Source organism: Pholcus phalangioides, unplaced genomic scaffold (genome assembly GCF_987345545.1).
Source record: "Pholcus phalangioides strain wild (caught in Gottingen) unplaced genomic scaffold, Ppha-v1.0 ptg000042l_1, whole genome shotgun sequence".
Lineage (NCBI taxonomy): Eukaryota > Metazoa > Arthropoda > Arachnida > Araneae > Pholcidae > Pholcus > Pholcus phalangioides.
In genome coordinates this window covers 29,209,933-29,333,597 of record NW_028301628.1, presented here as the reverse complement: position 1 = coordinate 29,333,597, position 123,665 = coordinate 29,209,933, and the positions used below count along the sequence as shown (strand labels likewise).

Here is a 123,665-nt window from a genome sequence, read left to right as displayed (position 1 = left end):
TTGGTTTTTTGTGGTTCCCAACTTCGAGGCACGAATGCAAACCGATTTCCCCGTTGAAAAGTCTAGCCACCGAGAGCAACCAGCCTACAAACGGTGCAAATATTCAGTCATTACACATAGATGGCAGCACTCTGGAAAATCAGGCACAACGTACTCTCAGACTGTTAGGTACTTACACTTCGCACTTAGGTACTTGGAAACTTACACTTCCGGCACAACTCACTAGGTAGTAAATCGCCCATGGCGATAGACCTGAGTTGTGCTCGGGTTGAAAGAAAGCAAGAAATAAAGCCCGTGGGCAATACCCCTAGGCTGGGATCTGTCGATAGTCCCACCGGTCACACTTTTCACAGGCCCTTCATACTTAATTTATAGCGTAAAAAAGTAAAAAAAAGATTAAAATAGTCCCGGGCCACAGGGCTAGAGTCCTGTCAGTCCCGTTCTTGTGAGGGCCATGCCCGGGGGACTGAACTATTCTTATCATTTTTGGTTTTTCACACTATAAATTCACTATAGTAGGGCTAGCTATAAATCTGGCCTGGGAGCAGTGCCCGTTTTCCGCATGGGCGAATTAGGTATGTACCCAAAGCCCAAAAAAATTTTAAGATTTGGTGGTGGGATAACCCACCACCACCACAATAATTTTTTCCAATTAAAACAGAACCACTATATATGTTACGGAAATGTGATAAGTCCTTATGCTTAATCAGTTATTATGCTTAATCATCCGCTATTATGCATCGCTACCAACCATTTTTGCAAGTTTAATAAATTTTGTTTTTCCCATTTACCAGTGATTGTGTGTAATCCCCAGGCCCAGCTCGTATTGGTAAATATGATAAATAGTCAAGAAATTATTTAAACTTACCGGAAAAATTTCAGTATAGGACAGTGGTTTTTAACCGGGGGTGCGTGCACCCTTAGGGGGGTGGGAGAGTATTTTTGGGGGTGCGTTATCTGAAAAAAAATTACAACATGTTACTGATTATTCAGGAAAATTGAAATGATAAAATATCAATTCTTAAAAAAATATGAATCAAACCAATATTTCGACACCTCATCTCTTGGCTTTTACTTGGAAAAATATGTCACGCGAAATGCGTTGCAGAAGTTTATTTTTCGATTAGTGATCAGACTTGTTTTCCATTTCGGTTGAGAAAAAATACTAACAACCTAAACACACTATTTGCGTAAAATATTTTGGGGTTTGTTTTTATTGGTATCTTGTTTGATAAGCATGTTGCGCTTAGATTTGACAGTGAAAAACATCAAAAAATTTAGTCAAGTGACAAAGAAACATTAATTTATAGTTGTTGGAGCTGGAATCAATAATCAATCATAAGTGAATCATCAATCAATCATAAGTGAATCATCAATCAATCATAAGTGAATCAATCAATCAATCATAAGTGAATCAATCAATCATAAGTGAATCAATCAATCATAAGTGAATCAATCAATCATAAGTGAATCAATCAATCAATCATAAGTGAATCAATCAATCATAAGTGAATCAATCAATCATAAGTGAATCAATCAATCAATCATAAGTGAATCAATCAATCAATCATAAGTGAATCAATCAATCATAAGTGAATCAATCAATCATAAGTGAATCAATCAATCAATCATAAGTGAATCAATCAATCAATCATAAGTGAATCAATCAATCAATCATAAGTGAATCAATCAATCAATCATAAGTGAATCAATCAATCATAAGTGAATCAATCAATCATAAGTGAATCAATCAATCATAAGTGAATCAATCAATCATAAGGGGGGAGGGGGGGGTTTGGATAATGCTTACGTCATCAACCACTTTTTATGAAAATATGAAATATTTTTAATGGCATCTTACTCGGTGCGCCAAAAACGAGAAAAACCTTTCGATAGTTTGTGGGCAATTGAAGTAACATCCCCCCCTATTGATAAGTGCCCTACAGAGTCACTTTGGTGATCTGGAAATGTGTCCGGGCCGCTTAAGTGCTCTGGAACTGTGCCACGCATCACTTAAATAATCTGAGAATGTGCCGCGGGTAATTTGAGTAATGTAGAACCGCACTGGGGGCCACTTAAGTGCTCTAAAACTACGTCACATGTCACTCAATGGATCTCTAAATGTGTCACGGATCGCTTAAGTGTTCTGGAACTGTGTCTCGGGTCATTTAAGTGATCTGAAAATATGCCACGGGTCTCTTAAATGTTCTGGAATTGTACCACGGGACACTTAAGCGATTTGTAAATGTGCCACTTAGTTCATTTTTACAAAATTAGGTTTGAAGAAGGCAGGCCGCATCAAGTAACCCCCAGGGCCATATTTGGTCCGCGGGCCAAGGAACTTTATGGGATTTATCATTATATGGCTAAGAGGGTGGGTCTCAATGAATTTATTAAAGATAAATTTTGAGTTCATAGACTTCAAATAACATTGAAATTAACAGAAATTGATTATAAAAACATATAAAGGTATTTTCTTCCGAAATTTCAATTTAAAAAAAAAAAATATATTTTATGCATTAAAAAAATAAATTTTTGATCGTGGGAAGGAAGCAGGAGAGAGCTCCCCTATGCCCCCCCCCCCCCGTGTAAGTCTCTGATCCCACCAATATGCGTTAGGTTTCAGAGGGGCAGAGCTGATGACGAAATTTTGCTGACAGGGGGGGGGGGGAAGGGAATCAAAAATGGCTAAAAATTTGTTTACGTAATACTTGAACGGCCTCTAAGTATTTGATAAGTGAATCAATCAATCAATCATAAGTGAAGAACTATTAATTATTATAACTATTCACTTGATACGCTCTTGGTAGTGTTTGGAAAATACAGATTTCGTGTTGAAACTGAAACGGGTTTCAACTGATCCGCGTTTCAGCACGCTGAGTGGTGAATACGGCCCTAAATGAATCTTTTTTCCTTTTTTAAATCTCAAAAAACACTAAAAAATAAATGGTTTTTTTTTTAGTTTCGTTTTTGTGAATTAATTTTCAGAAAAAAAAATAAAACTAAAATTAAATATTAGCTATAGCCAAAAAGGGCATTAATAATAAGTGAAATAATTTATAGAAATTAACTAATGAATAACTGATGTAATTAATTACAGAAAAAATTGAATTTTCCAACAGATTAAAAACGCATTATCCAAGGGAGTGTGGGAAAGTAACTCTTATTACACTGGGGATGCGAGAAGGAAAAAAAGGTTAAGAACTAAGTCTAGGATGATGGATTCGATCAGTGATGTTGCTTATATTTGAAAATGTTAATAAATGTGAAGAAAGCTAACATTACAATGCTGATAATATATATAATTTATACGTTTTTCGTTCTCATAACACATTTTCATTTACCGTATTTTAACGTGTATACAGGGTTGGATTAACCTATATGGAGTCCCTAAGCACGCAAATGATTTTGGTGCCCCTCCCCGTCTCCCGCCCCCTTTACTTTAACCTTAACGCATGATGCGGGACCTCATGAAAATTAGATCTGATCAAACTTTTCAAGAATAAGTATGTAAATTGGTAAGCGGGTATTTTTAAGGGAACGGGGTGGTATTCAAAAAAATCATTTCACTTGATTCCTATAATCTCATGGCTCGGGAGCCTCGATTGCCGGGAAGGCCTCATGGAAATTTGATCTGGTTAAAGTTTTGGAGAGAATAAGTATGCAAATTGGCAGCAGCTAGGTTGACGGGGGGGGGGGGGGCTCTGAAAATTTTATTCTACCCGGGAGCCTAGATGCTGTTGAGACGGCTTTGGGCTTTATGGAAATAGGGAAAACTTTCGATCCAAAAACTGAGCATTGACACTAGTTCTTGTTTGCAATTGGAGTGCTTATTTCAGAAACTCCCATAACAGAGTGTAGAATTTTTAATCTTGAGATAATCAAGAAAATCACGTTAGATCATCTTCTAACTTAACTAAAAGCAGATATTTTTTACAAAAAAAATACTGAATGTGAAGGACAATTCTACACATAAAATGGAAATGTGATATATTCAATAAGGTTAAGGGGAGGGGTGTAAAAAAAATTTTCAGACTGCAGTTATGAAGTTTTTGCAATAAAACAAATTTACAAGACAGTATTAATAAGTTCAGTTAGGGGTAAAAGAGCAACAAAGCTGACTTTTTAATAACATTTGAATTTTAATTTGGTCAATTACAGATATTGTGTAGAAAGAAAATAATCATATGTAATATCTCATTCGCTAATGCGCTTGTCGGCCAACTCACAATCATGCTATAGAATTCAGCATAGCCTGCTGTATATTCAACAAGCTTTTGAAGATTATCAATTTTTTTCTTGGTGATTTGGATTTTTTCAACAGGGTAGGCATTCGTATTTGGCGGTTCAAGAGGGCGAGCAGTCATTCTCAAAGAAAATGTTGATGTAGACAAGCCATTAATGAACGTCTTAGATTTCACGTTTCTAGGTAAATTATGGCTGAAGACAAAGTGTTCGTACATAGATATTTTAAATGGGATTCTTTTCTTCTTTCGAATGCGCCTTCCTGACGTTTCGCCAGAGTTGACAGTTTCCTTGTATGAGCCCACAACGTTTCAAATATACTTCCTTGCACGCTTTTGCTTTCCACACATTGACTAGAAATTACTCCAAATTTCACTGAGAACTACTTTTGTGCCAAGTTTGAAATGGCGGAACATTGATTTTTGTCAGGAAGAGTTTTCTGAGTGATTGTATTACTTTTTGTAAATGGCATATTCTTTGCCCTGAACTCGTGATTTGAATATTATATTATGTTTGTATGTGTGCCTGGATTAACGGCTACTTTTCACCTTCTCTAGGGGTCATTCAAGTATCACGTTATCATCGATGGAGGGGGGGGGGTTCCGATTTGCTGACTTTTGATGACAGGGGGGAGAGGCGGGCTTGGATGATACTTATGTCATCAACCACATTTTATGAAAATATGAAATATTCCTGATGGAATCTTACTCGGTGCGCCAAAAACGAGAAAAATCTTTCGCTTGTTTGTGGGCACCTGAACTAACATTCTCCCTAATGAAAGCCACCCTTACAGAGCCACTTTAGCGATCGGATTGGAATTGGATTGGATTTTAGGTTTACTGGCGCAAGGACCAGTTTGGTCAAACTGCGCCAAAACACACTTTAGCGATCTCTAAATGTTTCACGTATCCTTCAAGTGTTCAGGAAATGTGTCCGGACCTCTGGAGTGTGTGGAATGTGTGGAGAGCTCTGGAACTGTGCAACACATCACTCAAGTGATCCGTAATTATGACACGGATCACTTAAGTAATTTGGAAATGTTCCGTGGGTAACTTAACTGATGTAGAACCTCACTGGGGAGCCGCTTAAGTGATCTAAAATTGTGCCACATGTCACTCAAGGGATCTCTAAATGTGCCACGGATCGTGTTCTGGAACTGTGTCGCCGGTTACTTAAGTGTGATCTCTGAATATGTCACGGGTCTACTTCAGCGATCTGAAAATGCGTCACGCTCCATTTAAATGCTTCGGAATTGTGCCACGGGTCATTTAAGCGATCTGTAAATGTGCCGCTTAGTTCATTTTTACAAAATTTGGTTTGAGGGGACAAGCCACATCACATAACCTTCAGGGCCACATTTGGTCCGTGGGTCAAGGGTTTACCATATATGGTTAGAAGGGTGGGTCGCAATGAATTTCTTAAAGAGAAATTTTGAGTTCTTACCTTTCAAATAATGAAAGAATTAACATTGAAATCAACAGAAATCGATTATAATAATATATAAAAAAAGGTGTTTTCTTTCGAAATTTTAATTTTTTTAAAAATGTTTTTTTACATTGAAATTTTTTTTCGTCTGGGGGGGGGGGGGGACCAGCCTCTATGCCCCCCTCTCGCGTACGTTTCTGATCCCACCAATATGGGCTAGGTAGGAGTTAGGGGGCAGTGCTGACGAAATTTTGCTGAAAAGGGGGGGATCAGAGTTTTGCTTACTTTTGCTGGCAGGGGGGGGGGGCAGAAATGGCTAAAAATTTGCTGACGTAATACTTTAACAGCCCTTTCATAGTTTTCACTTCTGATTGCAATTCACTAGACGCTTTTCTCAAGCTTTGTAAAAAGGGAACGGAAAATGATCACCAGAACCCTCAAAACAAACTTTCAAAACACCGAAAAATCAGAGACGACCTGTTCGATCTTTTTACCATCTGATAAAACCCACCAACGACGTCAGCGCTTCTACCTCTTACAAATTCTTAGGGCAGAAATCCCATTCTTTGCTTTTTGTGTGTCCCCCCCCAGGGCCCTTGCAACTAGAAACTAAAATTTACCCTGTTACTTGGATGATCTGTATTTATTTTGGTGTCCTCTCCTCACAATTTTTTAACAAAAAAAAGTATAAACTCAACACCCTTCCTGGCACAGAGCCCGGACACCAACACAAATCCCCCTGCCCTTCCTTAGTAGCAGCCCCGGTGAACCTTTAGATAAAGATCTTAAACTGTACAATCAAGTGCTCTTAAAATTTTAGGATTTTCAAACGGATGGCTGATGCTGGGGAAGAAATTTAAATTGGAAAAAAAAGTACTCTTTGATCACATTTTTTGTGATGCTCCTTTTCTCTTGATGCCCTTAGCACATGCTTATTTTGCTTAATTGTTAATCCGGCCCTGCGTGTATAAGGATCCCTTTTCACCAAAAATTTGGTCCCAAAAATAGGAGGGGTTCCTTATATATGATAGTATTTTAGATAAATCTTTTAAACTTTTTTCAAAATTTTAAGCCCAAAAAATTAGGGGTTCCTTATACACGTTAAAATACAATGATTTAGTTTTTATGGCAAAATATGTGTGGGTGCACCCTTTCTTTCTTTCTTTCTTGAATGATAATGATATTTTAACATGATTTCTTCCATATTTATCCTACTTACCAACTTTAATCGGGAATTATGCATAATTACCTGTAAAAGTGGCAAATGTAGAGAAATGTATCAAACTCACCGAAACGTTTGATGGTTATGCATAATTGAGCTTATTTAATTTTACTGTCCATTGGTTAATTTTTCCTTCAGACCAGGCGGAAAGGGGGAGTGGGATGGTGACAGCCAAAAAGTTACGCAATGGTCTTGGACTTGAAACGTCTCTACATTTTGACATATGTACAGACATCATGAGTTGGGGCAAAAAAGGGAAAAAAATAACGGCCCGTATCCCTACGCTTTTAATGAATTGCGCCCACTAGCTCTGATCAGTTTTATTACTTCGCCTGGAGCAAGGAGGTGTTTTTCTTTCCATACCCTCAGTTTTTCTTAATCTTTTGGGGTGTTGTTTTTTCCCCAGAGGAATCAGCATGTGTTTGCATTCTATTTTTTTTTATTTCCGAATTTAATAGGCAACCCGAAATAAAAAATAACCGAAAAAAAAAACGGTTTGCAGGGTTTAGCATCGCTAGGTCACGGGAAAAGTCAAAAGGGAAAGTCGCAGGGAAAAAAAAATGACTGAAAAACACTAGCCGATAGGTGGCACTGGTACGAGCGACTTTGGTGGAAATATGCAAATGAGACGGTTATAAGAACTTGCGCGCTCCTAATCCACAACCAGTTCACCGCTATAAACCGTGTATGTGGACCTGCTGCACTCTGCCGTTGCTGGATTTGTGACTCGCCTGCAATGTGTTATCCGCGATGGTGGTGGAACACATACTACTGTAATAAACGATTTGGAGGCCTTCTGTTCGTTATTTGCGTATCTTTACTTTGACTTGTGTACGTCAGCGCCACCTATCGGCTGTTTTTCGAGTTTTTGTTTTCCTGTCTTAAAAAAATTCCCGTGACCTAGCGATGCTAACCCCGCAAAACGTTTTTTATTTCGATTATTTTTCCCGGTTTTTATGAACTTTTAAATCATCTACGGATTTTTTGCCCACCCTGTACAGTACACAATACGTCAATTTTAATGCATTAATTTGTCTTTCTTTATATTGTGTTTTTTTTGTATTATATAATTCCCTTAATTATAATATAATTTTTTAAATCATCCGCCTCTAGATCATAAATGTATCTCACACATTTTTTCTTTTGAAATTTTTGTCTGTACATGAAAATGAATAAATTTGATAAACTTTGAAATAAAAGATAAAATCATTACTTGTAAATTAATATTATAATAACACTTTAGTAACCAGTAGTTTCGTGGTGGGTTGGTAAGTCTTGAGGTCAGAGAATTGATCACGGTGTATAGGCTCAAATCCACCCTCAGAAAAGCTACAAAACCTTTTTCTTTTCTTTTGAAAGGGCGCCATCTATCGTCCAAAAGTTGAAATATTTGCATATATCACATTCACGATAAAGATATATTTTTCTTTGCCCATGCCTTTTTTAGCCAGAACGATATCGTGGCCCGATATAGATCAATACTGGAAGCTGAAATTTTATCGATATAGATCTATATCTTTGTGCTACCTAGGATGATTCAGATGATATTTCACCATGGCCAGATGCACAGAGGGTTGTTTCAACTGGTGTTGGTTGTTCCCAAAAAGTGAACGTTACGAGACGGGTGTACGTGGGGAGGGGGCCCACCAATAAATTATCATTTATTGATTCACTAAAAAATGCTTTCTTTTTTTGATTCAAAGTCAGGGCTCGCGGAGCGAGTGCCCAGCGAATCCGGGCCCAGAATCAGATTTAGGAGTCTACCCATTCCTTTGTTAACAGTTCATAAGGGGTCGTTCAAGTATTACGTCAGCATCAAGGGGGGTTTCGGATTTGCTGACGTTTGATTACAGGGGGGGGGGTTGCTTACGTCATCAACCACCCCTTTTCGAATATATGAAATATTCTAAGCTGCTGACGAAATTTTGCTGACGGGGGGGGGGGGGGAGGTTTCAAAAATGGATGAAAATCTGCTTACGTAATTGCTTGAATGCTACTTGCTTATTAATCAGCTACTTGAATGGCGCCGCTAATGAAAATAGCCAAATGCCAAAAATGCCAATTTTTTTGTTAGAGGGTGTTCATTCATAAACGTTGTTTATTTAAGCAAAATCCCTGATCACCTCTCGCGTTTGGCGATAAGTTGCCAATCAAAACATATGTTCAACGTTAAACACTGCAGCGAGATTCTCGTTACATGAATGATTCAATCAATCACTTTAGAATGAAGATGGCGGAACACTTGGTGAGGACAAAGAGAAAAAAAAAGTAATGATAAAATGAATGAGATAATGAAAAATGTAATAACTAATAATGAAAAATTTTGTTTATTTAGTCTAGGAAAGTTTTAAAAGTTATTTATCGCAGAATTACTACAGAAAAAAAAAAAAAAAATTCAAACACTTTCTCCTCACCCTCACTGAGAAAGTCCTTCCTCGCCTTTGTTTTTCTTGAGCTGAAACCTTATTTGTAGAAGAAATATCAACAATGTCGAATAACAACGGTGGCGGCATGTCTACTGAGAACGTTTATCCCAACGAAGTGAGCAATGGTATACAGAATATTTTCCACATTTCTTTTCAATTTAAATCTATATTAAAAACTTTTTATTTTAACTACTAATTACGAGATTGGAATCCATTGAAAATAAAGCTTTACTCATGGGTCAATGTAAATGATGCAATGGGAATTTTTTGTGTAATTTGTTTCCTAAGTTTATTTCGGATTTGCTACTAGTTGAAAACATCATTTCAATGAAGGAATAAGAATCCAGCTTCTAGCTTTATATGCATTCATCTTTATCCCTAAGTTTGAAGTTAATCAAGCTATTTAGTAATTGATAAAGCTAAAATGTTAAGTGCTTTTTATTGTCCCTATGGATTAACTAAAGTTCACCATGAAAAATATATGTTATTCACAAGTTGTTTATTGTGAAAAAAGAAAATCCCATTAAATTGATGCTGTACAATGTTTCAACATTCCTAATAGCAAATATATGTTGATAAGTGTTTCCGAACTCTCTTACATTTGTGTTGGAAATTGGAATTGTACGGAGCTACCCACAGCAGCATTTCCCAATTGGCATTCATGTGAGTACTCGTTAGTTAAACACTGAAGGCACCAAGGACCCCCCCCCCCCCCCATGCACTATGTCTCTTAAGTCACTCACTATAGTTTCTTATTTTAATACACACTGAATGGCTTTAAATGAGCCATGACATTACACTGTTACACTGGTCTGTAAATTCGAGCATATGAACTGAAAACAACAGCTAAAGTGTATATTCCCTTTTGGTGATGTGTTGGCATGTCTTTTCTTTGGCGAGGAAAATTCCAGAAAGTATGATGAGAAGTCGCCAAGAGTGAAATGGAGTCATGCTTTCAGACATCTTTCTTGCCAAAGAAAAAGAATCGCCACAACACATCGTGAAAAAGGGATAACAGTGGCTATTACAAAATGATGATAAGAAACAAACAACAATAACAACACAACTGTCTCAAACTAAATAAGGGATCAAGATTAAAAATGTGACATCCTAGACCAGATATCGGAACTAAAATAATGAAAACTCTCTTTCAATAAGAATAACAATGGTCTCTTCTGATACATAAATATTCTCTGGAATAGAAATAAAAACCTGAACTGTCTTTTAAATAATACAACAGTTAGGGCAAAAAAGAAGCCCTTGGTTTTATCAAAAACAGTCTCTGCATTTAATAAAAACGTGATTGCAGGATTAAATCTATGATGGCTAGCAGGGCTCGACAAATCCCAGTTGCCACGATGACTAAAAGATCATGAGGTAATCCAAAAAAGAAAATTTAACATGCTGGGGAAACGGTATACATGCTGTTTGATACATTGTTAAATGTATATAACACATTTTATTATTATTATAAACACATTTATCATAATCAACGGACAAATAAAAAATAAGCTCGAAAATGCTAACCCCCCAATGCAGAATTGTGGAAATCTGCTATGTATGTCACAGTGAGTTGTGCCGGAAGTGTAAGTGTGTGTACCTAACAGTCTGAGTTCGTATCTAGTTTTGTGCTGATTTTTCAGTGTCCTGATATCTATATTTCAGAAGTGTTACGATTGAATATTTGTCCCATTTGTAGGCCTGTTGCTCTCTGAAACAAGCCAATCTCCTGTTAAAAAACAGGATATTGGCTCGCATTCGCGCCTCAAAATTACTATATACTGCAGAGTAATCTGGAAAAATATAAAAAAAGAGTAGAAAACACTAGCCTAATCTTTACTGCAGAACATTTCCAGTCAGCCGAGGACTCATTGCAGGACAATGCAAAACTTTCTGCTTTGGGGGGGGGGGGGGTATGCCAACGGACTCAATTCCAATGCGGTCATGAATAATTGGTCAAATAGCTATTATTCATCCTTTAAAGGCGGCATCAACTTTTAACGATAACCAACGGCAAAAAAAAAAGGAAATAGCAACCCAGAAGCCAAAGGAATAATTATGATAATAGCCAGCAGAAAAAAATTGCTAACGGAAGAAAATGGCATACCATCATTGACCAGGAAGAAAAGCGCCAACAGTTAGAACGGAAATCGCCAAAGAAAATAGGGATAACTGTTCCTAAAAAACAGTAGATGCTCATTATAATGATCAACATTGTTCTGTTGAAAACAGGTTTTATTTTACAATTATACAATTTTATTTTACTTATGTATTGGGTGGTTGTTATATTGAAAAGAAAACATGTACACGATAGTCATTATTATGATACTTAAATTTTATGCTGTGGATATGTATACGCTGCCAGACGTTATTCAGTGTAATTCAGAATAATAAGTGACATTTTCTGTGTGTCCACTTCGAGAACGCATGTGCATTAGTGACTCCCAAATCAGAATGTTTTGCATTGTTCATGAGCCTTTGGCTGACTGGAATTGTTTTGCAGTAAAAATTCCCATAATGGTGTTTTCTACATTTTTCTGAAAAATTCTTCCAGGTTGTTCTGCAGAAGCACTGATTGTTCTATGATGTATGTCACAGATTTTGGCATATTCTGCTTTGGGGAAAATGACCTTAGCTTATGTGCAAAGGTGACTCTGGATTTTGATTTTCAAACTAGCTGCAGTTTTGAACATTTAAGAGAACCCTTTGCATATATGCAAAGCTATGCATTTAAGAGTTGATGCAGTGATAGATGAAAGAAATGTTACTACAGTGAAATTTGATATCTAAAATTTTCCATGGGTAGTTATTAAAAGAGTACATAAATTTTTTTGGAATTTATGTCAGTGGGACAGTCCACTTACATGAAAGAAGGTATTTTTTTAAAGAAGGTAAATTTATTTTTCATTCGAGGAAATCTAGGAAAAAAGATTATCTCAGATCATTTTGCCAAACCTTTCCTCCCCTTTCCCCATCCATGCCAATAAAATTTTTTTCACTGATTGGGACAATTGTCCCCTTGTATCCGCATATGCAATTTTAGATGCCATTATAAATTTTTTTGCTATGGCGACCTGGTGCTTGTCATTCCCTGGTGTGAAAGCATTGCTTTTATCTGACCCTGATTTGTGTCACCAAAATTCCTTGCATTTTATTATTTCATTTTGGTCCAATTTTTTTTTTCACTTGTTTGTACGGATTCAATGCTTGTATTTTCGGGGAATGAGGAAAATGAATGTAATATAATTAATATAAATCAGATTTTTTAAAATTTAAATTAACTGACTGCTTATTAAACAATCATTATTAGAATTCTTGTTAATTATTAAGAAAAAGTATATCTTTTCACCTAATCTCTCAAATTTATTTCAGCATAAAAGAATAAACTAACAAACAGACTAAAAGCAAGAAATATTAACATTAAAAATCTATTTATGTAACATGAATTTACTTCATGGATTAACTCTTTTCTAGTAAAGAATGGTGCTTTTATTCATGAGGCATCCCCCCAAAGTAAATTCCTGGTGGTGACTCAGTATGGTGTAGGTTTCTTGATGTATATGACCAAAAGGGTCATTCAACATCAACTAAACAAAAACATATTTTATATACTGACAAGATTGTTTCTTGCCCAATTGATGGATGCATTTATTATGATGCGTTTCCAACTCTTGCATGATTTTGCTTAGTAATTTGCAAATTTTCATTCTTTCACAGATTTGGTAAAAAATGAGCAAACTTGAAATTAGGGCGTAGAATTCAAGGCTTGAATACAAAAACTAAATTTTTCTGTTTTTTTTTATTACAGGGACTCTAGTGCCCCATTGTAATGCATTGAAATACTTAGTGCATCTAAGGTTAGCTCCCTATATTCTTCTATAATTTATTCCATGCCAAAAATCTAATAATAGAGCAGAGCTATATTTTTTGCACTGTATCTAGGGATTAAGTTCAAGTCTATATTTACCAGATCTATATTTCTTTTAATCAACAACTTTACCACATTTCAATAACATGCATGTTTCACAAGGTTACGTTTACTTCAATATCATTGAAGTTAAATAAAGGAAAAATGAAATTTAAACTTTGTGTGATTTAAATCAATGATTTTATTTTAAAAAATCAAGCGACTTGAATGTTATAATCATGATTCAAATCAAGCTGATTTAAATCCTGCATATTTTATTTGAAAAATTAATTCAATTTATTTTTCCTGCATTGCAGATGGAAATCAAGATGAAGCCATCATGGCCCAGGAGAGAGAAATTGAACGTGAGGTAAAAAAAAAAGTTCTCAAATAATACCATATAGCATTTTGTATGAAGCAAATTAATTTTTTATGTGTGAAATCTGTGTATGCTTGGCTATTTAGTATTCAAAAAACCCAACGTTCGTACAGGATAGCATGATAAATTTGAAGTTCACAGGTGCGAAAATAGAAATGGAATGATACAAATAGTTCTAATTTATTATAAAATATTGTTATAAGTTTCTGTTCACTTCTCGTGCTGTAATAATTGAGATGACTATTTATTTAAAAATAAATTCATTTCAGATTGCACAGTCTATTCCTCTGATAGGATCAAAATGTGATTTGTCAGTGCTTCAGAATGAGTATGCGTCAGATGATCTGATCTACCAGCAAAAGTTATCCGTGAGTAACTTTGTTTTGCATTTAAAAAAAAAAAACCAATTCAAGTATTTACTGTCTTTGGTTGTATCATTTGAATTTTTTCTCCCCCCCCCCCCACATTTAAAATTAGGATCTGAAGACTAAATATCAATACCTGAGGCGCATGAGGCCAGATGGTAACTGTTTCTTTCGAGCTTTCACATTTGCATACTTAGAAAGTTTGCTAAACGATAAGGAAGAATATTTTAGGTGAGCTTCTTGAGATCTCTTATTTTCTCTGAACTTTTTTCTCTTATTTTTATGAATGTATTTATTAGAATTTAAGTTTACATTTTTTGTTGTTAATAAAGTATTTGTTACATTTTTTCATACCTTGGAAAGTATATACAGCAGGACCTCCATTATCCAAGCTAATGTGAACCAGACCTAACTTGGATAACCTCTGATAACACTGACCTTACAGGTTTTTTAAAAATTAAATGCAATAATGAAACCATAAATGTTTTGAAAATTAGGTGTACACAAAAGTTATTTCTAATTTACTGTATGATGCTGGAGGAAAAAGTGCTCGCTTAAAAACATCAAATGAATGTACATTAGTATGAAGTTACATGAAGTAATGTTATGTATTCATAGCTTACAACATTCAGAAAATGACTACTTACTCTAGAAAATAGTATTCTTCATACTTTATATCATTGGGCAATCTTAAATGCTTCACAGAACACCATTGTACTCATGAGCAACAGATTTAACCTATCAAGCGACACAGCAGAAATCATTAACCCCCTTCAAAATGCCATATCTTTTTTAATGAAGTAGGCTTTCTTCACATTCTCAGCAGGTGCAAACTGTATGGTATAGGGAAAAGTGTTCCATGAAAAATCAACTTTACAAAGTACCTTGGGCTTGTCAATGTTAAAATAAGTGACTTTTAAGGAGGCAAGATATCTCCCCCGTGCCGCTTGAAGGGTTAAGAGAAATATTTGTTTTGTCCAGAGTCTTATAAGTTTATTTGCCTCATCGTCATGCTTGTCTAGAAGAAAAAATCGATTGCATCTCCCTCCAAGCCAACCCATAGGATCATATATCTGTATTTTCTACCATCCTCTCTCTCTCTGATTCATTCCTCCCACAAATGACTATATCCTCCCCTTTTGTGAACACTAGTGCATGCATTCTATGAACCAGTTTGTAGTTTGTCACAGTACATGTCGTTTACTGCACCCAATATTTTAATTCAATTTATGAAAAGTACCTTAGATAACCCAAAATTCTGTTAACTGAGGCTTGGATATTGAGACTTTTTTTGACTAAATAATCACATTCACTCATGCTTGAAGCATATTTAAAACTCTTTGTATTAGAAACTAAGAGTACATCAATCATTGAGCCTCTTGGACTTGTCTTGTACTGCAGTTAAATCTTATTATATGAAGGTAGACCTTCAACATAATACTTACATAACAGGGAAATTCACACATTCAATATCTTTACTTCAGATATGGAAGACAGATGGCAGCACCTGCAAGAGCATGAAACAAACATAACTCTGACAACATAAATACGTTAAGGCCACACATGCACTCATAATACACATTCTGGTATGTACTGATTCGATAGAAATTCCCCAGAGTATGAGGCACGTGTACGGTCAAGTACTAGTTTTCAATCTTAATGACATGAAACCAAGAAGACCAAGGAATTTTATTTCATGATATCCAATGAAATTTAAAAACATTTAATTTTGACTGAATCAAATGCATGTTTTGCATTAACCGCTTTATGATCGATCAAGGATGTTTTATTGCGTCCAAACACCTGTGGAATGAACTCAAACAAACTGTTTTTTTCCCCCTCTCCTTATGATTGCAAGAACTCTACGAAGTTGTTCTTTTTATCTGCATTTTATTTCTATACAATTATTAGTGACTCCCCCCCCCCCCCCACATGATGTATCCTTCTACTATATACATATAAGAGCAGAATAGAACTGGTTGGGTGAGGTTCCAGAGATGGCACTGTACTTTAATTTACCTGGGTCCCTTTTAAGTGAAAGTAGGTCCCTCTTGAAAAAAATTATCTTGAAGAAAAAGTATGCCCCTCCCCCACAATTCACTGGTATCTCTATGAATTTTTTTCCAGCATGCCCCAGGTTTTTCATCACCTGCTTATATCTCTTCGTTGAGACATAGCAGTAGGCCATGTTCTGGGTAGGAGGAGATGGTATCTCTGTGAATCAAATTATTAATTTCTAAAAACATGTTCTACCCAAAAAAGGTTCATTTACTTTCATTGTCTATTAGTTGGGAAAGCTTGCAAACAAGTCCATTAATGAGAATTTAACATATGGAATGTAGCACAGATAACAAATCTAAAGCAAATATACAGTTGATCCCGCTTATAACATTCCCATTTAGAGCATTTTCCCACTTAGTACAACTGATTTCCATGGTTCCAACCTTAAGTAATTCTTATTAAGATTTTTCCCATTTGAAGTGTTTTCCTGCTTACAACGTTTTTTATGACAGTTTTTTGAAAAGCATTATAAGCAGGATCCACTGTAATTAGCAATAAAGTTAGAGGCACACATTTATATATACTTGTATTTACTGCTAATAAATCAATCTATAAATCCCTTCTGATTGACTTTTTATTTCTTTAAAAAAATCTTAGCTCTTTCAATAATATCTTCTGATTTAAATTTAAAAGCAAATGAGATTTGTTTCTCTCTCAAACACTTATCTTCCAATTCTATCTATTCATACGAGCAAGGATTTCATGCCAATCCTTGCGAAGCGATTTCCTGGTAGAATGATTTTATTTTCCCACCCTGTTAGTCCACTACTCTGATCTGTCACCATTTAACTGCCACATATTTTCACACCTGAGTATGGAAGCTATGTCAGATTTGTGAAACTCAGTTGGTGAAACTCAAGTGTGTTTGTGTGTGTGCGCCCAGCATTCAGCGGGTTTTGTGTTCAGTAGGTGGTGCCATACTTTCTCAAATGGGGCAAGCACACATTTTAAAACCCAGTGTAATGTAGAAGCAGCAGTTATAAAGAATGAATTCGGCACCCCCTCTAGTCCAGAGCCCGAGGGGGGGGGGGACTAGACTCGCCTGCTCTTCTCCCCACCCCTAGTTGCGGCCCTGAATTTATCCTCCAAAATGGTTTTGCATTGATTTAAAATTTAATGTATACATATTTGTGTTGTAGGTCTGTGATTTTCGTGGCGCGACCAGAGTTTTTGCAAAGGAATAGCCAACTCAAAATTGGAAAACCTTAGCAAATTGTATTTTAAACTGATTACCACTATGCAATCGCGGTTCCAAACCCGGATTTTCACCAAAGGCAAAATCATGGGGGGGGGGGTGGTATGACAGGTGGTCCCCCCCTGCCCGAAGAAAATAAAAAGTAAAAAATATTTTTGTATAAAATTAAAATATGGGAGAAAATAGTCTTTTATATTATGTGAATTTAAAATTCTTTTTGAGCGTTAATGATCCACAAGTGTTCTGTAGAAGAAATCCTTCTGCCCCTCCTAATGCCGATTCTGCGTACACACCAGTGATTTTCGTGATGCAAAACGGCGATTACCACATAGCAGCTACATGAAAAAACTGAATATTCAAGGTGGAGTTTTTACAGATTTGTTTTTTTGAACGATCTCAGAAAATGTTGCCCACTTTGAACGGGCGTTCCAAATCCTTAACAATTTTTCAAAAATGTGCATTTGCAATCTTGTAAGAATAAGGTGAATTTACGCCGTATAGAATGCTGTCTTTGTATGCTGGCAGATAGCCGTGAAAGTACAGTAATTTCTAATATGTAACCGGAGGAGAGAAAATCCATAGGGGAGTAAAAACATATTTTGTGTCGGCATTGTTCAAAATGTTTTTCCCAACAACACTTTATTAGTGAGAAATATGGAACACAGGAAGGGGCAAAAAAATTACCAAGAAGCCAAATGGCCCTTACTGGCAATCACAAATTACAATTAGGTATGAATCATGTAAGCAAATAAATAAAAAGATAAATAAATTAATACAACATGTATATGCAGAAACAAAACAAAACTAGACACAGTATGAATTAATAGGTCAGTGGCTGCACGCGTGTTGTGATAGTATTCCGATTTTAGAAAAAAAAGGGAAAACTTTTTATTAAAAGAACATGGAAAAAAATAATTCCTGAAAATTGTAAAAGGTAAGATTTTCCAGTTCCATATTCTTCTCACAACATTCCTACTGATGTTCCACATTCTAGGTCTTCCCAAAGTTTAAACTTTCTCATGTATTTGAAGAATTATTTTTTTTTCTACAGCTTATATCTGCCATAGGACTCATGACATTTTGAGCATGTATGGAAATTAATTTAGATAATTACAGGAACTAATAGAGCTCTGGACAAGTTCTTAAACACAAAGATTTACTGTGAAAAATGATATGGAAGCGAAGTTCTTTTGATCAAAGTTGAAATTTCTGATTAATCAGATTCATTAAGACACACAAGTGCTATCATTGCTTCCACTTTACCAGAAGCCTGAAAACTATGGCGTACACCACCAATAAAGGGTACAGAAACTAAAGAAAATGCTTAATGTAATAGTAAAAGCTGAAACAGAATTTGGGTGTAGGAAAAAAAGCACACAAGTCCAGGGTTGGGGGGGGGGGGGAATTTGGTTTTGGTAGAAGGGTCCGGGTTATGGATTCATTCAGATTTGGGTGTTCCTACTGTTATATATTCTTAATAGCCTTTTTAAAAAAAAAAATGTTACTCAAATCTTTATATATTTTTAAAGTTTTTCTGCATAACATGTCTCCGTGCTTTTTTTTTATATTGCCATTAGTAAAATATCTTTAATGCATAGAGCTGCTCATTAAATTGAATTTTCTATCAAAATTGCAAAAAGTCATTTTTAATTGCTAATTTGTGTGTGGTTATTTATTTTCCATTATTGATGTTGTATGACTCTTCCATTAATAGGTTCAAAGGGATCGCTGTAAAAACAAAAGATGACCTTGTTGCACTAGGTTTCCCCCAGTTCACAGTAGAAGACTTTCACGAAACAGTAAGTATAATGTTTTGATTTAATTTATTCCTTTACATTAATTGTGGAATTATTTTTTCATCAAATATGAATCTTCATTAACTTTGAAAATATTTGTCAATAATTCTGGAAATATTTCTAATTAATTATGAATTTTCAAGAATTGGACAATTTTTCCCACCAATTCTGAAATTTATTCTTTCAATAATTACGAAATAATTTTTTTCAATGATTACCCATTAATTGTAAAATAATTTCTTTTAATAATTTGAAAATGATTTTTTCCAATAATTCGAAAATGATTTTTTTCAATAATTCGAAAACTATTTGTCAGTTCTAAAATTATTTGTCATTTCTGAAATAATTCCTCATAAAATATGAAATTGTCCCTCTCATTAGTTCTGAAATGTTTTCTAAAAAAAAGTTTTTTCTAAATATTTTCTCAAAGTAATTTTGAAATTAATTTTTTTACCAATTTTGGAATACATTTTTTCATTGAGAGATTTTTTTCAGCAAATTTGTTTTCCAACTCATCAAATCAATTACAGTGAAACCTTGATACAACAATACTCTGCGGATCAAGAAAAATCATCATTGTAGAGGGATTATAGAGGATTGTAGAGGATCTTGTTACATAGAGAAGCAGAATTTTTTTATAATATAGACATTTGCAAACAAGATTTGAAAAAATATTGTTGTAGAGGGATTTATTGTTACATCAAGTATCATTGTTGCAAGGTTTCACTGTATGTATTTTTACATAAAGTCGTATGAATTGTAGTCAATTGTTATGCTTATAAAGAAACTGGATTTATTTATATATTTTTTTAACTTCCACATGTTAATGATTTATTGATGGAAAGAAAACCAAGTGAATTAATAAGGAGTGCGTGGGATATTCTTGTATCAATGTATATATACATATGGTACTTTTTGCTTTATAATAGTTCATGGATGTTCTTCAGAAGATAGAGAATCAGATGACTGTTGACGAGCTCTTATCTGTTTTGAATGACCAGGGTTGCTCAGATTATATTGTAGTGTACATGAGGTATGTTATTTCCTTTGATTTTTAACCCATGTGAAGAACAATGTTTTATATACACGCATGTATATTTGACAAAAAGAATATAGTCTTGTATGAAGTGCCTCACGTGTGTGAAACATAGAAATCTCATTTTTAAAAATTTATTTATATGCATGTATGAAAAGAGTAAAATATATCTGTATTATGTATGTACAAAAATGTAAATATACAGTAATACATTCTCTAACGGCCACTTCCGAATAACGGTAATCTCTGAACAATGGCCACATTTTGTTGTTAACATTATAGGTAACCTCTGAACAACTATTTTGGAAAAACTTCCACTTTAGATATGGAGTTGGAGAAAACTACACATGTCCCTATGAGGAAAATAATTTCCATGGAAGTGTATCCGCCCTGCACCAATTCTATAGGGGAAAAACAGATTATGTATGCTTTCTTTTCATGGGTATAAATTCAATATACCCATCTAGAATTTATACCCAGGAAAAGAAAGCATACATAATCTGGGTATAAATTCTAGTATTTATACTCAGATTATGTATGCTTTCTTTCCTGGGTATAAATGCTAGATGGGTATGTTGAAGGCAGTGGAGAAGGGGAAAAAAGAGCCACTTAAGTGATCTTTAAATGTGCTGCAGGTCACTTAAGTGATCTGAAAATGTGCAGCTTAGTTCATTCTTACAAAATTAAGTTTGAGATCGTGGGCCACATCAGATGACCCTGAGGACCATATTTGGCCTGCAAATCATGTATTGAGCATGTATGGTCTAGTTCCAGGGTTCGTAAACTTTGCTTTCTGCAAAAAGATTGGAAAATAAATTGTTTTCCCAAATATTTCAAAAATTTAAATTTTTTCTTGGTTGAAGCTGGAAGTTCTCTTTGAATCAATGAAAGCAAATGTTTTTCATATTATAAAATGTATCAGAGCAAACATCAGAGGATTTTTTTCATTTTTATCTGAGCTTTGCATTTATTCGATCAGCACTGTCAAAAAACTTTAGGTGTTACTTCTTCCTGGGTCAAACCCATTCCTTAAGATGGCTCTGCACCATGCCATCATCAAATCATGATGAACTTATATTATTTCAATATGGCGTAGTTTAATGCAGGCTCCACCATATTTTCAGCCGTGCAACAGCATTTATTCAGTATTTCAAGCCTACTATAATTGGAAATGGGATTAGTCATTCCATGCTATTCGCTCTTAATTGCAGATGTTCCTTCACTGTGTTTTCTAGTCTACACCTCCTAGAAATTCCCATTATAAGTGCATTACTCTGGCTTAGAAAAACATTTAGTGCGACGACTTGCTTACAGCAAAAGTACCCTTATGAGTTTTCGGCTCCTGAATTTCACATGGCGGAGTGTGTGTTGCATGGTCCACATACAGACTATCCCACTGTATTCCTCATTCAATTGGGCGGTTATCTGATTTGAATATCTGACCTTGATAACAACATACAATCCAGCTGAGTGGTCTCCGATAGCGATCACCCAAGGCTAATTGTGCTGTTCTGTGGTTTTCCCACTCGTTTCATCTACTCTCACCATACCACTGCCACACTTCAAAAGCCCAGTTCTACGTACTAATTAGCAGTGGAAACATGTGGGCATCATGCTGGAATCTCATAGTGAGAATCCAGGTTCATACCACGTTTGCAATACAATGGTAGTTGGCTGAAGTGCAAATCCATACAACTGATGGCGCAAAACAAACACATGGGATCACAGAAAATGAAATATCGAAACAGTGCAGACATGGGAACAACAAAGTAGTTCAGGGGATGTGATGTATAACAAATGCATGAGGCCACACAAAAAAAAGACTGAGGAGGCCATGAACGCAAAAGTTTAAAAATGCCCACATAAGTTCAAGAACATAGTTTATGTTAAATAATTTTGTCACTTTCTATCCCATGCCCTTCTTTCATACCTTGGGGGCCCACCAGTGATTGTGGGAGAGAGTCAGTCATCGTTGTCAGTGAAATCTTCCGCATCTCCATGCTCTGGCAACGATTTTGGGGAGGGGATGGTGGTATCAGTTGCTGCCTCATTCAATCTGATGGAGAGGAGGCAACTTAAGGTCATTCATCATGAACGTACTCAGGTTGTCCTCGAGAAATCTTGTGAGATTCCCCCAGAGTCTTGGGTGATCCCTTGGCATCCTGCAGTACCACTCCTCGATCAATTCTACCTTCAGTTTCAACATGTGGAATTGGTTTGTGTGAGGGGGTGGACATTTGTGTAATGAAGTGGGCTGCCAACTGCTGCATAGGAATTTTTCATGGCTTGTCTTTCTAAACTGCTCCAGGTTGGTTGGGAACAGACAAATGGTGTTAGAAAAACAGAATTTCTTTCTTTGGCCCATTCCAGATTAACTCTTGGTAGCATTAGGTGAATGGCCCTACACTTGTCTCCGGATCATCCCAGAACCTCTGCCAACTTTTCCATATCCTTGCTTAAAAGGTTGCAGAAACCCTCAGATATGAGTGATTCTTGGGAAAAAAACCAGGTAGAATTATATATCATACTACCTGTTGGTAGAATAACCACTATAAAATAAAAATTGCCACAAAAGAAAGTTATCAGTTCAAGAAACAGTCAATTTGACTAGAAAAACAACTTTCATTTTCAAAAACCGGGCATTTTTGTTGAAATCGGGACATATGATCGTGACATACATTGACACTAAGTTGCACACACAGGGCGAGCGTGGCTTCTAATATTAATGCTCCACAATGAATTTTTCGCCTGAAAGTGCTCTGTGAACTAAAAAGTTTGGGAACTGGTGATCTTGTTGATCGTGAATAGGGAGTGACAAAGAATTTATTTCAGGTTGTTGGTATGCCATCTAAGTCCATATCAAGTTTTCTTGCCAAGTCGTTTCTGTGGTGTTCTGCCTCAGCACTTTAAGCCAAAATTTTAGGGTTCCAAAATAACACGTTGATTGATTAATCAATTATTATAATATCAATATAATCATATATTCAAATATAATCAATTATATAATAATTGGAATCAATTACAGAATACCTCAGCTGGCTTTATTTGTAAGAAGTAAGGGCTGTGATTAGATGTTCATGAGAAAAAATAAATGGGATTTGAGCAAATGTACCATTAAATTTTTTTTCTTTTGTTATCTACAGTTATGGAGAAGCTGCTGTTAAAACTTGACTGTTGTTAAAACAGAGGAAGTCTTTGTATGTATATTTCTTGTTCCGATTTGTAAGACTTTATAGCAATTATTATTTCATTTGTTTATCTTAGGCTGATAACTTCGGGTTACTTGCAGAAGTGTGAATCATTTTTTTCAAGCTTTATAGTGGGTGAAAGGTCCATGAAAGACTTCTGCCGTCAGGTAAAATCTATGTATTTTATCTAAGTTCAAAATGTCAGTTTTTCCCTTACCTGGCCAGCAAAAATAATGAATTATATAAATTTCTCTCTGAAATATTCAAATTCATAACTTATGAGGTATTTATTTTTCCGTCTATGCTATGCATGCCTTCATATTGTATTTTTCAGTATCCTATCATTCCACTTTTGATTAACTTTTATGTAGTACTTCAAATCAGTATATTTCAAGTTCGTTCAAAAAAAAAAAAAAAATGTGCAGCAGGTCTTGAATCATTAATTGGAAGTATGATAAATTAAACATTTTGAAAATGCTTTGATTGTTGTGGTGGTTGACTGAAGTGTAGAGCATTACAGTTCTAAGCAATATGTGTGCTAGACTGTTCTCTTTGTAATGCTTCTTTCCCTTTTTAATGAACAATTTTTAAGATATTTTTTGAAGATTTTGCATTGATTTGTGGGCGACATTTGGATAGGTTCTCAACCTTTGCTTTGTTATTGCCCTTGATTCATAATATGTGTGCTTCTTCATATAAACGTTCATATGATATTTATTCCCTGTGTAGGCTTGATCTATCACACCTATGACAAGAAATTTTTTTTTTTTTGCATTCATGGAGGAGGCCAATCTTTTTATGTGCTGAGTTGAAAGGTTGATAATATAGTGTATATTGTTCCAAGAGCCATTAGCTTTACAGGGTCGTGGTTAAAGGTAATGGCTGATATTTAGAGAATCACACATGCTTAGTTATAAAAGTGTTGCACCATCGATAAGGGGATCGCTCCAAGTTTTTTTTTTTATCACATTTGCATGTGCACATTATCAACAGATGCATTTAGATGCCTTTTGCATCAGTTGCGTGCTGACTGGATGTAAAAAATGGAGTCAGCCAATTTTTAAAATACAGAACTGGCAGTGACAGGACACATTTACATTAAAGCGTTAGGGAACTTTGCTGTTCCATAGATTCCTCCACATTTTTTTTCAGCAAGATGGCACTCCACCCCACTCTGATGGATATGTCACATAGTTTTTGAATGAGGTTTTCCTAGGCAATTGGATTGGAAGAGGAAAGCCCCTCCCCTGCGTAGCCTCCTAGATCTCAGAACACAATGCCATTAAAGGTTTTTGATTCTGGCTTTATTAAAATGATAGCATACCAGCAAAACATTTCTAATTTGGATGATTTGAAACTATCTCTGCAAAGTTGATTTAATAATGTATATGCCACTAAATATTTTGAAAGAGATCGAGTACCATTTGGACATCTGCAGGCTACAAACGGTGCTCACATTGAACTTACATTAACCTGCAAATAAACTTGAGTAGTTGTCTTCTTCAATACAACTTAAAGTTATAAGTAAACATTGTCTGATTCTCTCACTAAAAGCCATTACTTTTAGATACCTTAAGCCTTTGCACCCGATATAATGAGGTTTTTCCCATTCAATCTAAAATTAGAAAAATTACATTGTGTAACTTGTTGAGCTTTCCTTTGCAATAGTTGGCATAGCAAGCCTACAAATGATTTGACTAGCTAGGAATTTCAAGCATAATCTGTTTTCTGTCACATCCATGAATAGTTTTCATCTTGTGCAAATATTGGAAAGTTTTTATGGAACTAACTTGCATAGCTCTATAATGATGTTTGTAGATGAACACGTTTGCTATGCGATGTTCTATGTATCTAGATTATCTATTGCAACTGCTCCCCCATAGAGCAACAATAAAAAAAATTCATCCATATTGAAAAAAAAAAAATTGAAGATGCTTTTATGTTGTTGTTTTTTTCCACCTTTTATATGCTTTCCATTAAAAATATTTATAGTTAAATTAATTTTTCCCATATTTATGAAAAAACTATTATTTAAAAAAAAATACATAGCTATTAAACAAATCAAACTAACCTCTATGTGAATATGTATATATCTGTATGTCAGAGGTAAAAGGCACTGTACATTGTCGTCAATATTGAGATAAGGCTTTTAATTTGCAGTATCTTTGTTACACTACCCATAGGTATAGAATACCAAGTCCTATTTCAATAAATAGCAGAGCTATTCATTTTTATAAAACAAATGAGCTTCATAAAAAAACATACTAAGAAAAATCTTTAAACAGTTTTCCGGTAAAATTTCTCTTCTGTGACATGGTGCCCTTTACCTCCAGCATACAGATATTTACGTAGGTCATTTGATCATTTTTGCCGCACCACTGTCATTTTCTGCACATGAGGGCTAATTAGACCGGGACCTGCAATTTATTGCCGATTCTGAACGGCAGGTTTGTTTTTGTACTCATCGAGAGGTTGTGTGCTAACCCATCGATGGGGGACTCCCTGCGGTCATGTCGCTGTTTCTGTTGGATATTTACGTAGGTCTATATTATTTCATTCCTTGATTTTTTCATAACTGTATATAAACAAAATAATTTCTTTCAGGAAGTAGAACCAATGTACAAAGAGAGCGATCACATTCACATCATTGCCTTGACGATGGCTCTCGGTGTTGGAGTCAGAATCGAGTATATGGATCGAGGTACAGGTGCTCAGGTTAATGCTCACGACTTCCCTGAAGGCAAGAATCCTCGCATTCACCTCCTATATCGACCGGGTCACTATGATGTCTTATACTGATGACATTTGGTGTGAATTTATCATCTCTGCATTCCATAACTTCTGCAGGTAACGTCCATCATTATGAGTACAATTAACAAACCAAAGAAGTCAGAAGCCATCCCCTCCCATTTCTCTGCTATTTTCTTTCAACACACAATAATTCTTTTATTTTCTTCCTTTCATATCCATTCTCACTCACATCTCCCTCTTCCCGCCCTCTCGAAATATATTTCGGTTCTAATGTGAGCCTCTGTAATTGCAGTGAAGAATGAAATAAAAGATAATTACAGACAGGAGTAACAATTCATACTGATGCAGAGCTGCTCTAAACATGTGGTTTGCATGTGCCACTTATTATATATTTTATTTATCCTGATAAGCTTTTTTTTTGATGGTGATAACATCTTGGAACACAATTATTTCTATTTTCATCATTTACATGCTGTTTGGGCGTGTGTGTGTGTTTGTCGAGGTATATACTTGTATGAGTTGAATGAATTTTGAAAATTTTCTGCACATTTTAATGTTTGCCGAGGTGCTATTACCTACAATGTTATATAACATGTTTGGATGAATAGTGCAGTTATTAAAGATGTTCTGATTGTGCCTGGATTTTTTTGTCTTTTTTTTATTGTTATACAGTGAAACCTGTCTGAGACGGACACTGTTTTTGACAGTAACCTACCTTGAATGGAATCAAAAGATTGTCCCATCAGTGATGATTGTTTTAATGTGCACCTTCATAAAACTGAAACCAATCTCAAATGGAATATCATTTTGGTCTCTTGACATTCTGTTTTATACAGGTTCCATTGTAGTATGATATTCTAGTCTTTCACTGGTTTAGAACAATATGTATATGAATATAAATTTTTTAAAATATTTGTAAAAGTTCAAAGATCAAAAGTTTCTTGTCGATGGGGGGGGGGGGGGGAGAGTGCATAAGTAATTTTTCATGTCTATTAGAGATAAGTAAAGTGGTACCTCTGCTAACAAAGATTATTCATTCTGGAATTTCATGTCAAAATATAATTTTTCATAGGTTTCTATGAAAAAAGTTTTATTCGTTCCTGAAACAGCCCAAAATTTTAAAATATTGCAAATACTGTTAGAAGGCTGAGATGAACAGCTTCACAATTGGATGGGGGAGAATTTGAAGGAAAAGGAGAAAAACTGTACACATTTTATTTTACGCTATGCAGTCGGGTTCATGAGCCATAGTGATAAAAAAGTGAGACTGTGTGCTATGTGAAACAGTCAATGTATTTCTTTCTACATGTGCAAATGGAAAAGATAAGTTCCTAGAATGTCCAGACTGTTTAGTTTGGTATTAAGAAACTTGCCGTGTGTACTCAAACCGTTGTCAAAAGTCTAAGACCTTTTTTTAATGCATATTCTCTTACCTCAATCATTCATTTAACATGGAATGCCTCAAAATCTTTTTGAAAGTGAGGTGTATCTGAAAAATAATTCTGAAGTAGGAAATGAATTGATCCAGCTCAAGCGACAGAAACTCATTGAATTCATTTTTGGTTGGCTCGAAAATTTAGTTCACGAAGTGGCAGTTTTATGTTAGCACATACGTCCATATCTAAAAAAATGTTTATTAGCCGAGACGGGAAACATCTAAAAAAGTCTTTGTTAGTCGAAAAATTCTTAAAAGGAGGCATTCGTTAGCTGAGGTATCACTGTACCATATTTCTTGAAATAAATGCCATGATGCACTCTAAAAGCATGATTTTAAATTCAATGGTGTGCAGTTTTTTTTTTTTGGAAAAATATCTTGAATATAAAATAAAATCATTTAAAGCTTGTGTAATTGTGTGCATGTCAAATTCACAAAACTTTTTGTTGGCATATAGACATCTGTGGGAGGGGGAATCAAATGCAACCTCTGAACTTGTGATAAACTGTTTGAAGAGAGAACCCCCACTTGTACAATTTTTTTTTTGGCAAGTAATATAGGCCATGACTCCCAACCTTTTTGACTCGTGGAGCCCCTCAGGCCTCTATTTTTTTTATTTATGTACTGATTATTATTTATTACTGATTATTTTCCTCTAGTGTGTCCACAGAGCGTGTCAGAAATTTACATGGAGCTGTAAGGGCTTTTCAGTCACCTGTATCAGGGGTTCTCAACCTGTGAAAGGGTCCCCATGAAGCATCTTGTTTCTAAATTTATGACATACTTATTCAAAGACAGGATAATTATTAAGTTATATAGGTACTTTTAGAAACTTGTGAAAAAAGCAGTGGAAAAAGTAAAAGCTTTTGTTAGAGGTGGCAACAGGTTAGATAAAACAGATTCTGTACAATCTGAAATAGTCAGTATTAGGACAAGTTTAACTTACAGATATCACTTAATGCATGGAAAAGACTATAATAGAAATTTGAAATGCAAAGAAATTCTCAATATGGGTGTTGTTTACGTTTTGGCTAATGGCAGTTCACACTACTTGCATCTGCACGCTTACCAGCAAAGTAATAATCAATCAATTATAATAAATAACTTTTTGGTTTTATATCTGCTGCTATCTGGACTGGACAGAAAGAAAGTTGTGGAAGTTTGGATGAGAAACACTTCTCTGTGGAGTTAAGGTAGTGACAGATACAAGGAAGTAGCATGCCTTCTTGGGGCAAAGGAGATGCAGTTCTTTTCTTGGGGATGGGGCCCCAGTATTATAATACATAATAAGTATATTTTTTGTGAAGTCCCATTTGGCTCTATGCCCTGAGGCAGTGTCCCAGCATAGTTACGGACCTGGACAGATATGACAAAATCATGAAATCATTGACTAATCTACAAACCCTATCAAGTATCAATGACATAGGTGTCGTAACCTTTGGGCTGAGGCCATTTGAGCCCCCCAATAATTTCTGAAAAAACTGATTTACCTTCCCTCGTCTGCGTATGCACTTGAGTCCCGTATATATGCCGGACAATTAGCAACTTTCAACCCCCAATGTTTTTTCTTGTCTGCGCCTTTGATTGATGATGAATCCTTACTGACAGAGATTGTGGACTAGAGTGTCAGCCTGAATACAAGTACAGTGCTTATTAGGCCGGCTCTCTCCTTCACATGTAAAGGATGTTAGAATGATAGAAAACTGCTTTCAAATGCACTGTATTGGCTTGAATTAGGCTTAGTCCGGGATTACACTATAAAAAAAGTTTAATAACCTTACAAAACTTGAGAAAAAAAAAAAACAACCACCAATAAGCCTATCGGTTACATTCGAGCGAATGTAACTGATATTATTGGTTGTTAACCGCTTATTGGTTGCATTTTTCAAGATTTGTAAAAGAGCTTTTATCAAACTTTTTATTGTGTAATCCCAGTTTTTTTTATAGCCTTTATGCTTCAGTTGTGTGCAAATATTTTTTGATAAAAAAGTCTGAAAAATGGTATTGAGAGCTCATTTTTTGTTTGTATCATGAGTTTGGAATCGCCTCTGTGTATAATACCAATTAAACCAATAATAAAATCAGCCACTGAAACAACATTTTGATTTCATCTTTATTTATGAAAAGAAGAGAACAATCAATATTGAACATGCAGACCAATTGCTGTCGTCGCTGATATGTCATCATGGTAATATATATATAGGTCTAATTATATATATATATATATATACGTCGCTTTATTAGTTAATAGCGACTCAACAATAATTTTTTTTTAATGTTGAGAAAGATATGTATATATGGTTGTATACATTAAAATTCAACACTTTGTATTTCTTATCATGAATAAATCAACAGTTAGGCACTGGCATAAAAGTTTCAAACCATGTAGCATCAATCACACTTTTTTTTTGAAATTCCTTTATTTCATTGCATCATAAACGAGTATATACCTGATCGCGTGACTACGGACGAAAAATACATTAGATTGTCAGGTGTTGATTTGTCGAGTTAGTCGGGTCTATTATTTTGTGGGAAACAAAAGATATCTCATTACAAATCAGAGAGGGTATGTGGATGGAATTTTTTTAATACTTTTTATTGTTTATGTATCCAAATTTAGAAATCGAAACATTTTTTAAAAATCTGTGTGTGTGTGTGTGTGTGGGGGAATAGCTTATCATTCATGAGAACAATTCTATTTCAACAGCTTGGTATTAAAGAGTTGCTCAAATGAAACCAGTTAGAATGCATTAATCAAGACAAAGGTAAAACAGATGCGATAAAGAATCAAAGTAATCTATGAGGTAGCTATAATATACTTGCGTTGATTTGAAAAAGTCACTGTGTAACATTCAGACATGCATCCGATTTCTTGAGAAAGTAGATATAATGTGTCTGTGAATTTACCATTTTTTGTCAGTCCTGTATAATAACACATTGTCCAAGTGCTGCATAAAGTGATTATGACTTCAAGATGTAGTATGGTTTCCAGTGATGTGGTTCTGTCGCATGATTAATGCTCATCATTGTTGAAGATAATTTAGCACAGTGTTTCTTAACTTTTTTTTCTGCCTTTGTCTCCACTGTGGATCATATTTTCTTCTCGTGGGTCCCAGTATTACTCAGGCTCCCTGATGCTAGATCCTCTTGTCTTGGTTCTATTCAGGACTATTTCAATATCATTGTCCCCTGGACAAAGGGATGTTTTGTAAGTAGTAATTAGCTTATATTGGGTGTATAGCTAACTCCTCGAACCGTAAACTATTGGCGAAACATTGATCCTAGAGGCATACTTCCAATTAGAAATTCAAACAATTTGTAGACCTCAGATATTTATTATTCATGTTGCAAGGGGTTGTACAGTTACTAAAATAAAAACTTTTTATATGGATACCCTTTCCTCAAAAACCAATTAGAAAGTTGTTGCACTGTATCTCGATGCCAAAAGGAAAAAAAAAGCTTTTCTAAGTGAACCAAGATATTTAAATTAAAAAAATGGAGAAAAATGTAGAAAAAACAGCATAAACTTATGGAAAATGCTTCCCCCCGTTTATGCCGGTTTTTCCCAAATTTTTCTCCATTCTTTGAATTCAAATATCTCAGTGAATATTGTACTTAGAATTTCTTTTCTTGACCTCGGAAAAAACAGGGCAACTATAAAAAGTTATTTTTTTTAATTTTAATAACTATACAACCTCTTGCAATATGAATGATTTGTCTGAAGTCCACACACTATGCCGATACTTTTTATAATTGGAAGTATGCTTTTAGGATCAACAGTTTGCCAGTACTTTGCAGTTCGAGGAGTTAGCTATGCCTGTATAAGTTATGCCTGTATACTTATTTTCTAAAATTATCAGATTTTATCGTCTAGGTCCTTTATGAACATGAGGTTGATGGGATATCTTCGGATGAGCCCATGTGTCAAGATGGCCTTGGTTTTATGGGTGGTTGTGCTGGATTCTGAAAGTAGTCACTTCCTCCCACTATATTTCACTTTATTCACTTTTGATTTATTTTTTCAAATCTATATATTTTTTATAGCTTCCTGTGGTTCGCCTTACCCACGATTCAACTGTCATGGTTCTCTCTTTACCTGATTTTCCCCTATGCCCTTCTAAAATGTCTTAGTATCACCGCTGTCTTAGAACCACTGCTTTAGCATAGTATGAAGTTCTGTTACCATGACTCAAATTTTTCCAATTCTTTGATTTGAATACAGCTCTAAAGCAGTCATTTTCAACCTGTTGCTCACAAGCACCATGATGCTCCCAGAAGCATCAAGAATACTCAATGCTTGTGCCTGATTACCTGTCGTGAGCACTTGATCAATTTTTTGGGCAAATTGTACACCCTGTAAAAATTTCATCCAAGGATTACAATTATGCAGATTTTGGGCATACTCATGTCAAAGCCGCCGTAAGGGAGCTCTTTCTTTTGATTGATATAGGTAGTGCTAATAACCCATGAAAGGAGGGAAGACCTCTGCTCTGAAATAAGCAAGATTGTTGTTGTGTAACAAAATAGTGATGTGAAAGCAAGTTTGATCGCCTCGTCCAGCTTTGCCAACATGCCATTGTTAGTAAACCAACCGAAGTCCTACATGAAAAGGCATCTGCCACCTTTTCATTCAAGTTGGATGTTTATCTGAATTCCTGATCACACATACTAAGCTTCCTTATAGACTGCCTTGTGTGTCACTCTGCCACATTATCTTCTATGCATTTTTTATGTCTTAATCTACATGAACTGGTTTCATTTGACAAACCCTAATATTACTAACAACTGATCCCATTACATCACCTATTGTCAGATAAATTACATAATGTTTTCTGTTTCACGATAAATCATTCATAGAAGATTGCAGTAACAATGGGTCATGCTATTGGTTGAAAAAGATTGGATGAAAATAGGCTTTTACATATTTAATGATCAAAAATATCCAAAAAAAAAGTTTGTTATGTGATTTTCATAAATTTTTTAAATTATAATTTTTTCGAGCAAAAACTTCTTTATGGTTACTATAGTTTATTGTCTATTAATAATGATTTATATACCACTCCCTGACTAATACAAATTTTAGCGTTGTGAAAAAACCGAATAATCAAATTGTTCCATTCCACGTGAAAACATGTTTGACTCCACTTGGTTTTGTTTCTTTACTCGAATACATGTTTTAGACTGTGCCTAATTTCTGTGTAGTCTAATGAGATAATTTTATCCTTAGATGGGAGTAGAGGCGGGGTGAGGGCATTAAGACAGCTGGATGAAAATTAGATTAAGGTTAATTGACTATAAAAGTATTGACTACAGTATGTGAAAAAAATCAGGGACGCACAATTCACAAGATATTTTTTAAATGATTTTTTTGCTTGTGTTCATATACATTGCAAAATCATAATGCAAATGAATTTAAAATAAGAAAAAAAAATTTTTCTTAGTATGCAAATAGAGGTCAAGTTTTGATCTTCAAATTGAAAAAAGAAATAAAAAAATGAAATGAATTTACATTTCTTAGATGATAAAGAAAACAAAAGTGTTGATAAAATGAAGTTTTTCTAATGGATTCATAAACAAACGAAAAAGTGTATCGGTGATAACGTGGTAGAATTAAAGAAATCCACGATTCCAACCGGACATTTTGTGGCCTTTTACAACAGTGTTCTTTGATTTAGACTTCCCAATGACTGCTCCACCCTCTCCTTTCCAAAACTGTGGGAACCATATGTTATGTACTACTCTGTTATACCATAGATACTCTGTTTATAAAGGGTGGACACTATCGACCGACCAATTATTATACACGTGATTTCTTGTGAAAAAATTAATATGGCAAAGTGTTTTCAGTTTTTTATTTGACCAATAATTCTTGAGTTAGGGATTTAAAAGTTGATGACGCCACTTTCGAATCCCGCCAAATTCACCAAATTTGCACCAAACGTATAACTGCGTTTTTAAGCTGATAACAGTGTTATAACCCTGAGAGTAATCAAGAAAGTTAAAAAGCTGCGCAAAAACCAGTTTTTCCCCTTAAAAAAAATTTGACTTAACAGTGAAGGAAAGAAATTACCGGGTTTTGGCAAAAAGTGTTGATTTAAAAAAAAAAAAAATCCAACATTTCGTTTGGCTAACACTTTACATGTCTGGTGATATATTTGCCAATATATAGTGGTTGAAATTATTACGTAATAACAAGGTTATAACATTACACGAAGAGGAAAAAGCGCCAACAATTTGGCTTCTAATCGGATTGAATATTTCAGTTCATTTTCGATTAGTGGCAACACACTGCATGAGAAATTTTTTTTCGTTGGGTGTTTGGCGCTTCACAAAATTTTGAAACGTTATGACCCTTAATATTCGTCCGATCCCAAAATGAAAAACACGTGTGTAATTATTGGGCGGTTGATAATATCCACCCTGTATGTACCCTTTTCTGCTTCTTTCTGAAAATACATCCTGCGGATTCTCTCCTTAGCAACTTTTTGCGAACGAGAACCGCTGCTCTACAATATGAGTATGAATGTCCTCCGTACAGGGGCGTCTGAAGAGTTTTAGACATATGGGTGCTCGTCTTGAGCTTTATGTGGTAAATTTTGATTTCCGAATTAGTTCTTGGGGTGCTGAGTGCTCTGGTCCGAGCTTGAACATACTGTGGGGGCTCGAGCTAACTGGCTCCGATGCCACTGCTTCCACAAGATTTCTGGGCTTCTAGCCCCTTTTTCTTTTCATTTTTGGCTCTATATTCTTACTAGAAAATCAATGTAGGGCTCTCTCTGAATGTCTCAAAAGATCATTGAAAGGTCTATTGAAAAGATTATTTGCTCCAGGCGCGGATCCATTGTGATGCGTCGAAGGCGGCGACTAATTTTAATCCTGATTTCAGTGAATTAAATTTCATGTAGGTTTCGTTGAAAGAACTTGAAAAAAACATATTTAGCAAAAATTTGGGATGGCCAAAATCACTGGAAAGTACGGGTCACATGGTATTCATTCAAGTTCTTGAGGAGGTGGCAGATAAAAAAAATAAAATCATATTACCCGCGAAAAGCATTCTGGGTAACTCATAGAAAGTGGCTTTATACAGCTTGCTCAAATTAAAATGCGGGAGAAGTAAACGTACCACGAACATCTGTTGTCTCGTACTTACGAAACGTCTAGCAGCCCCATGTAAGTACAGTAAAACCTCTCTTTTACGGACACCAACTGGACAAAAAAAATTTGTCCGTAAAAGAGGGATGACTGTTGATCAGGGCTTTGAAATGTACACTTTTGTTATACAACGAGAAATTATCATTTATGGCCATAAAAGGGAGGGAGGGTTCTGTATTTCGCGAACATTGTTTCTCGGAAAAAAGAGAAACGTGAAAACTTTTTTTTTCCGCACCTGATAGTTTTCATTCACGTTAGCTTATGACATATGGCATTGTCTTCAGTTCCTTTGAATTATTTGATCTTGAGCTTAAAAAGACGGACAAAACTGTGATAACGTGAAATAACAGTCAATCATATCATTCTTGAAGTCATGAACAAGTGGGTTTTGAATATCAATTACATAAACATGATTTGAAGATATATTTTCTATTCTTTAATTTACATAGGACGGGTTGCTTCTTTATCCTCATGCTCTTTAACTTGACATCCGGGCATTCATTTAGAAAAAAAAACAAATTGATAAAACAAACTTATATATATAGTATACAGTACATAGGTAATATAACATCACCTGCATACAATTCAGGTAAATAACAGGACACGAGTCGTAATTCCTCCCTGCGTTAAGCATAGCATATAACCACGTATAAACACTGAAGGAAAAAATGTTCACGACATTTTTTGTTACCTGAACATTGTCTTGACGTCACATGTAATATAAATATGTATAATAATACAGTGTTGTCGAGCCCGCGTATAACGGGAGAGGGGGGGGGGGAAACGTTTACTGTATCCGATACGCGTGAAAACCGACATGCTATCAAGAGTTTGATGCGAACGAAACGACTTATCCGTGTAGTAGAAGAAATAAATTTATGCCATTTTTAACACCCCCCCCCCCCCCACTGCCCGGTTCCAAAGGAGATGAGCTTCATCGAGATTTTATTTTAGGGGGGTTACTCTCTCTCGATAGTATGCGTGTGTGATGGCTGTTTCAGATATTGCGAACATACTGGGATCTCGTTGGCGATCACTCCTGATTCCGATAAAATGTTGCATGGATGAAAGAACTAATTTGCCGGAAAAAAAAATTAATGACCATTCGCCAATGACACTGTGCAGTGCGTTGAAAAATTTTAGCCAAATGCGAAGAAAGTTGGCCAAATCGACGTCAATTTGGCTAACTTTACTTCCAATCTGGCTACAATTTTTTTTTTTTCTGGTTGACCCAATCACTCTACAGGTAGTAAAAAGCTGACCGGAACTAAGTCTCACTACGGTGTGACAGCAGAGCAGATCTACAAAACTTGACACACACCCTTAAAAAGGAATAACTGATTGCTAGTTTTTCGCTTCTGATTAATAAAATAGATGGCAGCACCTGATTACATAACATGCGTGGCTAGGTTGTTACTTGTAGGTAGGGTTACCAACTGTCCTCCTTTTGATGTCATTTCAAGAGTCCTACGTTTAGGAAAATTCAGTTTTTCGTTCTTTTCAGGTTCCCAGAATTATTTTTCATTTTTTCTGGGGAAATTTTTTTTCTCCACTTTGAAACATATATTTCTTCATTAATATGAATGCTTTTGTGTTTTTTTCTCACGTGCATTCACCAATAACCGTCGAAATTCCCAGAATTTTTTGTGTTTCTGCTTTTTTTTAGCGGTTCTGTTTTAGAGTTGGGGAAAATTATTGTTGTGACCGGTTTTATGAGTCAGAATAGTGGCGCCATCTCTTGGGGGAATTGGCATCAGGCTACTAGAAAACGCCAAACCGGCGAATTTTCTGAAACTTAGGAGGACGCGTGAAATAACATCGAAAAGGAGGACGTCGGTAACACTAATAATTTGATACTTCGGCACTCGGAGCAGACATGCACTTTGTGCCACCTTTAGTATTGAATCAACCGTGCCAAATAACTGGGAAATGAGAGAATGGAATCCTCCCCCCCCCCCCCCGGCGCTGCGTCCTAGCCATCGACAATTCTTCTGAGATACTACGTAATACAGTAAAACATCTCTTTTGCGGACACAGGCGGAACAAAAAAAAAAATCATCCGTAAAACAAGGGTGACGGTTAAAATCAGGGGGTTTGAAATGGATATTTCCATTATATATACAAGGGGGAAATTATTATTTGGCCATAAATGAGAAGTGTTTTCATCTGAGGGGTGTCCGGTAAGAGGGGTTTTATTGTACTAAGCCATACTGACCGTTGGTGTGCGCGCGGATTCAACTCCCCACCCCACGTTGAGTCTAAATGACAATATTATTTTGCAGAAGTGAACATAATCCTCCCTTTCCCTGGAAGAAAAAAAATGTTAACCCCGCTTCAGAAGATCCAGCGTACGTTTATGATACTACTAAACCAGACATGCACCTCGTCCATATTCCTGTGCGGAACTTCTAACGAATTGGTACATGTTGGAATGGGTGTGTATGTATAGTGAACCTTTCGTGAAGTTTGTTTCTGTGTAATACTTGTTATGTCTAGTGCTGCCATCTGCAGTCAATTTTTTAAACTATTAGTTTTCCCTCAACTCATAGAGAGGGAAGTGTAATGAATGAATAATTGTAATGTTGTGTAGGCCTGTTGCTCTCTGCGGCGAGATTTTTCAACGGGGACGTCTATGATACCGATTGCTACTTTCCGTGCTACTTGTGGTTGCCGTGCAGATACATCTCCGAAGGTAAAACGCAGGCGTGGATCCAGGGCAATATGTCGGGGAGAGAGAGAGAGATTTTTTCAACTATTCCGGTCAACCTATTATATTGGGTGATTGAAACTGTTAACTTGAGCTGAAGCGGATTTTAGTCAGTTGAGGGCCCCCGTTCGAAACAATGGGGCCCCCTTAAATTAGAAAAAAGTGAAAAGTTTGGGTTTTTCGAGGCCCTTCAAAAGTCGGGGCCCCGGGCGAGTGCTCGGTGCACACGCCGTTAAATCCATCTCTGATCTAGAGTAAAAAAATAATAAAAAGTAGCAATAAAGTGTCTTCCCACAGCAAGCGGTTAAAAATGATTTTTCACTTCCAACGTGAAAGATAGATGGCAGGAGCTCCTGAACGCAAAGCTGGGCTGGAAGAAATCTCGGCAAAGTGGTAAGTCCGGTGGCAGAGTTCTGGCGTCCAGTTCCCGAACGCATAGCACGCACAACTACCGACATTCGCCAGTACCATAGTTTCTCAAACTTTTCATTCCATCGCCCCCTTCTTCAGAAATTTTTTTCTCTCATCGCCCCCCAACTCAAGCGAACCCATAGGATCCTATGTTAAATTCGTCCCCTGGACTATTCCATAGCCAACCAGGGGGACGATATTGCTCACTTTGGGAAACACCGGCTTATACCATAGATAGAAACGCTCACAACCCCGGACTGATGCAAAGCAACTTACTTCTTGGTGTACCATAATATGTACAATCCATGGCTCGCAGGCCAAATGTGACCCTTGAGGACATCTGATATGACCCGTTACCTCAAACCAGATGTTGTAGCAATTAATAAAGCGGAACATTCACAGATCACCTGAGTGACCCAAAATACAGTTCCAAATCACTTACAGGACCAGTGCCACCTTTACAGATCATTTGAGTAACCCGCGGCATAACTCTACAGCACTTAAGTGGCTCGCGGTGCATTTACAGATCACATAAGGGACCAGTAGCATAATTACAGGCCACTCAAGTGACCCGGGGTGCAGTTTCACATCACTTAAGTGATCGCGACACATTTCCAGATCACTTACGTGATTGTGGCACATTCCCAGATCACTTAAGTGGCCTGTTGTGGATTCCCAGATCACTTAAGTGGCCTTTTGTGCATTCTTAGATCACTTAGGTGAACCGTGGCATATTTACAGATTACTTGAGTATCCCGCGACACAATGCCAGAGCATTGAAGAGGCCCGTGGTGCAATTCCATACCACTGAAGCTACCCGCGACACGCTTTCAAACCAATGAAGTGGTCCCGTACACCCCCCTAAAGATTGAGGCCCCTTGGAGTATGTTATCATGGTTACCAACACATTTGCACCGTTATCCTTTAACGCAGTGATTCCTAACGTGGGAGATGGAATGTTCCAGGGGGGCGGTAGAAGCTACGGATATAACATAGGATCCTATGGGTTAGATTGCGTTGTGGGCGATGGGAGAAAAATATTTCTGAAGAAGGGGGCGTTGGAGGGCAGAAAAGGTTGGGAGAATATGCTTTAACGGTTCCACAAAGAATGGCGGCGTGGTGCACGCACTAGTAGATTCATAGTGAGGGTGGAAGGATTCGAAATAATCGTTAGCGTTATAAGCAGGCTCGACGGTTAGACAGACATACATGTATAGCTCCGTACATTTGGTGTGAAAACGTTACTGGTCTACCAGTTTCAGAGGTGTATAATAGGATGGTTTTACCTTTTTTTTTTACCATTTCGGGATTATTTTTAATTCGTCCGATCACATTCCAAACCATCTTTGTACTGGATGCAAGAAGTATATTTAAACATAAGAGAAAATGGAATTAGTACATGAAGATATGTCGCTTTTTTTGCTGGTGTACTAATATCGACTACGCGCCCAGCGGAGTAGAGCATCGGCTAGTACGTCCAGATGCGCCTTAGTCTGCAATAACAAAATATATATATACATGATTAAATATCAAAGATGGTGCATATATAAAAGGATGGAACACTGTTTCTATATAAAAACGGGATGATTATAAAAAAACTATCCCGACATATGGGCCCCTAACTATCATACCATTCACAGAAACTGAATGAAATTTTGGCATAAGGTATTTTGAGGTATGCGCTCAACAATGATATGGAAAACAACAGTGTCACTCTAACAGTTACGGTTACAGTGAGAAAATATCAAATGGCAACACCAAGTTTTTTGTATTGGAATGCGATCTCCATACTGAAAAACACTAAATAGCGTTGGAATGGCACCTGTAGCACGAAAATCCCCGGAGCTAGGCCAGGAAAAAGTAAAAAGGACTTTGCCGTGCACCAGAGCATTAATGTTCGTTTCATTTGTCACACCGTTTCTTCGGCTGAGATCCCAGCCTGATTAATCCTCCACAAGGTCATGTGGAAAACACAATAAAATGCTTTATTTCATGCTGCTTCTCTGTCCTTATTGGTTGTCCTCACTTTTAGCCCATCTACCGCGGGTGATTTTCATGCTACAGTTGCCGTTCAAACGCTATTTAGGGTTTTTCACAATGGAGATCACATTCCGATACAAAAAACTTGGTGTTGCCATTTGATATTTTCGAAATTTTCTCACTGTAACCGTAACTGTTTGAGTGACACTGAGTGTATCATTCTTGAGCGCATACATCAAAATACCTTATGCCAAAATTTCATTCAGTTTTTGTGAATGGTATGATAGTTAGGGGCCCATATGTCGGGATAGTTTTTTTATAATCACCCTGTACATTGATTAGCGGACAACTCTGCAATCGTTAACTTTAGAAGTAAACTTCCAGTTACAAAAAAGTTTTCAAATAACACGCGGTTGCTTAAAATGTAATTTTTTAAGGGGTTGTATACATAAAATAAAATAAAAATATATTTCTATACAGTTCGTGTGTTAAAAGTTCCAGTCAGTGAAATGTGGTACCTGCTCCCAAAAGTCATTCGCAAAAAATATATTATTACATATACATTACATTATTAATATTATATATTTTTAAATGCAATATTTGATATAAATTTTTAAATTTTAAATGAAGTATATATTCAAGATGAAAAATTACTATGTTTTAGCGACAGTATAAATTGTTATTGTTGATTTATTATTATTAAATAAATACTTATTGCTGTAGTTATAACTATTTATTATTAAATAAATAGTTATTGTTGTTTTGGCATGTTTGTATTGGCTTGTGTGTGTGTGTGAAAATCACAATTTGTAGGGACTGTACACAAATGACATGTCCCTCATCGCTCACTGGACAAAACTATTTTAAATTATAAAAAAAAAGTGATTGTTCAAATTTTTCAAGACCACGAAATGAAATTGAAACAAACTAAAATATGTTGATGTATTTTCTAAGATAACAAATGAAGTGTGGTGGTTCCAACTTCAAATTCGGTCCCTTAAGAAACTCTAAATGAAAAGATGGTTTCGTTGGGAAATTATGTGACTAGAAAAGCTTTGTAAAAGTAATTGAATTTTACTTTTTTTTAGGCCAAGATTACACTATAAAAGTTTGATAAAAGATATTTACAAAAATCAAAACTTCAAAAAAAAAACAACAACAAAAATAACCAATAAGCCTATTTGTTACATTCGCTTGAATTTAACCAATACGCTTATCGGTTGCATTTTTTAAGCTTTATGAAATAACTTTTATCAAACTTTATGGTTTAATGCCAGCCAATGTGGCAATCACATTTTTTTACAGAATTTTTACAGTTTGAATTTAATTTACGTTTCGCAATTGGTGAACTACACCCTCAATCATTGCCTATAAATGCTGAAAACTTCAAAGTCGAATATCTCGATAAATATTGCATTTAAAAATATATGGAATTTTTTTGCAAGTGTTTTTTCAGAGCAGGCTCCACTAAGTGGAAGTTTTAACACCCGGAGTGTATAAAAAATTGATTTTTTTAAAATTTACATGACCCTTTAAAAGTTGTCATCTTTAGAAACCGCGCGTCATTTTAAAACTTTTTGCAACTGGAAGTATACTCTTAATGTTAACGGTTGCCGAGATAGTGTCCTGTGGGCAAACAATTTGGGACAAACTACAGGTACTGAGATAAGAGGAAAAAAGTACCGTTTGGTAGAACATGCAGGACGTACGGTCTTCGTCTTCGGCATTGGGACAGTCGATGAAGCCGTCGCACATACCGTGATCTAGTATGCATTTGTAACGACCCATGCGATCTGGACTTGGACAGGAAAACCTTTCGATTCCGTCTGATGTCGGTGGACACTCTGTCAAAAAGAAGGCAGCAATTTTTGAGAAAAATAGTGTGTAGTTGAGGCAGGTTTACGAATATACGATAGGCATTCAAAAAATATCATTTTACGTACTAATTGTCGATGACCCCCCGGTCTGTTGTCGGGAGGTATGCGCGGGAATAATTTTTCTTTTCTTTTGCGAAACGTAATTACGCATGTATCTGAAAGAGTTTTGCACGTTGTGTGTGTTCAGGTACTTATTTCTTGTCACCCAAAGGTTTTCTGTTTTATCACCTCGATTTCTCCACCCTGTTTCACACGTTTCACGGCCTGTGAATTGGTAAAAATCCTGCCGTAAATGCCTATTTCGATATTTTGTTTTATGTTTATTCGTGAATTTTAGAGTCCTTATTCTGTAGAATTTATATATAATATCGGGAACTTCAAAAGAATTATTTCTTCTAAAATCTTCAACCCAAAGGGTTTTCCTAGGAGCAGGTTTGTTGTGTTGCGCAGGGCCGCAACGAGGGGGGAGCAGGTGGGTCTACTACCCCGGCGCTGGAGCCGAAGGGGCGTAAATTTCACACTTTTGCCTCTCTTTTAACATTACAAGGAGGCCAAAATGCATGCTTGCCCCTGATGACCAAGCTTCTAGTTGCGGCTCTGGTTTGCGTGTAACGGGGGTTGTCCAGCGCGACACGCTGTCCACTCAACAATACGAAAAGCAGTGTGTCGCTTTTCCTACAGAACGCAATACGCCTCACGCCAGCGCTTGACGTCGGGCGTGATTGGCCGACTGCTTCCGGAGGGGTTAAATTCGTCGTGCGCCGCGTGTTTCGGTTTCAATTTTGTTGTGTTTTCTTTCCCTTTCAGAGCATGCAGACGGCAGAACAGCCGATGCGCCACGCTAGGAAAACACAAACACGTAGCGTGATAAAATTATACACTTCTGCCGACGTGAAAGAGTTCTATTCGGTTCATGAGAGGCCAAAAAACCTGTTCCTGGGAAAACCGGTTTTTTTACGAATTAATGAAAAGGGTGCTCGGTCGATTGTCGTCAAAATAGAAGGGTTTGAATGTGAATATTCGTGTTCCTGCCGACTGGTCTATTGTCCTGTCTGATTTTATCACTGTAGGTTATGAAAGGTGGGGAGGAGGAGGGGGGTGGGGAGGAGGAGGGGGGGTGGGGAGGGATTTTGAAACTTCTTAAACGTTATTTAAGTTATCATACGTAAAAATGATGCGTAATTTGGTTAAGAAATTGGAAGAGCGATCAATGTGTTTTTGATGAGTGCGGAATGTTTTAATGTGCAAGAAATGTTTTTGTTAGTGCCCTCTGTTGTTGACTTGAAACACTAATTTCTGAATCGATGCGTATTATAGGAATATTTATATCTTTCTTTTTCACAAAAAAAAAAAAAAAAATGTGTAAGTTACTATTTAGATAAAATTTACTGCTAAGATGAGCTCAATTATAGTGAAATTTGATGCAATCAAATGTCAGTTAATTTATTTTTATCTTATTTTGTTGTAGTGGACAAATATTATTACGTTTCAAAGCAGTTTGAGTTTCGATTTGGTGCGTGTAAAAATAAGTTACTTTCGTTTTTTAACGACATCTATCGTTGACTTAAAATATTATTTTCTGATTTTACACGTGTATAAATATTTTGGCCATATTTTTTCAATTTCTATCATTTCTTCTGTGTGTCCGAAAAATCCATTTACTGAATAATAAAAATCTTATAAAGGAATCGGATACAGTGAAATATCGGTTAATATGATGTTTCTTCTGCTTCATGATCCAGAACCATCGAAAAAACGTTAAAAAACTTGATAACCGTTGTATTAAATTTCTAGTGTATATTTTTTGTTTTTGAATGTAGGATATAGGGCTGCACAAATTTTGACCGGTCATACATTTTTTTATATGCCTATACCTTCGCTTCGTTCGATACATAAATTTTCATATTATACTGTATATTCCCAATCTTTAACTCTGATATTTTCGGAATGATGAGAAGCACCGATTTCTCTGCTTGGATTTTCCAAAAAAAGTCTTCTCACCGTTTTTCTTTCGGCGTCATTGTACACACTGAATCCCGCTTATAACGTTCCCACTACATGCGTTTTCCCCCTTAATACGATTTATTTTCGTGGTTCCAACTTTTACTAAAGCCGGATCGACTGTTTTTTCTGTCTCCAGATTGTCTTCCAGTTCGTGATTATGAACTAATTCCGAATTGTAAATTGCTTGTACCATTTTCATCGATATGGACTGTATTTTTCACAATTTTTTCAAGAAAAAATATAAAATATCCAAGTATTTTCCATACTTCATTTCTATTTCCACGCCAATTATTATAATCTATCATTGAAACAGTACATTCAATGAGTGCGGCCAATTTTTAGCCAGTTTTCAGACCCTTAATATCGTAGTTTTCGCTTTTTTTTCCCCATTAATTATAAAGGATTTTTTTGAATGCCTATTTTAATCATTTTTAATGCCTTTTTGTGCCTGCCCATTTCGAGCATTTTTTGTGCCTGAACTCTTTCGGGCTCTAATGATAATAATAATAATATCATTTCTATTATGATTGCTGATTTATGAAAATTTTTGCGATAATTTTGTAGTAATTTACTCATTTTTTGTTATTATTCATTTATAATTTGGAAAATGGTGATGTTATATTTTGTTTTGTTAAAAAATAATATCCACGCGGTTACGAATACCCTTTTGTGCGAATAACTTTTGATCATCCGAAAGAGCAATAAAATAAATAGACACTTTTTTTTAAACGGTAGAAATACTTAGTACGTATTCCTTTGGAAGATATTTTGGCTGAAAAAAAAAAAAAGGAAAGAAGAATCCCGTTTTCTCATTCCGTTATTTTTTCTTTCCTCCTCATGCTCTTTATTTTTTATCGTCTGCCACTTGCATTTTCTATTCCTTATGTCTTTATTGCGAAAGATTTTATCTGGCAACAGTCTCGAAGTCAGTAAGGAGGGGGGAGAAGGGGGGTAACGACAACAAAAAGAAAAGCCAGGGGATGTATGTAGAAGATGCACAAAGACAAGGAGGGGGGGGGGAAACAGGGTGGAAAGCGGGAAAATCCAGGGAGAGGAGAGTGGGAGGGGAGGAAAAAGGGAAAGAGAGAGGGACTGACTCGATCAATAGCCACTCAAGCAAAAGGCGATTTCTAAAAATAGACGCACACGATGCGAGTGAAAGTGTGGCCGGAAGAAATAACGGGAAGGGGGGGGGGAAACTTCGATGACCATGGATTTCATTCATTGCCTTTTCCTAGCAAAAGACTTTTTTCCCCCCTCTTTCCTGAAAAAAAAATTATTTGGGAATAGTGGTTTCTCTTCCCTCCCCAACTGGAAACAATAGATTTAATTCGCTCCTTGCAGAGATTTTCGTTTTATTAGTGTTAAGTATGCATATTATTATCCAAATATAATGCTGATGTTTAATTTCTGATAGGGAAGAAATGTGTTTTTTTTTTGGAAAACGGGAAAATATCTAGGGAGTCTGGAGCGTCTAGACATAACCTCCGAAATGAGCATTCGAATCTCAGCTTTTGTCACCGTTGTCATTGTTACTTCACGGTCATCTTTCGCTACCACGAATGATTTAACTACTACTATTTAACCGTACACGCATTTCACACACATTCCTGTACGGCAGTGATTTCCAAAGTTGGGGTCGCGACCCCCTGGGCGGGAAGGGGTTGCGCTAATGAACCAGGGGAAGGGGGAATCGCGAGAGATTCTTCAAAATAAAGAAGGTCGGAGAAAATTTATTTTTAATTTCGCAACGTAACTAAAAATACGTCAAAATCAAAAAAATGCATTCAATCATCTGAGCTACGAATCTTATGTATCATATGATGTAAATTTATCAAATTCTACAAAAACCATGTATCAAGTTAATATTTATACAGAGTAACTCAAAAAGCATCATCCGATTTCAAATTATGTTTTTTTAAAAAAAAATTAAAATCACAGAATAAGTAATTAGTGAATATAAAGGAGGAAAAAAAAAATTAAATTAGTAAAATAAAGGAGAAATGTCTATGGTTTATGAACAACATTATCAATGACGGTAGTTTATTGTTTGTGAAATTTTTTTTGGAAAGAAGTGAAATGGCTGAAAAAAAAAGTTAACAGAAAGTTCTGTGTTTTTTCTATCGTTTTCAAGTGTCAGCCAGTTGAATTACTGTTCAGATTGCTCCTGAGCCTGGTGTTTAGCGTGTGTTATAAGTCTAGTAATGAGCCGAAATGAATGAAATTCTGATTTCACACGCAAGAGGCTAGGCTATACAGGGAGTTTGAAATTTCATAATAAAACAGTTCTGCCAACTAAATATTGAAAAATAATTTGATTTTATTCAAAATTGATCACACCCTTCGGGGTCACCCCCACGGTGTATAATTTTTATTAAACACAAGGGCGGACCGATAAGATAGTGTCACCTCTTTCTTGGGAACGCGAGTCTCGCTGCTTATTGATATTGGTCGTTGTGCGTACCCAGTTAGTACTGGCAGGATTTTGCAGCGTCCAGTTGACTATTTTCCGTTATACACGTGGGGATGGGTCCGGGCTGCATCAAACTAATCATTATTGACTACGAAAATTGAATCCCAGACAAACAGGGGATTCGGAAATTTTGTCTCCGACATTTCATCCCCAACGTTTCGTCCTGCGTAAATTTCGCCTGACATTTCACGTGTTCTGACCGCATGAATGACCGAGTGAGTGATTGTGTGAGTCACCGTATGAGTCATCAAGTGAGTGAACGATGAGTGACTGAGTGTGAGTGACTGTATGGTTGGGTGAAGGACCATATGAATGATCAAGGGAGTGACTGCATAAAGGAGTGAATGATCGAATGAGTGATCAGTGACATTAGTGACGAAGTGAGTGACCGGGTAAGTGAATGTCGGTATGAGTGACAAAGTGAGTGTGAGTGACTGTATCAGTGATCAAGGGAATTACCTTATGATATCGTTATATCGTGTATAATCGATAAAATATCGTCATATCGTGATTTCACTGTATTAAAAAATTATATGTATTATTCAAATTTTTTCGCAGCTTACTCATTATATTTATATAATAGGCAAAAAATGTCCCACTCATTCGATCACTCATACAATCATGCACTTTGTTCACTTAATTGGTAACTGATATGGTCACTCACTTGTTCACTCACACGGTCAGGGCAGGCAAAATATGAGATGAATATTATTTATAATTTTTGCCATAATTATAATATAATTTATATTACGAAAACGCTGTGTATTCACGACTTTGGTAAACATTACAAATTCAAATAAATATCGCTGAAAAAACGGGACACAAATGTATAAAAAAAAATCGGAATTAAGAACGTTACAAGAATGTCCCCTAATACACAAGTGGTCCACCAAATTTTTTCAGACATTTTTAATGGTCCTTGTTTTTAGAAAGATTGAGAAACGCTTGCTTATATGTGATTATTCGTGGGAAATCGACCCGATTTGAGCTGCTAAATCCACAAGTGTTGATCTGGATCTGAAAATGCCTCAGATCTATAATACCATTTGCCGATATACGTCGCTGTTCGGAAAATTATCGGTAGGTCGCATACACGTTCGTATCTTCCTAGTTTTATGGAAGAGGGTGAAGAGAGAGAGAGAGACAAATCGAAATATAGCGAGTTTCATGATCAAGCTCATGCTTGATTTCGTGCGTCTTGAAGGTCATAAGTTCCCGAGCATTACATACGGAATATTGGTTTCATTTATATCTTTTATCGGATAAATGAATATGAGATTTGATCAAAGTGGGGAATGATGCCATTGGAACCTTTCGTGCACGGCAGGCCCGAAAGGCCCTATACTCTGTCTCGTTTTGGTGGCGAGTGAATGACTGATCGTCGGGAATGATTAATCTGATTTTCTTCTAGACAGAACTGACACGTAAGTGAAAAACTCTGTGCTAGACAAGGAAGAAAAATCTCGTCGTACGTTGCTGACGAAGTAGAGTAGATGGTTGATGGCTGGGTAAAAAAAAAAAGACCGTCTTCGACAAGCGAAGATCACGCAGTCATCACTAAAGTTGGACTAGACCCCAGGTGTTAAAAATAAGTTTTGACATATCGCAGATTATAAGATTATCGGTCTTTCCATTGGCTACCTAGATCTTCACGACAGTGACGTGAGCTACTACTTCACCAAGCATCAACCCTGGCCATATCGCTATATCGCAATTTACTGCCATTAATGAGATGGGTTGGAAATGAAGCGCCATCTATCGGTGGTCGCTTCCTCTAGGCAAAAATATCTTACCTATATAACCCTTGGGTTTGAACCTGGGACCGTGACGGCAACCATCACGGTGATAGACGAGCATCTTACCGCCACGCCACTCAGGAGACGTGATGTGAGCTACTGAAATTCATGGGTCCCTTGAAGGGGTAAGCTGAAATTTAGCTTGAAACTTTCGACCCGCTGTGTTTTTCAAAGGAGGAAGATGTAGTTCTTCATCAAAAATTTCATGCTGGAATTCTATAGTGAATATAAATCAATCGAATTTAATTTAAAAAAAACAACAAAGGATATGAATTTAAGAGTTTGAGTTGAAATCGAGAAAAGACATAACCAAAACCAGAAATTAATTAATTAAAGAATTAGAAGAGTTTGAAAAAATTGAAATGAAAATTGGAAGAGAGATTCAAAAAAACATGAGTCAAAAATTAAAAGAAATTAAGTTAAAAAAATCGAATTAACTGGAAGAAATTGAGCTGAAAACTAGAAAAACAAATTTGAGTAGAAATAATTCAGTTGAAAATTAAATGAAATTCCTCCGAAAAAATTGGGTTAAAAAAAATTGCGTTGAAAATTAAAAGAAACTCAGTTGAGAAAAGTCGAGTCAATTAGGGAAAATTAAGTTGAAAAAATTGAGTTAATAGTTGGAAGAAATTGAGTCTTAGAAATTGTGGGAATATGACTTTGGTAACATGAAAATTCTTTTTAATTGAAAACTAGAAAAATGAGAAAAAAGAACAAACTTGGCAATTTTTATAAAAGAATTTTGCTGTTTGAACGATTGGATTGCTATTTCAAATGAATTAGGGGAGTTACTAATTGGAAGAAAGTGAGTTATACTTTGGAAGAAATTAAATAAAGAAAAATTAAGTTTGAAAATTAGAAGAAAATCGAATGAGAAAATTAGAGGAAATTCATTGTGAAAATCGAGTTAAAAAATGGTGAAGAAAAACAAAGTTGAAATTTAGTAGAGAACACCTAGTGCAAGGATGTTTTCTGAAAAACGCGTGAAATGATAATTGTCTTGGAATGATCAACAAAGTAGTTCAATTTTCTATCCCGTAACTCCTCTTAGTGATAAAATTTAGATAAAAAAATTAAAAAAAAAATGGAAGGGGGGGGGGGAAATAGATGTGGAATTTTTCTGTTTTTTATCATTGGAGAAAATTGGTCATTGCTTAGAAGTCGCACGCGACACGCATTTTGGAATGGTTCCGTTAATGGGACAAGGAAACCAATTTCTCCACCATTTTCGACGAGAGCGTGTGTGTCTGCGAATGAATGACGTCACACCCGCGGGTGACGCAAAACGGGTCGTTCGGGCCACGAGGAGAGTCAAATATAGAAACTGTGTTGACCCCGAAACGATGGCTGTGATCGAAACTTTTCGTGTGTGTGTGTATGTGTGTGTGATGATGAATGTGGCACATGCACATGTGCATGCACGCAACCACAAATATGAAGTTCTCATTTTGGCCGCTTGACGACCGAATGTTAGAGATTGCTGAATTAAACAATTTCTCGACGAAAGGACAATAAAATAATCAAGTTAAAATATTGAGCAGTTACAATAATTGTTTTTGATAAATTTTTGATCAATCTTACAGAGAAAACTTTTAATCTTAATTTTCATTGAATTATTTTCTGAATAAATTTTCATCTATTATTCTCTCCCTCTTTTTTTTTTATCATTTTTGAAAATTAAATTTGCACGCCTTTTCTTGAATATTTAAAATTTTCCTCTTTTTAAACATCTTGGGGTGGATTTTTAATTATTTTTTCCTCAAAATTTTTTGCCGATTTTCGGAATGTATAACAATATTTATGATATTGCTGTCAGTTCATTTTTTGAAATAATCTTGTTTCGTTTAAAAAAAAAAATTTAAATAATTCCTCAATATTTTTATCTATATACAGGTGGGCAAAAAGTCCGTAGAAACTTTAAAAAGACATAAAAACCGAAAAAATAGCCAAAATAAAAAATGGTTTGCGGGGTTAGCATCGCTAGGTCACGGGAATTTTTTTGACAGGGAAAAGAAAAAAATAACTAAAAAACAGCCGATAGGTAGCGCTGACGTACACAAGTCAAAGAAAAGATACGCAAATAACAACGAACAGAATGCCTCCAAATCGTTTATTACAGCAGCATGTGTTCCACATGACCACCACCACAGGGAATAACACATTTCAGGCGAGTCACAAATCCAGCAATGGTAGAGTGCAGCAGGTCCACATACACGGTTTACAACGGTGAGTTCACCGTTGTAACCGTTATTTTGGTGGTTTTTCAAAACTACTTCCGACTTTCTGAGTTCATAACAACACCGGCAGTCTCGCTTTATTGGATATCAACGATTCCAGTGATTGTGGATTAGGAGCGCAAGTTCTTATAGCCGTCTCATTTGCTTATTTCAACAGAAGTCGCTCGTACCAGCACCATCTATCGTCTGTTTTTGAGTTTTTTTTCCTTTCTTAAAAAAATTCCCGTGACCTAGCGATGCTAACCCTGCAAACCGTTTTTAATTTCGTTTTTTTTTTCCGGTTCTTATTCATTTTTTAAAGTTTCTATGGACTTTTTGCCCAACCTGTATATAAAATAACATGTCCTGACTGATTCATCATTTGCCAAGCCGAAAACGCTGAAGCTATAACCCAGCCGAAACCCCTAAAGCTATATTCTTGAAATTTGGTCAGAAGTTTTGATTCATGACGTAAACATTAACTAAGAAGGGTTTTTTCGGAATTCGACCCCCAAAGGGGTTCAATAAGAGGGGTCATATGTAGAAATCAGGCAGATACGAAAACCACTGAAGCTATAAATATTAAATTTGGTTAGTATTTTTGTATTGTAATGTAGAGGCTCACTGAGAAGGAATTTTTCAAAGAATTCAACCCCCTAGGTGAAGGGTTCAAGGGTTGTATGGAGCAATCATCATTGAGCTGAAACCATAAATATGAAATTTAGTCAGTATTATATTTAGTACATACCCATCAAAACGGAATTTTTGAAAATTCATCCCCCAAGGAGACCATGAGTGATTCAAATGTTACAAGGGGGGAAATCATCACCCAGCAATTTTGAGATTACCAAATCCGCGGGTAGCAGCTGATTATTTACATTTTTAAATTTACAATTTTCTGAATTCTTAAATTTTTCTTCTTTTTGAACATTTTGGTAGATTTTTTAGTAATTATTTTGGTGGTTTTTCAAAACTACTTCCGACTTTCTGAGTTCATAACAACACGGTCAGTCTCGCTTTATTGGACATCAACGATTCCAGCAAACAATATCCGATTATAAGCAGGGTTCCGATTATGCGGGGAACAATTCAATTATTCAATTGCCATTTTATAGTGAAGTGTAATCCCGTTTTATCGAATACCGTTATAGCGAAAATCTCGTTTTAACAAACATTTTTCTAATTCCCCAGATATGTTTACTTAGAGACAATGCAAATACCTGGAATTCCTTTACAACGAAATTTCGTTGCAACGAAGTGATTTCTCCGGTCTCTTGGAGTCGTTATAACGGAATTCGACTGTATTCGATTAAGCGGGGAAGAGTCGTTGAAAGTATCAGATGAAGTGGGGAACTTTAACATTGTTTCTACGGGAGGAATTTATCCGTTTAAGCGGTTCATTATCCGATTAGGCGGGTCAACTGTATTATTTCTGATTTTGCTATCAATTCCTTTTTTGAAATAAATCTTGTTCCGTTGGTTTTTTCTTTATTTAAAAAAAATACAGTCGAATCCCGTTATAACGAACGCCAAAAGACCGGAGGAATCACTTCGTTAAAACGAAATTTCGTTATAAAGTAATTCCAGGTTACCTAGCATTGTTCCTATGTAAACTTATTCGGGGGATTATAGAAAAGTGTTCGTTAAGACGAGATTTTCGCTATATCGGTATTCGTTATACAAATACAAATACAACGCCACAACAGGCAAATTGCCCAACGAGGTGGTTGACTTAAGAACATCATGGATCCCCAACCCATTTTTTGGAGTCCCTACCTACTACTGCTACACCCCACATGCAACCCCCCCCCCCGCGGAACCCCCCAACGAATAGGTACATGCGGGAATGTGCGTGTACGTGTAGTGCAACCTGACGTAAAGTTTGTTTCGGTGTAATGCTTGTTATGTGTAGTGCTGTCATCTGCCCCCAAATTTTCTAACTATGAGTGAAGTGTTAGGTTGAATGATTTACCGTTGTAGGACTGTTGCTCTCTGTGGCGAGACTTTTTTAACGGGGAGATCGGCTCGCATTTGCGCCTTGAAGTTGGGAACCACAGAAAACCAACTTCAGCCGACCACCACTGTGGGGTTCGAACCCGGATCCTCGCATCACGAGTCCGGCACTATAACCACTCGACCACCACAGCGGCACTCGACCACCACAAACGGGATTCGACTGTATTTTTATAATAGTTTCATTATTTTGTTTATAATTAAATCTCAATAAAGTTTCTAAAAGAAACTTTTTCCTTATAGAAATTCCAAAAATTTCATTTCTTATAATTAAAAAAAAAAATTTTTTTTTGATATTTTCAATTATTAAATTTTCAAATACGATTTACCGTTGGGCGTGGGCCCAACAGGAATAAGATACGCACCTGAAGTACCAAAGAATATTTAGAGTTTAATGCTTGGTTTGTCCTTTGCAAAAACTTTCCTGACACAGGGGTACAACAGAAACGATGACATGACCACATAAAGAGATGGCTACCGCAGCGAGTCCTCACATAGAGGGGTTAGCGCACCAACCTCTAGGTGAGTATAAAAAAAAAATCTGCCTTTCGGAATTGGCGATAAATTGTAGATCCCGGTCCAATTAGCTTTTGGTGACAAAAATGATCAATTGTTAAATTTTCAAACTTGTTTTCATAATTTTTTGAGGCTGTGCGCATAAATTCCGGCCTATGCAACTGTCCTTGAGAAGGTATTAATTCGCTACACGATAATTAACTGTGGCCCACGAGAGGTGGCCAACTCGCATACCTTACAAGCAGATTGAAAAGGTTGTGCATTGACCGCAAGCGGATACAAGCTCTTCAAACGGGAGGGGCGGATCGACGAGGGTGTGTATAGTGAACGGGGGGGGGGATTTTCGCCATCACCCTCCGCCTATATGCTAATACAAATTTTTTGAGGCGTGGGGACGCCTCTCTGTTTCCCCTTATGCCACCGTCATTTCGGAAAAATACCTTACATAAAATCACGGCTCAAGAGGGCCCCCAAAAATGTCTGGGGCTCCAGGCCAGGTCGCCAAAATCACTGATTCCCTGAAACCACTGGTGCAACAAATAGATCTATTACCGGACTGTAAAATGTATTTGTTGGACCTATCTCAGGAGCAACTGTGACACAATTCTGGGCCGCGACCCATAGGTTAAGAACCCTTTCTTTAGACCTTTCCAGGTCCTTTTTCGGCCTTTCGTTTGTAAATCATTTATTATAAAAAAAAAAGTGGAACAGTTCTCCGGGAATTGAAGGAAAGTGGATGGAAATTGTTGCTTCTCCATAAAATCCGGGATCTTCTCCGTTTCTGCGTGGTTTCCAGATCCTAAAGACTTTGCGCAGGTGAGCGTGGGCGGCTTTACGACACACATACACATGAGAAGTTCAAAGTGATGTACACACGCGCGCGTGGCTTCTATCTGCGTCCCGGGATTCGTTCATTACTGTCCTGGAGAAACGGGAAGTGTCCTGGACGAATGTAAAAATAAATATATATATATATACGGGAAATTAAATAAACTTTTTGTATCTGCCGTTTTCGAGCAACCTATGACATTTCCGTTACGCGGAACGGTGGAAAAAAAAAATATCCCGGAAAATGTGGAAATTCTGTAGAGAAATTTCATGCATGCATTAAATTGAGAAATTCGATGCATTTTCTGGATAGAATTTTGAAATTAATTTAATTTTTTGCCGGTTGTTGTTCAGTTTTAGACATAAAATTATAGATTTTTTTTCCTTGCTTATCAATTTTTCTAATAATAATTTACATAATTTTAGATATGATCTTGAAAGAAAGCGATCGATCGATCGATTTATTGGAATTACATGAAAGACTACAGTACATTGATATTGCAAAATTCCTGCTATATGTATTTGTTAGGTGAATATTATCACGTAAAAAGAATTGTTATACGAAGTGGTATTGTTGATAAGTATTCTTTGTCAATGATCACAAAAAAAGAGTATCTATATCATTGGGAATATTGGGAAAAATTTATTCATATCATAAAAATAATCGATAACTGATTTTAAATGTTGAAATTTACTGAAACAAAAAAAATTTATTTCAAAAATTGAAATTCAACAGCGAAAATTTCGGTTGAAATAAATTTTTCCGCATGTTTACTGTTTTTTCTTTAAATAGTTAAATATGCGGATAAATATGTGCAATATGTGGAAACATTTATTTAAAAAAATTGTTGTGAATTAAGAAGTTTGATAAAAATGATTTATCATTTTTTTCCAATACAGTTAATAATTTTCAAGTTTTTTATATATATGTGATTCACCATAAATTTTTAAATTAATTTTTCCCCATATTTACTGTTTAACAAACAAACAGTAAATACGTAGAAAAATTTTTCTCAACGGAAATTATTGTTGGAGTTAAATTTCAATTTTGAAATTAATTTATGTTTGTAAATTTTAACATTTAAAATTGAACATTTTAATTTTCTATTTCCTAACGTTTTAAAAATATATTTTGTTAATGAAATTGTAAATTAAAACTTTTTTTTTGAAAAAAAGGAATTGCTTTGCACTTTACATTATTTCTTAAACTATATCTATAACTATTTTGAAATTATATTTTATTAACTTAATTTTTGAAAAATAATTTAGATTAATTTAAGCATTTTTTATTAATTTTTTAAAAGAAAACTTGGTATTTGAAAGAAATTTAAACAAACTATGTTTAAAAATATTTTATTTTTATTAATTTATTTTAAATAATTTATTCAATTATTGATAAAAATAAATTTTTTAGTTGTCGGAAAAAAAAATTGGAAGAAAAATTCAAAAATCAATTGTTCTGACATATACGCAGTATTTAAATTTTTAATAAATTAATAAATTTTAGTCATGGTTTTTAAATAATATATTAAAACGTTTAACGTTGAATATATATTATATATAAAAAATTAAGTACATTACTTAAATTAGAAAAAAATGTTAAAAAAATTAGATAAAATTTCAAAAACTTGTATGTTGTATAAATTTGTATGATATATTATATTTTTGTTTATTAATTAGAATAAATGATATAAATAATAAAATGAATTTTTTAAATTTTCTCATTTACCGGTTTTATAATACCGGTTTTTTTTATCAATATAGTTTTACTCGAATTTTTTCTCATGATGTGATATTGGTCCGTTCCGTTCCTCGCAGAAGTGATAACAATATCCAAACAATACCATTACATTTAAGTGATCACCACGGGCTGCTCAACTGTGCCACCCATCACTTAAATAATCTATAAACGTGCAATGGATCATTTGAGTGATGTGGAACTCCATTAAGGACCACCTAAGTGCTCTGGAACTGTGCCGCGGGTCACTCATGCGGTCTGTAAGTATGTCTCGACTTCTTTAAGTGATCTGGAGAAACTGGAGAAACCGCGAAGCAGCGTAAGCTCTTCAGCACTCGAGGGGCCACGGGCATCTCCGGCAAACCAGAATTTATTCACATGTCAAAAATTGTATAGAAAAGCATCGTTATAAAAATGATGAAAGTCAAAGAATTATGTAAAAATCGATGTGCAACGACCACCAATAACAAACAGCCATGGATAGGTGTGTAACATCAACTCGCAAAAGGCGAAATCATGATAGTTCAATAAGGTTCAAAACCTATGCAACCCATCGCAAAGGGTGTAGATCCTTTTTCCGCACTGACAGTTCAATTCCTCTCCCCAGATCTTACTTGAGCACATTTGGAGACCATGGCAATTCCTTCAGAGCATCACTGAGTGATTCCGAGCCTTTAGATGATCTGCAAAAATGCCGCTAGTTCATTTTTTTTTTACAAAATAAGTTTTGAGATAGTGGGGCCACTTTATGTGACTCCGAGGGCCACATTTGGTCCGCGGGCTACGGGTTGAGCGTATATGCTCTACTAGGTCATGGAATCGACATTTTGTCCGAAAGGGATACTCAAACGACTAAAATCAACCCCAATTTTCAGCAAGTTCTGGAAAAAAAAGGTACTTAAGAACCTACGGATGAAGGAAGGTAGAGCCGCCCGGAACACCCGTCAATGAATTCTGTGGTTTCCCAAGCACCCCCGCCCCCATTCGCCCTCATCCCATCAGCGGTAGTTGATTCCTTTTACGACAGAGAGAGCTTCTGCCACTTAATTAACACAAGTTCTCTTCTATTCTGGAAACCCCTGTCTCTAATTAAAGCGCTTGCTATAATTAGAAGGGTCTAATTGCCTTCCGACGGGGGGCGAAACGTGGGTATCTCCTGAGCAAACATAGAGTTTTCTAGAATGTACCATCAAACTAAACATTTGAGAACACGGTTAGCATATTCATGAGAGAATTCGGATTACTCCCTTATTATTCTTCTTGTGATACTTGTTCATTCTAATGGAAAAGAATGAATCTCTTGTAAAATGGGGAGATTTTTCTCCTTAACCTCATATCAGTTAGTACAGAAGGATGGGGCGAAAAGTATTTAATGGAAGGAAAAAAAAATTTTTTTTTTTGCGACATCGTATACTCTTCGAGAGATGTTATTTCCCACCGTCCCCTCCTTATCCAAGATCACCATCGAATAAATTATTCAAGAGATTAGCTTCAGAAGAAAGTTTTGTCAATGAGGCGACGACATGGAGGTGACGTCGCTTCAATGATATATACGATCATACATGAAAAAAAAAGCGTTTACTAGCTAGTTTTGAGTATCATTGTTACTGTAAATGTGAGATAAATCCAATAATTACACATAATAACCGGTTATTATGCATACTTGCAGAGCATAAGTTCGATGAATTTCCTTAAATTTATTATGCTTAATACCCGTGTCACGTCGTTGGTAAACATGATAAATCGTAGTGTATGATATACTATATATGAGATAATTCATACGTGTATTGTAACGTTATATCGGGATACGGTCGCAAAATTTGCTATCGTTATATCGGGGTACGATCGTAAATTTTTTTTATTATGATATCGGTGTACGATCGTAGAACTTGTTATCATTATATCGGGGTACGATCGTAAAATTTTTTATCATTATATCCGGGTACGATCGTAAACTTTGTTATCATTATATCCGGGTGCGATCGTAAACTTTGTTATCATTATATCCGGGTACGATCGTAAACTTTGTTATCATTATATCCGGGTACGATTGTAAACTTTGTTATCATTATATCCGACTATATCGGATTCTATTCCTATTCATCACACATATTAGACTCATTTGGAATTTTTTTCATATCAATCGAATTCACCAATTACAGCAGTGATTACAGCAATTCACTGTGATTACAGCATAATCACAGATAAAGGCGATAAATTTCAAGTATTTGTCAAATTTACCAGCGACACTTGGTTATTATGCATATTCACCGGTAGAAGTGATAAATTTATCAAACTTACCAAGACGACTGGTTAATTTGCATAATAACCGATTTATCAAATTTATCGTAACATCATCATCATCTGAATATTCGTAGTAATTGGCAGGGATGGAAAATTTTCGAAAAATTTACTGTTTTTTTTTAAAATTTTGTCAACAAATTTGGGCATGTTACTCAAAATAATAGATGCCCTGACTGATGTTTTACATGCCCGAAAAAGTTTTCACTAAATATCATTATATCGTAAACGCGGGCTACATGGACCATTTGAAAAAAATTTTAAATTCACTTTCCAATAAACCTAATACTATTATAATATTAATATAACTTTTGAGTTATGGTAAAATTTTTTGTGTCGGTAGGTTATCTTATATTATGTATATCTAAATTTAAAAAAAAAGATTTTTTTTAAACTTAAGGGGCTTCGTACCTTTTAGCACGGTAAAAAAACTTTCTTCTGTAGAAGCATTATTGAAAATATCATTCATCCATTGATTTACAATCGAATCCCGTTATAACGAACGCCGAGAAAGGAGAAATCAATTCGTTAAAAAAGGAATTCCAGGTCTTCTCATTGTTCCTATATAAACTTACCTGGGGGGGGGGGGATTGGAAAAGTGTTCGTTAAAACGAGATTTTTTCGCTATAACGGTATTTAATCGTATTTCAAATTTTTACACCATGCATTTGATAGTACTGTGTATGCTATGATATAGTACAAATTTGTACACACCTCCAATACTTAATTTTTTACAAATTTTCAAAAAAACTAGCGTATATAACGTGAACAGCTTGCGCGCATGATCAAATAACATCGCATCAATGAAATCGAATAAAATATGATTCAAAATAAAGAGAACTGCCCATTTCTTAAAATTGTGAAAGATATTGAGGTTTTATCGAATCAATGCAATTTTATCTTGCGCCCAAGCTGTTTTTAAAGAATTTCTTTGAAAATTTGTAAAAAATTAACCACTTTACGATCAAGGACGTAATATTGCGTCCAGATGCCAGTGAAATAAATTCAAACAAGTTCTCTTTGTTTCCTTTCCTCTCTCCTCACCATCGTGAAGCTTTGTTGTAATCCTATACTTCTTTCCCCCTCTTCGTTTTTTCTATATCTTACAAATTTACCAAAAAAAAACACCTCTTTTTTTAACAGGCTTTGGAAGCTTAATTATTAGAAACTCCTAATCACACGTTGTCTAGCAAATGCTAGTTCTTCTCGGCACTAAAAACCTTGGGATGACCTGGATTGCTAGAAAATGCATTTTTAAGTTTGTTTTTAATGGGGCTTCGAGAAATTTTAAAATTACCTGCAGCTTGCCTTTGGTTTCTTTTAATATTTCTAATTGCATCGAAATAGTTTTGCTGTAGTTTTCATAACTTCGCCCTCCAGGCTAACAATTGTCCCTCATCTCTCCAGTTTTGAAACAAAAACTTGAAATAGGATAGGCATTAAAAAAAGAACTACATAATTAATTGATCATTTGAGTCGTACCACGATCATTTTCTGCACACGAGGGATAATTAGACCGGGACCTACAATTTATTGCCGATTCCGAACGGCAGGCTTGTTTTTTTATACTCGTCGAGGGGGACTGCAAAAGGTAGCAATTTTTTGCTGCGGTCTTGTCGCTGTTTTTGTTGCACCCCTGTGTCAGGAAATTTTTCTGACAAGGACGAACCGGGTATCGAACTCGCGACACCTCTAAACATCCGTTGGTACTTTAGGCCAGTATCTTATCGACCTGGGCTACCGCGCCCACATAACTAATTCAATGCATGATTATATTTTTAAGTGTACTAACAAACGAATTATCAGGGGTTGCAAAAATACTACAAAAAGGCCTACTTTGGCCCAACATTTTGATGGGCCAAAGTAGGGAGTTTTTGTGAAGTTAATAGCAGTGTATTTTAGCGCATGGGGCCCACTCGGGCACAGCCCGGGGGGGGGGGGCCTCATGAGAAGAGGGGCCCCCACAAAAATTAAATCTGGTTAAAAATATTCTAGAATTAATCAGGTGGGACCTCAGAAAAATCACTTGTCCCGGGGGCCCATGATGCTCTTAAGACGGCCCTAGTTAGATTTTCAATTGATGTTTCCGAGAAAAAAATGAAAGATTGATTCAAATGCATGTATATAATGTATTAATCACACTACGCACCACAGTTAAAAGCATTAAATTAGGTTTTTATTTAGGCACCTACCTAACTTGATAATGCTGGACTAGAACCTCCACAGTTGAAAATTTGAGAGATGAAAAAAATCACGTGCAAAATCACGGCATCCAAAACTACCACTGTTGCTGCCAAGTGGACCATTCGTTATCTACCCGATGCACTCAGTTAAAGCAATGTGGTCATCAGTAGAAAACAGCTGAATGTTATTTCCCGCCCCGTTGACGTTGGAAAAGAAGTCGCCAAGTTGCTGTTGACCCAGGCCCATCTTGAGAGCATCATAGGCGCACGGACAAAATAATTTTTCTGAGGGACTTCCATATAATGGAATATATAATTACATATTACATTATATAATTACATATATATCTTGCATCATTCATATATATTCAGCTTGTTTTGTCTAGTTTTGGTCTGTGAACCAATTGAATTTCCAATATTGAACTGAGTTGCATACCAGATTGAACTTTGATTTTTTGAGAATGATATTATTTTTGAATTGCCATTTTTCTATGTTTATTGCCAACAATGTATGTTTATAATTCTCCATATATATATTTTATTGATATCTTAATATTATCCTGTGAATTATAATTCTATATATATCTTGCATCATTCATATATTCATATTATATTCAGCTTGTTATATTTTTTATAATATATGTTTTTTTAAACTGTGATGTTTGACAAAGTCCGTTATACTGATTGTTGTTAATTCCCACTCCTGAACCTCCCCACCATTTATTACTCTATGCCGTGCTGTGCTCTTTTTATGTTATCGTTTTAGGTGGATGATGCAACTGCTCGATGTGAAGAGACTCCAGAATAGGATTACACCGGTTACTTGACCAGCAAATAGGGATTGAGTGCAATGATGATAATGGTTTAATATGTGCCGCTGGATGAGGAACGGACGTACGGTTCTTCTACGTTGATCTGATGGACGGGGAGTGACGGATGGTGCCGTCCTGCTGTAGGTCCGGCGGGACCATGGGCTGCCAGGGTGTTCTTACTGGTCATTTGCGTGGGTCGGAGGTCCGGTGATGCGATGCCGGCCGGCGTTCGACCGGTGGTCTTGGTGGCTGGCGGGGCTTTTTTTTTCCAACATGGCCCAGCCGTAAGGTGACCTGCTTATATCCCACAAGGGACAGAGCGGGGGCTATGTTTGGTGTTTGTGTGTGAGGGACTTCCCCCCCCCCCCCCGAATAGAAATATCTAAAAACCAGTTTACATACTTGAAATTGTAACTAGATATAATTATTATCATGAGGGCCCGTGTATCAAAAGGGCACGTAATACTAATATCGTAAATCATAACCGATTTATGATACAGGACTGGACTTGGGACGCAGAAGCACTTATGACTAGAGCCCGGATTATACGCAAATATGCACTTATTCTGAAAATACTTTGATTTTATGCATTTATGTGCATTAATACTAAAATATTCCAAAATATGCAAATGCATATACCACCGATACGTTTATTGGTTGAATTTTTCACGTTTTATAAAAGTACTTTTATCAAACTTTTATAGTGTAATCTCTGCCTAAGGTTATTCCTAGAGATATGTCAACAAAGTGCTAAATTTTTTCAGAAAACTTGTCGAAATTGTTTTGTCACTGGTATTGCGTTACTGAGCAGCTACAGCAAAGAAGAAATTAAAAATGTGTAAATTTTAAAAATATGTAGAGTTGTTTGCATTATGCTGTATATACTGTACATATGTAGGTATATATTTTTTAAATGCATATGCACTAAGAAATAGAAAATGCCCTTTTTTTTGTATGATTTTTAATGTATATTTTCTCAGTTTTGATATATATCCTGGAATTTTTTTAAAATTTTCCAGATATGTTTTTTATGCACATTTTCCGCATTTGTTGCAGTTTTCATTGCACATTCTGGCATTTTAGCGCACATTTCGGAATTTTTAGTGCATATTTTGACAGTTTTAAGTGCATATTTACATATTTTTAGATTATATTTCACCACTTTTTTAGTGCATATAATCCGCGCTCTACTTATGACCATTCCCTATAGGAGGGGAAACTTACAGGGCTTCAGCACGGGAATCTGGGATGAATCCCATATATTATTATTTTTTACTTATATATATATTTACTACAGAGAAAAGGCTTGTGAAAAATCCTGTTTTTTCGCGGGGAAGGGGGCTTGCCCAATCGCAGGATTTGTGTCCGTGGCCACACAGGGCTTCAAAATATATTAGGACAGTAAAACAGACCACCATACACGGGGCTAAGTGCTTCACCATGACTTCATAACGAATTCTGGGGATTTTTCAAGCTTGTGTATTGGAACACTTGCATCGTTGCTGATGAAAAAATAAAAAATGAAAGCGTTCAAACATGTTTTTACTTGATCGGGAATGGAAAAAAATACATGCCGGGTCAAAGTTTTTGCACGCCCCGGGCATGGTGGTTTGTGCATCTTTCATAATAATTAACTTTTTAACAACAATGATTTAGGGCTGTGGCTGTGTTTCTCAACCTTTTTTAGCCCCATGGCCCCCCATTTGGACAATATTTTTTTCTCGTTTCCCCTGTGTTTTCAGGCTCCCCCACCCTAACCCAGAAGCGAGACCCTTTCTACTTATTTCCTTGAATTAAGTAAAAGCCAAATTTTTGTAATGATCAAACATTTTATAAATAAGATCGAATCTCGGAACCCTGCGCCAAGCACGAATCCATAAGGAAAAAGGTGGTGATCATTCTTCAAAAAGGACGAATTATATAGAAAAAGTATGTGTAAAATGTGGGACAATATCAACGCACTTACACAATAAATCACCCCTCCCACCGGCAAATTATCCTGGCACACGCAGCCTCGGGTAAAGTGATGTTTTGGGGGTCCATACTCAGCTGGAAGTAATAGCCTTCATATTTACATACTAATAACACTCGCAAGTCATAGTACATACCAGATTTCATCATGTATGCTCCCTATATGCATGAGGGTTTGAGCCATGGCCCCAAGGGTCAAGATGGCCGAGGTTCTACTGGAATTTTGAAATGTCACATTTTTTCCTTCACCATATTCCACATGAAAGCTTCACTTCTTCGAAGCCCTATGTGCCTTCCTTAGAATATCCCCGGACCACAAGGTTGACCATATGGGGTCCCTGGGATGAGAACAGCTGACTTAGGGGAACCGAAACTCACCGACTACCGACCTTTTGATTGAATACACATTCCGCGTAGAAATTATTCTAGAAAATTAGAAGCGCTCTCTCCAAGATCCTATGTCTGATAATGATTATTCCGGGCGCACATAGTCATAGTTCAGACACATGATTGGTTATGAAAGTGAGACTAAAGATTCTTTTTTACTCCTTCTGTCTGGATCTAATAAAGAGACCTTGTGTAGCAAGAATGCGCCAATGTGATAAGAGCGGGTGGCGGAGACCAAGCAAATGTCTGGTCTGATGCCAGCCACGGAGAAGAAGGTGTCAACTATCTTTTGATGAGAAATTCAAAATGGCGTTTGTCGGACTTCACAAAAACATGTCAAATCCCATCACCTCTTTGCACCCTCTTGTATAGGCTTCGGCCAAACAATATTGTATAAATAAATAGATACTTAGCTAAAAGCAGTGGTTCTTAACCACGGGTCCTTGGAGAGACTTCAGGGAGGTTCGTGAGCTTAAGAAATTTTTCCCATTACCATGTACAGAATATTCTTCTGTGAGGGGGGTCCAGGGCTTGTATATTTCTTATTTTTATTGGCACAGGGGGACACTTTATCTCACTGGCGCAAATCGTCCTAGGTGCAAAACGTCCGGAGGGTGAAATGTCAGTGGCTGTTTCCGTAAACCGGGAAACGTGTTATTTTTTGACGGGAGGGAGGGTGGGGGGGGGGGGTAGTCAAACCTTGAATTAATTTTTATATTCATTCGTTAATAAGGAGGGGTGGAATGAGTGGCCTAAATGACCACCAAAACGCACCATTAGTCCTATCTTCGTATGGAGGGTGTGGCCCGGTAGCGAGAAACGGTCAAGAATCTCTCAAGACGTTCACTCGTCTAATTGCCTCCCCCCCCCCCCCCGTAAATACTCCTTTACCACACTTCATGTGCTTAATTTAAACAGCACTCGTATACAGGTGGTGTGGTAAGGAAAATAGCTCCCTTCGGATTGTTTAGCACTCCCTTCTCCCACACCCATCTCTTCACGCTAATTCCAGAGTCGCGTGTTTGGTTGGTGGTGGTGGTAGCGAGCGGCTTGACGTATATATACAACCATACCTCGATTTCAAAGTGTTCCTATTTATGGGAAGGCTGTTAAGTGGTTAAAGATGATGTACTGTGAGAGCCTTCCACCCCGAATCCTCTTAGTCCCGCCAATTTCAGGCTAAATTTAGAAATTTCACCCTCAACTCTCATTTCACCCTAACCCCGTTCTGTGCGTGTTGTGTAATTATTCCCGCAAAACCGAACTCTATCTCTCTCTTTGCTTGCCCCCGTACTCTCTTAACGTTGCGCAATTCTCTTGTTGTTGCGAGTGGTATGGGTCGTCGGCAAGTGTGGGGATCTCTCGAATGTTTCCGTTCATTTACGTGTGTGTGTGGAAAGAGAATGAAACGCGTCCCCACTCTCATTAAATTATGGAAATAGTTGGGATTGAACATTGTTGGTGTAGCCTTGTTTGTGAGGGAGAACGTGATCTCGTTAAGGGGAACCTCCCTTCCTTAATTCTCTCTATTTATAGGATTCGAGAATATTTATAATAAACTTCCCGTGAGAATTGAAATATTTAGATGAGTCTTGAAGACCCTGTCGAAATATTTAGTGAAGTTATAGGTCCTCGGAGAACGTTTGAAATTGTCGTAGAAAAGTTTTTTTAATGACAATTTTATGGAATTTAACCAAATGTATTGATGTGAAGCCATGAAGGACTCCAATAATTCATGGTTTTTTTGGGATTTCTTACAGATAATACTCAACTTTATTCAGTCGGAACTCGATGTAACGTCACCTATGGGACAAAATAAGAGACTCTATAAGCAGGGTGACTGATAACGAATAAACCTAAATTGAACACGAGCATTCAGGATACATTGCAGGACTTGACAAATTTTTTGACTGACAAGCCCGGGGAATGTACAAATTTTGACCGGACATGTATTTTTCCGACCACGTACCCAACGCCGGAATATATATAAAAGTAAAAAAAAAATTGAACATTTTCGTTTTTTAAATTTTTTTTAATCGACGAAGATGCAAGTGTTCCTACACACATTCGTGAAATTTCACAGAAATGCTTTCTTTGGCAGCCATGATGCAATTGTGTAGTTCAACGCATTTTAATCTATTTTCAGGGTACTAATATTTAACAGACCGTTGCGGTCATGGGCTCTCATACACCGCATCTTGGCTCAAAATGGAACCATATACTACATCTGGGTTACTACATTCAGTATATAAAGTGTCTGAAAGAGTTAAAATTTTTTCGATTGATTCTAACATTTCAGAAAATATTTATGTCGCATTTCTCTTTTACACAAAATTATCGGAAAAAATATCGATCACAAAAATGTAGAACCCGTGCTGCCACCTATCAAGTAAAAGCTAACCCATCTGTTGTAGTTTTTGAAGTAAAGTTGGCTGTTGGTTTCAAACCGATATGCCGCATGAAAACCAACAAAATGTGTTGCGAACAAAAATGTGCATTCTTTATTTGTTTTTATGTTACATACCAATGTAAATTTTATGTGCCCAAAACGCCGGTTGTTTTCATGAACCCGTTCGGATTTGATAATTAGTTGCTGAAATCGAAAGTTCATAAATGGGAGAGACGATGAAAAAATGTGATAAATAAACAATGAGTTGATCATTTTTTTTTCATTCACCTTTATTGATAATTTCCATAAAAATCCCTTATTTTTGTTTGCTTCATCGCAACATTTTGGTGAATATAAGGTTCCATTAGGATAACATTTCACGTGAATTTCGCTTCGTTGAAATATTTTCAGGATGATGGAACCCCGCTGGAACCATTTGCCATAGAAACGATCTTTGATTAGTAGACTCAATGTAATTATTTGAACATTGTAATTTTTGGGAATTTTTGTCTGTGAGAGAGAGAGAGATTTTGCACATAAATTATGAATTTATTTCAAAACATTCCCCCCCCCCCCATCCACTGTCCAAGTCTTTTCTGTTTTGTTGACATTACGGAGAAAAAAGTGAACGAAAAGCAGTTGGTTGAAATAGAGTTCGATCGACTCTCGAATTAGAAATGGCCTGTCAATAACCCAATGTGTTAACCCATTTCTGAAACCACCAGTTTATCCAATCACAATGCACAAAGAATGAATTACGCTGTCAACGCATCTTCAATTCATGGTCTTCCCATCCAGCAAATCGCACCCTCCTTCCTGGCACGTGTTCGCAAAACACCTGTATGTTGGTAATGACAAATTGGTGAGCTCTCTCTACTTTCCCCACTATTCCTCTATTTTCCTATTAAGATACGCAGAACTCAGAACTGAAGTTTACCTTTGATTACAATGAACTCGGAGGCGGCTGGAAGAATAAAATAACCGAAGTTCGTAAAATGAAAAGTTGATAGAAATGACAGTTTGCAAAATCGAGCGTCGAATGTACGATAAATGCCTAGGCTAACTATATTTTTTTCATAAAAATATGGAGAGATTGCGTTATTTACGGGATATTGCCAATTATAATAAAAAACTGTCAAATGTAAGTAAAATTGTCAATTTTTGCTAAAAAGGTGTGAATTACAACATAAAAAGTTGTCAATTACGACATGAAAGTTGTCAATTACGACATGAAAGTTGTCAATTACGACATGAAAGTTGTCAATTACGACATGAAAGTTGTCAATTACGACATGAAAGTTGTCAATTATGACATGAAAGTTGTCAATTAGGACATGAAAGTTTTCAATGGCAAGTAAAGTTACCAATTACAGCCGAAAGAATTCGTCAAAGGCAAGTAAAGTCACCAATTACAGCCGAAAGAATTCGTCAAAGGCAAGTAAAGTCACCAATTACAGCTAGAAAAACTGCCAAAGGCAAATGAAGTTGGCATTTGTAGCCAAAAAAAATTGTCAAAAGCAAATAAATTTGCCAACTACAACCAAAAAAAAAAAAAATTGTCAAAGGCAAGTGAAGCTGACATCTATCGCTAAAATGTTTTAAAAATCACCAATGGTGAGACATAGAAGGCTTCTTCAAAGAAGTCGCAGTGGGTGAAAATATAATTCATCGAAAAAACTTATATGTTTGACAAATATGGGACATTTTATAGGAAAGTTGAGACGGCCAAAATTGAGGGAACGCCCCGTAAAATACAGCTCATGTATTCTCTCTTGTGCATACAAGTTTCTGGTCAGATACATACAAGTTCCTATGCATGCAAGCTCTTGTACATATGTGGCGCACGGATTGATGAGAATAGTGGGTTCTAGAAGTGGGTTCGTGAAGAACAACTCTTCAACTCCACTTTTGAAGAGTTGTGATTTTATAAGCCAAAAAAAAAATTAAGAAAATTTACCTTTAAATTATATCAAATCTCCAACATAGTGAAGTCTTAAAACAAATCAAACGTTATGTTCAGCGAGTTTCAAACTTGCAGTTGGGCGTCATCAAGAAACTCTCTGATGCCGTGTCGAAAACATCGTGGTAAAGTTAGCTTCACGGCTAAATGGATCATATTGCAGTGAAACAAAAAACACGGGCGAAGACAAGAAACACTTGTACGTCGTAAAACGCCACGAAGTTCTAAAATTAGAACACTGGCCGTAATCACTTCGGGCTTATTTTATCCCCTTACAAATCTGTTTTCACCTGAAACGGGTGAAAACCAAACGTTACGCCATTTGTAGGAAAAAAAGCTCTAAATTTAGAGCACGGCCATTAACAGCGTCGTTCATAAATCAAAGGAGGGGGGAAAAACATTATCTTTTTATTTTACTGTGTACATAATGTATATGTTTTTTTTTCGTTCGCGAGATTTGGTATCGATTGTTGTGATGGGGAGAAAAAATCAAGTAAATTATTTATGTTTTATAGGGAAAATATTTGTTTTGTTCCCTTTTCTTCTTGAGAAAATGTTTAAAATAGAAAATATGTTTTTTTTTATTATTTTGTGTTGACGTCACTGTTTGTTTCTGACCAATCAATGATTATTATGATTTAAAATAAATATTTATTTAATAATTAATTTATTGGATGTGAGTTCAGGGATTTCCATGAAGAATTTGTTTGTAATATTGCAGGAAATTTTGATGTTTTTTAGAAGTGAGTATGGTAGTGAGAGAGAGAATTTTAAAATTAATGAAAAAAATCAATTTGAAGTTTTCTTATTTAGGAAAAATTAGACTTGGATTTTAACTAGGTTTTCACAAAAAATTGAAACTATTAAAAAAAAATAGTATTAAATTTTTCCTAAACAAGTATTAATAAATTACTTCTAAAAATATTATAAAATTTCCTTTAACAAATATTCAAATCTTTGTTTTAATGTTTGATGCAAATCATGATTAAAATGCTTTTAAGTATTTTAATTATGATGAAGTTTTTCAGAAATTTGACTTGAAATTTCACAAAAACTGTATATTTTCTTTAAAATATTAAATTACATCTGTATTCCATCATGTTTGTTCTGAGAATTTAATTTCATTATCAATTATCCGATATTTATAGGTAATGAAAAAGTTTATTCTCATATAATCACAGATCTTAAATATTTTTATTTTCTTTTTATTATCACTCTTTAATATAGCACTTTTTAATGATTTTACAATTTCATTGATTATTGAAAAACTTTATATAAAATATTTTTGTTTAATTACTGAAAAAAATTGGTAAATTTCAAAAAATTCAACATAAAAAAAAGTACTAATTATAATTCCCTTGTTATATTGACATAAAAACTCACTCTCTTGAAGTAAAACTGAAATTTCAATTATAGAGAATCAAATTTTACTTTGTGTAAAATGTGTATCAACTTTTTAATTTTATAATTTAAAATGCAAAAGAGGAATTTGATCTTTTGCATTTATGATATTTTTTATGGATATTTTAAGAAATTCAATCATAAATTATTATCGAAATTTTTCAAGTGCGAAATCTTAAATTTTGCAAGTAAAATTTATCCAGATATTTTTCGCAGAACATTCCTTGAGTTCTTTATTGATGTTTGCTCTCAATGTCATCTCAAGTCACGTTTCTTCCCGATACTTTTTACGATACATGATATTTTTGCGAGAGAAAAATCAGATTTTTATCATTTTTTGCTAAAAAAAAACTAAGAAAGAATTTTTCTTCCGGAAATTCAATAAAGACTTTTGCGGCACGTGGCAGCTGAAAATATTTATTTAGGATTTTCCATCCCAAGATATTTTTTTTTGGCTAAATATTTATTTGGAATTTTCTTGTTATGAAGAATTTTCGCGTATTACAGTATTATCTAGGGCATTATCATGGGCATTCCTTGACTACATAGCAAAACGAAAATAATTAAAGGATTCCGTCCTTCGAGGGAAATTAATATCCAGCCATAACTCTACCTTGAGTTTTTTATAACTATTAATATTTCATGAATACTTAAATGGCTGTTAGAAAAAAAATTTGGAGGCTCATTTCATTTTGATATAATTAATATTTTATTCATCCGTATACTACGTTGAATTGATTATTCATTGTTCTTTACATTACGTTTTTTTTTAAATTTATTTACTTTAAATAATCACAATTATTATAAATATTAAATTGAATCTATAAAGTATTTATTTTGCTTACAATACAGCTAACCACAATAACCAACTATATTGAATTGACAAATTTATATTTTTAAAGTTATTTTCAATCGATAATATGGTATACATAATAATCTTTTACGTGCAAATGAGAATAGCTTTGTGTAAAGTAATGAAATAAATATACTCAAACTATTAGTTAATGATTGATTATTAATATTTCTCTCTCTCTCTCTCTCTTATTTAATTACAATGGATTCTCTACTTAGTTAAGCAGCTTCGTTCGTTATAATATTAATGTTCCTTATACAAATAATCTAATTTACTTAAATAAATATTAGAAATTGATTAAAATAAGCGAAAATTTTTTAATTACTTCGAAAAAAAGAATGGTTAAAAACATTCGAATTGAAAAAAAAAGGAAAATTATATATACGAGTGGAAAATAAAACTTGGAGAAAATAAAAAAAATTCCAGTGATGGTATTTAAAAATTTATTTAAGAAAATAAAATTTTTTTAATATGATTTGTCTGAAGGAAATATTGAAATATTCATTCAGGTAAGAATTATTATAAATTACGTTGAAAATTTTTGCTGAGGTTTTTTTTATTCAAAATTAACTAAATTCCCAAACTTTCAAAGAAATATTTGATAATAAATTAGAATATTGAAGAAACTAAACGTATAAGTTATTATATATGTATATGCAATCTAATTATTATCTTATTACAAATTAAATCTAAACTACAAATAGATTAATTATAAATTACATTATAGTAACTAGAATACATTACATACATTATAAGTAAACTAGAATATAATAATTATATTAGTTAACATGTTGAATTTTATTTACTACATCCAATAGAAAAGGAATGAACTTAAAAATAAAATATATTGTCATAAATATAAGTAAGTATATTACAATGAATTTAAATTAGCTGTTTATAAATTTGGCAAAGTTTAGTTAATAAATTATATATATGTAAAAAATCTTGAATTATGTGTTAACGGTTTTTTTGCATAACAGTTTAATTTATTATGTACCATTAACATTTAATGTTAAGAAATTATTACACATACTATATAATTCTAAATACTGTATAAATTTTGTAGTTATAGATATACATTGGATGCTTAAAAATTATATATTTTTCATATATATGAAAATTAACATAATTTTATTTGGTTATAAAAATGCATTAACGATAATTCAAAAATTTATATTCGTATTTCAAACTATTTAAATACCTTAAATAATTTGAATTTCTGATTTAATTGTTTTACAAAAATATATTCTAAGTAAGTCGATAATTCTAATATAAAGTCGACATTTCACTCACAAATTACCATCAGTGCGGAAATTCAGACTGATTTTATCCAATTTATTTCGATCTAATTGAGGACTTATTAAGGAAAAATTTGATATCTCTTATTATTGTTTTTTAAATTAAAATTATTCATATTCCTTTTATACATGTTCATACTTTTCAATATCTAATTAAAATATAAAAATATTCAGACGCTGTTTGAATTGTAGCCGTTAAATAATTTGCTCTTATGAATAACTAAATGAAGCAATAAATTCCAGGAAATTGATATAAATGGTGTTTTTTTTGAATAACTTATAACAATATGTTGTAACAGAATTTAACAATTTGAAATCGTTATTGCTTGGATCATTGTTAAAAGTCATTATTGCTCTGAAAATTGTTGGAAAAGTGATTTGTTTTAAGAATATTGTTAGAAAAGTCATTGTTGTTCGGAAAAGTGTTGGAAAAGGTGATTCTTTTTGTAAAAGCGATTGTTTTTCGGAATATTGCTAGAAAACTCGTTGTTTCTTGGAGCATAGCTGGTAAGGTTGTTTTTCAGGATAATTGTTAGAAAGTCATTGTTGCTGAGAGCATTGTTAGAAAGGTGATTTTTTTAGATTGTTGCTAGAAAAGTAATTATTGATATGAGCGTTGGTGGAAAGGTTATTTCTAAGGATATTGCTGGAAAAGTAATTGTGGTTGTAAATATTTAGATGTCTCCCACTATTGTTGAAAAAGTGATTTTTCTCAGAAAATTGTTAGAAAAGAAATTGCTGCTCCGAGAATTGTTGGAAAAGATATTATTTTCTTTTAGAAAAGTTATTGTTGCTCTGACCTTTGTGAAATAGAACATTTTTGCTTTTTGGTAGCGTATGATGTCCGTCACCACAAAGCGCTTAATTTGTTTTCAAAGGATATTACTTGATCATTTTGATCGACACTATAACAGTAAACAATGTAATCAGAACTCACCAACTTGTGGGACGTCGAATCGTCTCCTCTTGTGGAGATTCTTCGCAATTTCGAAAGTCGGTGGTTTTTTGCTCCTCTTGAATATTCTTGGAAAGTTCTCGACAACGGCACTTGCCCCACCGGCGTTGACCAGCGGCGCTCGGTAGAAGAACATCATCGGTGAAAGCTTCACCATCCTAATGAGTTCTTTAGCTTTTTTCCTGGTCTTGAAAGCTGCCGGGGAGCTCATATTGTGGACCGTGACTAGCCTCTTTATACGGTGACCACCGTTGGCCAGCAAGTTCCTGTTGTTGTTGTTGTACTTCTTCATCATCATCAGCAAGACGGGGCGACGTCTTATCGAGGACGTCGCGGCCACCGTTAAAACGTCTCTTTTGGCCGCCCTTGAAATAGGACGATCTTGGACTGACCAGTAGCCATCGGCTGCCTCAGATTGGCCAGGACGAATTTCTGCCGATTTTGATCCGATCCTCAGCGTGTGAGGTTTCGAGTCATCAGGGTCCTCTTCAGTCTTATTTGGAGTTACACTGACAGGTGTCGTTGACACCTGTTCAACCATCGGGGATGTTTCCCTCGAGTACGTCATCGGTGCTGGAATCCTCTGGAGGTGCTTCGAATTAACATCCTGCACCAGTTGCTTAGGAACCTCCCCATTCCTGCGCTCTCCTGCTTCCCAGCTAGTAGACCTTGTACGATGTGGTTTCGTTATCTCAGTCTTTTCCCGGAGCTGATTTACGGAAAATCCCCCCAGATGCTCGAATGATTCTGTGGTAGCAAAATCTGTGTTTACTGTGGGTGTCTGGTCATCGGAGACGATGTCATTTAGTCCAAAAGAGTTCGAAGAGTCTTGCTGCTGCTGCTGCTGTTGGGCAAAACCTCGTGTCACAATGGTCAGGGCGGCAAGAGGCAACAGGACAACCGCTGATGTCGAGACCATGTCCGCGTTTTTTGTCGTTGCAACTTCCCTTGCTCAGCTCGACGACTTGGTTCTCACGTTGTCACCGGTAGGAATGTAGCTGTCGAGCAACGACACGTCGCTGTCACATTCTGTCGCACAGTGGGCATGTATGTCAACTAACACACAAAACCACCCGATTCATATGCCACGCGCGCGTGGTGTGAGTGTGTGCGTGTGTGTGTATGTGGTGTCTTGTATGCGGCCAGTGCTCCTGAATAAAAGTCCTCTATCTCTCTCTATTTCGAACTGTGTGATCCACGCTTTTTCCTGCTATTTTATTTTCCCGGAGAATCGCGCTCGCTCGCGCGCGCGCATTCACTCAGAGTAACCGATCGATTCCCACGATCCCCATCTACTGGGACCCCTCCTACCCCCTATTCCTATGACGGAGGAGATAGAATTGGGGCTAGGGGGTTAACGGGGTAAATTGGCTCCGACAGAATTAGATGTTCCCTATGCAAAAAAAAAAGAAATAAATAAACACTACTATTCCTCCAGCAAAGGTCAGGCCGGAGAAGACGCGCTTTGCTTGTGTTAATAGATATCTTATGGATACTTGAATGGGAGAAAATGGGATCTGAGTTGGGACAGTAGGAAGATGGGACGGTGAACAAGGGCTCCGAGGAGGATTATCTTATGAATGGAATGGATTTGCCAAAAGTTTTGCTCTTTCTCTCCCTATCGGAGAGTGGCGACCTGTAGATTAATCGGACATGTGTGAGCGTGTGGTGTTTCACTACTGTTATATGAAGATTCGGTTACCGGTAACATGTTTAGAGGACTTAGAGAGGACACGAAAACCCATGGATAGTATCCTTCAGAGTAGTGGTTCTCAACCTGAGCCCCTATTGCTCTCTTGCTGCTCTGGGAAAGGTAGTTGTGACCCTACTAAAGTAGCCATGGGTGAAAAATAAGATGAAAGGGGCCATTCAAGTATTACGTCAGCAGATTTTTCGTAATTTTTGACCCACATCCCGTTAGGAAAATTCAGCAAAACTCTGAACCCCACCTCCCCGTCAGCAAAATTTCGTCAGCTCTGCCCCCTGTACTTCCTAACACATTGGGACTAGAGACGTACGCGGGGGAAAGGAACATGAACCCCCCCCCCCCCATGCCAACTTCGGACAATCATAAATTTATTTTTTTTCATGCAAAATATTTAATAAAAAATTAAATTTCGTAAAAAAATACTTTTATACGTTATTATTAAAATTTTCTATTAATTTCAATGCTATTTGAAAGCTAAGAACTCAAAAAATTGCTCTTCATGAAATTCATTGTGACCCACCCTGTAAGCCATATATATGCTGAACTCATGACCCGCGGGCCAAATGTGGTTCTCAGAGTTATCTGATGTGGCCAGCAAACTCAAACCTAATTTTGTGAAAATGAAGATTTAAGCGGCACATTTACAAACCGCTTAAGTGAGCTGTGGAACAATTCCAAAGCATTTAAGCTGCCCGATGCACATTTTCTGATCGCTCTAGTAGGTCCGTAGCACATTCACAAATCAACTTACCCGCGGCACAGTTCCAGAATAGTTAGGCTGTCTGTAGTACAATTAGCGATCCCTTAAGTGACGTGTGAAACAGTTTTAGAGCGCTTAAGCGGCTTGCAGTGCAGTTCTACACCACTCAAGTTACTCGCGGCACATTCCCAGATTACTTAAGTGATTCGCGGCATATTTACGGACCATTTAAGAGACACGCAGCACATTTCTGGAGCACTTAAGTGGCCCGTAACACATTTTTAAAGCATTTAAGTGGCCCTAACACATTTCTAGAGCATTTAAGTGGCCCTAATACATTTCCAGATCAATTGAAGGATCGGACGAGAATCACTTCAAGGTGAGCAATGTCAGATTACCTGATACAGGAGAGCCGCGACGAATTCCATAATGGAGATGAGCTAAACCCGATTCCATAATGGACAGTTCCAAAATGGAGGTGAGAAATTCCTGATCCCATAATGCAGGAGAACCAATCCCATAATCGAGATGAGCTAAGCCCGATTCCATAACACATCCCGTGACTGACACATAACGGTTATTTTTTGCTGTCAAGAACATCAATATATTTTAAATTTTGAGCTGATTCCTATACGGCTGTGCATGACAAAAATGCCGAGCCGGATACGTATAGTTGAATCGATATAGGCCGGTTGAACCGAAGGAGTACGCGTGCTAAACCGCACGGCTACCAATAAAGGATTATGCAATTTTTTTTATCCACTATTTGCAGCCCTCTTCGTCCCGCCTCATTAAATACGCTTCTGTCTTGCACTCTTTCTTGGTTACTCTTTTGGTTGCTCATTGAAATAGCTCCTCGCTCTCTAGGTCACTCTTTTGGTCATTCACGTGCTTGTACACGCCCTAGGTCACTATTTTGGTGTCTCACTGAGCTGATCTCTTGCTCTTCAGGTTATACACTTTTTGTTAGACTACTCCCATGCTCACAAAATCGCTAGGTCACTCACTGGCACGATCCATCGTTCTTTAGATCATTCTCATGCACATCCTCTAGGTTCATCTTTACGTAGCTCACCGACCTGGTCCCCTGGACACCCACTCACGAGCTTGAATCATTCAAGTGCTTGCACATGGTTTTGGTAATTCTTTTTTTCATTCACTGCTCCCCTTTGCTCTCTAGGTCACTCTTTTGTTCATTCACATACTTGCCAACCCTCACTAATCTCACTCACTAACCTAGGCAGAGGCGGATTCATGGTTTTACCGATTGGGACTACTACTTAACCGTACATGTACCTCGTACACACCCCTCTACGGAATTCCTAACGAATGCCGAATTCTAACGTGCCGGAATGTGTGTTCTGAGTGTGCATGGCCTTAACGTATTTATGTTGTCAGAATCGTGCTTGTTCCTTGTTCTTGATGGTGCTGCCATCTTTTGAAATGAAGATGGAAATGCTTGAATTTTCATGCTATGTCAATATCGTTGTTGTTGTAGGTCTGCCTGCACCCTGCGGAGAGATTTTTCAAAGTAGGAGACCGACTCGTATTCACGCCTTGAAGTTTGAAAACTGATTTCGGCTAGTACTATTCTGCAGCGTACTTTTTTCTCCAATTATACTCATTTCCTTAACCAACCATTATTCAAAGTTGCTGCCCCCCTGCGAACTTACCGCCCTGGACTATAGCCCGCTTAGCCCCCCTGTAAATACGCTTCTGATGTCACCATGAGACTCCATATTCGGATTATTACGTAAAGTAAACTCGAGAATATATATAAAACTATGCATTTTATTTTGTAAGGCCTATGAGATTTTCAATCTCGCGCTTACGTGACTTAAACGCCCGAGCTTGAATTCCAATGTGATGCGACAGCCATTTGTTCGCTGAAGTCTCAACGATTCATTAGTGCTGTATTCTCTGCTCCTTTTCCGCAAAAACAATCTCGACAAGAAAACATGGAACGCTCACACGAAGAAGCATCAAAAACGAAAAACTCCAAACAAGTCGGCGACGGGACGGACGGAGCGAGGAACGAGGACAGCGGTCAGCAGGGCTCATCCAGCTCCAACTTGCAGAGCGGCGATGCAAAGTCCAAGAACGTTCCGGAGAGGGCCAAGACCGGAGCTGAAGCGAAGAAGAAGAAGAAGGTCACCGAAAAATCTTCCTCTGCGAAGAAGAAAGCCAGTGCCACAAAGAAGAAATCGGCAACCACCACCAGCAAAAAATCGGCAGCTGCCAAAAAGAAAACCGCTACCGCTTCCGCTGGCAAGAAGAAATCCAGCAGCGCCGCCAAGAAACCCGCCAGCAAGAAAAAGAAGGCGGCGTCGACACCCGCCAAAAAGAAAAGCGCCGCCAAGAAATGAAGAGTGAACGGGACATTGGCGTTTTTTTTCTTCTTCTTTTCGATGTAGACGACAAACTTTAAATTCATCCATTCGGGACTCGAACCACTAACCAAATTCTCAATTTGATCGGAAGAAGAAAGAAAAGGATTATTATGTGTGTGTTAAAAAATTGATAGTGGTTTTGTTTCTTATTCAAAGAAAAATTTCAACCATTGCGCTTTACATTAAATGTTGATTTTGATTATAAAAATGCCTCTTCAATGTCAAGAATGCCGAATTGATATAACGTTATCGTATGTAACTATAATTAACCAATCTCAACCGGTCTCGAGTTGGGAAAATGGTTCGAATGCAGAATATGGAATTGATATAATGTTATCGTAATTCTGTAAATTGCCAATGTCAACCGATCTTGAGTTGAGAGAACGGCTCAAATTTATATCATGGTTCCGCGTGAAATTAATCGCCAACTATGGCGACATTCTAATTTTTTTTTTCTTTCAGCGGTAATGTTGGTACTAAAGTACCACTGATAACAAGAGCTGTAATTTCCGAAACTGTGTAAGTGGCTACGTTGGCGGGGTACTTCCGACCACATAAAGCTCATGTATTCTTCTGCAGGGCTCCTGGGACAGAATTATCAGCGGGGCCTCTCATATTTTCTAGTAAATTCATGTAATGTTAAATTATAAATGACCCAACTCGACCGATCTTAGGTTGAGAAAATGGTTCGAATTCATGTCACGGTTTCACGTGAAATTAATCGCCAACTATGGCGCCATTCTATTTTTTCTTTCAGCGGTAATGTAGTTGCTAAATGGCTATGGATAACATAGCTATAATTTCCAAAACTGTGTAAATGCCTATGTTGGCGGGATACCCACAGCCACATGTGGCTCCTGTGTTCTTTAGCTGCTCTCCCCTCCCCCAGGATAGAATTATGAGCGGACCTCTCATATTTTCTAGTAAATTCATAGTGTAAGACAGTGATTCTCAAACTTTTGTCACTCGTGGCTCCCTTGCCCAATTCACGGTTCATGCGCGGCTGCCCGGATTGGTTTATATCAGGGGTTTTTAACCTATCGGTCGCAGGGGTTTTCGAGATGAGCCGTTTACATCTATTAACAGCCAGAGGGCTCTTGAGCTATGGATACCTCTCCTTATGGTTCACTAGGGCTTCTGAGAAGTATCGTATGAATCCACTTACAGCAAAGGGGTTTTTCAACTATGGGTCACGACCCAAACTTCATTCGCAGGGGCTTCCGAAACGGGTCGTTCAAACCCACTTACAGTCAGGGAATCTTGAGCTATGGGTTCCAATTCAAACTGGATTCGCAGGACTTAGTTCTGTTATAAATGCATTTATTGCTGATTTCACTAATTTTGAAGAACAAGTCCAAGGGGTCGCAAAGCTGATGTTGGTGATTTTGGGTCGCGGCTGAAAAAGGTTAAGAATCCCTGGTTTATATATATAGTAAATATTTTCCCATATAGAAGAATCACTTCAAAGCACAAATAGATAAGCTAGGTGATTATGTGGCCCTTCCTGGCCCTGTTAATTGCTTTACCTTGTTAATTCCCATAGGCAGTGCCGTCTGAACGCATGGGCCCATCCAGGCACGGCCCAGGGGCCTCAAGTACATATAAGGCCTCGAGATAATGAGATTTGGTGCTATGATTTTCGAGAGAAAGTATAGAAAATTATAAGCAGGTACATTAACTTAATTAGTGGCCCCAGAATATCATTTATCCGGGGGGGGGGGGTGCTCCCTAGGGCTGTAAAGACGACCTTGCCCATAGGAATAAAATAAAATTCAGCTTTGTGTTTGAATGTCATATTGGCGTTAGATAAGAATAACAAACTTTGAGAAGTCACTAAAATGGTCACTAGGCTGGAACTCATTCACCGATTACAGCATTCGATAGCCATCTTCAGCGGGAATCGTAAAACAATGCCGGTCTCATTGTTGAAAATTAATTTTTATAAATAGATTTCACGACAATTGTTAATAACTGTTATAATACGGGCTCTCATCGCGAGGACCCGGGTTCGAACCCTACCGTCGCCATAGTGGTGGTCGGCTGAAGTTGATTTTCTGTGGTTCCCAACTTCAAGGCGCGAATGCGAGCCGATCTCCCCGTTAAAAAAAGTCTCGCCACAGAGAGCAACAGACCTACAAACAGCACAAATTCAATCATACACATCACTTACTTCACTTCTGAAATATAGATGGCAGCACTGAAAATTCAAACACAACTCTACATATGCACTCAGACTGTTAGGTACATACACAGTTACACCTCCGGCACAACTCACTAGGTAGTAAATCGCCCATAAATGGTGATAGACCTGAGTTGTGCTTGGTTTGAAAGAAAGAATTGCTATAAAATGATTCACGACAATTGTTGTCAATAATTTACATATTCACTCATTCATTCAGGAATTAACTATGATTATTTCACCACTTGATTATATTATAATGAATGTAATTATTTATTAAATAATTTTTTTCATATTCTTTAAAGGCAAATGGTTAAAAAAGTTATAGATTATTATAGAAGTTAAGATATTATATAAATCACTGTATACGGTATTGTATTAAGAATATAAATAATGTAATTTGTTAAATAATTTCTTTTATAATTTTTTGGGTGATAATTAATAAAATATGATTATTTCTTATTTTCTATAAAGTTTTTCAGAATTTATATTCCTGAAAAAAATTTTAATGCTATTATTAGTTCAATCAATTAAATAAATTTATTTGTAATAAAAGAAATTCATTTAAGTTTTTACATTTGCTTAAATTGTTTTGAAGTGACGAATATTTTTGATTATACATAAATAAATTCTACAACTAATATCCACAAAAAATTCAACTTGATTTAAATTTTTTTAATAATTATTTTTAAGTTCATTTATTTATAAATTTTTCATTATTTTATTTACAAATTTTCTCACAATTCACAAAATTTAAATTTCCTTTCAAAAAATTGAAATGTTGAAGAAAATTACATCAAAATGTTTTTTAGAATATTCAAGAAGTATTTTAATTTCAATAAAATTTATTAGGATGTCTAATTTAATTTTCGAAAAATTCAATGAAACATAAACAATAATTTTTTGGTACTTTTTGAATTTCGTAAATATTTCGTAATAAATAGCGATTTTTTTTCCACAAAAATATGTTAAATTGCGAAAGTAATTAATTTAATAAAATTTTATAAACATGTAAATTATAGTAATACTAGTGCTACTTATTAACCGTTAAGAAAATTCAAAGGAAAATGTATAGTTGTTGAATCATGTATATTCAAGTAATTATATTTGTAGTAATTATATATGTATATATATTTCGTTTATCATTTTACACCAATAATTTTTATTTTATTAATTCTTCAAAGAGATTGAACAGTGTAATTATATTAAACTTTAACGTAATAATTTTAATTTGATTCAATAGCAATAATCCTGAATTTATGTCATTTAAATAATTTAAATTTTAAAATTCAATAATTTCCAGTTCAACCTGAGTAATATTTTTTAATTTATTTTAATCCAATACCTCAAAGATTGAAGTATGTAATTTAAATTCACTTGATTCAACTTAATTTATTAATCCAATGCCTCGAAAATTTAGTTATAAAATTTTGGTTTAAATAATTTTAATCCACTGATCTAGTGCTTCAAAAAGAAAAGAGAGATTGAATTATATAATTTAAATTCCTATTAATAACTTTTGCGAATACTTCAAAAATTGAATTAAATGATTAAAATTCATTTCCACAAATTCAATTTCTTAAATTCAAATTTAATTTTCTTCAAATTTTATTTCATTAATATAGAGCTTCGAAGATTGAATTATATAATTTCAAATAATTTCGATGATTTTAATTTAACAATATTAATTTGATTCAATAGTATATTTTGTTGTTCTAATAATCTTGAATTTGATGTAGTAATTTTTGCTTGAATAATTCATTTAAATAATTTTAATTTGATTCCATAATTTAACTGGGTAAATATAATAATATTTAATTTATTAGTTTTACCAAAATATATTCACAGGCATAATCAATGTAATGAAAATTTTAAGATCATTAAAAATTTTTAATTTAACATAGCCATTGAATAATTCGAATTAACAAACTCATTGGATAGTTTGAATTAACAAATTGATTGAATAATTTGAATTAACAAATTGATTGAATAATTTGAATTAACAAATTGATTGAATAATTTGAATTAACAAATTGATTGAATAATTTGAATTAACAAATTGATTGAATAATTTGAATTAACAAATTGATTGAATAAATGGAATTAACAAATTGATTGAATAAATGGAATTAACAAATTGATTGAATAAATGGAATTAACAAATTGATTGAATAAATGGAATTAACAAATTGATTTAATAAATGGAATTAACAAATTGATTTAATAAATGGAATTAACTAATCCATTGATTAGTTTAATTTGACGATCAATGAAATATATTATATTAAAAATTTATAATATTGTGAAATGATATGCAGTGAATCACGCTTATAACGTTTTTAAAAAAAAAACCGTCATGTAAAAACGTTGCTAAGTGGGAAAATACTTTAAACGGGAAATATCAATTGGTATTAGAGCTGGGAGAACACGAAAATATGTCGAAACGGGAAAACGCTTTAAGTGCGAACATCATAGGCGGATCCACTGAAATTTTATAAAAGTTAGTTTCAAATTAATAAATTATTAATTTTTTTCCCCCCTTCGGTAAATGTTATTTTACTAATAGTCTCGCCAAGCCACGAGAATCGGGACCGACGACGACAAAGAAATAGTCAAAACAAATAACCGAATCGATTGTCTCGTATTAATATTAAGAGCAAAAGGAGGGAGGACTGACCAAATATCCGGTGCGGGTATTAATACTCGGCTGCATCGTGTAAAAGGCTATTTATTACAAGCCAAGGATATGGAACTGGACGACCTTTAGTATTTGGACAAGAATTTTCCACGAACGGCAGAAAAAAAAAAAAATACGGCGCGTGCGTGTTTTTCTCTCGGCAAGAAAACAAAACACAACAAAGGATAAACAAACATTACGGTGTATAATATACCCGTGTTAGAAGATCGACCTCGTATCGATGCGAAAATGGTCATGTGCTAAAAAAGGCTTATTGGTTACCAAGAAAAACACAAAATTAATAATAAAACCATTGTCTAATCTTGTTATCCAATGACCACGAAAAGATCTTTGTTCCCAATAGCCTAGAGATTATAAACGTAACAAGAAAGACTAGTCTGGGTTTCGCATCTTGCCTGGAGCGTCCTGGGAAAGTGTTCGGAATTCTGTTTTAACCACTTCACGATCGTCGGTGTAATACAGTCGAACCTCATTTTAACGTGAAACTCAAGATTCTGCCGAAATTTTTTACGTTAACCGATAAGCATGGCGGAAAAGGAATTTTTGAAATTCTGTTTACGTTAGTCTGAAATTTAAGGGGATTGTGGTGCACGTAAATTTTCCAAAAAACACATTTTCGAATTTTTCAATTTTCAAGTACTAAACTTTTAATCGTCCAAATTCAAAGTTTTTATTCTATTCTGTACTAGAAATATTTTAATATAAACTGCCGGCTGGCATTATACTGTATATATGTTAATGTTTTCCACTAAAATGCTTTTTTCTCAAAACTAAGTGTTTTGTTTTAGATAAGGAATATTTTTTCGAACACCACTCATTGAAATGTCTTGAAAATTTGTGTCTCTTTATGGTGTTACATATTTTAACATGAGTATTTTTCATTAAAATTATTTTGAAAATTTTATGACTCAAAATATGGGTAAATTTTGGTGATTATTGCAAAAGTTGCATGTCATTGAAATTGAAATTCGAGAAAAAAATGACCAACAATTAAAATTCTAAATGCTCGTATTAAAGTATATAAAAATATCCATAGTAGCTTATTTGAAAAAAAAAAATTGAGTGCCTAGTGAATATAATATTTTAAAATGTTTCTTAAAGGAAAGAGATTTTTCCCATAGGAAAGCATGGGAAGCCAAGATCGTGCACCAACCCCCTTAATACAGTGTAAATTTATATATATATAATACACTGAATTTCTCATCAAGAGCCTTTTTTTTTGCCCGTAGTCCCTTTTGAATCATATTTTTTTTCTCGTGGCTTCCCTGGTCTTACCCAGAGTCTTCGACCCTTATCTAGAAGCAAGATCCTTTATACGTATTGAATTGATTTTTTTCAGTGAATTTATACTGAATGAAAATTTTGCAAATAAGATTATTGGCCTCCAGACCACTGGCCTAGAAGTTATTGAGCTCCCCGCTAATCCGAGTTCTATTCAGGACCGTCTCAACATCATGGACCCTCCTAGGCAAAGTGATGCTATGGTAGTCCCATACTTAGCCGGAAATAAACAGCCTACATATTTGCTACTTTTATTTTCAAAATTTATTGTACTACACAAAATATCATAAGTTGGGATCAGTTATGGACATGAGACCCCCGGGCATGACCCCTCACAAAAGTGGGGAACCTCCTAGGGAACCTGCTGCAAAATGTAGGTGGTGAGGCCTGGGTGGGTCCATGTCCTAATACCAGCGGAATAAATTCAAACATATATTCTCTGTGTGTTTTCCTTTCTATCTCTCCTCACCATCGCGAAGCTTAATAGTAACCCTATCAACTGAAGTTGATTTTTTTTCTTTCCCTCCTTTCTTTCTATACTTCTTTTGATATTTTTTTCTCCACACACATAATGTATCTTTTTGCTATACAGGATAACTCAGAAAAACATCGCCAAAATTAAAGAGCAATTCAGGCATACGATAACAATCCAAAATCGCATAGGAACATAGATGCGCAAACGCCACCCGGTGCCGCTATAGGAAGTTGTTGCATCACACACTTGTAAAGCAATCCTAAACTCAGCAAGCATTAAGTCGTAATTCTGACAACATAAATACGTTAGGAAGTAGCGTATTTACGTTGCCATTTAATGTTATTATGCTTATTTAACGTTATAAATACGCTAATTGGCACATTCCGACATATACCGATTAGTTAGAAATTCCGCAGAGGAATGTGCACGAGATAAATGCACGGTTAAGTGGCCATTTAAGTATTATGTCAGCAAATTTTTAACCATTTTTGACCTCCCCTTTGTCAGAAACATTTCGTCAGCACTGCCCTCTACCACCAATCAGAAACGTACGAAGATCAGAAACGTACGCGGGAGGGGAGGGGAGGACATAGGGGGCTCGTGAGCCTCTCCCCCCCAGATGAAAAAATTTTTAATGAACAAATATTTAAAAAAGAAATTAAAATTTCGGAAGAAAATATCTTTATATGTTATTATAATCAATTTCTGTTAATTTCAATGCTATTTGAAGGCTAAGAACTCAAAATTTCTCTTTAAGAAATTCATTCCGACCCGCCCTTTAAGCCATATATGGTAAACCGTTGACCCGCAGACCAAATGAAGGTTATCTGACGTGGCTTGCCCCCTCAAACCTAATTTTGTAAAAATGAACTAAGTGGCAAATTTACAAATCGCTTAAATAACCCGTGGCACAAGTCCAGAGCATTTGCTTGGCCCGTGGCACACTTTCAGGTCACTGAAGTATGCTTCAAAGATTACTTTCACATAAAAAGATCACTTAAGTAACACCCGACGCAGTTCCAGAACACTTAAACTATCCGTGGCACATTTAGAGATCCTTTGACTAACACGTGGCGCAGTTTTATAGCACTTAAGCGGCCCCCAGTACGGTTCTACATCACTGAAGTTACCCGCGGAACATTCCCAGATTACTTAACTGATCCGTGGCATAATCACGGATCACTTGAGTGATGCGTGGCACAGTTCCAGAACACTTAAGCGGCACCTGACACATTTCCAGAGTACGTTTAGGGATCACTAAAGTGGCTCTGTATGGGACTTATCAATTGGGAGAATGTTAGAGTTCAGGTGCCCAATAACTATCGAAAGGGGTTTTTTTTTTTCATTTTTGGTGCACCGAATAAGATGCCATTAAGAATATTTCATATCTTCATAAAGGGTGGTTGATGATGTAAGCATCATCCAAACCCCCCTTCCCCCCTTGTCATCAAAAGTCAGCGAATCGGAAACCCCCTCCTCCCCATCGATGCCGACGCAATACTTGAATGACCCTTAAGTAGTAGTAGTAAGCATGCAGTCCATGCGGAATTTCTAACGACTTAATTCTGAAATTATTTGTTTTAAAAATTTTAAAATTATTTCTTTTCAGTATAATTATGAATTTTTTTTTTCCTCATCAATTCCGCAATTATTTCTTTCAGTGATTCCAAGTTTTCATAAATTTGTTTTTGTTCCCTTCATTTATTCTAGAATTATTTCTTTCATCAATTCTGAAATTATTTCTTTCATCAATTCTGAAATTATTTCTTTCATCAATTCTGAAATTATTTCTTTCATCAATTCTGAAATTATTTCTTTCATCAATTCTGAAATTATTTCTTTCATCAATTCTGAAATTATTTCTTTCATTAATTCTCAAGAATTAGGGGTCGATTCACATCCACCGACACTCACCGTGTCGTGTCAGACACGGCATACATTCTTTAAGATAAAAATGTCTGTCTGCGCCACGATAGATATGAATGCTGATCATTTTCGACACACGAGGGCTAATTACACCCCGGGACCTACAATTTGTTGCCGATTCCGAACGGCAGGATTGCTTTTTATACTCATCGAGAGATTGGTGCGCTAACCTCTCGATGGGGTACTCCCCGTGTCAGGGAAGTTTTCTGACCAGGACGAACAGGGTATCGAACTCGCGACACCTTTAAACAACCTTTGGTACTTTAGGCGAGTATCTTATCGACCTGGGCTACCGCGCCCTAGATATGAACACGTTCATTGGTTTTATGTTAAAGAACGTTTGCGGTGTCTAGATGTGAATCCACCATTTAATCTTTTTTCCAATGTTTTTCAACCATTTCCTGAAAATGATCGGCGGGTCACAACAGAAAGCTCCGAGGGCTAAATGTGGTCCGCGGGTCATGCATTGGATATCCCTGTTATAAAGGGCCGTTTTATCGATGAAGTACCGTTGTTTCCTGATGCATTCCTATGTCGAGTCCACCCAGCACCTCCTAGAGATATTTAGAAGGTCTCCGCACGGGTTGCCATAAACGTCATTCAGACTGCCTATCAAGTTCGCCACATTTTGAAACACAGCATCCTATTTCGTTTCTTCCTAGTTTGACGTAGAATCTTCCTGATTGACTCACAAATACAGCATAGTGATTAGATGTGGGGGCATAGAAATCGATAATTCTGGGCCCGATCATTTCTTTTCCGCACAACGATGTTACTAGCACTAGCAGGGAATTTTTTTCCCTTAACATGTTGAGGGAAAATGGACTACTTACTGACATCACAAGCAGCGTGCGGAGGCCATCTATCTCTAAAAGGTGCTGGTCCACCTCAACACAGGACCGCAAAAGGTTAAAAAAAAAATCATCGAATTTTACATCACATCCCACAAAAATTTGGCCCCGTGCTGGAAAGCGTTAATTCTGGTGTGATGCCTTTGCTTCGAGAAGTGCCATCTATCTTTCGAAACGAAAGTTGGAAATCGGTCAATGGATTAAATTCTTTCGCGTCGTAAATTTTGTAGGAATCGGATCCGGAGACGTTCGAATCTATCGACGATGCCCACGTGACGGGAGATCAAATACCAGAAATTCTAGGAACGCAACCTTTTTCTTAATTACACGATTCCTGGAAAAAGCTGGAACCAAAAATAAACGTGGATAAATATATATATTTTTCTCTCGAGTTTTTTTTCATATTGCTTCATCTTGTTATTTTTTTGTAAAATAATGAAAAATTATTGGACCGAGGATATTTTTTGGAAAGTATTTTCAGTACAAAAAAAGTGTTTTGTTTTTGTAAGGGAAGTAAAAACATTGGGATTTGTGTGTTTCAAAGGTTTTTTTTTTTTCCTTTTGGGAATTTCTCATGTATTATATGTAACAACTGAAATTCTCAGAAACAACTAGATACTGAAAACCTCCAGGGAATCAACAACGATGTATTTTCTTTCCATAGCGTCCATTTCCTGAAATTCTGAACGAAAAAAAAACCCAACAAACAGTGTAAATTGAACGGGAGAAGACAATAAAGGTTCGATATTTTTCGGGTATGAATTTTTTTTTTAAATCCTGATTGGAACATACTGAAATGTCCTTGACTGGACGTACACACTACTACTTAACTGTACATGCACCTCGTAAACATTCCTCTGGGGAATTTCTAACGAATTGTGGTACATGCAGTAACGTGTTGTGTGCATGTGTTATGATAAAACCCCGAACCGGATAAAATCAGGATCAGGGAAATTTCGCCCTTGGCACGTTTCGTGCCCGGTACATTTCACCTGACCTGGTCATATGAGTGATCGAGTAAGTTACCGTTTGAGAGAGATGGTTAAGTGAATGAGACCATATGAATGAACGAGTGAGTGACTGTATGAGCGAATGAATGACCGTATCAGTGACCAATAGGAAGATCAGTGACCAATTGGAGGATCAGTGAACAATTCTAGGAAATTTAGAATTGAATGAATTCATAACTAGAGAGATTTAGAATAAATGAAAGAGAGAACTTCAGAATTGATAAAAATTCAGAATTAATGAAATAATTCCAGAATTGATGAAAATTCAGAATTAATGAAATAATCCCAGAATTGATGAAAATTCAGAACTGAGGGAAATTCAGAATTGATGAAAATTCAGAATTAATGAAATAATCCCAGAACTGATGAAAATTCAGAATTAATGAAATAATCCCAGAACTGATGAAAATTCAGAATTAATGAAATAATCCCAGAACTGATCTAAATTCAGAATTAAGGAATTAATCCCAGAACTGATGAAAATTCAGAATTAATGAAATAATCCCAGAACTGATGAAAATTCAGAATTAATGAAATAATCCCAGAACTGATGAAAATTCAGAATTAATGAAATAATCCCAGAACTGATGAAAATTCAGAATTAATGAAATAATCCCAGAACTGATGAAAATTCAGAATTAATGAAATAATCCCAGAATTATCGAAAGCCTCCAGCATTCCCAGGGCTCCCGTCTGGGTCCGTTTAGCCCACAACTAACAACAAAAATGCACTTAGTTCCCAGGAGCAAATATTTATTTTTGTGATCCCTCTATGATTTTGGATGAATAAAGTGCTAATTTGGTGATGGATAACTAGGCTGATGATGATTTTTTAATGGTATATATTTTTAACCTCCATTACCGTGAGCTCCAGGCCCAGTGCGACCGCGGCACCGCTAAGTTCGGCTCTTTCTCGTGGCTCGAATACTACTGAGGATTTTGGCATCCTATATGTTCTTTTAGCATCTAATGATCTGAGGAAAAAAAGGGATAATAAGAGGTACCAACATCGAAAATTTGGCATCTTTAACGATGTTTCTCAGTCTTGTTATCCGAATTCATTATTGTTCGTTTTTTCGTGGTTACATTTGCAAGAAGAGCTGGCGATATTTTTGGCGATATTCCAACCCCCCCCCCTCCACCATCCTTGTAGTTTTTTCTCACCAATCAACTCACATATCAAATGAAAGCCTATTTCATAAGCTTAAAAAAAAAAGAGCCTATATTATATACATATATTGGAAACGAAAACATTTTTTTGTTCCGGTCTATGTATTATTCCTGTACTAAAAATAGATTCTTGATATTATGGTTTTTGGTGGAGGGGCACGCGGAAAAAGGATGTTACTTTTATTATAACTGAACGAGTATGGTTGGCTGGTAGTCCGTGCTTTATTATTAAATCCATTACCATCGTCATTATTTATGCACTATTATGTTATAAGTATTAGGCCGCCATTTTCTAATTTTAGGCTACGGTGATTTTAGTTGTTCGTACTCGCTCCAGTGGCTGTCGAATAATTTTTTCCCAGTGAGGGGGGTTGGACAATTTTCCGATTGCCAGTAACTTTTTGGCATCATGCAAATGAAGTGGAGGTTACTTAATTATTTTACGTGACAACTTGGACTTTACTCAGGGGGGGTCTTCAACCTTTCAAACGTCACGGGCCCAATTTAAATTGCTCACGAAGCCCGCGGGCCATCAATTTACAGTGAGGTATTTATAATTGTAAGATATAGAATCCCAGCCTCGAGTGCTTCTCATGTAGTTTATATTTACATCTCACAGTAGAAGGGGGCCAATGAGGCCCCGAGTTGAACATGGGTAAAAATAATTGAAGACTTTTCTATTTATTCTGAAATTATTTATTTTGTTAATTATCAATTTTGATTAATTCTGAAATTATTTATTTTGTTAATTATCAATTCTGATTAATTCTGAAATCATTTATTTTGTTAATTATCAATTTTGATTAATTCTGAAATCATTTATTTTGTTAATTATCAATTTTGATTAATTCTGAAATCATTTATTTTGTTAATTATCAATTTTGATTAATTCTGAAATTATTTATTTTGTTAATTATCAATTTTGATTAATTCTGAAATCATTTATTTTGTTAATTATCAATTTTGATTAATTCTGAAATCATTTATTTTGTTAATTATCAATTTTGATTAATTCTGAAATTATCAATTTTGATTAATTCTGAAATTATTTATTTTGTTAATTATCAATTTTGATTAATTCTGAAATTATTTATTTTGTTAATTATCAATTTTGATTAATTCTGAAATTATTTATTTTGTTAATTATCAATTTTGATTAATTCTGAAATCATTTATTTTGTTAATTATCAATTTTGATTAATTCTGAAATCATTTATTTTGTTAATTATCAATTTTGATTAATTCTGAAATCATTTATTTTGTTAATTATCAATTTTGATTAATTCTGAAAAATTTTCTGATAAATTTCGATTCGAAGTCACTTTAAATGGTAGCCCAGGTCGATAAGATACTCGCCTGAAGTACCAAAGGATGTTTAGAGGTGTCGCGAGTTCGATACCCGGTTCGTTCTTGTCAGAAAACTTTCCTGACATAGAGATACAACAAAAACGGCGACATGACCGCAGAAAAAATTAATTGCTACCGCAGGGAGTTCCCCTGTCAGGGAGTACCCGACACTAGGAAATTATTTTCAATGAGGGGTTGGCGCACCAACCTCTCGATGAGTATAAAAAACAAGCCCACCGTTCGGAATCGGCAATAAATTGTAGGTCCCGGTTTAAAATTAGTCCTCGCGTGCAGAAAATGACCGTGGTGAGCGACAAAAATGATCACTTGTAATGGGGTTTGTAATTATTTACTTTTGTAATTCTGTAACTATATATTTTGGTGATTCTGTATGTGTATGTGCGATTATTTCCCTCTCACTTCATCTTGGAATAATTTCTTTCAATAATTATGGAATTATCCATTTTTATTGTGATATAATTTCTATCACTAATTAAGAAATTATTTCTCTCCGTGATTTGTAAGGTCTTTTTTTTTTAACTATTTCTGAAATATTTGTTTCAAAAATTTAAAAAAGAAATGTTTTTTCGAAAATCTAAAAGTTATTTGTTTCAGCAATTCTGAAATTGTTTCTTTTGAAAATTCTGAATTTTCATGAATTGTGGAATCATTTCTTTCCAAAACAATTTCTTGTTTTCAACCCTTTTCTGAAAATGATCGCGCGCAACGACAGAAAGCTCCGAAGGCCAAATGTGGCCTGCAGGCCACGCGTTAAGACCCCTGACTTAAACCTCATGCATATCCTTTTCAGTCCGCTGTGTTGGTCGAGTGATCAGAGTGACGGACTTGCATGGCGGGGATCCGGATTCGAACCCCCCCCCCCCCCGTCACCGGCTGAAGTTGGTTTTCTGTGGTTCCCAACTTCGAGGCGCGAATGCGAGCCGATCCAAAAATTACCCTGTACCCATTTTGAGAGTGAAAATACAGTGTGTAACAAAATAAAAAAAAAATTGCTATACGTTCCCCCCGTCCTCTAGCTTCCAATTAGAAAGTTGTTGCTTTGTATCTTCTGTGTGTGTGTGTGTGAGGCCAACAAAAAAAAAATCCATGTTTCCAAGTGTAATATTCGCTAAGATATTTTTGAATTCCAAAAAATCTGAGAATGTTGAAAAAAAGCAGAGAAAACACACGAACGGGGAAAACGCTCTCCTTACCTTCATTTATGAAATCCTTTCCCAAGTTTTGGATATCTTAGCGAAAATATTGCACTTAGAAACTTGGAATTTTTTATTTCTTTTATTTCTGTTGGCCTCACGAGGAACAAATTTATAATTGGTAGTTAGAAGACAAGGGAAACGTATGAAAATTTAGATTCTTTTTATTTTGTTAAATTCTGTATTTTCACTCTCAAATCTGGTACAAAGTAATTTTTGAACACCTTTTGAGCATTTTTTAAATTGAAACTATACCTCTACGACGGACGGTTGATGTCCTAGGATAGATCTTTCAGAGTGGAAGTCAAAGATATCATCAACATTTTGCTACGAGCAACAGTTCTAGTGCCAGACCTTGCGGCACATTTTGGGGAAAACCGCCGTTTTGCCGTATCTCAAGAGGTATAATCCGCAGCGACAAGCCAAAGGAGTCCACGGATAGAGCTCTTAGCCATGTAAGCAGTGCCGTCTTAATGCATGGGCCCACCCTGAGGGGCTTCAGCAAAATGAGAAACCGTTAATTTTTCGAGAATTTGTCAAGTAGAGCCTCGGGAAAATACTCGGCCCGGGGACCCATGCTGCTCGTAAGACGGCCCTGCATGTAAGTCAAAGACATTATCAGCATTTTGCTAAGACGAATGGTTCAAGTGCCATTTCGGGGGAAAACCGCGTTTCGACGACGTATCTCAAGAAGTTTAGACCGCAACGACAAGCCAAAGGTGTCCGCCGATAGATCTCTCCGGATGGAAGTCAAAGACATCATGAGGATTTTGCTCTTAAGGTCCTCTTTAAGGCCCTGTATAAGCAGTAGAGTTCGAGATACATATTTTTTAATGATTTTTTTCAGACTTTCTATACTTGTGTCATCAACTATGAAAAAAAATGATCAGTTTGAAAAAAAAATGATTATGAAAATATTTTTCATTTCCAAACGATAACAGGATGTCCCAGGACTTGTTGATAGTACCTGCTTCATTACACTATTATGCGTAATATGCATAGTAACCGGTTATTATGCGTAGTTGCAGATTGTCTCGGTAAGTTTGATCAACTTATCGCTTTACCGGAGATTATGCATAACACCGAAACGTCGTGGATAATGCGTTGGTATATGCGCGGTGTATTTGATAAATGCGAGAAAATTATCAATGAGTCTAGTATGTTTGATAAATATTGTCGGACCCCTATGTAACGAAATCCTGATTGATGAATTTCATGATTTATTTACGGTATTAAAATCGTGATTAAGAATCCGTTTCATAAACGAATTTGTTGAATGGGAGTTCGTTATATCGGGGGTACTATCTTAAAATTTGTTAATAGTAGTTTCTAGTATCGGGGTATGACCGTAAAATATGTTATAAATAAGATTGGATTAAATCTGGGTAAAATTGTGATGCTTGTCAAACATGAGTTTGCTATTTCGATGTCCGATTTTAGAATTCGTCGAATGGAAGTTATTTCGGGGATGTTGGGAAACTTTTTTTTAAATCAGAGTTCATTATATACAACGGTGAAATAAATTAAGAGAATATGATTATTTTATCGAATTTCATGAAATGAACTGAACTGAATGTAAAACCACTGCTTCTAGACAAAAATGCAAATCTTGTACGTCAAATACGTAAGCGTACACGTGTGTGTAGGCGGAGCCAGTAGAGAAACAGGCTTTATAAGCGCGCGTAAGTTAAGGCGCATTTCGTTCGCTAGCACACCTCGGCGAATTTCTTGGTGTTATTTTGCAGCAATCGGTTAATTTCAAATTGTAACAGTAGAAATGAGTAACCACCAACGTTTAGATGATGGAATGAGGGGGCGAATTGTGGGGGGGGGCTAGAAGCAGGCCAATCTCAAGTCCAGATTTGTGGAGAGTTCAATTTAGCGCCCAGCGTCGTGTGTAACTTATGGAAACAGTTCCAGGATACCGGATCCATCGAGAGAAAGCCTGGGCAAGGTCGTCTAAGAGCCACGACGACCAGAGAAGATCGCCATTTGTCGATTATAGCGAGACGTAACAGGAGTGCTACAGCTTCTCAGCTCTCTCGTGACTTGTATGCAGCCACAGGAACCCGTGTATCAAGGGTGCCTGTTTCCAAAACACTTCATGAGAGAGGGTTGTTTGCAAGAAGACCTGCTGTTTGCGTCCCGCTCACTTCTACGGACAGGAGAATCCGTTTATCATGGTGCAGAGAGCATAGAGATTGGAGTATGGATCAATGGGCGACCGTTCTCTTCACTGATGAGTCCCGGTTCAGCCTAAGCACCGATTCTCGCCGTACGTTCATATGGAGAGAACCAGGGACCCGCTACCTACCCTCAAATGTCCGCGAAATCGACCATTATGGCGGAGGAGGTTTAATGGTCCGGACAGGCATCATGTTGGATGGCCGCACACCTCTCCATGTCTTTGAAAGAGGCACTGTGACTGGTGTGAGGTATAGGGATGAGGTCTTGGAGCCCTATGTTCGCCTTTTCAGGGGTGCAGTTGGCCCGAGTTCATTTTAATGGACGATAACGCGAGGCCCTATAGAGCTCTTCTGCTCGACGATTTTCTAGAGAGTGAGGATATTCGCCGGATGGATTGGCCAGCCAGATCTTCAGACCTTAACCCTATAGAGCATGTCTGGGACGCTCTGGAGAGGGCAATTGCAACTCGCAACCCCCCTACGGGAACCATCCAGGGAATGAAAACAGCGTTGCTGAACGAGTGGAACCAATTGCCACAGGAAATGATAAACTACCTTATTTCAAGTATGAAATCACGCTGCGAAACCTGTATATCTGTAAGAGGGGAACCATACCCCCCTATTAACCCATCTATTAACCAGTTTTTTTGTTTATTCTGCAATCGCTGTTTCGTACCTTCCGACTCCAACGAGTGTTACGCACGATCATGCGTGTGTATTACACACAATTATTGAATGGTTATTTGTTTTGCATTGTATCGATGTATGTACATATCAAATTTCATTAAAATCGAGGTGATAGAGGTTCTAGAGATAATCGACCAAGTCTACAAATTCTCTTAATTTCTTACACCAGTGTATATTCGGTTTCAGACTCTGGCTTACACAAGTGCGGTCATCTAAATAATAAATCTTATCACGGCAATGGGACCGATTTATCATATTTGCCAATACAAAATCTGGGATTATGCATAATAACCTGCAAATGTGATGAATTAAGCACGATTTATCATGTTTATCAACGACGATTGTGTATTATGCAAAATCACCGGTAAAAGTGATAAATTTAGGGATATTTATCAAACTTACGAAAATGGTAGGTGATTATGTATAATAACGGGTTTATTATGTATAACAACCCAATTTATCACATTCATCACTTAACATAAACATTTAATAAATCGGTCTTAGCAACAAGAGTTTTTTCTTATCTTCTGTTTTAAGACAATGATAGTCATTGTCTTATAGCATTACGTATTATGAAGTTACCTCTATACCCTGCATGACGATAACACGATGATAACATAACAATGCGTAATCGAAAGTCGGCAATACGTTGATAATCAGCTCTGTTATCGTTTTTTATTGGAAATTATTTCTCATTTTTCTGAGAAACCGTAATTTTCTTCGTGTGATTGGATCACGTGATCGATTTCTTTTTCGTTATTAATTGATACGAATCTTTGCATCGATCGGTGTTTTGTTTTCCCAGTTGCCTGCATCGAATGTTTCTTCATCGATTCTTCCGTTCAGACAAACATCGAGATGTTTACAGAAATAATGTTCAACACGTGCGGGAAAATATTTGGGGATGAAATCCTGATAAATATTTTGTTGTTTTGATACACACTTGTTCCAGAATTTTCTATATAAAAAAATAAATCTAATAATAATAGGTTGTTTTCGATGGACCACATATCGATGATGTAATCGATTGAGGTCGCAACAGTTCGGTTAGTACTATTTTTACTCCCAAAATATTGTGCACATGGACAATAAATTCGATATAACGGCCTGAAAAGGATCAATGTCGCCGCTTCGCCAATTCGCTTTCCAAGGATGTGTTCTGTGGGAGGACGGAGACGATTAATGTTAGTTGGGGAACAACGTTCTTGCCAGAAATATATTGTTTGGCAAAAAATGATCAAAAAACATCTTTTCGGAAGAAAGTCATAGAAGATTATTCCACGGTGATCCCACCATACAGGCAATGTGACCTTCTTGTGTGTCAGTGTGCGTCCGGCGACCTTTTTTTGTCCTCGCACCGGAAAATTTCCAGCTGCATTATCGAGGGTAATGTCCATAGTGGGAAACAGTATCCTACTATTCATTTATACTGACATTTATAGTGGACTTTCCCAAGACGGAATTCATTGCGGTTGCAGCCCTGAAAGCATCAAGTTTGGATTTTCAGTGGAACCACATGATATGGGACGAATTTTAGATTCCTAGATTAGAAACACACATTTTACACGTCCCGTATCGCACTTTTAAAGTTGCAAACAACGAACAAAATTTTGCGTAATACTAGAACACACTTTAACGTTTCCAAAACGATCGCGGTTATGCAAATTAGACTTTAAACACGGCTACTGCAGCTCGTGTGGCGAGACCTATCATTTCTTCACTTCCACACATGAGATATTTATCGATTGTAGAAATTTTACCACCTGCGCACGGCGGCCCGGGGGCCTCATGAGAAGAAGGACCTCACAAAAATGGGAACTGGTTGAAATTTTCGAAAATTTTCCAGTTGGGGCCTCAGAAAAATCACTTGGCCAGAGGGCCCATAATGGTCTTAAGACGACTCTGCCCGACACGGCACCTAAGTTCTTCCAATATAAAAATGACATATAAAAATGACAATATAAAAATTCCGTTCGGCATATATACGCTCTAGCGAAGGAAAATCTCTATCTCCTCTGTAGCTTAGTGGTCAGAGCACTCGTCCGGCAATCGAGGGACCCGGGTTCGACTCCCGGTGGAGGCAGAGATGAGTTTTTTCCTTCCTTAAAAAATAAACATCTGAAATAATAAATATCTTCACAACATCCAGTCTTCCGTATATCTTGTATTAACAAGTGGAGAGCGACATTCATGTCATATATATAGCCCTCTGGTGGCTCGTCGTCAATGAGCTATTAGCTGATCGGTTTCACCGTCCATTGCACGGTTCCGTTCGGCATATATACGCTCTAGCGAAGGAAAATCTCTATCTCCTCTGTAGCTTAGTGGTCAGAGCACTCGTCCGGCAATCGAGGGACCCGGGTTCGACTCCCGGTGGAGGCAGAGATGAGTTTTTCCTTCCTTAAAAAATAAACATCTGAAATAATAAATATCTTCACAACATCCAGTCTTCCGTATAACTTGTAGCAATATAAAAATATTCAAGAAATCAAGTTTTCCTTCATAGCTCAAGCCTTGTGTGCTAACAACAGCACGCTTGGCTGTTCTCTGCACCTTCTCGAACAAGTCAATATCCCTATGTAAGGATAGTCCCCACAATCTGACGGCATACTTCAGTCTAGGACGAACTAAGCCCATGAAAAGTGAAAGGATCATCATCATCTTTAGTACCGAAGATATTTTTTTTTAGAATGAAACCGAGCACACTGTACGCTTTTTTTAACGACTGCCGAACAATGTTCAGGAAACCTAAGCCAATAAGAATTCTCAAATCAGGCATCCTAGTTGCATCCGGAATGACACCGCCATTCAACTCGTAAATGAGACGTGGGCTATTGGAACCAAAAACAAGTGACTATTCACTTGTCAACGCTAAAATCGTTAGTCCATGCTGCAATCAAATTCAAGTTCATCTGGAGCCTCTCCCTTTCGCTTCGATTCCCGACAATTCAAATTAGCTTCACGTCATCTGCGAATTTGCTAACAATCCCATCGATACTCTGATCAAGTTTATTGATTACAAAGATGAAAAAGTATGGACCCAAAAGGACACTTCCTCGAGTGACTTCACTTTTCATATCTAATTCAATCAGAAAATTCCTCGTTCACCACATGAAATAAGCCCCGTTCAAAAATGCTTCCATAACATTTTGCGAGTTATTGAATACAATAAATACTAAAAAATAAGTACAATGAGAATACACATACAGTGTTATGAAAAGGCGTCCGTTTCTCACTACTCGCATTTATTTAACACAACGAATTAATTAACCTGAATGAATGCCAAGATTCTGTCACCGGACTTATCCCGTCATCATCATTTGATCATTTTTGTCACACCACGGTCATTTTCTGCACACGAGGGCTAATTTTTTAGACCAGGACCCAGGGCTGTCATTTCAACTTTTTCCAGGGGGGGGGGGCGGGGAGCAAAGAACATGTACTCAATGTATTTATAATTTTATATATATATATATATATATATATATATATATATATATATATATATATATATATATATATATATATGATCATATTTTTTGTTGGTCGGCTGAAGTTGGTTTTCTGTGGTTCCCAACTTCAAGGCGCAAATGCGAGCCGATCTCCCCATTAAAAAGTCTCGCCACAGAGAGCAACAGTCCTACAACGATGAATCATTCAATCATAACACTTCACTCATAGTTAGAAAAACTGGTGGCAGATGGCAGCACTACACATAACAAGCATTACAGAGAAACAACAAACCTTCACGTCAGGTTTCACTGCACGTACACGCACATTCCCGCATGTACCGATTCATCGGGGAGTTCCGCGGGGGGATGTGTGGGCGGGGTGCATGTGTGGTGTAGTAGTAGTAGTAGGTAGGGCCTCCAAAAAATGGCTCGGGGATCCATGATGTTCTTAAGTCAGCCACCTCGTTGGGCAATTTGCCTGTTGTGGCGTTGTATTTGTATTTGTATTTGTATGATATGAAAAGGCAAAAAAATTAGAAGGAATTGAAAAATTGGAAAAAGTTGGAAAAATTGAAAAAATTATGGATCAATGAGGTACTGTTCTCAAGGTACTGATGGTAATTTTATGCTTATTAGGCTTACCATCATCAGAAACATTTTTGCAGTTTGGAGCAATGTGGGGGGGGGGGGGTTCCCCCCTTGAGAACGACCTCCTCATTGATCCATAATTTTTTCAATTTTTCCTACTTTTCCAATTCCTTCTAATTTTTTCGCCTTTTCATATCTAATTTATAATTTCGAGCTATGTGTATAAAGCAGAATGTTTTGGCACTACTCTGACTTTTGAAGTTTTGCATTGAAATCTGGTTTTTGTCAGTTGCTCTTTTTATGCATGCTATATATATATATATATATTTGTATATATATATATACCATTTTTAGTGTATTTTCAAAAGCCAGGAGGCCGTTGCCTACCCGAACCCCCAAATGACAGGCCTGCCGGGACCTACAATTTATTGCCGATTCCGAACGGTAGGATTGTTTTTTATATTCGAGAGGTTGGTGCGCTAACCCCTCGATGGGGGGGACTCCCTGCGGTAGCAATTTTTTCTGTGGTCATGTCGCCGTTTCTGTTGTACCCGTGTCAGGAGATGAACCGGGTATCGAACTCGCGACACCTCTAAACATCCTTTGGTACTTCGAATAGGGGGGCTACCATGCCCCGACTTATCCCGTTGCCGAGATCTCTTCCAGCCCAGCTTCAAGGTAGTAGTTTCAATAAAAGGCGTGTACTTCAGTGAAATTACTTTACCAAGCGATCTGAGCGCGTATATCTCTAGTATTGTATCTGATTTTTCAGTGTCGACATCTGTATTTCAAATTGTCAGTGAAGTGTAATGATTGAATATTCGTACCGGTGTAGGCCCATTTCTCTCTGTGGTCGAGACTTTTTTTGACCGGCGAAATCGGCTTACATTCGCGCCTCGAAGTTGGGAACCACAGAAAACTAATTTCAGCCGACCACCACTGTGGGGTTCGAACCCGGGACCTCACGATGCGAGTCCGTTACTACGAGCACTCGACCACCGCAGTTGCGAAGTAATTAACCTGATATTTTAAAGCCGTGTTTCTCAACCTTTTTTCAGCCCATGGGCCCCCCTTTGGACGATATTTTCTTCTAGCCTCCTTCCTCCTTCCAGAGCATAGGCGTACGCAGAAATTTTTCGGGGGGGGGAGGGGGTTTCAAATTTTTTTCTTCTTCTGGGGGGGGGGTTTGACGTTTTTTTCTGTAAAATAACACTATAATCTTGGCTCGGGGGGGGGGGGTTAGAACTCCAAACTCCCCCCCCCCCGTTTGCGTACGCCTATGTTCCAGAGCTATACTCTTTGTACGTATTGAATTTATTTTTTAAAGCAAGTGTATATAATGAACAAAAAGTAACGTCAGTCTAAGGTTCCCTAAGTTGGAGTGTCCTATTTTTGGCGGTTCTATGCAGGACCATGTCAGCATCATGGGCCCTCGGATAAAGTGATGTTCTGGAGCTATAAGTAACAACTGATACATATTTGTGCATTTATTCTTGAAAACCATAGAAGCAGATCTATCTCAGTACCAGATCTCATTATGTAGGCCTAGAGTGTTCATTACAGCATCATAGCAAAATGATTTTTTTGCGGGGTGGGGGGGGGGTCCACGTACCTGGCTAGAAGTAACTGCCAACATATTTACATACTCACTGTCGAAAATTGTAACTAGATCTCACTATCATTATGGCTCCCGGGCCGGACCTGTTTTTTGCATGGCAAACGAGGCACGTGCCCAAGGCCCCCACAAATTTTCAGGGCCCCCGTATTTAGCTGCTGTATCCTACCCATACCTCTGCTTCGAAGAACACAAAATATAAGGGTGTCCCAAAAATTCATATTTGCCCACTGTCCAAACTTATGAGGAACACACCTTGTGCCCGCGGTATTCAGTAGACACCCTGTGGATATGAAGTCCCATGGACATCGCCTGGATTGGTACATGCGTTAAGATGACCCTGGTTCTGAGGACAGTTTTTCTAAAAAGGGGTCACACTTTTTCCCACTATATTTTCACTTGAAAGCAATTTCTTCACATCTACATTTTTTCCACAGTTCTCTGTGGCCCCCCAAGCGCACCTGTCGTGGCTCTCCCTTCACTTGATTTTCTGCGGTGCCCCCACCCCCCCAAGAATATCCCAGGACCAGAAGGGGGCCACATGGGCCTCCCGGTTGAGAACCACTGCTTTAGAGTACCGTCAGCACTATACGCTTACAATAAAAATAAAAAATACCAATTCTCTCAAATGTGTTGAATAACACATAGTAATGAATATTTATTTATATATAACTACAAGAAAGACATAATTTGTTTTATACATTTGTTAAGCAACATTTTGTGAGAAGCAGTGTTTTCTAGCATGGGGGGGAGGGGGCAATGTGAACAAAATTTATCGACCTCCAGAATTATCATTGATCACACATAATAATAATGGTGATTTCTCATAAATACTGATTTATTGGTTTTTTCCATGCATTCTTTCTCTCATAATTACAGAATTGCTGTATTTGAATGCGGTTTGCGAAAGGATTGAACAATCACGGGGGGGGGGGGGCTTTTTTTTTTCATAGAGTGCCAGCCAGCCTCAAAGATGAACATGCCGAAATCTGGAAGAATTTTAAGGAAAAGTGCAGAAAATATACTATTATGGGGATTTTTACCGCAGAACAATGCAAAACATCCCGCTTTAGGGCGCGCCAGTAATAAGAAAATTCAGAAATTAGCTTTTTAAAAAAATCGCACACCCACCGCATTTTATAGGGGACTCTGATTTGCATATTTCCGGTGATTTGCTTTCATACAGCAGCACCCTCTATAGACAAAAATTTGAACTATTCTATTTCCGGTGATTAGCTTCCCTCCGGAAGCGCCCTCTATCGGAAAAAATTTGAACTATTTTAACTATTCTTCTGGGGGTGGGGGGACAATCTCCCTCTTTGTGAAAATAACTTTTTTCGCAAACTGCATTCAAATATACAAATTCCTTCAATCCTTTTTACGAATTTTTAAACTATTCACGAACTTATGAGACACCCTGTACATGCTTGTTTCGTTTTTTACTGCTCGTTGAATTGGCAGAGTAATGATGGAAAGGGTTTTGACGAGTTATTACTACTCGTTGGAACCCCGTATCACCAATTAGGGTTTTCAGATGTAAGTTACTTGTCGAAAAAGCAAAGGGGCATTTAAAATAACAACACACCACACGGGGGGGTTTTTTATGAATATTTGTTTCATTGGATGTTCGTAAAATATTCATAAAGCCTTCTTTACGTAAGTTGCCCGTCCAGCCCTCGGATATGCTCAAGCGAGGTAGAGATTTGACAATATTCACATGGTGCATAGCTAACAGCTGGCACCGCAATTTACTGACGGATCGTTGATTTTAAAAGTATACGTCCAATTAGAAATAATATCCAAACAACGCGTATACTTCAGATGAGTCATTCATGTAGCATAAAAAAAAAAAAAATCACTTTTTATATGGACACCCTGTCACAAAAAACCCAATTAGAAAGTTTTTGTCCCGTCTCTCTCTTGTTGCCAACAAAATACATTCCACGTTTCTAAGTGCAATAACTTTCTCCAAAAGTTAGAGGACAAGGAGACCCGTAAAAAATTTAGATGTTTTCTACTTTGTGACACACTGTCTCAAAACTGGTGCATAGCGATTATTGAATACGTTGTGAGCATTTCTTTTCTAAACTCTGCAACCATGTATCAAAGACAAACTATTGATGAGATAAAGACCGAATCAGGACTTACAGGACACCCTGTATAAAGTCTAACCTCCAATAATGGACACGTACGTACGTACCGGTAATTATTGGCACTAAAGAGAAGCTCACATGAATATTGCTTGAACGCTTGTATCTCTGCTGCTACCTATTGGATAGAGCAGTGATTCCCAACGTGGGCGTTAACGCACCCTGGGGGGCGATGGAATGTTCCAGGGGGGGGGGCGGTAGAAGCTACGGATATAACATAGGATCCTATGGGTTAGGTTGCGTTTTGGGGCGATGGAAGAAAAAAATTTCCGAAGAAGGGGGCTAGAGGAACAAAAAGCTATTATAATTCTTAAAATAAAATGGTTGTTTGCTTTAACTGATGGGAAACTAGTTTCTATTCCTCATGTTGTCAATTTTCATGCTCCATGTAGGTTTAAACCAACATTCATCTCAAGAATTATTACAGATAGTTTTGTTTTTGTCCGATAGATGGCAGCAGAAGTCCTCGCTTAAAGCCGTTTCTCGTATTCATCAGGGGTTATGAACGCATTACGTCAGCATCGATGGGTCGGGGAGAGTGTTTCCGATTTGCTGACTTTTGATGACGAGGGGAGGGGGGGGGGTTTAGATGATGATTACGTCATCAACCAACCTTTATGAAAATATGAAATATTCTTGATGGCATCTTATTCGGTGCGCCAAAATCGGAAAAAAACCTTTCGATAGTTATTGGGCAACACCTGAACTAACATTCTCCCTATTGATAAGTCCTCTTCAGAGCCACTTCAGTGATGTTTCACGGGGCCTTCAAGTGCTCAGGAAATGTGTCAGAGCTGCTTAAGTGCTATGGAAATGTTTCCGGGGCTGTTTAAGTGCTATGGAAATGTTTCCGGGCCGTTTAAGTGCTCTGGAACTGTGCACGCATCACTCAAGTGATCCATAATTATGTCACGGATCACTTAAGTAATATGGGAATGTTTCGCGGGTAACTTGAGTGACGTAGAACCGCACTGGGGGGCTGCTTAAGTGCTCTAAAATTGCGCCACATGTCACTCAAGGGATCTCTAAATGTGCCACGGATCGTTTAAGTGATTTGGAACCGTGTTGCGGGTTACTCAAGTGATCTTTGAATGTGCCACGGGCCTACCTCAGTGACCTGAAAATGTGCCACGGGCCACTTAGATGCTCTGGAATTGTGCCAAATGTCATTTAAGCGATCTGAAAATGTGCCGCTTAGTTCATTTTTACAAAATTGGGTTTGAAGGGACAAGCCACATCAGATAACCTTCAGGACCACATTTGGTCCGCACGTCAAGGGTTTACCAAATATGGCTTAAAGAATGAGGTAGAAATGAATTTCTTAAAGAGAAATTTTGAGTTCTTACCTTTCAAATAGCATTGAAATTAACAGAAATCAAACAGAAATCAGAATCAATTATAAAATTAAATTAATTATAATATTAAAACAGAAATCAATTATAATAACATATAAAGGTATTTTCTTTCGAAATTTTAATTTTTTTTAAATGTTTTTAACATTGAAAAAATATTTTTTTTCGTCTGGGGGAGGCGCACGAGCCCCCTATGTCCCCCCCCCCGCGTACGTTTCTGATCTCAACAATATGCGTTAGGAGGTAGGGACAGTGCTGACAAGGGGGGGGGGGGTCAGAGTTTTGCTGCCTTTTGCTGACGGGGGGGGGGTCAAAAAGGGCTACATATTTGCTGGCGTAATACATGAACGGCCCCTAATAGCAAAGTATAAATATGAAATACAATAAGTTAGAAGGCTATTAGAGAAGATTTTTACCTCCTAAATATATTTTTTTCTCTCACCTGTTCGCAAATTATTTCTCCCATTTGCCGATTTCTCTCTTGCAGATTCGTGAAAATTTTCACTCAATTTCAGCGGTCTGCAATGAGGAAAAATGCTGAAGAACACTGAACTGAACCGTACAAAGCCCATGCTAATAGATAATTTCAGCCACTGTCTTACTTTCTGAAAAACATTTTTCAAGATGTCCCGGTTTTTATCAGTGAAAATTTGCGTTATGTCCCGGTATTTATAAATGGTATTATATTCTCGGTTTCTCAGTCTCATGATCTTTCTACCCTATCCAAGTCGGCGCAAGTCGGTCCCGAACTGTATATTGGCTATAAGGAAGGTGATTGTAACTTAATGGGGACTTTTCTGAGGCCAACAACACGAAAAATTGTATAATTTGCGGTTTCACTAACTTTATATTTTTAATTTCCGATCACATTCCTTTTGAGTTTCCGTATTTCTTTCAAAATGTTGATTATTTAGAAAAAATTTTTATCGTTTCCGATGCTTTTTATTCTAATAAATTTATTTGTTTTTAAAATTTTATAAGTAAGTGAGTACAGTGAAAAATAATTTCGGGCAAGTAAAACATTAATTCGGGCATCTATTATTTCAAGTTACATGCCCTGTCGGGAATGTGAATTTTTGGAGATTTGTACAGCCCTGGTATGCACCACAGACACAACTACTACTTAAAACTGTACATGCACCTCATACACATTCCTCCGCAGAATTTATAACGAATCGGTACATGCCGGAATATGTGTTCTGAGTTGCACGTGTGGCCTCAAACGCTTTTATGTTGTCCGAGTTATTATGGTTTCCATGTTCTCGCTGGTGCTGCCATCTGTCTTTCATATTTCAAAGGAAGATGGTAAATGCTTGAATTTTCATGTTATGCGAGTATCGTGCTGATTGTCCATTTAGCCTTTGCTCACTGTGGATAGTCTTTTTCCTCAGTTCTTTTCAGTAAAAACTGGCGGTCTTCCCATTCTAGAGTTCGAAGCCTTGCTACTTTTGAATCAGAGTGGTCCTTGGTATATTAAACTGTATTGATTTCCCATCCAATACTTACTTTACCGCGGGTTGAAGTTCCTTCAGAGTTGAGTCCGACTTTTCAGTAGTCCCTTCAATTAGGCGGGGCATCTGGAAAGGCAAATAAAAAATACTTCAGGTAATCAGTTTTTAAAGCACTTTCACACGGAGTTATGCCACCGCCACGGTAGTACTGCCCCCGTGATAATAGCGTCATTACCCCCAGTGGGACTACAAGGCGGAGGATCCAAATTCACGACTAGCGAAGACGTTCTTACACACAATTACAACACAGAAATGAAGCTGAATATTAGTTGGATCCGTATACAGACACTAATTACAGCTCCAAATTAACGAAGAAAGACGTGTGTACATCGATTCATAAATAAGTCAGAAATTAGAATACGAAACGGTAGAAAAAAATATTTCCCGCAATAACAAACACACTATTCTAGTCAAAACATTAACAATACGAGACAGTTTCTCCTGTTGCTCGCTAAAGTTCAGCAATTATCGCAACCTTCCCCCGCCGGTTATAGTTTGCTGTTTACGCATAATGGTGACATATATAACCCTATTCTCCCGGTCTTCCTTAAACTCAGCTGCTGCTGTCTTCAGCATAATATTATTCTCAAGAGCAGAGATATTTTTCACTAATTTAATAAAAACGTACGCGGATGAATAGTTTGATTCTCTCCTAAATTGTTGATCAGTTCCATAATTTCCACGCTCAGGAACGAAAGTCAACTGAAGTCGTATTTCACGAGCTAGAATGAAAAACAAACAAAAAAAAAAAAAATTCAGCTCAGCAAAATAACGACCTGTTTTCGCTTTAGAAAATCGTATATTATCGAGATTTCACACACACGGAAATCGAATTTTCGCGTTTATGCATCAAAATTGGTGAATTTCTCGTCTATGAAAGCAATATAAATATCCTAAAAGTTCACTATATATTTATTTTAGCGAAATGAAATCCTTAGAATTCGATTCCGAATGTATTCGTCTCATTGTTATATCCTCTCAATTATTCGAAAAGTCAGCCGTCGGCCGTAAAAGTAAGGATTCCCAATAGCCATTCAAGATCTAGTATCTATAATATTCCTCCGAGAATGTTATGACGACCTATTAATTGATAATGGGGCTTCATATCCGCTCAAACATGAGAATTCCTTCGCCCCCCCCCCACTTCGAAATAACTCATTATAATGATGATGCTACTATTATATTAGACACTCATGACGGATCTCTGTAAATCACACGGTTGTTTATTTCAATTCACAAAATGACATTAGACCGGAGAGTGGGAAACGTGATTCCAACATTACGGGACATTGAAAATCCGGGATAATAAATATGGCGACGTGGGAAACGTAGAAATAAAACTGTCTCGAATACAATATGTCGGATTTCAACGCGTTACAAAATGTCCTATTGTGTATGGTGTGCGTCAATTATCATGTGTTATCTCTCTCGCTTACCTTTACGAAATTATCGCAACACTTCATAAGAGATAACCACCGTTGGGACGGTATAAATACCCCGGGACGTTGGTTTATCTTCCGCATAACCTTGATAATCCTTCTACACTCTTGTTACCTTTACTTGAGTATTTTTGATTACTATACGAATCACCATGAAGTGTATGTTGGCCGTCGCTTTCTCTGCTGTTCTTTTGGCCGTAAGTCGAATTTTTATTAATTATCTCTAAGATTAATTGATTAATTACCAGCTGGAAAAATATTCACACTCTACTATGAAAAAATATTTCCGTTTGGAGAAACCCTTTGCGGCGATTCCGCATTGTGTCTCAAGTGTGTTGACGATGATCAGAGCAGCTCATGTGTATAAAGAGCAGGGGGTTGCTCGCTGCGCGGTTGGATATGAGAGATGACTATGACAATCGGGCCCATAAACGTATCTATTTATCGAGGTGTATGGATTGGGGTTACTTTGTTTTTTTAGGAATGCCTTTCGTGAGGCCAAAACTTGATTCGTATGCTAGAAGTTGTGCAACCCCTGTATTCATGTAATAGTTCCCAATCTTTCATATTACCATACATGCCCGATTCTACATCTGGGACTTTGAAATGCGTAGTTGTGGACCCCTTGAAATGTGTAGAATACTTTGCGTTTCCCCAGAAATGCGCAAAATGATTGTTTACCCCCTAAACATGTGTTCGAGGCATAAGTTTATCTTGAAATGCCCAAGATGCTTGCGAATCCCCGGAAATAGAAGACGCACATCCTAGGGAATGCAATTCGAGCATGTGTTTCCTAAACGTTTTTGTTCACTCCACTCAGATCTTTTTTTTCTGCTTATCCCCATAGGATTCTACATTGCATGCGTAACTATTATCCCCCCTCCCCGTACGCTCATCAACCCCGGGGGCTGATATTGCCCACTTTGGGAAACACTGCATATGAAACTTGCGTATCCCCAGAAATGTACATGAGTCTCTCATATTCCTCGTGATGCGTAGGAGAGATTTGCATCATCAGAAATGCGGTTTGTACATCCTCAGAAATGAAAATTAATCCTCAGAATAAGGAATCTTGCGCATTCTCAGAAATACATAGGAGGCTTACGCATTCCTCGAAAGGCGTTGGAGTCATACGCATCCTTTGTAATGTGTGGGACGCTTGTATTATCAGAAATGCGCAGCAGACTTGTACGTTCTTAGAGATGCTAAGGAGGCTTGCATACTCCTTGAAATGTGTAGAAGGCTTACGTATCCTAAGAAATGCGTAGGAAGCCTGCGTATTCCTTAAAATTCGTATGAGGTTTGCGTATTCCTTGAAATGCCTAGGAAATTTTGCGCATCCCCCTGATTGTGAAACGCGTATGAGACTTGCAGAAATGGGGAAGACACACATAACAATGATAGCCGTACATTTTTTTTCTAAATTGCAGAATAATTAATATCTTACACTTACGTTATTTTTAACTCCCCCCCCCCATAATGATGATTGTTTTTTAGCGTACCCCCCCCCTCAATCATATGTACATATATAATTTTTTGTTAAAAAATTATTATTTTTATATGACATTCATATTTTTATGGGCATCTTTTATCAGTCACCTCTTTTGACAATTTACCTGTTATAGCCTCTGTATTTGTATCTGATTTCAAGGCTCGCTATAGAGTTACAGCCCAGCACCTTTCATGTAGGAGCCGTGGTCAGAACCACCGCAAGTTATTTCGGAGATATTTTTCCGAAAAGGAGTCCGTGGAGTACATAAGACCAAGAACCCATACTCTAAACATGAAGTTGTGTTGGAAAGTTTATTCACCAGTATCCAACACGGCTCAGCATCGGGCTGTCCCTAGTGTAGACCCGATCCCCCACTCACCAACCTGTAGAACAGTGATTCCCAACGTGGGCGTTAACGCCCCCTGGAGGCGGTAGAAGCTACGGGTATAACATCGGATCCTATGGGGGTTAGATTACGTTGGGGACCATGGGGGAAAATTTTTCTGAAGAAAGGGGCGATGTGTGTGTATGTGAGACAAAAAAAGGTTGGACAAAAAAATATGCTGTAGAAGAACTACTCAGCGCCAAGACAAACGCAAAGACACAGAACCCTGAACTGGATTCAGACAATTTTACCGATATTTTATAATCAGTTAAAGATCAATTACTATCACTAGCAGTCGATGCCATTGTTAACTTCCCAAAGCTGTGACTGCGACTTTCAAGTAAACCACACACTCCTGAGCACTAACCATCCTTAGGCAAAAGTGAGGCTAGTTTAGGAGAAATCCCTGAACTGGATTGACGATGCTCGGATGGTCGAGTTCATTCAAGGATGGGATCGAGTCTTGTTACGAAAAAGTCGCAGTCACAGAGCTTTGGGAAGTTAACAATGGGATCGACTGCTAGTGATAGTAATTGATCTTTAACTGATTATAAAATATCGGTAAAATTGTCCGAATCCAGCTTCAGGGTTCTTCATGGATTTTTATCAGTTTGGCTAATACAAGGGTGTCCAACCTTTAGAAGAGTGTGCTAGCCACTTCACTGATTTGAAAACGTGACGCTGGACACTTAATTATGTGATCTGGAACAGTACTGCATGTTACTTTACTGATCCGAAAATGTGCCACGGGCCGCTTAAGTGATCTGCGAATATGCTACGGGTTCTTTAAGTGATCTGCGAATAAGCTACGGGTTCTTTAAGTAAACCCGCAAGGGTAAAAGGCTCATATCCCTGGAGGGACAGAGCCTGGGTCGTGACTGGTCTGTCGGTTCTTTAAGTGATCTGCGAATATGCTACGGATTCTTTAAGTGCTCTGGAATTGTACTACGAGACACTTCAGTGATCTGGAACTGTGCCTCGTGTCATTCAAGTAATATGAAAATGTGCCGCGAGCCATTTAAGGGAGTGCTCTGGAACCGTACTACAGGTCACTCAAGTGATCGGACAATTTGTCGCTGACCGCTTTGGGTGATGTGAAACTACCGCGGATCAGTTAAGTGATCTGGAAATGGGTCGTGGGGCTGCTTGAGTGATCTGTAAACGTGTCGCGAACTACTGAGATATACTACTACTGACTACAAGTGATCGGTGAATATCTCACGGGGCAATCAAGTGATCGGGGAATATCTTACGGGGCAATCAAGTGATGTGGAACTGCACCCCGGGTCACTTCAGTGATTTGGAAAAATGTGCCGCTTAGTTAACATCTTTACAAAATTAGGTTTGAAGCCGTGGACCACATCAGATGACTACAAGGCCCACATTTGGCCTGCGTGTCATAGGTCCGGTCATGTCTAAACAGCCAAGTGGAAAAAGAGCAAAATTGAAGAAGTGGAATTTCCAAAAAAACACTCGATATTGATGAATGAACCGTTATTTTTCGGATTCGATCTTTTTATTTAAACGCCAAATGCCACGTCATGGTTTGGCGCGATGGCGAAATTCTTTACTGAATCCTCGAGATATGCTCATTCATATTCATGTTATCTTTATAAAATAATAAATAATAAAATGTTAATTGTTGACAGGTGGTGTCCGCCAAAGTGTGCACCGACTCCGGTGACTGTGAAGATGGTCAGTGCTGCGCTGGCTTCATGCCTTTCCGGGGAACTTGCAAAGTTATGACCAAGGAAGGTAAGTTGGCCATTTCAATGGATTAATTCTGCGTAATTTGCTTCAATCATGTATTTGATTCATGCCACTGATGGCGAGCATGTTTTCCTGATCCATAGGTGGAAAATGTCTGATCAACAAGGCCGTATTCCCATTCAATGAAATCTACATCGTTGCCTGCCCATGTGAAGATGGTCTCGAATGCACGAAGGTCGAGGGAAAGAAGAACGTGAGTATGCCAATATTTGTGGAATTGATTCACCGGAGTTATCTCGCCAACATTAAGCATTTAACTGCCGGAATTTCTGTCAAAGAGTTAGGAGCCATCGATGAGATATTTTTTTACATGATTTGTGACGATTTCTTGCTTAACCAATGTCTTTTTGGAAGAATGTTGGTAGAACTGGCAATCTTCTCCAAAAAATACTGGTTAAAACATAAAAGCTAACTGTAAACTCGCCAGTCAACTGACTGATAAAAAACTCACCAACATTCCAAACATGTTTTTATTAGCCCTCGAAAAGATGTTTCAGAATAAATTTTGGGAATTTCTTGATCAGCAAACGTGCTTTATATCCTCTCTGGAAGCACGCCCCCCTCTTGGGGGGGGGGCGCTCCAGCCCGTGGGCCCGGGACGATTATTAACGTATTTTCACACTATAAATTCACCATGGGGGGAGGCGGCTGACAACGATTCTAGACTTGGGGCCTTGCTGCATGATGTGGGGGGCCATGTCTAGAAGAATGTCGGCTCAATGAAGATAGACCATCGTGACCCCCTGTCCCCCCGTTCCATAGGAGATGCAAGCCGAATGAAAAAAAAAATGCGGCCAGTCGTGCTGTTTTAGTCTTCGAAAAGCTGTTTGAAAATAAGTTTTGGACATTTCTTGCTCAACCAATGCCTTTTTGAAAAATTAACCTCTTTACGATAACGGACGTAATATTACGTCCAAACTCCAGTGAAATAAATTCAAACACGTTCTCCGTGTTTTCTCTCCTCTCTCTTCACCATCGCGAAGCTCTATAGAAATCCTGTTATTGACGGAAGATTTTTCCCCCCACACAAATAATGTAGCTTTCTCCTATATACATGTAAGAGCGAAAAAGAACACGTAAGATGAGGGTGAAAAAAGAAGACTCTAAAAGAAAAACTTTCTCCTGTACCTTTTATCGATTATGATTTTATTGTTTTATGTTCCCCCTCCCCCTCCTTAACGTGTGATTAGCCAATTATGTCTTCTTGAAGAATTAAAACAGACCAAAAAACACGCCAACTGTAAAAATTACCGGTAGCGGCAGAAATGAAATTTTTCCAAAAATCAGTATCTCTACAAAATTAGCCAGTTTTCCCTGTATATCTTGTATTATTAACAAGTGGATAGTTCACCTTTCCCTGAATATATGTCGCCATCTGGTGGCCTGATGCCATTTACGAGCCATTACTAGCCGATTGCTGTCACCGGCCATTGCACGGTACCATTCAGCATATATATGAGCTCAATCGTCTAAATATTCTATCTGTCACTATAACTTAATTGGTAGAGCATTCGAGGGACCCAGGTTCTAGTCCCGGTAGCGGCAGAGATGAAATTTTTCCAAAAATCAGTATCTCTACAAAATTAGCTACTTTTTCTGTATATATATTGTATCGTAAAGATAACGCCCAGAAAAATTCACTTAATATCCCGATCATAGGCGCCGGAGCCCGGGAAGGGAGGGGGAGCAAGACTATTTCATCTCCTCCACCCCTAACAAATTTTGTGAGGTGGTTGAGGACCCCTCCTCCCCAATAATTAATGAATATACAATGCAGCGCACAACTTTCCCCTCCTACATATACGGGCTTGAGTCCCGTTTATACGGGACGACTGTCGACGTTCAGCCCCCTCAATGCTTTCTTCACGTCGATGCCTCTGATCCCGATCGTCTTTTTTTTTCTTGATTTAACGATTTTTTTCAGAAGTTTCTGCACATCTGTTTGAGTTATTCTTAACCTCGATATAACATTTTCCTCGATTTAACGAATAAAATGGTAGTTTTATCTGATTCGTTGACTCGGGGGCCTTGACTTTATATATATATTCTATCGTGACTCTCAACTGAAGCTTATGCTCATTTCCACAGAAAAACAACGGTGTCTGCCAACCCCCGCCAACCACAGCCGAGCCAGAAACCACAGAACCCGCTGATGTGACCACGGAAGGTGAAGAGGTCACCACTGAAGGCGAAGAGGTCACCACCGGGGGCGGCTCCGGCGAAGTCACCACCAAGGGCGGATCTGGAGAAGTAACCAAGGACGGATCCGGTGAAGTAACCACGGACGATACCGGTGATGACAACACGACAGAAGGCGAGGAGGTCACGACCGAAGGTGAGGAGGTCACAACCGAAGGTGAGGAGGTCACGACCGAAGGTGAAGAGGTCACGACCGAAGAAGACAAAGAGGTCACCGACGAGAAGGAAGTGACGGAGGAGGTGACCGAAGCCAAGGAGGAATAATTAATAGTAGATGAACGATAATTAATTACCGAAATGGACACTCGTTTTTAAATGATGGCGGCGATGATGTAAATTATAAAATGTTTTTAGCAGTTGTTATCTTGTTGGCTTTTACCTCATATGTAAATTTCTTCTGTGAGGACATCCATATTTTTATTAAACGTATTTTCTTCTTCATGTCAAATTTCGTCTTGTTCAATTTTACATCGAAGTTTTTGTTCTTTTTGAAAAATGATGGGTGTTATAATATACCTGAAAGAAGCACGTGATCTATTGCCAAAATTTGAATAATCCAATTTTAGCTGCGATCGCCAAGTTGTGACACTTCGATGACAGTTTGAGCCAACTAACTGGGATGGCCAGTTGTCCCGGTTTTTTTGCTATTAAATTGACTGTCCCTAAAAAGGCTTCCCGGTTACCAATTTTGCCCCATTTTTTTCTTTCAACTGAATGTAACAGAATTATTTTTAAATACAGGGGGGGGGGGTCATTCAAGTATTACGTCAACATCGTTGGGGTGGGGAGGGGGTTTCCAATTCGCTGACTTTTGGTGACGGGGGAGGGGGGTTCGGATGATGCTTACGTCATCAACCACCCTTTATGAGAATATGAAATATTCTTAATAGCATCTTACTCGGTGCGCCAAAAACGAGAACAATCGTTCGCTAGTTTGTGAGCACTTGAACTAACATTATCCCTTATGATAAATCCCTTACAGAGCCACTTCAGTGATATGTCAGAGCTGCTTAAGTGCTATGGAAATGTTTCCGGGCCGTTCAAGTTCTCTGGAACTGTGCAACGCCTGACTCAAGTGATCCGTAATTATGTCACGGATCACTTAAGTAATATGGGAATGTACCGCGGGTAACTTGAGTGATGTAGAACCGAACCTGGGGGCCGCTTAAGTGCTCTATTATTGTGCCACATGTCACTCAACGGATCTCTAAATGTACCACGGATCGTTTAAGTGTTCTGGTACCGTTACTCAAGTGATATTTGAATGTGCCACGGGCCTACCTCGTGACCTGAAAATGTACCACGGGCCACTTAGATGCTCTGGAATTGTGCCAAGGGTCATTTAAGCGATCTGATAATGTGCCGCTTAGTTCATTTTTACAAAATTGGGTTTGAAGGGACGAGCCACATCAGATAACCTTCAGGGCCACATTTGGTCCGCACGTCAAGGGTTTTTACCAAATATGGCTTAAAGAATAGGGTAGAAATGAATTTCTTAAAGAGAAATTTTGAGTTCTTACCTTTCAAATAGCATTGAAATTAACAGAAATCAATTATAATAACATATAAAGGTATTTTCTTTCGAAATTTTAATTTTTTTAAAAATGTTTTTAACATTGAAAACATATTTTTTTTCGTCTGGGGGAGGCGCACGAGCCCCCTATGTCCTCCCCCCCCCCGTGTACGTTTCTGATCTCAACAATATGCGTTAGGAGGTAGGGGCAGTGCTGACGAAATTTTACTGACAAGGGGGGGGGGGGTCAGTCACACACACACACACACACACACACACACACACACACACACACACACACACACACACACACACACACACAGCAGGAATTCCAGTTCAATGATGCGCTTCCTACGTGTAATATAATACTGTACAACAGACCCCACAGTCCTAGGGCCCCTACTGCAGGATGTGGAGGTCATACCAGACAAGTACGGAGCATTGGAACATCACTTTGCCCGGGGGAGCCCCCGTGTTGCTATTGAAACAGCCCTCTTCTTGGGGGGGGGAATTTAATTTCCCATGTGCAGTGAGTTACCAGGGGGAGGGGCAACGGGGGGAATAAAAATTATTGGCGATGTTCATGTTCTTTCTATGCTTTTTGACCCATTAATGTGATTCAGGAGGTGCCCCCAGATTAGGTTGAAAAAAATCAATTTCCGCGTTTCTACTGCTTATAAGTGCTATGAAATACATAAAAACACGGAAGTAGGAAACGGGAAGAATGGAGTGAATTCCGATATTTTTGTATCCGGGAAAAAAATTTTCCTGAAAAATTCCGCATTTCCTCCCCCCCACCCACCGAGAATAAATTCCGCATTCAAACCGTATTTCATTCACAAGGAGGAGAAGGTTCGGGAGAAAAGGGGGGGTGGGAAGAGTGTTTTTCTAAACAATGACGTCACACCTTATGACGTCATTCGTGACGAGCGTATACACTGGCACTTAGGCCGCGCCTATCTGTACAAGTATGAGTATTTAGAAGCCCCTCCCACTTCTCAATTGACGTCATTCACGGACTCCGCGGATCCATGAATGAAATGGACTAAAACCGATGCATGGACCACCCCCCCCCCCTTTTTTTTCGTGTTTAGAAGTAAATAAATACAGTTCATGGCAAATAAATAATGCGCAGTTTTCAGTCCATTTACCGCTGTGAATATTTCATGAATATTTTTAGGAATTACAACAATAATTAGGGACGGGGGGGGGGAGAAAAATAATCTTAAAATATGCAATCCGAGGTATTCAATAATTATACAGTCAAACTCGGTTATAACGACCTAGGTTGTAGTGAAAGAATCGGTTATAACAACGTTTTTTGGGGGAGTGCTTGCCACTTTATTGGTTTAAGAACATGTCGCGGGCAACTTGAGTTATCTGGAAATAAGCCGCGAGTCACGCAGGTGATTTGGAAATGTGCTGCAAGTCCCTCAGGTGATTTGGAAATGTGCTGCAAGTCCCCCAGGTGATTTGGAAATGTGCTGCAAGTCACTGGGGAGATCTTGAAAATGTGCTGCAAGTCACTGGGGAGATCTTGAAGTATGCCGTTTGCCGGCTCGAGTGATCTTGAAATGTGCCGCGCACAATTTAAGTGAACTGGAAATTCGTTTCGAGTTGCTTATATAATCTGGACAAAAGCATAAAATTGATCTATAAAAATACCGTCGACCGCTTTAGTGGTCTGTAAGTGATGTGAGTCACTCGAGTGATCTGGAAGCGTGCCATGAGCTACTTGAGTGATCTGGAAGCGTGCCATGAGCTACTTGAGTGATCTGGAAGCGTGCTATGAGCTATGAGCTACTTGAGTGATCTGGAAGCGTGCTATGAGCTACTTGAGTGATCTGGAAGCGTGCTATGAGCTACTTGAGTGATCTGAAAACGCGCTGTCAGCCACTTGAGTGATCTGAAAATGCGCTGTCAGCCACTTGAGTGATCTGAAAATGCGCTGTCAGCCACTTGAGTGATCTGAAAATGCGCGAGTCACTGAAGGTATGGCGTGCCGCGGGTCACTCAAGTGATTTGCACATGTGCTTGGGATCGCTTTAATGATATGGATATGTGCCGTGAGACACTGAAACAATCTGTAAATGTGCCGCTACCCATATAATGCTGAAATAATTCTAAAATGTCTAATTTGAGTGATTTGATGGGCAAATTTGGTGGTTTGGTTGTTATTTGTCGTGGGCCACATCAGGTGATATCGAGGGCCATATTTACCCGCGGAACAAATGTGGCACTCGAAGTCAACTGCTGTGAACCATGACTTCAAACTTAATTTTGCAAAAATGAACTAAGCCGCGCATACCAAGTGTGACTCTTTAAGGGACTTACAGTTCCCTTAAGTGACTCGTGGCACATTTCCGGATCACTTAAAGAACCCGCGACATATTTACAGATCACTTGAGTGACCGGTGGCGCAGTTTCAGTACACTTAAGTGACCATAGCATATTTACAAATCACTTAAGAGACCCAAGGTACATACCCAGACCATTTAACTACGACATATTTACAGATAATTTAAGTGACCAGCGGAACATTAGCAAATCACTCAAGTGACCTGGGGCGCTGTTTAAGATAACTTGAGGGGCCGGTGGCACATCCCCAGATCACTTATGTGACCCCGCACCCTTGAAAGGGCTCAGCACCCTCGGGTTATAACGTCACGTTGATTCCCTTATAATACAAATTTTTAGAGGAACGGGGTCGGCCACCCCTTCCACCCCTCCCTGTTCGTTTACGCCCCTATTCGTTATCCGTTTATGCCCCTACGTACAGGAGCGTGCGCAGGATCGACCTTGAAAGAGGCACAAAATTTTTCTTCCCTAGAAATTTTGAGTTACCTTTCAAAAAGCATTTAAATATTAACAGAAAGTGGTTAATTTGACATATAAAGGGTATTTTCTTTGGATATTTCAATTTTTTCACCGAAATACTACATTTTCTTCTTCTGATTTTTGGTCGGCACGAGAGGGGGAATCACGGGCGCTCCGAGCACCCCCCCCCCAGCGTAGGCCTCTGCCTATTTTTCACATTCACATCATGAAATCAACGGTACCACTGAGCCCGCGTAGATCACATCTGCAAAATATATATAATATGGGGGTGGGGGGGGGGAATTTGTCTGTTCTGTAAACCAGCGTTTCTCAACCTTTTCAGCAAATGGCCTCCTTTGGACAATATTTTCTTCTCGTGCCCCCCCCCCCTGTCATACCCAGGGCCCTCTACTTTCATCCAAGAGCGGGACCGTTTCTACGTATCGATAGGAATTCAATCAAAACTAAATTTAAAGGCCCTTTACACGTACGATTTTCCCCGTGTGTGGGGGCCCATACATAGCTGCAGCGCCACAACCAGAGCTGTTAGCCAGAAACAGGAGGGTCCGGTGCCCTGGGCGCTGGACCGGGGGGTTCCAAATTCACACTTTAACACCTACTTCTACATTTTGGCGCTTTAAGTGCCAGCTTGCCACCGATGACGAGGTATCTAATTGCGGTCCTGCTTAGTTGGAAGCACTTGCTTACATATTCACATACTCGCATTCGAAAATTACAGTATCAGATCTCACCGTGTAGATCCCGATATGAAAAGCTGGAGCCCCCCCCCCCCCTGTGTCATGCCCCATATGGGCCCATAGGTTGAGATGACCTTGGCTCAAAAGACAGCTCTGCTGGATTTGTTAAAGTAGTCCCATTTTTCCTGCATATTATTCCACTTAAAAGCTTGAAGCCCTCCGGCCCCGTGGTCCTCAAGTGTATAAGGTGCCACGTGGTAATGAGATTTGTGCGATGGTTTTCGAAAGAGCAATCATAGACATTTATAAGCAGGTACTTTGATCTAATAGGGGGGACCTCGCAATATATTTTTCTTTATATATATTCTTATATTTGTAAATATATATATATCCTTGCCCAGAGGCCCATGGTGCTATTAAGATGACCCCTTCAAATGCTTTTAATGGACTTTCCCAACTTCAATCATATCAGTTTCAATTAATGCGAATTCCAAAAAACTGTTAGCGTCATCTGCCGTTGACTTAGGAAACTAATTTCTGAATTGATGCATATTTAGCAATATATTTACCTTTCCTTCCGGATAAATTCACTTTCTAAGTGATTACTTTGATAAAATTTGTGGTAATTGAGTTAAATTTTAGAAAAATTTAATGCAGTTAAATATCAGTTAACATAATTTTTAGTTTTTATTTTGTTCCAGAGGGTATATTTTGTTCAGTTTTGGTTTCCTTATTCATGCGTGTCAAACTAAATTAGTTTCGTTTCTTAGCGTCATCTATCTTCAATTTTAAATACTACTTTATAATTTCATACGTATAAATTTTCATAATTTTTTTCACTTTTTTATTCTTTTTTTTTTTACCGAGAAATCAATTTCTCAATAATTTTTCATATTATTTTGATAAGTTGTGTCCACTTATGAAATAATCGGATACAGTGAAATATCGGTTAATACGATGCTTCCTCTGACTTCATAAGCATGAACGATAACATTAAAAAACTGGATTCCCCTTTTTTGCAATGTATTTCGTAGTGCTCATTTACATAGTGTCCTGCAATCGACTGACGGTTTTTAAAATTTGATGGGGCAAGAAAACAATCATTAAAGTCTTTCTTGCGGAATGTAAATGTGCGAAGTCAGGAATTTCAGCTGTCATTGAAAGGGGTTGTACAGTTATTAAAATAAAAAATAACGTTTTATGTGGACACCCTGTGCCCAAAAACCCAATTAAGAATGTTGTTGCCCGATCTCTCCCGATGCCAACAAAAGAAAAAAAAAAATTCCCACGTTTTTAAAAGTGCAACATTAGCAGAGATATCTGAATTCAAAAATGGGAGAAAAGTTGGGAAAGAAGCGTGTTTTTTGGCCGTTAGTTTTTTTGCTGGTTTCTCACCCGCAGATTCTATCGCCCACCGGGGGGGGGGGGGCGACATTGCCCACTTTGGGGAAACACTGATCTAAATGATCATCAGCCTCAACGGCCATTTTCATATATATATCACCTGCCACCCTAAAATTTATGACATTTGCGGTGATAATATGCAAAAAGAACTGTTGCAGAAACGTGTTTTCAGGGGCGGTTCAAGCCTACCTGCTGCCCTGATGCAAAACCTCATGTGCCGCCCTCTAAAGACGATCCTGGCGGGGGAGGGGTCTCACAGGGGTTTGGCCTAGGTGACACTGGAACCAGTGCCGTCTTAACGCATAGGCCCACCGGGAGCCTCAGGAGAAGAGGGCCTCAGCAAAACGAGAAGTAGTTGAATGTTTCGAGAAGTTACCAGCTAGGGTCTCAGAAAAACCACTTGGCCCGGGGGTCCATAATGCTCTTAAAACAGCCCTAACTGGAACAAACGACCGTATTTTAGTACACACACGTTTTTTGCGAGATGTTTATGACAATTCGTCCCGCTTTTGAAAAAACTGTCCCGCACTTTATTCAAGGATCATTATACCATTCTGAATTGCGCCAGATCACTTGATCCACACCACAACTCTTCCTAATTCATCACTAGCCATCATTACTTACATTGATGCTGTAAAGAGAGAGTATATAACGAGGCTAATTTTTTTAAGAAACTTATTTCGAATTCGTTTCTGGTGCTCCAGAGCCAAACAACTAAAAAGCCTAATTTTTCCTTTGCCCTTATTTGACCTTTTCGGAAAACTTACTGGATGAGGGCACCAAACTGCACACTTGCAAGTTGTGAACGATTACATTCTTGTTTCTGGTATCAAGGTCACGCACCCTGTCTATTATTCCTCAAGTTTTCTCAACAACTCCGTTAAGGTACAGCTCAAAAGTGTGACGCAATTTAAGTTTTAACCGTTGAAAATTTTATACAGGTTTAGGCGTATAAATAGAGCCTATCCAAGCTGCCGCCCCTGAGAACCTGCCTCCCAGTTGCACCGCATCCTTTGAATCCTCGCTTTGGCCACCCCCTGCGTGTTTTCACTGTGTACAAAAATCCCAAGCATTTGATGGATATACATGACGGTTGTTTTCGAAAAATTCGGAGTTCGAGTCGGAGTGAAAATGTCGAATAATTGAGGTTTTCCGACGAATAAATGAAATATTTCAATATTAAAATGTACAAGAAACGATTGCGACTGAAGCCAAGTGTCGTATGAGTGTGAAAGTCATATATCTGAGTGACGTTTTAACAAGGTTCCAAAGTATTATTCAGAAGATAGTCAATAGATCGATGTCCCAATCCCCTCGTACCAGATTGGGCCCTATATTTTGGTTTCATAGTAAATTTAAAGTGTTAAAAATGTGAAAAAAAGAAGAAAAAAACCATGAAGTTGATCCTTGGGCTTTCATAACTCCCGCTCAAGGAGAGGATGCCTTATTCGAAAGGGGAAAAAAAATCCAGATTTTCAATCAAGCCTGGATCCAGGAGGTGGGGGAGGGACGATCGCCCCACCCGAGAGTCTAATGATTTTGGGGAAAATTTGTTTGTCCCGTAAAATACGGGATAATCCGTTGCTTTTACATATACTTCATAAGTCCCTTCTCCGACGCATCGTACAAGATCTGCTTCATTCACAGCTGAAGATGTCTGCCTCCACTCTATTCGTAGCTGAAGCTATCCGCCTCCGCTTCATCCGCAACTGGAGATGTCCATATTCCATTCGTAGCTGAAGACGTCTGCCTTCGCTCGATTTAAGCTGAAGATGTCTACCTCGGCTTCATTCTCAGCCGAAGATATCTGACTCGGATGCAGAAGTCTAACCTCGGCTGAAGGTGTCTGCCTAGGGCTTCATTCGAAGCTGGAAATGTCTACCTGAGCTGCTTTATTCACAGCTGAAGATGTCTGCCCCCACTCCATTCACAGCTGAAGATGTCTGCCCCCACTCCATTCACAGCTGAAGATGTTTGCCTCCACTCCATTCACAGCTGAAGATGTCTGCCTCCACTCCATTCACAGCTGAAGATGTCTGCCTCCACTCCATTCACAGCTGAAGATGTCTGCCTCCACTCCATTTGAAGCAGATGTTAAACCGCGGCTTCATTCGTAGCTGAAGATGCCTGCCTCCACTTCATTGACAGCTGAAGATGTCTGCCTCCACTCCATTCACAGCTGAAGATGCCTACCTTCGCTCCATTTGAAGCAGATGTTAAACCTCGGCTTCATTCGTAGCTGAAGATGCCTGCCTCCACTTCATTCACAGCTGAAGCTGCCTGCCTCCGCTCCATTCGTAGATTGCTGAAGATGTCTGCCTTCGCTTAGGCGTGGATGCGGAAGTGATGGGAACGACCACCCCTCCCAAGAACCGAATATTACGGGAAAATTTATCTGTCCCGTAAAATACGGGACGTCCAAAGTAACACAATTCGCCCCTCCATCGTCCTGGATCCGCGCCTGTTTCAAATATAAAAATCATAAACTATATTTTATAAGTTTTTTTTACTTCTATAATAGAAATATTTACGGGCTTTGGTTAGGTTATTGGCCGGCATTTGTTGTCAGATATCCTCTTCCATCTGGTTTGTTATCGACGTCAATGAAAAGGACTACGGATCGCAAATATAGCCATAAAAAAGAGGGCACGTATCGGAATCCAATAAATGTTTTTCTCTCTTGACACAGAGAAAACGAGTATTGGCTGTTACAGAGAACATTCCTCAGTACTGTACTGAGGAATGTTCTATGTGTGTATCTCAAAAGTATTTCCCCTTCTTCCATGAAAACGATCTTTAATACAGGAAAAAAGAAAAATCAATAATTTAGATGAGAAGAGCGCCCATTTCACAAACAAAAATAACAAGTACGTATCCTCAAATCGTGTGCCGAAAATTCATCGCCACCAATTCACCTCTAGAAAAATTCACCGACATAGTAACACAGCGAGTGATTAGATCAGCAAGTGAGTGAGCAGGTAAGCAAATGAGCGAGCCGATGCGAAAATGAGCGAGTGAGTGAATCAGTCACTCGCTCATTTTCTCATCGGCTCGCTATCGTCATCAGTGAGTGAATCAGACTCACTGATGACGATATGTTGTCGGTGAATTCTCAAAGCGGAGAAGTTTCTATCACATGATTCAAATATTCAGGCAGCATGATTTGCGACACCAAGTAAATATGTAAGCTGTTACTTCCAGCCAGGTACGGGGCCCCAGAACGTCATTTTGTTCAAGGGCCCCATATGGTGTTGATAGAACCTCCACAAGAACTCTCGCTGAATCAGGGGTCGACCTTACTTAACCCTTTGCGGCCCATAGGATCCCCCCCCCCCCGGCACTTCGTTGGTACTTAATAGATCCTACTGTGAAGTCGCCCTGGGTGCTAGCTTTCGCGTTTTTTTTGTGAATAGCTTATCAGTTCTACCAAGAAGCTGATTCTTACGAGCAGGGCCATCATTTGAACTTTTTCCGGGGGGAGGGGGGCAAAACAACATGTACTCAATGTATGTATATATATATATACCATTTTTAGTGTATTTTCAAAAGCCGGGGGGGGGGGAACGGCCCCACTGACCCCCCAAATGACGGGCCTGCTTACAAGGACCTTCGTTTGGGGGGAAGCCGTCAAAATAATTTTTTTTTTGATGCTCATTCCATCTCGACATTGGACCGTAAAGGGTTAAGAACTTTTTGTTAACAAGCAGTTAAAAAAATGGTTCATATAGGGAGCCATAGCAAGAAAAAAACACATGTTGAAATCATTTTTTTATTCTCAAGCAGCAGAGAATGGCCTTTGCAGCCTGTAGTCCTGGATAATTCAATCGGAAATAATGTTTTTTTTTTTTTATCAGCAAAAAAAAAACTAGTTCTCGCCTCATGTAAACGTATACCTAGAGTGTTGAGAAATTTTTAACTTCCCTTGATTATAGGCACTAATAAAATCCAGGCCGACTCATCATTCCCCCATTAATGCGCAGCGTGACGTCAGTATTATCGCTAGTCATTAGCTGTGTCCCTAGACCCCCTATAATACCTTTAAAGACGTCTCGGCCGTCCCCTATGTGCTGCTTTTGTTTTTCCTTTTCATACTGAATTGGCGTCACATCGAATAGAAAACTGGTTTTTCCACCCCCTCGATGAGCCCGCTAGGGATTGACAGCGTCTAAAGATACGGGCGAGCTCGTCAAGCGATAATGCTGACGTCACAGTGCTCGGTAATGGCGGATATTATGGCTACGACATTCGGTGTTGTTATACACAAGCTATTCTAAGCCATTATTTCTTGAAGTTCCCGATTTGTTATCTTGTTCTTAATATTGGTACGTGGACGCCTGCTAGATATTCCCGTCTTTGTGAAGTGAAACGATTTTTTTTTTACGATTTCCAGGGCATCGACGGCCATTACTGGACTCAAAAGGGTTGCCACTCTTAGTGATGAGCCAGCTTGTATTTCTAGGCTCCCTAACGGCGTCTCACCCGTGATTGACGAAAGGTTGAAAGTCACCATTGGCCCGCATTTATTTGCTTTCTCTCGTGTTGGATGTAGACACTAATTTTTTTTATTTAGACCAGTTTCATAAACTTTTTGCTCTATCGTCCTCTTACTCAAGCCAATCCAAAGCTTCAAGTTCTTAAGGACCCTTACATCCCTCACTTTGGGAAACTTTCTGTTCCATCGTCCTTCAAACTTTTCCCCCTCTCATTACCCCCAACTAGACCTACCCCACCCTCGAACATCTAATTTAGACGGGGGGAAGTGCCATCTTAACACATGGGCCCACCCGGGGACCTCACAAAAATGAGAACCAGTTAAAATTGGTGGGACCTCGGAAAAATCACTTGGCCCGGGACCCATGCTTTAAAGATGGCCCGGGGGGGGGGGGAATCCGAAATATACTCCATATTGAATTAGACCAAGAAATTTGATAATGATGACGTACAATCTCCGCCATTCGTTGCGATCGATCGAGATTCCAAATTGTTTCCTTCATATCGATGTAAAGATTGCAAAATTATGCGTCCTGGTCTGACTAGCTCTCGTGTGCAGTTTAGATGATCAGTGCGAAAATAATCTCCGACTATTCTAATCCATTCCCTGTCGGTAATTCATACTACGATAAAAAAAAATTCAGTGCACTGGAAAGGTAAAGTCCAATTTGGTGAAAAATTTAGGTGGCAATATACACAGAAATTCTAATTGTCAAATATCACTCGATCTAAACATGTTTTCAGTAAGTGCTGCCATCTGATACAAATTTAATAAAAAAGGAATAAATTTATACATTTTGAATTTATAGAAAGAGTAAATTTTATAAGACACAGGGCTGTCGAAATTAGAATTCTTTGATTCAGAAAGTTGTGGAAAATGCATATTGATCATAATTAATAAGTTACCGTAAGTCCCAAATTTTACGAAATATATTCCTGGTATCTTTGACCACCAGACTTGTGAAACCTTGCTACGACGATATTTTTTGCAAGTCTTGTTAAATGTCTAACTAATGTTAAACTGATATGCTTCTCAATATAACGATAATCTCTACAACAACATTTTTTTCTTTGTCCTTAGAATATCTTTATATCGAGGTTTCACTGTATAAAAATCACTCAACAGTATACTTGAATTTGTGATCTTAACATAGATGAAAATTTTCATTTATCATCATCACGAGTATGAAAAAAAGTTTCTCTCTATGAGAGATGCTCTATTTGTTTTCCCTTGTGAAATACATTTCAATTCATTACCCTTTACAGTACCCATTTATTTCTCACCGTGGGAGATGTTTTTGACATATTTGGCAAC

The 123,665-nt window shown here is 37.3% G+C and overlaps 3 protein-coding genes across 3 annotated transcripts; 2 read left to right on the top strand and 1 right to left on the bottom strand.

Annotated features, from left to right (window-relative positions):
* The first annotated feature begins 9,325 nt into the window (after positions 1-9,325).
* On the top strand, positions 9,326-26,638 carry LOC149064759 (ubiquitin thioesterase OTUB1). Its single transcript, XM_089255052.1, has 8 exons — positions 9,326-9,443; positions 13,543-13,595; positions 13,874-13,972; positions 14,082-14,200; positions 18,940-19,024; positions 19,951-20,054; positions 23,322-23,412; positions 25,850-26,638. The coding sequence occupies exons 1-8, from the start codon at positions 9,380-9,382 to the stop codon at positions 26,042-26,044; spliced, it is 810 nt and encodes a 269-aa protein (XP_089111178.1). The 5' UTR covers positions 9,326-9,379; the 3' UTR covers positions 26,045-26,638.
* An 896-nt stretch (positions 26,639-27,534) lies between these two features.
* Positions 27,535-72,817, bottom strand: LOC149064758 (uncharacterized). Its single transcript, XM_089254867.1, has 3 exons — positions 71,635-72,817; positions 41,365-41,525; positions 27,535-39,194 (listed from the first exon to the last, which is right to left on the bottom strand). The coding sequence occupies exons 1-3, from the start codon at positions 72,569-72,571 to the stop codon at positions 39,132-39,134; spliced, it is 1,161 nt and encodes a 386-aa protein (XP_089110993.1). The 5' UTR covers positions 72,572-72,817; the 3' UTR covers positions 27,535-39,131.
* Positions 72,818-105,674: 32,857 nt separating this feature from the next.
* LOC149064757 (uncharacterized) lies at positions 105,675-111,868 on the top strand. The gene is made up of 4 exons (XM_089255287.1): positions 105,675-105,778; positions 109,108-109,213; positions 109,312-109,421; positions 111,317-111,868. The coding sequence occupies exons 1-4, from the start codon at positions 105,734-105,736 to the stop codon at positions 111,689-111,691; spliced, it is 636 nt and encodes a 211-aa protein (XP_089111413.1). The 5' UTR covers positions 105,675-105,733; the 3' UTR covers positions 111,692-111,868.
* Positions 111,869-123,665: the final 11,797 nt, after the last annotated feature.

Excerpts from the sequence above, each read along its gene's own strand:
- LOC149064759 (XM_089255052.1), top strand. The coding sequence starts at position 9,380 with ATGTCGAATAACAACGGTGGCGGCATGTCTACTGAGAACGTTTATCCC. Across the intron at positions 13,596-13,873 it reads AGAGAGAAATTGAACGTGAG|ATTGCACAGTCTATTCCTCT; the intron begins GTAAAAAAAAAA and ends AATTCATTTCAG. Across the intron at positions 13,973-14,081 it reads TCTACCAGCAAAAGTTATCC|GATCTGAAGACTAAATATCA; the intron begins GTGAGTAACTTT and ends ATTTAAAATTAG.
- LOC149064758 (XM_089254867.1), bottom strand. The coding sequence starts at position 72,571 with ATGGTCTCGACATCAGCGGTTGTCCTGTTGCCTCTTGCCGCCCTGACC. Across the intron at positions 41,526-71,634 it reads ATTCGACGTCCCACAAGTTG|AGTGTCCACCGACATCAGAC; the intron begins GTGAGTTCTGAT and ends TCTTTTTGACAG. Across the intron at positions 39,195-41,364 it reads CCTGCATGTTCTACCAAACG|ACTAAGGCGCATCTGGACGT; the intron begins GTACTTTTTTCC and ends TTGTTATTGCAG.
- LOC149064757 (XM_089255287.1), top strand. The coding sequence starts at position 105,734 with ATGAAGTGTATGTTGGCCGTCGCTTTCTCTGCTGTTCTTTTGGCC. Across the intron at positions 109,214-109,311 it reads CAAAGTTATGACCAAGGAAG|GTGGAAAATGTCTGATCAAC; the intron begins GTAAGTTGGCCA and ends CCTGATCCATAG. Across the intron at positions 109,422-111,316 it reads AGGTCGAGGGAAAGAAGAAC|AAAAACAACGGTGTCTGCCA; the intron begins GTGAGTATGCCA and ends TCATTTCCACAG.